The sequence below is a fragment of the Mytilus edulis genome, chromosome 10, assembly GCF_963676685.1.
Source record: "Mytilus edulis chromosome 10, xbMytEdul2.2, whole genome shotgun sequence".
NCBI lineage: Eukaryota > Metazoa > Mollusca > Bivalvia > Mytilida > Mytilidae > Mytilus > Mytilus edulis.
Genome location: NC_092353.1, coordinates 60,217,391 through 60,361,569, shown reverse-complemented (window position 1 = coordinate 60,361,569; position 144,179 = coordinate 60,217,391). Strand labels below are relative to the sequence as shown.

General features: G+C 31.7%; 4 protein-coding genes across 6 annotated transcripts; all 4 read right to left on the bottom strand.

The window, feature by feature from the left end:
- Positions 1-24,660: 24,660 nt before the first annotated feature.
- Positions 24,661-26,937, bottom strand: LOC139491607 (uncharacterized protein KIAA1958-like). Its single transcript, XM_071279373.1, has 2 exons — positions 26,110-26,937; positions 24,661-25,421 (listed from the first exon to the last, which is right to left on the bottom strand). Exons 1-2 carry the CDS (start codon positions 26,804-26,806, stop codon positions 24,808-24,810), a joined length of 1,311 nt encoding a protein of 436 aa, XP_071135474.1. The 5' UTR covers positions 26,807-26,937; the 3' UTR covers positions 24,661-24,807.
- Positions 26,938-48,455: 21,518 nt separating this feature from the next.
- LOC139491605 (leucine-rich repeat-containing protein 70-like) lies at positions 48,456-83,026 on the bottom strand. 3 transcript variants are annotated; one of them, XM_071279370.1, is made up of 13 exons: positions 82,949-83,026; positions 66,831-67,040; positions 64,377-64,448; positions 60,985-61,056; positions 60,363-60,434; positions 59,339-59,410; positions 58,543-58,614; positions 56,551-56,622; positions 54,891-54,962; positions 53,013-53,164; positions 51,829-51,999; positions 49,839-49,874; positions 48,456-48,860 (listed from the first exon to the last, which is right to left on the bottom strand). In XM_071279370.1, exons 2-13 carry the CDS (start codon positions 67,001-67,003, stop codon positions 48,856-48,858), a joined length of 1,041 nt encoding a protein of 346 aa, XP_071135471.1. In that variant the 5' UTR covers positions 67,004-67,040; positions 82,949-83,026; the 3' UTR covers positions 48,456-48,855. The 3 variants fall into 3 exon arrangements, with proteins under 3 accessions (XP_071135471.1, XP_071135470.1, XP_071135472.1); XM_071279369.1 differs by lacking the exon at positions 82,949-83,026 and adding an exon at positions 67,246-67,346; XM_071279371.1 differs by lacking the exons at positions 64,377-64,448; positions 82,949-83,026 and adding an exon at positions 67,246-67,346 and having other exon boundaries at positions 48,721-48,860.
- A 5,233-nt stretch (positions 83,027-88,259) lies between these two features.
- On the bottom strand, positions 88,260-123,174 carry LOC139492879 (chondroadherin-like). Its single transcript, XM_071281031.1, has 15 exons — positions 123,029-123,174; positions 121,455-121,535; positions 111,545-111,616; positions 110,797-110,868; positions 109,953-110,024; positions 109,194-109,265; positions 108,746-108,817; positions 106,524-106,595; positions 103,022-103,093; positions 101,668-101,739; positions 100,178-100,329; positions 99,268-99,435; positions 96,073-96,240; positions 89,501-89,530; positions 88,260-88,633 (listed from the first exon to the last, which is right to left on the bottom strand). Exons 1-15 carry the CDS (start codon positions 123,172-123,174, stop codon positions 88,560-88,562), a joined length of 1,395 nt encoding a protein of 464 aa, XP_071137132.1. The 3' UTR covers positions 88,260-88,559.
- A 2,324-nt stretch (positions 123,175-125,498) lies between these two features.
- Positions 125,499-139,466, bottom strand: LOC139491604 (low-density lipoprotein receptor-like). Its single transcript, XM_071279368.1, has 9 exons — positions 139,447-139,466; positions 138,350-138,417; positions 136,319-136,444; positions 133,723-133,854; positions 132,198-132,323; positions 130,890-131,015; positions 129,553-129,678; positions 127,044-127,172; positions 125,499-125,717 (listed from the first exon to the last, which is right to left on the bottom strand). The coding sequence occupies exons 2-9, from the start codon at positions 138,408-138,410 to the stop codon at positions 125,680-125,682; spliced, it is 864 nt and encodes a 287-aa protein (XP_071135469.1). The 5' UTR covers positions 138,411-138,417; positions 139,447-139,466; the 3' UTR covers positions 125,499-125,679.
- Positions 139,467-144,179: the final 4,713 nt, after the last annotated feature.

Sequence of the window (144,179 nt, the reverse complement as noted above, 5' to 3'; positions counted from 1 at the left end):
TGTATTGGTATTCCAATCTTTCCCGTCGTTTCAAATGAAAAATATATACATGTATATAAAAAAGAAGATGTGGTATGATTTCCAATGAGACAACTGTCCACAAGAGACCAAAATGACACAGACATTAACAACTACATGTATATTTCATCGTACGGTTGGTTTCATGCGTCAGATGAATTTTATATTGGGCTATTTGGTTAAATCTTACCGGTAGTGTAACAGAAAAACAACAAAGTTTATGTTTAATATATACTATTCAACAAAAGAAACAATAGTACAACACTTTGATATAAAAATAAATTCTTTACCGTTTGAAAGAAAACAATCACAAATAGTTAAAAGTAAGGTTTAATGTTCGACGTGACACAGTTGCAAAAAATTACGTCAGAGACATATTGATCTAAGTCATTGTTCAGAATTTCAGTATTCAAATTGTGATCGCAAATGTAGTCGCGTCTTGTATCTACCACAGCTGCTTAACACCTACGACGCATATATCCAATTGAAGTCATAATGTTGGCTGAAGGGATATTTTTCAAAAAGGACATAAAAGTTAAACTTGACTACGTTATGCTCTCATGCGTCTATCACTTAACCGGAGTGCAAATTGGGATTCATCTGTAAGTATGATGCCAGATGTGCAACGTCCAACGACGTCCTTCGCGAGCCCATACAACTATTACAGAAAGGTTATATTGAAAAATTTTAAAAATATTATTTTTGTGTTGTTTCTTTTGTTGACTAGTATACTAGTTATTATTTTATTTTTACAAAATAATAACACTAATACCGAAGTCCAAGGTATATTTAAAGTGTATGTCAATACAAACTGATAAAATCCGGTTGGTTTATTTATCTTTTTTGCACATTAATAATGATAAATGAGTGTAATGCACAACAAAGAATAAGTATAAATATTATGTTTTACTTTCTTTTATATTTAATAATGTACGTTTCGGTCAATTTATAATGTATGAACAGTTCATATACATAGATTTTACCACTGCATCGAAAGTGATACGATATTTATCCACTCGAGACAGTTTAATTGTCAAATTTAAAACGCGAGTCTCGCCGAGCGTTTTAAATATTTAAAATTGAACTGTCGATGGTGGATAAATATCGTATAACACGAGATTTGGTGGTGGAATCGGTTTCTCTAATGATTTTCAAACAATACGCAGGCTGACTTATTCCTTCTATTCGAATGATCTGCAAAAATATGTGTTCTTTCTATGTGACGTAATCAGGCAAAGTCGCCTTTTTTCATTCCGTCAGAATAGGAAATTCAGAGGAAGGCAAGAAAATTCGACGCCATAATCGGATTTTAACCAATGAAGAACAGAGATCAAACGACCCTCTCGTTGTGAAAATATTTTTATACAATTGGTGCAGAAAGGGATAAATTGACGAAGAATAAGAGAAATCATGACAAAACAATTCTTTTATAAAGGATTTCATAGGGACAAGCTTTCGTGCATTAAAAAAAAAACAAATTATGGATAGTAGTTTGATGAGCATCGTATTTGAAAATAAATTCTTTATAAAATAATTGTTTTTCATAAAAGATGTATTTCAATCCTTTTTTCTTTACATTTGTTTTTGTTGTTTCTGTTTTGTACCATTGGTGTATAACTGTAACTCCCTCCGTTTGTAATGATTGAACTGTTTCAAATGGTACAAGCAAAATGATTTATCTTTAATACTATTTTGAAGTAAATTTTGTAAAAAAGTCATTAACATATCCCAACAGGGAGTAAATTGATAATGAACTTATGTAAATAAAAGCACATGGTAATTAAACTTAATATATAGGCATTTGGGAGGGGTTAATATGTCTATCATCTGTTGATATCAGTGTCATACTGTTATTCCCTGACCACAATGTAAATAGTGTGGTCTTATCTCATTGTATTGCAACAAAAGTAATGTATAACATGGAAGTTAACAGAGAAAAAGAAAATAATATGAAAAGGAAAAAATCTAAAGAGAAAATATCTACCAAAACATCAAAAAGAGTGTGAAAGTATCTTTGAAAGCCTCTGACTGCCTGTATAAATTTCTTCTCTTTGGTCGTCTACATTTTAATATAGTTTTAGGCATTTTTATCAATTTTAAGTTGATGCGAAATTTTTCAATTCCATAAAACTCAAAATTAATTTGGAACAGTTTATTTTAAAGAAGGGGATGGTCTTGATCTTTTTATGAACATGTCTTTTGAAGCACAATTTTAATGTTTTAGCTAATTTTAGTCATAGTATATTTCTTTTTTAAAATACTAATGAAAATTATTATTTATAGTGAGAATATATAGTGATGTTAAATAGTGATTATATGCAGCTGGTCAATCCTGTTTTTCTTAGACTATCTGGACAGAGGCGTAGCTTTGTCTATATTTAATGACTACATCACTGATGTTGGTCAAATCTGTGGCGTCAAACTCCCGCCAAAAGCAAGGTTTGTGTTTTACAGTGCACACATAATGCAAAATTTACAGAATAAGAGCATCAAAGACGTTTTATTGATAACATAATGGTTTCAGAAAACTCCTCGGGGTATTCCCAGGGAAATTTTCTTTTTATGTAGCATTTATAGGGGTTCTAAGGGGGAAATTCCGTTTTAAGGTCATTTCTCAGAACAATTTTTCATGAGAATTGTTAATAAAAAATGAAAATAGAAACTTTATTGTTACCCCATTTGGTTTGACTTTGATATATGTTATTAAAGGGAGTTTTTTTTCCAGTTTTTGAATAATTTGTTTCTAAATGATTTTATAGTTCTTCAAAGGTGAAAGGTGAAATGAGGTATGGCACCAAGCATTTAAATCAATAATATATCTTCGTACTGAAGGCATATATAAAAAATCTGAGACACGTCTTTGTTGCTTGTGTATGATTGATTAAAGGGATGAAAACAATTTTTTACTACCGTTTGACCTGAATGTGCTATTTTCATGAAAGTTGGAAGACTACTTTTTTGGCAATAAATGAGCTATATTTTGAGATTTATCATACCAAAAATTTATCGGTAGATTAAGAAAGAATAAATGAGTTAAAGATTTAAAAAATCCATTGAGTAATTTTGGAGAAATTAATCTTTAAATATAAAAAGAAGATGTGGTATGATTGCCAATGAGACAACTGTCCACAAGAGACCAAAATGACACATACATTAACAACTATAGGTCACCGTATGGCCTTCAACAATGAGCAAAGCCCATATCGCATAGTCAGCTATAAAAGGCCCCGATAGGTCAATGTAAAAAAATTCAAACGAGAAAACTAACGGCCTTATTTATATAAAACAATGAACGAAAAACAAATATGTAACACATAAACAAACGACAACCACTTTATTACAGGCTCCTGAATTGGGACAGGCACATACATAAATAATGTGCCGGGTTTAAACATGTTAGCGAGATACTAACCCTCCCCCTAACCTTGGACAGTGGTATAACAGTACAACATAAGAACGAACTGTAAGAATCAGTTGAAAAAGGCTTAACTCATCAGATGGACAAAATACAAGTAGACGTGGCCGGGTACTGAAAGACTGTTGGTTTAAGTCCGAATTTTGAAGGGCTACCTTTAGATAAGACAATAAGACAATAAAGACAATTCCAAATGCTATCATTTAATAAATTCCAAAAGTAAATTACAGCATATTTGTGTACGTAAAAAGGTCATGTTGATCAATAGATATTGAATCATAAATTGTTAAATTGTTGTTGAATTCTCCTTTATTACTTCACGACCTTTATATGCTGCTAACTTGACACTCCTATTTCTGAAACAAAGATTTATATTTTATCTATTAGTACAATATGAAGTTCCTACTTGAGTTATCGTAATTGATCATAAAATCGAGGGGAATACGATTCAATTTGTCCTTGGAATAAACAATATGGCGATGTTGCTAATGAATCGATGTGTTAACAGGTAACGATATATGCCTAAAAAATGTTGGGTTGTGTCCGTATGTGCTAAAAAACGGAGATGGCATGTTGACTGTTTGCCAAAAATGACGAAGGGAATTGACAGATACTACCCGAAGAGAGTCCAGCCAGCAAATACTGTTATACAGGTGTAATGTAACAAACTGAAAGAAATTGTTTTCAAGATATTCACATATTCGTTACATAATTATGCATGTGTTTCTTACTTGAACATATTTTGAAAAGTCAATTAACTTTAAACTACTTGTATTGGCTCTGTTTAAGAGGATAATAGAAGAAACTGGAGGCACTGGAGAATTCGTGGGAAGACAAATAAACATTGCGGGGAGTTATTTTGGAAATGAAGATTTTTTTAAGAATTATTTCGTTTCATCTAGTTAAGTTGTTGTTCGTTCTTCCTCGAGCATGTTCTTGTTATTTGATTGGTAACCTAAGCCCTTACAATGTCCTAACGTGTATATAAGAAATATTTTTTTTGTATCTAAATTAAGTTAAGGGAAAGACAATCGAAATTCATTTTCATATCCAAACATATTTCATGAAAATTTAATTTGTAATAATTAAAAATCCAAATAGTCATGATAAAAAAATACAGTTCATGGTATATATAAAACATAGAAATTCATTTTATTGGCAGTTGAAAAAAGCTACTCAAAAACCGTCCTTTTATTTTGTATATAATATCATTGGTCATAATGATGTCATATCTTTTACAAATGTTTTATATATGACTTCTAAATGTATGCACGATATTTTTTAGACCCAACAAGAGTTAGAAATGGACCTATTTCATATTTATTATTGTTAAAGTGATACGTATATGCCTCTACAGTTATTGTGTCGTTGTGAGTTTTTCTCATGGTAATATAAGTCTCAATTAGTTCTCACTATGCCCATGTCTGTTATGTATGTATTTCTGGTAAATTATAAAGTAGAATTTTTGGGTAAATTCGCTTTTACGGAGATCGAGTCGGGTCCATTCCAGCTTTGGGTTGTTGTTTAGTTGTTAAATGTAGCATGGCTGCGTCCAGGCCTTTTTTTGGATGGCAAAATTCAAAGCAATTTTTATAAAAATATGGACAATTTACTGTGATAAAATCACATACTATGCAGCGAACACCTAGATCAAATGCAGGCAATAGATACAAGGATGTTCTTCGATCCCTGACAGGAGGTAGTGACCGCACAATGAACAAGCAAACGTTGACTTTCAGTTCCCCTTTATTAGCTACTGCTGAGGAAGCTCATGTCAGCCCTATGTTACACGATCCATCTCCTCCTCCTATAAGTGACCAGCGAGTACATGTACGTCGAGAAACCCCCCTCTCGGTCAAGCCGTCTAGACACCCTAAAAGTACTACAAGTATTCAGTCCGAAATTGAACAGTTAGAAGCCCAATGTGAACATTTGAACCTAGAGCTACGTAAAGCTAAGCTAGAGAAAGAACAGTCAAACCTCACCAAAGCTCTGGTCGTCGAACTACAGGCACTCCCATCGAAGGAGGCAGAACAAACCCCAATCTCAGGTACATGTATACAAATTAAAAAAGCTAAGCAGATCACTGATTATTTGTTTCTTACGTCTCTTGATTCGATTGAAGAAGAGGGCCATATAGTCGAGATAGGGGGTGGAGCTCGTATTCAAATTGATCGTAAGAAAACGCCTCTGAGTCACGTCACCTTAGAACAATGGGGTTTTGCAAGCCTTGGTATACTCACAGAACTCATTCGTACTGATGAATTGTCCCCCCTGGAGACTAAAGGTTACCTAAGTTATACTCAAAGCATTTTTAGACTAGTAGCCAATCATATTTGGCATAGTGTTCTGTTGTACGATAAGGAATACAGGGACCTTCAGGCCAAGGAAGGCTTTAAGTGGGGGGATCCACAGAAGGATTTGCGAGATTTCCATTTAGTTCCCAAGAATAACAGCTTAACAATGCGTACTTTAAGTGCAATGAATAAATCAAGTCCGTCTGAAAATTTGAAGGAGAACCCAGGTTCGAAACAAAATTCAAGGAAGAGAGGTCCATTTATGCCAGATGGCAGAGAAATCTGTCGTAAATTCAATTCAGGAACTTGTGAGTTTCAAAGGTGCCGCATGGCGCATAACTGTGCCATTTGCTACTCTCGAGATCACAAAGCAGTGGAGCACAATTCAAAAAACGAAGTCAGGAAACCACAAACGAATTCAACCGCATAAATTTTTTCCGAAATATGCCTTGCGTCAAAACTTATCGTCTTCATTTTGATTCATGGTGTAGCCTACTCCCTTGCGATGACAAGGATTATGACTTTATCTTATCTGGAGTTAAAAATGGTTTTTCGATTGTGGATAAAATGCCTGATTTTAATACTCAAGTTCTGTGCGATAATTACAGATCTGCAATGTCACAAAAAAGTTTAGTTGAAAAACAAATCAAAAATGAAATTGATAATGGAAATTATGTGGTGACAAAGGTGAAACCCTTAATTACTAGTGCTATTGGTTCTGTTCCGAAAGATAATGGATCTGTGCGTTTAATCCATGATGCTAGTATGCCAAATAAATTTTGTTTGAATAGTTTAGTTGAGGAAAAAGCTTGTTCTTACATGGATCTTAATTATGCATGCAAATTAATTCAACATAATAATTATCTTTGCAAAGTTGATCTTAAAAATGCATACAGATGTGTAAGCCTTCATGAATCTAATTATAATCTTACTGGTCTTCATTGGAAATTTGAGGGTGACGCTGAGGATACCTATTTTTATGATACAAAATTACCTTTTGGCGCTTCTAAATCACCAAGTATTTTTCAATGTCTTTCTAGTGCAGTGTGCAGGATAATGAAAGCAAAATTTAATATACTGGTTATATCATACCTTGATGATTTTTTAATTATTAGCAACTCATATAATGAATGCAAAAGTGCACTTCAAAAGCTTCTCTTCATTTTGCGTCAGCTTGGTTTTCATATAAACTACAGTAAGATTGATGGACCTGCACAAAAATTGATATTTTTAGGAGTTTTAATTGACACAGGTGAAATGACACTTTCTTTGCCAGATAGAAAATTAGCAGATTTTCATGGTTTATTGCAAACGTTTCAGAATAAACGTCGAGCTACAAAAAGACAACTTGAGTCGCTTATTGGTAGTTTAAACTGGGCGTCTCAAGTCATACAGGGGGGTCACTCTTTCATGCGTAGGATGATTGATCTGAAGAATACACTCAAGAACCATTCGGACAAAGCTTTACTGAACTCTGATTTTTCTGCAGACCTAGAGTGGTGGCTTAAGTTCATGAAAACTTTTAATGGAAGGACTTGTATTTTAGACAATAAGCCAATTTCATCCCTTCAGTGCGACGCTTGCTCTGAAGGTGGGGGAGCCACTTTTTTAGGTGATTTTTTCTACATAAACTGGACACTTGATATGCCGGATGTGGCCCCTCTGCACATTAATTTAAAAGAAACAATCATTATTGTTATTGCAATTTTTAAATGGGCATCATTTTTGGAAAACAAAAGAGTTATTATTTATACTGACAATGTCACAGCAAAAAGTGTTATAAATAAAATGACTAGTAGGAATCCAGTTGTGATGGTTTACATAAGATTCTTGTTTTATATGCAAGCTGTGTATAATTTTTCCATTTTTGCCATTCATATACCTGGTAAATTTAATACATTAGCAGATGCATGTTCTAGATTACATGAAAAAGACAAACTTAGTCTAGTGTATGATTTGTTACCATTTAATCCTAAAGGTATTTTATCAGTGCATGAATTGCTAAATCATATGTCTTTAAATTTTTTTATGTACAGGTGGATGTGTGGAAGACACCCTCGTAAGGGTTGCGGCTGAGTACAGATCCAGGGGTTGGGCAGAGAGCACAAAGCGACTGTACAGATTCCAGTTAAAATGCTACCTTTCTTTTTGTGAGACTATGTCTATTCAACCAGTGCCAGTCTCGACTGATGATTTTTCTCTATATATAGCATATTTGGCTCATTACAAGAAATTTCGTTTTTGTACAATCCAAAATTATTTAGCAGTAGTTAAGCACCTGCATAAAGCTAATGGTCTCAAGGATCCCATAACCGATAACTGGCATATTAAGCATTTATTGCTTGGTGTTAAACGAGATATAGGTGATGCACAGGTTGGAGCCACAGCTGTTACTCCAAATATGCTACTTATGATAAAGAAGGAACTGAACTTGTGTAGGCTTTATGACCTGTCCGTATACGTAGCATGCTTAATTGGTTTCTTTGGTTTGCTCAGACCCGGCAATTTTCTATTCAAGGATAAGCATAATCCTATCCTACGGATTGAGCAGATTGGGAGTATTGATGATGGATTTATTATAACTTTTCATAAAACAAAAACTATTCAGTTCCGTGAGAAACAGCTAAATGTTGTGATACCACAGATTACAGGTCATCCTCTCTGTCCAGCCTCTGCATTATACCGCCTACTCAGCCTCCATCAAATATTAGGGTCTAATGGTCAGACACCTTTATTGTGTGAAAGTGTAATTAAATCATTATCCTATGTGAACTTTATATCATTTGTAAATGACATTCTTGCCAATGTAGGTTGTGGTGATAAGTTAACAGGACATTCATTTCGAAGGGGGGGAGCCACCTTTGCCTTCCAGGCAGGTTTGTCAGGGGAATGCATACAAGATATTGGTATGTGGAAAAGCAATGCTTATTTGAGATACATTGAACAGGGCTTATCTAGCAAATCTGAAGCTTTGCAGAAATTTGGGGCAGCTTTACCTTTTTAATGTGTTAATATTACAATTGATCTTGTAAGAAGGAAGATTTTTGACAATTTTTATACTTTTATTCTTATTTTTTTTTTTTTTTTTTTTATATATATATATATTTTTTTTTTTCTATCTTTCCCTTTGGATCCTGGGGTAGTAGTTTTCATATTCTACTTATAGCAGTTAGCTTATATTATGCCTTTTTGCTTTTTAAGACATGCTTTATATTCATTGCTCTAATGTTATATGTGTAATTGTGTTTATTTGATACTTGTAATAAATTGTTGCACCCAGTACTCGTTTTATATGAAGTTCATAGTAAAGTAGAATTTTTGGGTAAATTCGCTTTTACGGAGATCGAGTCGGGTCCATTCCAGCTTTGGGTTGTTGTTTAGTTGTTAAATGTAGCATGGCTGCGTCCAGGCCTTTTTTTTGGATGGCAAAATTCAAAGCAATTTTTATAACCCTCCCACCCACACCAATAGTATTATTGGCTGGTAGCTTGCTTTGCTTCTTCTTAGCTTTAATAGTGCGTTTTGACCAGTTCTGAGCTGAATTAGCTCATGCCTTATATTTGGGAAGCTTCAATTTTCTTTTTGGTTATATTATATTGCTTAATGTATTTTTTAAACAGTAATGTTTTCATGTGATTATTTACTAAGCAGAGCTCTATAACAGCTCATATGGGGTAGTAGTTTTCATATTCTACTTATAGCAGTTAGCTTATATTATGCCTTTTTGCTTTTTAAGACATGCTTTATATTCATTGCTCTAATGTTATATGTGTAATTGTGTTTATTTGATACTTGTAATAAATTGTTGCACCCAGTACTCGTTTTATATGAAGTTCATAGTAAAGTCAGGGATTTCGTTATCAAAAACTTCTTACCTTTACTTAATTTTTCCATATATAAATATATATATAGATTTAGTTTTGAAATTTAGTTGTGCATGTACCTGTAAAAGACTTATTTCAAACGGAATAGCACATTCTCATTTTTACGAAAATAATGTTTGCCGTCCCAGGATATTTAGAAAAGATCCTGGTAAATTTATCGATACATTAAATATACTTATTACCAAAGATTACCAATTCAACACTGTAATTAGGTCATTGAATATTGTTTTTATTGGTATTACTATTGATTTTGTATCCATCTGATGAGTTAACCCTTTTCAACTGATTTTTATAGATCGTTCTTATGTGGTTGTCGTTTGTGGATATGTTACATATTTTTTTCGTTCATTTTTTGTACATAAATTAAGCCGTCAGTTTTCTCGTTTGAATTGTATTACATTTGTCATTTCGAGGCCTTTTATAGCTGACTTTGCGATAGTTATTGTTGAAAGCCGTACAGTGACCTATAATTGATAATTTATGTGTCAAATAGTCTCGTGTGGACAGTTGTCTTAATGGCAATCATACTACATCTTCTTTTTTATAATAAATAATTTGTTTTTATCTTATGTTCTGTCTCACGAGAAGTTGCGTATATCGTGCAAACAGATAGTTACGGTTGATTGGTTATCTTAACCACACAAACACACTATCTTAACCACACAAACACACTATCTTAACCAAACAAATCATATGATACCGATACTCTGACTTCTGAAGGAGAGGTAAAAATATTTAATGTGACTTGCCTGTTTAAAATAACATGAATTTGTGTGTTTATCTTTATTATATTCGCTAGAATATCAGAATATTCTGAGCATCTACTTCGTGCAAATTATTTCTATTTCGATAGAATTCTGACAATAATGACCACATTCATATAATTTAATGATATACACCTTTACTTGTGTCTACATCTTTTAGCAGAAGTTGAATTAACCAAAAAAATATACTCAAGAAATAGACTTGTCACAGAAGATTATTATTTTTTCCATTTCGAAACTTTCTATTCAATATGGATCTTACATGTAAGTCCCCCTTCTTGATATTGTTGAAGGAGTGATAAAGAATGTTCGGAATTCGTCTACAAATTGTAACAATACAAGTTCTAGCTTCACATGTACAAAATAGCAATTATTGACCTTGGGTTCAGAGGTCAAGTCACACTGCAGTCCTTATAGCACATGACCTACCTTCGTTTGATTTTACACGTACTTAAAAAAACTTCATATCAATCTGTATAACAATGAAAACAAAATTTTTGACATCCAATCAATTATGCATACTTGAAATGTCAATTTTTTAACCTTCAAGCCAAAGGTCAAGGCTAAATTACTAGCTTTCCTGATGGTATACAACGAGCTGTCCCATAGTTATGCAAAAACATACAATACATCATCGATTTATCTCAAAAGACAAAAATATTACTGCTCGGACAATTAACTACAAGTTCATAATATAACACTTAGATAGGCTTCAATAATTTTACCACTGGTTTCAACCATATGTCCCCATTCAAAAGCACTGATTGTCAAAAAAGTAGGGATTCTAACCCCATGAAGCACTAACTTTCACTTCCCATGATGTATGTTTGTATATATATTTTTAATTCATATGAATCCTGTTTAATAGATATAAGGAGATGTGGTATGAGTGCCAATGAGACAACTCTCCATCCAAATGCCCTTTTTAACTTATTTTCCACATAATTTCTCTGTTTAATGCTACATGCACCTGCTCAAATTGGCTTTCTTTTTTCAAGTTATAAGTACATTCATTGTCTAAAGAAAAAATTGTGGTACCAAATAACATTTTACTAATTAGGGTAAAAATATTGTACAAGACAACTGATACAAGAACTGTCCTGATTATTTGTCAGTTTGAATTTATTTTTTAGCATAGCCTGATTTTAATTAATATACCTTGTAGACTCGATTAATTCTATCCATGAAAAGTTAACTATACTGTAGTAAAACACGTACAATTAAATTTATATCTTTGTCATTTTTATTTATTCTGCTGTAAAGTGAATACAATCATGACGAACATTTTATTGGTGATATTTTTGCTTAATTTTTGTTTTAAATCGCATTTTTTGCGGACATTTACGCAAAGGAGTTGTATTTTGCTAATTTTGAATTATTATATTTTAGTTTCACAAGAGAAACAAAAACGAGACGAACTTTTGTTCTTGGTTGTTAATTTTCCTTTTTTTGACGGCGAAGTTCCCTTGGACCAAGATTACTTTGTGTATTTTTCACAAATCGTTCTCTATATGCCGTTGTCTGCAATAGAATTTTATATTTCAAATAACATAATGTATGTATAATTGATAATAAAACTGAAAAAAATGGTTATTCAAATCAGCTGCATTACAATCTAAACGAAAAAAACATCCAGGAATCCTGGATGTTTTGATTGTTGCTCTCGAAAAATTACATACAATGTTAAAAATTGCTGAAATTAAAGTAAAACAGGACTCAAAATTAGGGTTGTCAAGTTTGTTACTATTTCTTATTACTTATTTGTTACTTATCCCTTATTCAATACCTATTCGTTACTTATTCTCTATTCCTTATTTGTTACCTATTCGTTGCTTGTTCATTATTTGTTACCTATACGTTACTTGTTCCTTATTTGTTACCTATTCATTGCTTGTTCCTTATTTGTTACCTATACGTTACTTGTTCCTTATTTGTTACCTATTCGTGACTTGTTCCTTATTTGTTACCTATTCGCTGCTTGTTCCTTATTTGTTACCTATAAGTAGCTATATATCTTGTTCCTTATTTGTTACCTATTCGTGACTTGTTCCTTATTTGTTACCTATTCGCTGCTTGTTCCTTATTTGTTACATATTCGTTACTTGTTCCTTATTTGTTACCTATTCGCTGCTTGTTCCTTATTTGTTACCTATTCGTAGCTATATATCTTGTTCCTTATTAGTTACATATTCGTTACTTGTTCCTTATTTGTTACCTATAAGTAGCTATATATCTTGTTCATTATTAGTTACCTATTCGTTACTTGTTCCTTATTTGTTACCTATTCGTTACTTGTTCCTTATTTGTTACCTATTCATAATTGCTTGTTCCTTATTTGTTACCTATACGTTACTTGTTCCTTATTTAATTTGTTACCTATTCGTGACTTGTTCCTTATTTAATACCTATTCGCTGCTTGTTCCTTATTTGTTACCTATTCGTTACTTTTTCCTTTTTTGATACCTATTCGTTGCTTGTTCCTTATTTGTTACCTATACGTTACTTGTTTCCTATTTGTTACCTATTCGTTGCTTATTGCTTATTTGCTACCTATTCTTTGCTTGTTCCTTATTAGTTACCTATTCGTAGATTGTTCCCTATTTGTTACCTATACGTTACTTGTTCCCTATTTGTTACCTATTCGTTGCTTATTGCTTATTTGCTACCTATTCGTTGCTTGTTCCTTATTTGTTACCTATTCGTAGATTGTTCCTTATTTGTTACCTATTCGTTGCTTATTGCTTATTTGCTACCTATTTGTTACTTGTTTCTTATTTGTTACCTATTCGTTACTTGTTCCTTATTTGTTACTTATTCGATACTTGTTCCTTATTTGTTACCTATTCGTTACTTGTTCCTTATTTGTTACCTATTCGTTGCTTGTTCCTTATTTGTTACCTTTTCGTTACTTGTTCCTTATTTGTTACCTATTCGTTGCTTGTTCCTTATTTGTTACCTATTCGTTGCTTGTTCCTTATTAGTAACCTATTCGTTACTTGTTCCTTATTTGTTACCTTTTCGTTGCTTGTTCCTTATTTGTTACCTATTCGTTGCTTGTTCCCTATTTGTTACCTATTCGTTGCTTGTTCCTTATTAGTAACCTATTCGTTACTTGTTCCTTATTTGTTACCTATTCGTAGCTATATATCTTGTTCCTTATTAGTTACATATTGGTTACTTGTTCCTTATTTGTTACCTATAAGTAGCTATATATCTTGTTCATTATTAGTTACCTATTCATTACTTGTTCCTTATTTGTTACCTATTCGTTACTTATTCCTTATTTGTTACCTATTCATTGCTTGTTCCTTATTTGTTACCTATACGTTACTTGTTCCTTATTTAATTTGTTACCTATTCGTGACTTGTTCCTTATTTAATACCTATTCGCTGCTTGTTCCTTATTTGTTACCTATTCGTTACTTTTTCCTTTTTTGATACCTATTCGTTGCTTGTTCCTTATTTGTTACCTATACGTTACTTGTTTCCTATTTGTTACCTATTCGTTGCTTATTGCTTATTTGCTACCTATTCGTTGCTTGTTCCTTATTAGTTACCTATTCGTAGATTGTTCCCTATTTGTTACCTATACGTTACTTGTTCCCTATTTGTTACCTATTCGTTGCTAATTGCTTATTTGCTACCTATTCGTTGCTTGTTCCTTATTTGTTACCTATTCGTAGATTGTTCCTTATTTGTTACCTATTCGTTGCTTATTGCTTATTTGCTACCTATTTGTTACTTGTTTCTTATTTGTTACCTATTCGTTACTTGTTCCTTATTTGTTACTTATTCGATACTTGTTCCTTATTTGTTACCTATTCGTTACTTGTTCCTTATTTGTTACCTATTCGTTGCTTGTTCCTTATTTGTTACCTTTTCGTTACTTGTTCCTTATTTGTTACCTATTCGTTGCTTGTTCCTTATTTGTTACCTATTCGTTGCTTGTTCCTTATTAGTAACATATTCGTTACTTGTTCCTTATTTGTTACCTTTTCGTTGCTTGTTCCTTATTTGTTACCTATTCGTTGCTTGTTCCCTATTTGTTACCTATTCGTTACTTGTTCCTTATTAGTAACCTATTCGTTACTTGTTCCTTATTTGTTACCTATTCGTTGCTTGTTCCTTATTTGTTGCCTATTCGTTACTTGTTCCTTATTTGCTACCTATTTTTTGCTTGTTTCTTATTTGCTACCTTTACGTTACTTGTTTCCTATTTGTTACCTATTCGTTGCTTATTGCTTATTTGCTACCTATTCGTTGCTTGTTCCTTATTAGTTACCTATTCCTAGATTGTTCCCTATTTGTTACCTATACGTTACTTGTTCCCTATTTGTTACCTATTCGTTGCTTATTGCTTATTTGCTACCTATTCGTTGCTTGTTCCTTATTTGTTACCTATTCGTAGATTGTTCCTTATTTGTTACCTATTCGTTGCTTATTGCTTATTTGCTACCTATTCGTTACTTGTTTCTTATTTGTTACCTATTCGTTACTTGTTCCTTATTTGTTATTTATTCGATACTTGTTCCTTATTTGTTACCTATTCGTTACTTGTTCCTTATTTGTTACCTATTCGTTGCTTGTTCCTTATTTGTTACCTTTTCGTTACTTGTTCCTTATTTGTTACCTATTCGTTGCCTGTTCCTTATTTGTTACCTATTCGTTGCTTGTTCCTTATTAGTAACCTATTCGTTACTTGTTCCTTATTTGTTACCTATTCGTTGCTTGTTCCTTATTTGTTGCCTATTCGTTACTTGTTCCTTATTTGTTACCTATTCGTTACTTGTTCCTTATTTGTTACCTATTCGTTGCTTGTTTCTTATTTGTTGCCTATTCGTTACTTATTCCTTATTTGTTACTTATTCGATTTTAGTATGTCTACACTTTACGTGCTTTACTTTCTTAATATCTCTGGTAAAATTTCTTTGTTTGTATATGTGAAATTACACTTTAAGCGTGAAGGTACCCGTTTCAGTGCTTGACCGATACCCTGTTACTTATTCGCTTGTAATACATGTGTTAAACTTTGCACCTTTTAAAAAACAATTAATTTCTTTTCTTGTCTCTTGTGTTAGCAATGGATTCTTGGGTGAAATAACCCCATTAGCGCATATATTTAAAAAATAAGATGTGGAATGATTAGACAACTCTCCACAATAGCCCACATGACACAGAAATTAACAACTATAGTCACCATAGGGTCTTCAACAATGAGCAAAGCCCATATCGCATAGTCAGCTATAAAAGGTCTTGAAATGATAAATGTTAAACAATTTAAACGAGAAAACTAACGGCCTAATTGCCTAATTTATGTACAAAAATGAACGAAAAAACAAACATGTAACACATCAACAAACGACAACCACTGAATAAGAGGCTCATGGCTTAGGACAGACACAAACATACATAAGGTGGCTGGGTTAAACCTGTTAGCGGTATCCCGTAACCGTTTCAGCGCTCAACTGCATGGTATCCTGTTACTTATAATTTCCATTTTTTGCTTGTGATACGTGAGTTATACGCTGCACCTTTTAAAAAAATCATTCCATTTTTTCTGGAGTTTGGTGCTAGCTATGGGTTTTTAGAGTTGAAATAACCCTATAAGCGCGTGTGTACCCGTTTCAGCGCTCGACTGATACCCTGTTACTTATTCATTCCTTATTTGCTTGTTAAGCGTCTGTTATACGTTGCACCTTTTAAATAAATTGTTGGTTTGACACCGTCGCATTTTTTTTAGCCTGTCCTAAGTCAGGAGATAACTTTTGTTTGTCTTGTATGTTGTGTTTTTTTTTAGCTCACCGGAGCCCGAAGGGCCCCATATGAGATTATGCCTTCACTTGGCGTCCGTCGGTTGTCGTCGTAAACTTAAAAAAAAAAAAATTCTGAAACTACTGGGCCAAATACCTTCAAACTTTAACTAAGTGTTTCTTAGAGTTCTTAGGGATGAAACCACCCCATTAGGTCGTATGTTCCAGTTTCAGCGTTCGACTGATACCCAGTTACTTATTAGTTCCTTATTCGCTTGTAATACTTGTGTTATACGCTCTTTAATTTTTTTTTATTCTTGTCACTGGTGTTAGCTGTTGGTTCTTTTTGGTGAAAATAATCCTATTAGTGTGTATACACTGGTTTCAGCGCTCGTCTGGTACACTGTTATCTTTTCTTTCCTTATTCGCTTGTAATGAGTGTGTTATAATCTGTCTCTGGTGTTGGCTATGGATTCTTAGAAGTAAAATAACCCTATAAGCACGTAAGGTAACGAAAAATGAATAAGGAATAAGTAACCAACTTGAAAATTGGAGTTTTTTTAAAGCGGAAAAAGAATACCGGACGGAAACTTAAAGCAGAGGAATACATGTAAGAATGTAGTCATCTCAGGTTTAGGAATTTGTGTTACCTGTTCGGACTACTTGTTTTTTTACGATACAGGGTAACACATTTGCCCCATACATGTATAACCCTCTTTTCATTGCATATAAGACTTCAAATTATCAAACCCACAAGGGTGACTGGGGAATAGAAGTATGGTCACCATTGGTCTTCCTCCATCCGGTAGTAAAACCCTCGTCAAATAGGGTCGTCCGTTTGGCTTGCGGGGTGTACAAATTTGCAGCCACATCCGGTCAGAATGGGGACATTCAATCCGATGCCATGTGTATAGAGAGTGCCACGCTATTTGAAAGTTAAGATCCCTTGCAACAACTCCATGATGAGTCGCATGGCTATTTTTTGTCTCTATCCAATATACTCTCCGTTTATGTGGTTGTCTAAATTTATCTGACCTTAATCCCGGATGCCTCTCTTACAGAACCTACCTATGTATTTATTGTCAATTAGTTCTCGTCCTGAATATGCATGAAATATTTGCCATTAAACGCTAAGCAACCAATAATCAATCAATCAATATATCGGCATTAAAGGTCATTAACCAAATTCAAGCCGATATTTTATGTGACTACTATATAAGTGAAAGGTTTAGCTAGCTGTAAATCAGGTTTTGTCAACCATTTTCTACATGAGTCAGGAATATGGCAGTATTTATCCATTCGTTTGAATTGTTTGAGCTTTTGATTTTGTCATATGATTATGGACTTTCCTGTAAGTTCAGTATTTTTGTGATTTTACATTTTGATAATTGGATTTAAAATGCTTAAATTCTTTAAACTTATTTCTGAACTTAATTCCTTAATTTAGATTAGACCAAACTCTAATCATAGCTTTGATAAACTTTTTTATTATATTAAAATTAAATATTCAAAATGACATTGTGTTTGATTATTCTTTTTACTTGTAGAATCAAAGAGAATGAAAACAAGAAAATGGAAAAGATATCAGTATAGACAACTAAATAGAAGGGCAGATACACGCCACAAATAACGTGTACTGTATGGTTGTCTTGTATCTAGGGGAAGATGCAAGATAATAGACTCAAGAGGGATTTTATCTAAAATCTATGTTTCATTCTGATTGTTAATTACTTGTTATCGGTTATGTTTCCTTTCTTCTTTCTTTTTTTGATAATTTGTTCGGTATGTCCACATCAGTCTGAGTTATAATTTTGATAGCTAAAAAAACAGTCCGATATTTTTCTGTATCAACCAATCTGTAAAAATATGAAGAACCGATTAAAACTATTTTATTTGAGTTTTTTATGATAAAGATTGAGTTCATATTAGTGTATTATTTTTGCCATATATTCCATAATAAAGATATATCCTGTTACAAAAATAAAATAAACTGTTGCATGTTATAGTGTAGTGATGTAAATTGTTGCATTACACTACAAGCCATTAAAGTCTGAAATGGCCTATATCTGTACTCGACTGTACTGATTTTTACTCGACCAGTCTGAATTGGTCTGAATTTTACTTGACATTACTCGACCCCAGTCTGAACCATACTTGACTGTACTGAATCGTACCTGACCCTTATCTTTGCCGTTGAAAAAAGTCTGAACTATTACTCGACCAGTCTGAAACAGTCTTAACCCATTCTTGACATGTACTCGACCTATTGTTCCAGTCTAAACCATACTTAACCAAAGGTCTGAACAATACTCGACCAGTCTGAACCATACTAGACCAAAAACCCTCTTCTTTTTTAACTGTTTGAATTAATTTCTTTTTAACTGAATTGTGTATGTATAGAATTTTTGTTGGATATATAACAACCAACAAAATTTATAAGAGATTTCAACCTTATAAAAGAAATATATCTCTGATTATATTTAGGATAAAAAAAAATATATTATATATAACTTATATCAAAAAGGGATAAAATTAAATAAATGAATAAAATTATTTTTCTGATTAGTGGTGAAATATAAAGTATAACCTCTGCTTGGGGCAATCTCATAAATAAGATCACACCTGGTCAGAGGTATTAAATTCTAAATAACATTGATTCAAAATTGCAACATCCCGTTTAAATTAAATAACAAGGCCTTTCGAATATACATGTATGTACTAGATAAGTAATACACGAATTAAGAAAATAGGGCTTTCTTTTTACCTGTAAAACACACATATACTGAGTTAATTAGAACAATATTAAAGTGCTTTATGTATGCCATGTTAATTTGACAAAAAATACTTAAATTAATTTAAATGTTTTACTGTTACTTTGGAATACATTCCCATTTTTAAAAAGGTTATCAAGGATTTGTATAGTAAATACAAATCCTTGGCTTAAGTTAATGGTAAAAATAGTCCAATTACCATAAAATACTCCCGAAATATTCATAAAATTTGAATAATATTGAAAATATTACATGTAGTCACAATTCATTTTTTTAGATTATTTGATCAGCTTGTTTTATTTATATTTTAAAAGTTGATATATATTATTATGTAAGTGTTGATTAATATTGAGTTGAAGTTATATTATGATTGATTATTGTGAAATTTTAATTTCAATACTGTATTGAATACATTTTTGATTTCAAGTTGTTGTTTAAATTTCATTTTTATAAAAAAAAAATCCTAAATTGATAAAATTCAGTTACAAAGAACAGGTCTAGTTTGGTTAAGACTTGGTCGAGTATGGTTCAGACTAGGTCGAGTACGGTTCAGACTAGGTCGAGTACGGTTCAGACTAGGTCGAGTACAGTTCAGACTCGTATAAAACGGTTAAGTACTGGTCAAGTACACATTCAGACTGTTAAGTATAGTTCAGACTACATTCGAGTATTATTAAGTAAATCTCAGACGAATTCAGACTGGTCAAGTAAAAATCAGTACAGTCGAGTACAGATATAGGCCATTTCAGACTTTTAATGGTTTGTAGTGATTAGGTATATAGACTTTATGATTGTCGGTCGTAGAAGCTGGTAAACGTATCTGTAGGTGTCTTTTAAAGTTAATTTGTTTGGTTGCTGTCTATTGTGTGTCGTCAATCATGTCAATACTAAAGCATTGACTTCTAAGCTGATTTAACATTCGGAACTAATCGTTCACCAGTAGCGCTTGATCAAACAGTAGCTAATCATACCAAATCTTCATTAATTTCGTTTATCGTTTGACAGTTTATCAAAGTATAACTGTATAAATAAGAATAATGCGGATGATATCAAACAAGCAGTCAAAAGGCGAACACTAGTTGACAATTCAATGGCACAAACAAAACATGAGTAAAAAACAACCAATATACAAAGCAAAACATAGAAAACTGACGAATAAACAACACGCCACTTACTAAAAACCGGAGTCATTTCAGGTAGTCCGGAATGGCTAACAGATCATGATTCACAAATTGCACTCGTTGTGTTGCTTTTTAAGTACAAACCCGGTGACGAATGTAGTTGTTTTGCTTACATTCGACAATAGGAACATACCCGTCGTCATTTGTGAAAGAGATCATTTCCTCAAAAAAGTAAAATCGCAAACATCCTGAATTCCGGGAAAAATTCAAAACAAAAAGTCCCTTATTAAATAGAAAAAGTCAAATGCTCAAACACATCAAACGAATGGACAACAAGTGATGACATCTAAATTTTGTATATTGATGACTTTTGCTTTATTCCCTTCCTTGTAAGCAGCAACACTCTATCTGGAAAATACTAAAAGAAATTAAGCTCTTTTATCGTGAAAAATAAGAGGAAAATATTCAATATGCAGGCGCTGCTTGAATGTTGCAACATAGAGATGGAAAGCTAACAATTAAGAAGCTTAAGGCATCTCTTTGTGGTTAAGTTTGTTTTTTTTCATTTCAAGAATTCAATATTAAGACACACCTTAATGTATATAAAGTATCCTTTATTTCAACCTTCATGAAGTAAATTTCATAACAAGTGAGCATGGGTTATCGCTTTATATCCAAACGAGTTATATAATTTCAATACAATGGTAAACGAGCCTTTGGGGATTTTATTATTATTACATAAAGTAAATAACGAGAGTTGATTTGAAGCGATATCCAATTTTTCACAAGTTGTTAAACCTTTTCTGGTATGGTCAACAGACTCATTGAGTTAAACTAAGAACTTCGAGACAATTTAAACTTTTAGTACTTTTCAGAATGGTCCATAGAGTAACATAAGATTTAAATATAAACAACAGAAAATATATAACAAAATTTTCATATAGAAGTCTTAAAATCTTGACTTCTTGTTCTGATATATTAGACGTAAAGATAAACCTCACCGTTTGTTTGTTTTTTTGTTTTTTTTTTTATATCTAAAAGGAATTATAAGATGTTCATGCGCTTTATATGATATATATTTTTTCCAACTCTGCCGGTATTCAAGAGAATTCCAGCTGCTACCCAGGCTTTATACAAAGTTACCAGTATCTAAGTAGAAAGTTCATTAACCAGTGAAATGTCAAAAAACGTCTCACCTTGTTTAAAACAACAATCGAAGATATCAAGAAACCTTGATGATAAATATCCGTTTGCACTTTACCAATGATACATGATGGTTAGTTTTAATAATCCGAAGGTATCACCATCCTAGTAGTCAGCACTTCTGTGCTTACATGAATTATCATGGATATGGTCATATTGATACATTAAAAGAGGGACAAAGGATACCAGAGTGACAGTCAACCTCATAAATCGGAAATAAACTGACAACGCCATAGCTAAAAATGAAAAACACAAACAAACATACAAAAGTACACATGACACGACATCTATGTGGCACCCGTTGTGTTGCTTATGCTACAAAAAATTTGGTAAATAGTCTTAATTCAGTAGGTCACACCCATGAAAGGGGAGGGAATTGTAGTTACGACGTCAAGAACATATCCGATATCATCTGTGAATCGGTTATTCCATAACAGTTAACCAACTCGTGATGGCGTCCGTAAAATTTAGGAAGGGATGATTTCAACTTCACCATTTAGAACTCTTGGTTTAATAACTTCCTTGTGAGCAGCAATTCTCTATCAAGAAAATCATGATAGAAAATACAAGCACGGAAATATCGCATCAATTGTGATATATATACCCCATATGCAGGTGCTGCTGGAATGTTGCTACTTGGAAGTTGGAAATTCACTATTGGAAGGCTGAAATCATCTCTTTTGATTTTCTTTTAAACATTTGGGTATTTAAAGATTGACGATGCATGGGCATTGATAGACCCATTCAGTTTCTTAATTCTGATTTGTATCAACGACCTCACAGCCTTAAGCCATTCGGAAAGAGTGTCTACGTCTTCTTTCTCGCGCTTAGTCTATTGCCTGGAATCTTCTGTTGGCATTAACTGTTTACAAAACTTTTTAATTTTTCTAATACTTAAGGCATTTCTACCTCAGGAATAAATTACTTTAGCTGTATTTGGCAAACCGTTTTGGAATTTTTGTCCTCAATACTCTTTAAGTTTTTACTTTATTTGGTCTTTATACTGATAAGGCGTAAATAAAAATTGTTATCCTAGTATCTCTGATAAGTTTATTAACTAAACTTAAATTATAGATTATGTGTATTGACGTTATTAATCATCTTAATAACGTGTTATAGTGTTGATCTTATATGTCTTTGTATATTTCCAACAACTGTTTAGTTTTTTTTCTTTCAAATGCGTGAGGTTTTGTTCACCAAAATGTTGTTGAAAGTATAACATTATTTATTCTGAGTATTTCAAAGATTTAACTTTCAAACAACATTTTGTTAAGACTTTGAATTTCTAATTCCAAAAAAAATCCTTAGATTTGACTTAATGACATTTATGATTGGATATAATAACACTTCAGTGATACATTGACATTGACTTTAAAAAAACTCCTAGTATAAAGTAATATTACAATGTATTACTTTTCTAGTTGTAAGGAGACCTTTCAGTGAAATGATTACCTATGACAAAATAGCCACTTTATCTGTAACTGTATCGATTGTGTCTTTTCCTGAAGTATGATGCATGTACTAGTATATGAATGAGTATTGAAGCAACGGTCCTTTTGGACTTCATTATACATCTTCATTTTATTTTACCTTGAAAACAAGTGTCATATTCCTGATTTGGTACAGACATTTCCTTGTGTAGAAAATGATGAACTAAACCTGGTTTTATAGCTAGCTATACCTCTCACTTGTATGACAGTCGCATACCATTCAAATGTATCGACAACAATGTTTGAGCAAAACATACAGACATAATAGGTAAAAATGTCAAAAATGGGGGTACAGCAGTTACCATTGTGGTATAATCTTAATCACTATAAAATACAAATAACTATTTCAACAATAACCAAATAACGGCATTTAGACACTCTATAGACGAACGACACAAGCAAAAATGAAGGGAAAAAAATCATAAAAGAATGCTGGAATGTAAAAATATCGAGCCACGCTAAAAGTATATTGCCAAAAAATTACTAAACAGAAAATTTGTCAATATTTTCATTTTTGTAGTTTTATTTATTTGTTTACTGTTATAAAGATGCGTTACTTACATTTTACTCAAATTCCGAGCCTAAACCATGCCGTAAAAGATTTCTGCGCAGATGCGGGAAAATAAAAGAAGTCTGAATTGAGTTTGAGTTCGTTAGTCAAATTATTATCTAGAATTTATTTCATTGATATTTCTTCCATTATAGGGAACATCGTTCCTTATAACTCTACCTTTTATTTCCTGTGATGTGTTTTGATTGATTGTCATATTCTTACATACCTTTGTTGGCCATTATATTGCTTGCTTAGTATTTGACTTATCTTCTTTCAATACAACCTATATACCATCCCTTATTTAAACTAGAATATTACCATAATAGTTTATGCGAAAACTGTAAGCTGTAATTCATTGGTGACCACTTTTACATAGATTATAAATAATCGATTTCAAATTTGCAGTTACTTTCATATATATAGATATTTTAGAAAAAAACAAACAACCAGCACATTTAATTATATCTAAAAGATTGACAATGACGAAGGTCCTTCGTTGTTGAGATTTTTGTTCAATACTTTATTTTATTTTTCCATAATCGTCGAACAAATCTCATTCAGTGCATTTAAAATCCACCATGATAGTTGTTATTTAAGATTTAGATATATCATCGATAAGATAGAACAAAAGTATATTCAAAATCATAACAGTATCTCTACGTATGGGGTACAATTATTTCGTATATACTTAATTTAATTTTAAATGTTTGGTTTTTTAAATATTCAATAGCGTTTTATGTTTTATAATGAACCTTCGAGATATATATATATATATACATTTAGACACACATAAAACATGATTCGGAAATTTATGTTTCTGTTTCTTGGTGCTCGATATTTTTTTTCTGTTTTTGGAATTGGAAATAACGTAACTGAAGTTCAGATTTTAAAAACAAGATTGTTTGAAAACTATGACAGAGAGATAAAACCTACAGCAAACACGGATCAACCAATATTGGTGCTACTATCATTTTCCCTTTTATCAGTTTTTGAATTGAATATGAAACAACAAGCTTTATCGACGTTAATAGTGTTTAAGATATCATGGAAAGATGAACTGCTGAAATGGAATAATATTAGTTACATAGTGTGTTAGTGACCTAATACGATATATACGGGGTTAGTAAATTCCATATGGGGTGAGAGCGAAGCTCGAACCCCATATGGAATTTACTTACCCCGTATATATCGTATTAGGTTACTAGCACACTATGTAACGAATTTATCTTACCGACTATCTTTATTTGTTGAATCTCGACTAGAGTTGTCTCATTTACAATCATACCAGGTCTTTATATCAAAGTGTTCAAATCTACAACTTTAAGAATCTACTTTCATTGGTCTTATTGAAAGAGAAAAACAAATGTCAACATTAACAATTTAATATCAACAACCTTGATATAACAATATTAATTAAAACAAAATGTTCAATACATTTAGGCGACAAATAGTGTCGAAGTCAACATGCAACACATTTTTTGTGTACAAATTGAAAAATAAATGTTGATGTCAACATGACAAGTGTGATAATTTCCTCACAACTACTTGTTGATGGTAAGGTTGTGTATAACAGTTACATTGCCATAGAAGATCTGACTCTGAGGTTTTGTCGACTGCATGCATGTGGTTGTTTGTCTGTATTGGATGGGTTTCGGCCCGTTGTCATCAAAGTCTCCTAAAATATCTCCAATGTCAATATCTTGTATTTGTTCCATAAATGACCCACTATCATCACTTTTGGATCTATTGCATGTATGGTTGGAAGCAATAACTGCTCTTTGCACAAGATTGTCAGATAAAGTTTTACCCATTTTAATTTTCTCGTTAGTATCAACACGCAGGTACGTTGTGAGTGACTGTACGGACTTGTGCCCAGTGACTGCCATTATTTGCGCAGATCCATACATGTTTTGTGATAAAACTGTGGCTCCAGTTGCTCGTATTGAGTGATTGGTATAAACAATAGACAACTTACACTTCTTACTGAGTTCTGACATAAATGTACTTAGTTTTTTTTCTCCTAGTGGCATATTACAATACCAGACATCAGCCTCTGTGGAAAAACTATCCAACGGTTTCTGCCATAAACGATCATTTGATGGATGTAATCTACGAATATAATTCTCGTATGAGGCAACAGGACAATACACAGATCCTGAAATATAGAGTTATCATTTAGATATTTTCAGGTTTAACATCAACAACAAAGACGTAGATACTATATATAAAAAAGAAGATGTGGTATGATTGCCAATGAGACAACTGTCCACAAGAGACCAAAATGACACAGACATTAACAACGTTTTACTATAAGTGACAGGTCACCGTACAGCCTTCAACAATGGGTATATGTATTTCTTGTATTTACATTGATATATCAGACATGTAGAAGGTTCCGAAATGACACAATCATGTAAATTTATTCAAATGAGAAATACATGTATGATATGCATTTTACTTACAGCAATAAACAACACAACAATAAATTACAGATTCCTGTCTTAGTCTATAATTAGATAATGATATTGCTACCTTTCATAACTATTTATAGTTACTAAATGTACTTGTTGTTTTAAGTTTTTATATTTTCAGGAATATCATTGATTGTCATTCATGTCTGTGTGGCAATCGCCAATGTTGTATATTTGATATAAAGTTAGTAATGCTGTTGTTTTTTATTTGGTCGGTTGTTATCTCTTTGACACATTCCCCATTTCCATTCTCAATTTTATCATATATTTTTTATACACAATTAGTATGGTGTAATGTTCTAATTATCTTTTTTTTCTCATCCTTTCAATTGTCTAATAACACCCCCCCCCCCATTATTGTCATACACTCACCTGGTGATTCTGGCATTACTCCAGAGACAAGCTCCTTATCCGATTCCCTATGGTTTTTAGTAAGTTCATCTTTTGCCTTAGTAACATATTTTAATCCTGTTTTAATGTCAGTTTTAATTGTGAAGGTACATTTGGTCATACTGTGCATATTTTCAATTCCTCTTCTGCAAAAAAAAAGTCTGATGTCAAACTGAACTTTATTTGCCAGGCCAGTTGGAGTTGTAGATGAAAGATACATAGATGTATACAGTGTTTCACGATCAACTTCATTAATAACGGGGAAATGTTCAACGTCACCTAGTCCAAAACGTTTCGATTCTGCCAAGACGGCTTTAAAGTTTGCGTTACTGTCATTAAATGGAGAATCCTTCACAATATCAAACGTTTTACTGTGCGGAGGAGCCTTAAGGTATCTGTTAATGCCATGCCTGATGGACTCCAGTGACGATGCTTTGTATCGTTCACCATCCCCTTTCCGTAGGTCGACATAAAAATGACACAGAGTCTCATTCAGTCGGACACAATCAAATTTTTCAAACTCATCATCTTGTTGTTTCTCCTGAAGATAGTCCCGCAGTATATAAGCACACTTTCTGTTTGCTTTTAAGGTATTTTCCGCATTCATATTCAATCTTTTTGCATCAATTTCTTCATTTGTTGTGGTTGCGAAACGTTTCGAACCTCTCGTCGACGCCATCTTTACTATACAAAGGGACGTAACTCCACTACTAACCGTGTATGGAATAAGCCCCGCCCCCCTACTAACCTAATATTGAATATACACGGTTTGCACGCGGACGCTTTTAACCAATCATATTCATAGAAATGTATAGGAGGTAAGATAAAACTCAATACAATGGGTTAGACAAACTAACAGTGAATTTACAATCAGTTTGGAAACCGGATATAATAATATTAAACTCAATAGATAAACAAAAAACGCTTATAAATTACGGTGATGATACTAATTATGTCACTATAAACAGTGATGGGATGATAAAATGGAACGTTTACGTTAATTTAGAAACCCGCTGTAAAGTCATAACAAAATATTACCCATTTGAAACTCAAACTTGTGACATCAACTTAACAAAATCATATCTTGACGATCAATCTGAAATATTAATAAGTGATAATAGTTCAATCAATACTGATCTATCTGTTTCAAACAGTGAATGGGAAGTGTATCCTGTGGAATCAATTCAGCATTCTTTTCCTCATCCAGAAGGTGAACTGATTGGCCTGCAATTGCAAATTCGAATGAAACGGCGTTGCGAATTTTACGTTTGGAACTATATTATGCCATCCATTTCTCTTTCTTTTGCAGACTGCTTTGCATTTGTATTACCTGTTAAAAGTGCAGATAAAATAACCTTGTCAATTTTTGTATTCCTTGCCAATGCAGTTATGATCCGATTATTCAACGATTCTATACCTCCAATATCCGAAACGTCTCTGTTTGGTGTACTGCTGTGGGTAAGTTTACTACTAAGTGGAATCGTGATATTACTAAATATTATCATAACTGCTTCTTATTATCGCCAATCCTTAAAACATATTAAACCATGCTGTGGTGAAATCACAGAATGTTTCAAATGCAAGTCATTATGCGGTTGTAAACATTAACAAGGAAATGACAATGAAACTTCTAAAAAGCAAATATTTGACACCGGTGTCACACAGTATGACTATATCACTAAGCAATTTGTGCCTTTGGTCGTTGAAGAACCTAGACTGCAATCAGAATCTGGAAATGACAATGAAACTTCTGAAAAGCAAATATTTGACACCGGTGTCACACAGCATGACAAAATCAATATGCAATTTGAAGTTGAAGAACCTAGACTGCAATCAGAATCTGGTTCCAATGCACCGACAACACCTAATAAAACTGGACCCGATATAACATGGTCTGATGTTAGTCGAAATATTGATATTATTTGCACTGTCTCTTTGTTTATAGTTTATGTAATAGTGTACGCTATATTGTTGACTAAACTGATGAATTAAAATTATATACTTCAAAACATTGTACTGAGAAATTACAGAAATGTGGAAATTGATAAAAAAAAAAAGATCAATGTAGATTTTATGCTACGACATGATTTGTTACGATAATAGTTTCGAATTCATTTTATCAGTATAAATCTCAACATCAATAAACAAAATCGTCAATTTAATCATTAGTTTTTATTTTCAATTTGTAGTTATCATTCAATATTTTGAATGAATAATGAGAAATTTTAAGTACATTATAAAAACCTGTTTTTACTAGAAGATCATCCTGAATAAAATGATGTGGTATGAGTGCCAATGAGAAAACTATAAATCCAAGTCACAATGTGTGAATATTATAGACCAAAGAACAGCCTTCAACACGGAGTCTTGACTCGTACAGAACAGCAAGCTTTAATGACACTTAAAATATGACTAGTGCAACAGCATTTAAACAAGAATAACTACGGTCTAATCTATGTAAAAACGTAACACGAGAAACACATATGAACCTAACGAACAAACCACAACTACTGAACAACAAGCTTCATACTTAGAACAGTTGCAAACAACTGCAGTGGGTTTATATGTTTTACCAATAACATTCACTGAAAGGAATACAATGTCAACAATGAACGTGAAAGAACTAATCCCCCCCCATGGAATGTTTCTTATACGTTTACAACAACAATTTACATTTATGTTTAACCTAAATATAATAAACATTTCTTGAAGATAACAAAAATGCACATGCTCGCTTTCTATCATATCTATATATATGTTTATTTCGGTTTTATGACAATTTTATTATATTATAAATACAAGATAATAATTAAGGTGAAACCAATCTGACAGATGAAGCCACTTAAACAAAGATACAACTGTAATAGTACAGAGTTTAATATTCAACATAATATGTTTTAGGGATGAAACCTTTTTTTTTACATCTGCATGGTGCAGAAAGTTATTATTGAAAAGAAACCTATGGAAATCATCAAAATGATATCAAACTTACACGTATCTATGATAAGTTTATTCATATCAATTAAAACAATGTAATAAAATCAACGGTACCAATTTTGTTGCATCAGATGCGCATTTCGACAATACATGTCTCTTCAGTGATGCTCGTGGCCAAAATATTTGAAATCCAAAGCATATATAAAGGATGAAGAGCTATAATCCAAAAGGTCCAAAAAGTATAACCAAATTCATGAAAGGAATCAGAGCTTTGCATGAGGGAGATACATTCCTTAATTTATAATAATTTCTAATATTTTGTAACAGCAAAAACACAAAAAATCCGTATTTTCATGCCAGTAATATGCATTTAGCTATTATAATATATTCATTGCACCGAATAGTTATCAAAGGTGCCAGGATTACAATTTAATACGCCAGACGCGCGTTTCGTCCACAAAAGACTCATCAGTGACGCTCATATCAAAATAGTTATAACGCCAAACAAGTACAAAGTTGAAGAGCATTGAAGTGTTGTGCCAAATACGGCTACGGTAATATAATCCTGGGATAAAAAAATCCTGAGTTTTTCCGAAAAATTCAAACTTTTGTTACTGGAAATAGTGATCAATGGTACCAGGATTATAATTTTGTACGCCAGAAATTTATAATTACCATATCCAAACCGTTTCGCTATATCTGAGTATATATAGCACTCGTTCTTTTTGAGCAGTCAAAATGCGTTGACTGTATTTCTATGGCATATACAGTCACTGACCTGATATCATTATTCCTGATGAATATTGAAATAGTAGAGCCGAAACCATATTTTGATATTCATGGCGACCTCTTCAACCTGTCCTTGTTTCAAATACAGGAAACGAAGCGTGGAACGACTCTAACTTATTACTTTAACAATTGTTCAAAAAAAATATCATATCAAGCATCAAATGATACGCTTTTTGTACTAGTTATCAAAGGTACCAGGATTATAACTTAGTACGCCAGACGCGCGTTTCGTCTACATAAGACTCATCAGTGACGCTCATATCAAAATATTTACAAAGCCAAACAAGTACAAAGTTGAAGAGCATTGAGGATCCAAAATTCCAAAAAGTTGTGCCAAATACGGCTAAGGTAATCTATGCCTGGAATAAGAAAATCCTTACACTGATTCCCAAAATATATGGTTTCTATACAATTTTTTTCCTAAATAAGAAAGTAGATTGTTACTTACGGTTTGCAAAAGGTTACTTCTGGTTTTATTTGATAGTTTACTTGATACTGATTCCAAAAATATATTGTTCAATATACATTTACATTAAATAAGTACAAAAATAAATACTTTCGGTTTACACCAGGTCACTTCCGGTTGACTTTTCTATGGTCAAGTGGCTTGCAACGTAATTCAAAAATTCCCATGGCTTTATCATGTATACATATGAGGTGAAAGCAAAGTTCAAAATCTAGAACGTCAATTTTACCTATGACCTTGAGTTCAATTTCAAGGTCATTAACCAATGGCTTCAAATCAAAAGACCATCGGTCTTAACTATATTTGGTAAACGAGTCATATCACTATATGCCTTATTTTAAATATGAGACGGGGAAAAAACTCCAATTTAATGTTAGCGTACCCTTTCAACCAAAATAAATGTGTTTCGACATGTTGCAACTTACAATTTAGTAAAAATATGTTGTCGATATCTTATACGGATTTTGAAAAGAATTGAAAATACGACCTTGACCTCTAAACTTATTTTCTCATTTTGGATATAGAACCAAAGATCATATGTTCCTATCACTTATAACTGTCCATCTGGTATCTCTCGTCCCTCTTTTATGGTTTACAAGATAGAAATGCATATCACTTATATCAAATGCATAAGGGAGAATAACTATCATATTGAGTGTTCATATCGCTTCGGTCAAAATAGGACAAATCATGCAAAGGTTAAAACAAGCAATTTTATAAAATAAATTTGTCGCTTTCTTTTTCGGTTACGGAGGAGATGCAGGCACAAGGAAAACAGTGTTCCGGATAAATTACTCCTACAAAGAAAAGTATTTGGTTACGCAGGGAAATTTACAAAGACGCATACACTGTTCGATATCACAAATAAAACATCTTAGCGACATCTTGCGAAACAAAATTTATATACAAGAACAAAAAGTGTCGGAGGAAAAAGGAAAAATACTAATCAGGACAAATACAATAGGTCTTTCCAACGAAAAGTGGAAAGACATAATTCAATTTTTTTTTAAATTTTGTTAAAATTTACCTTGAATGTGTATACAGTAATTATAAGTGATTTGAATAAAGTAATTGATTCCAGTGGTTAAATAAACCTTCAAACCTAAGGGAATATTTTAACGTGATATTAAGTAACTTTCGAAAACAAAATTTGAAAAATGAGAAAATAGGGGGGGGGGGGGCAAAAAACGTGCCTTATCATACCTTGTCCTTTATTCTGTGTGACCAAACATATTGAAACATTTTACTCATAATAAAAGAATGTTGTCTTACGATATCCATTCATGAAATTATTTATGGGTCATTTATTCATCGTGACACCTATATATTATCTTATCATGATATCTTCTCCTTGGTCATTGACGTTTTCAGCTATGTTCTCCTTAAATCAATGACAAGGTAATACGATCGATTTCGCAAAGAATATCGGTTTTTAGATATTCGAATAATAACCGTGCAATATTAATTTTGCTATCCGTCGTTTTTTTTTTTTATCTACCTTCGATAATATAGTTCAACATGTGACTGTTTCTTAACAAATGAAATTAGTAATGATATACGAATTAATGATATTATTCTATAAAATATATGCTAAACAACAAAAGAAACGCAGCACCTGTTTTAATTGCTGTGAGGAAAAACCTCCATTGCATATGATTTTCTATTGAAAGCTTGAAATTATTCAAATTTTTTAACATAACGTTCCTTGCGTTCCTCTATTAATTTCTTGGCATAGCCATCTTTCACCTGAAAAAAAAACTTTCTTTTATTTTTGGGTTCTTGGTCAAATTGTTTTCTTATCTTTTTTTTTTGTTTCTGTAAATTTAATTAATTTCAGATTTTTGAATTTTGACTGGTGTGGTTGAAATCTCAATTTCCGCTGCTTTAATGGACATTTCGTTTATGTTTTTCTTTGTGCATTACTTTGATTATGCTTGAAATATATCACATTTCTATATTTATAATACTAAAAGAACGAGGTCAAATTTGTTAGCCGTAATAGGGTAAAAACAACAAATCAAAGAATTCAACTGTATCTATAGCTAATATAGGACAATGGTGTTGTTAAAAAAATAAACCATTCCAGACCCTTTTGTTTTCCACTTAATAAATATTGCCAATAATTAACCACACGGCCGACACTCGGCTAACCGAGAGATAGGTCGGTTAATCTATATTGAGTATGCGGCTATATCGGCGGTTGGTCTGTTAATCGGGTTGGTTATACGTCTGTTAAGAGTAAAACTCACAATTTTAATATTAAAATCTATTTAATATACAGATTTTAGGTACATTATAAGAATCAAATCAAAAAAAGAAAAGTGTCTGACAAAATGATATATATCATAGAACATTTACCAACTGTAAAAACATTTCATAGTCTGCACAGTTTTCAGTAAAACTAAAAGGCGTCGCGCAAGTATGTAGTATTTATGCTTATACGCATAGCAATTTTTGTAATGAAAGGCGAAAAAAACAATTTTATATATCATTTAAAGGACACAAAATCGTACTTTGGTTCTAAAATATAAATTGAAATTAGTAAATATTTCATAATTGTAATATAACGTGAGTAATACAACGTTTTAGTGAACATTATGGGAATAAAGTCTGTTAATGGGTTGGACAATTGAAATTGTGTCAGTTAAGAGTTATTTAGCCACGACAATAGTTGTGCTACCTTTATATTTTCCCTTTGAAAAAGTTAAGAATGAGATGCTCTTGAGTAAAAAAAAAATGACAATACGCTGCAACAGTGTCCTTCTAGTAACAACATTTTTATTTTGACTTCCTTTGCATTTTATTAAGGGGTGTCGTCACTTCAATATATGGATATGGATTGCCTGCTGGAATATGTATGAATCTATTATTAACGTTTTCTTCAGCCTTAATTTTTGTGTCTGTTCAAAGTAGCACGTTCTCAAATCCGTCCGAAAGTGTCTTTCTAATACAACACAGGGTACATATAACGTGTTGTCGTTCTCATATGCACATGATATTTGTCACTGGACGTTAAACTCTAAATCGTCAACATCATCCGATTGGTTCTTTTCTTCTGTTACTGAATCATCTGTTGTTTACAAATCAGTCTAAAGAAGTAAATGGAAAGGAGCGAATGCAGCTACATTTGGTTATCTTAAGTTTTAATTCATTTTATTCCGTTTAGTTCCTTTCTACATAAGTGTGCATGCAGAGGAGAACTGCAGTTGTCCGCATGTAAACTTTTAGCATTTATTACCAATATGAGTACATAGCAATCCGTTACTGTTTCAACACCCAGGGGTGTTTCATGTCTTTATTCTCAAACAGTTATTATTTTTTTCTATCTTTTTTTATTAATGCATCACTTCCTACTGTCCTTATCTATTATTCTATATATTCTGTGTTTCCATCCAAATTCTCGTGTATACAATGAGGGTCCGGATTGGGGGTGTTGTTTATTTCTATATTCTTTAAATTGTCTGTTACTTTTCTCTACATTTTATTTTATCTTACTCATTATTATTTCTTTATTCTTTATATATTCTAGCATCCCAATATATTTTACTTACTGATGTTTAGTTACATTACGATGTTTATCTCTGATTTATATACTGGTTAATACATGCATGGATATTTCATTGTTATTCTACTTATTTGGATTGGATTTACTATTCTTTTTCCGCAGAATATTCTAACGAAAATTGTACAGTTGTACAGTGTCCGGATATGTACGATGTGGTAAAACTACCAACAATCCAGATTTGTCGGGAGATTTGTGCACATGAATGAAATAGTTGTCACTTGACGTTTAACTACAAACAAAATCAATCAACCGACATAATAGATAAACAGTATAACCAGAAGAGAACCTCAAATACTTTTTTTTTTATTAAAAATCACAAATGAATTCAGACATGTCAGTGTTGGTACATGTACTTGGATGATGCAGCCTAATAGTTTCGTTTTACATACCCTAGTGACTGTTCAATATTATGAATACAGAGATGAAACGCTGACATTCTCAATGTATGCGGAAAAAAAATTGCATTAATTGTTTTCCTTATTGCTTACATTTGCCGTCCTACTAACATGTTCACAGGAGTGCCAGGAGAAGACATAATTAGGCGCCATCCAAACAGCGGTCATTTATTTTATACATTGAATCCAGACATCAAAAATATGGCTGATTTACTATGCGGATATACATGTATATAGATTTTTAAATTAAAGTGCACATATGCAGGTCAGTTTTTGGTCGATGCAGTCAAATAATTTTGTTGTATAAGTCAGCATGAGGTATCAAATCTACTGAAATTTTGTTACGTATCAATATTTTGAATAAAAGGAGGACATGTTGACATCCAAAATTAATGCAACCAAAAATTTGTTGTTATTATATTGCAATATTACTGTCCATTGTATTATACATTGAATCCTGGCATAAAAATATGGCTTATTTACTATGCGGGTATACATGGTATATAGATTTACAAATTAAAGTGCACACATGGTCAGTTTTGGTCAATGCGGTCATATCATTTTGTTGTACAAGTCAGCATGAGGTATCAAAACTACTGAAATTTTGTTACGTATCAATATTTTGAATAAAAGGAGGACATGCTGGCACCCTAAATTTATGCAAACAAAAATTTGTTGTTCATGTTGTTATTGTATTGCAATATAGCTGTCCGTTGTATTATACATTGAATCGTGACATAAAAAAATATGGCTGATTTACTATGCTGGCATATAGATATAGACCAGAATGGTCAATTTGACACAAAAAAGCAATAAAATTTTATAAAACTTTCTTATATTAACACCTACTTCTATTTTTTTTTAAAAGTCAGATCTATTCAGATATGGCTGATTTACTATGCTGGCATATAGATTTACAAATTAGAGTACACATATGGTCAGTTTTGGTCTTGGTCAATGCGGTCAAATTATTTCATTGTACAAGTCAGCATGAGGTATCAAAACTATTGAAATTTTGTTACGTATCAATATTTTGAATATAAGGAGGACATGCTGGCACCCTAAATTTATGCGAAACAAAAATTGTTGTTATCAGCTGGTTATTGTATTGCAATATTGCAATCCATTGTATTATACATTGAATCCTGACATAAAAAATATGGCTGAATTACTATGCCGGTATATATGGTATATAGATTTACAAATTTAAGTGCACATATGGTCAGTTTTGGTGGAAGCGCTCAAAATATTTTGTTGTTCAAGTCAGCATGACGTATCAAAACACTAATTTTGATACGTATCAATATTTTGAATAAAAGGAGGACATTCTAGCACCCTAAATGTATGCGAACACAAATTTGTTGTTATTGTATTGCAATATTGCTGTCTATTGTATTGTACATTGAATCCTAACACAAAAAATATGGCTGATTTACTATACAGGTATATAACTTTACAAATTAAAGTGTACATATGGTCAGTTTTAGTTGATGCGGTCAAATAATTTTGTTGTACAAGTCAGCATGGTCAGCATGAGGTATCAAAACTACTGAAATTTTGTTACGTATCAATATTTTGAATTAAAGGAGGACATGCTGGCACCCTAAATTTATGCGAACACAAATTTGTTGTTATTGTATTGCAATATTGCTGTCCATTGTATTATACATTGAATCCTGACATAAAAAATATGGCTGATTTACTATGCGGTATATAGATTTAGAAATTAAAGTGCACAAATTGTCAGTTTTAGTTGATGCAGTCAAATAATTTTGTTGTACAAGTCAGCATGAGGTATCAAAACTACTGAAATTTTGTTACGTATCAAAATTTTGAATAAAAGGAGGACATGAAGGCACCCTTAATTTATGCAAACAAAAATTTGAAAAAATTTGCTGATCTAGTATGCTGGTATACAGATTTATGAATAAAAGTGCTCACATGGTCAGTTTTGGTCAACACGGTCAAATAATTTTGTTGCACAAGTCAGCAAGAGGTATCAAAACTACTGAAATTTTGTTACGTATCAATATTTTGAATAAAAGGAGGACACATGCTGGCACCCTAAATTTATGCAAACAAAAAATTGTTGTTATTGTATAGCAACATTGCTTTCCATTGTAATATACATTGAATCCTGACATAACAAATATGGCTGATTTACTATGCTGGTATATAGATTTACAAATTAAAGTGCACATATGGTCAGTTTTAGTTGATGCAGTCAAATAATTTTGTTGTACAAATCAGTATGAGGTATCAAAACTACTGAAATTTTGTTACGTATCAAAATTTTGAATAAAAGGAGGACATGCTGGCACCCTAAATTTATGCGAACAAAAATTTGTTGTTCATGTTGTTATTGTATTGCAATATAGCTGTCCGTTGTATTATACATTGAATCGTGACATAAAAAAATATGGCTGATTTACTATGCTGGCATATAGATATAGACCAGAATGGTCAATTTGACACAAAAAAGCAATAAAATTTTATAAAACTTTCTTATATTAACACCTACTTCTATTTTTTTTTTAAAGTTAGATCTATTCAGATTGGTCCACTCTATCTTTATTGAAAGTATGAAAAAAATAAAGTTTAATTGTGAAACTGTGATTTTTTTCATGATAATAGCCCAAAAATGGATAACATTTGATGAAAACTGAGAAAATCATCAGAATTGGGTACTTTAAAATGGCTGTAGCAAAAATAAGTGTACCACCATATGATTTTCGTCACCAATTAGTTTTCTAGAGTCTTATATAAACCCAAAAATCAGGTTAAAAAAAAAGTTTAATTCAAGACCTTAAAAGATCTATTTCATAAATCAGAAATATTATATTTTTTTAATCAAATTTAAAGTGTATCATTTTAATGATTTAAAAAACATATTTTTTATACTTTTATAAAATTAATATTAAATGTGCAATAATTAATTCTTGTTTATTTAGCAAAACAAACAACAGTTACCTTGTTTATCTAAGAACATTTTACTACATAAAATAATGTGGGACAATCAGAACTTTTCATGTGGGACAATCAGAACTCTAAAATTTTAAAAAGTGGGACAATCGGGAATAAACCTAGAGCAGATTGGGTCCCGAGAAAACATTGTCAACCGCGGCGAAGCGAAGGTTGACAATGTTTTTTTCGAGGGATACCGATCTGCTCTATCACCCTCTCAGCTATGTGATATTTGATTTATTATAATGAATGTCCTATCATCATTTTCTTTAACAGATGAGTTTTATTATAAAGTATTTTCTATGTAGTCACGTACTTGACAGCGTAACGGGTATTTGAAAAATCATCAGAAGTGAAGTAAATATACAATAGTAGTGCATTGACTTGACATATTTATAACGATAAAAGGATTAGGCCCGAAACGGGGAAAAAAGCTCTGCTATCAAGAAAAAAAATATTTTCAAATGTTGTTATTTTGTTATTGTTATTTATTTTATTTAAATTTTGGGTAAATACCCCTTTCAAAAGGCCTCATATCTGGCTAAGAAATATACATCACATTGAACATGATGAAATGTACATCACCAGTTGAAACCCATCGATGGTGAACGAATGCGTTTAATATCAACAATATAAAGCATAACACACAATGATTTATAGGTTTTAAAGTAAAAATATTAACAAGTTTCCAACAATTGTAAAAGAAATAAGTTTGAGTCGTTTCACGCTTCGTTGTATAGTAAATTAGAACTTGAAGCATTGTCTATAAAAGAACTTGATGTAGATTCAATTCATTGTCGTTTAAGCTGCCGATTTTTGATTGGTCTAGCCGAGAGGGTGACATTCCAAAAAATTGTCACTCGCTCAGCCATGTGATAGAGTAAATTAACACCTTCGTATTAGGCAATCAAAATATGGCATTTTAACATGATGTATAATAATACTTTAATATTACACTTTTTTATATCAGTTTTCAATATTCATGGCCCTAAATTCATTGTTCATGTCAGTGTTTCCGTATATATTTTGTTTCATTGCTCATGTGTTGTTTCCGTATATTTTAGCCACTCGTCTTGAGTCTACCCATTTGATCCGATAACATCACATACATCAATAAAATTATACTTTTATTGCCATTCATAACTCTTAACAGACCAATTAACAGACCGAGTTTTATACATCCGACCCATTAACAGACCAGGTTATAAATAAAGATTGATTTATGTCACCAAAATACAGATTTTTGTGTAGATTTTTCACACAATGATATCCATTTGGTTGACAAACATAATGCCTGTCTTTGTTCGATGTTCAAAATATCGCATGCAAGTAAATTCAACCAACGTGTCTTTTTGTGTACATTTTGTGTGTGTAAAATGTGTATAAATTTATTGATGAGTAACACGCCTTTTCATTTTATAGATCGTACATCGAAGCTAGAAAAATAGTAATTACACCACTGGATTCAGTACATTGAATTGTTTTGTTAGACATGAATTTTTTTTATGATAAACATATATTAAAAAAGTTATACAATGAAACATGCAGAATTTCCAATGATTTCCTCGATAACACCTGATTAACAGACTTTAGCCAACCCGATTAACAGACCCACCGCCGATATAGCCACATACTCAATATAGATTAACCGACCAATCTCTCGGTTAGCCGAGTGTCGGCCGTGAACCAGGTTCGGGTCGAATCCAATACCGATACAAATAGTATTACCTTATATGGACGTACCGGTTCTCACAGGCGCACCAACAAACGGTGTACTAGTATTTAGTATTTGCAATATACACGGGTCATAAGCAAAGAGTTTCCACTGCTAAATTCAATCAGTGTCATATATCTTCCTATTGTAGTATTTTAATCAGCTTGACTTTATAAGATGACAATTCGAATTCTAAAAAAAATCTAGACACAAGATAAGGTGTATAGTTTCAAATTTGTTAACCGACATGACGTAAAAACGGCGAATCAAAGAATTCAACATTATCTATAACTTATACAGAATAATGTTGTTTATTCCTTTACTGGCCATTTTGATTTCCAAATAATTAATACTACCAATATTTATAAGTTCAAGGTCGACGGTTTCAAAGAGAAAAATTTGAAAGCAGCGAAAACTGTGCATCTTATAATCAGCATGATATAAGCTCAAAGTGGATTATGACATATTCCTTTCAATCTCAGTCTGTGACTTAGACTAAAATATAAACAGGACATATTCAACATTCTAAGGATTAAGTTAAACAATGTATTTGTTTGATAGTTTTTTTTTTAATGTATTCCTATCAAAAACAGTTCAGTGGTAAAAATAAACCAACCAGTACTTTCGTTGAATGTGTATCTTACAGGTAAACAACATAGTCACTGATCCAAGTAAAACTGTTGCATTTTTTTTTATTTAATCTGGAATAGGCGATGTTTTTTCTTAGATTTTTGTCTGATATTTGAATATGTTTAAATACAACGAGATAATTTTCTTCATGATTGCCTCTAATAAAACTAGATCTCATAAATACTTGTTTTGATGAAAGATGTATTTAAAGCCTCTTTCATTTTCTTTTTTCGTGTTATTTCTGTTGTCTGCACGCTGTACCGATGATGTATAACTGTCGTTCAATACTTCTCTCTGTTAGATAAGACTAAATCATTTTGAAATACATATTTCAGTTTGCATTGTTACTTTAAGTGGTGGAAGACCCTCTTGGTGATAATTTGGACTAATATGATAGGTTTACCTAAACATTTTTTAATATATTTTAGTATCATTCTCTGCTGTGTTTTGTTATAAATTTTACAGACTGATGATCTGAGGACATAGGAACCCCTGTACGGTTTACAATCACTGAAGTCTTGTTATTGTTTCCTAACTTTCTTATGTTCAGAAACATCTCATAATGACAATCATCGGTTCTGGAGACGTTATGCGACACATAAACTGTTGGATTCCGCAAGTGTTTCTATAAGATGCTGTCTATGGGATTATTGTCCAAGACATCAGCAGGTTTTATCAAATCTAAAGTCTAATGGGCGCAAATGTTATTTCGTGAAAAATATCTTCAATATGGGCAACAGTGGTGGCCACTTTTCAAAAGTCTGATATCGAGTGAGACAAAACAATCCGTGTAACATACTGAAACCGAAGAAAACACATCAGCTCTAGAGCGAAACAATAGATCAATAATCTTTAAACCATCGTTCTTTACTATCCATGTATATGTTCTTTTATTTTTTATTTTTGTATCTAAAATTTGATTTATTGCACTATTGCTGTTATAATAAATACCATGTCTACAACATTTGACAGGGCACCCCTGTAGTGTTAGTTTTACTGAACAAACAGGGAGATTGTTAAGTAAATTAATAATAATAATAATAAATGGTTAGATTATATATATATTGATATCACAGATTTTATATCCTAATAGGAGATTTCTGTAGTTTAGGATATGATGACCAATTTTATCTTTATTTAATAGTATTTTGATCTTTTCCCAAAGAGTTGTAAAGTATTGACATTCTAGAAAAAAATGTTTATAATCTTCTGTTACATTACATAAATCACATTTACTGTCTTCTTTTATCTTCCATTGAAAACGCAGTTGTTTACAAGGAAGGATATGATGCAGCAATTTCCATTTAAATATTTTTAATCTGTTATCTTTTAAATGAGTAAATACAAAGTTTAGCATTGATTTAATTGGGATTAAAGAATCTAAATTTAGTACACGTTTCCATTTAAAGAAACCTGAAAGCGTGTCATAATTTCCACTATTAATGTGTGTGTATATCTGGTTTGTTTCCATTACTTGTAAACTTATTATCTTATTTTTTTTCTTTTGTATTAATACAAAGGATAAGTTTATTTTTTACTTTTGATTTTTTCTGATTTTTCTGATTTCAGTACCTTGAGCCATTCATTTTGTATATCATATTTCAATTTTGAAATTTCAAACATTAAATTGGATTTTGAGGATATTTTATTAGATATTATTTCTTGAGAGATATTACCATTTTGGTCAATTCTATCATTAACATTATATGATACCTTCTTTTATCAATTTTATAAAAACTAAACACTTTCCTTGAAATTTTATCAGTGTGTTTCCCAATAAGATTTGCTGTCTTATGTTTTAAAATTCATATTGAGTTGGGTATTATTTAAATTTTGTAGTTTGAACCAAGATTACAATTTCTAAGTAGAATTTTGGTAAAGTTTTATGTAGGTTTTGTAAATAGTAAATGTTGTCTGGATTTATGTAAAGTAGCATGAAATAAGCACCAAATTTATTAATGTAAAATATCGGAATTACTTTCCAGTTAGCAAAATCATCTGCAGTAAGGCTTTTGATCCATGCTATTTGTAGGCAGTTATATAATTGTCTATATCTGTCATCTTAAGTCCTCCATCAGTAATATATTTGCTTAGTGTGGTTCGTTTGACTTTTTCATGGTTACCATCCCATATAAAATTGTAAATAAGAGTTTTATACTGTTGAACGAATTGATGTGGTAGGGTTGTGACTGAAGCTAAATATGTAAGGTTTGGTATAAGAAGAGATTTTACAACTGTTATTTTACCTATCATTGTAATATTTCTTTTTTTCCAATTACTTATTAATTTGTCACATTTCTGTTTTGTTTTTTTCAGTATTCAGCTTATAAAATAAACTCCTAGACTTTTTATTGGTCCTTTATTCCATGTTATATTTTCAAACTTATATTTACAATGTTTTAATTTTCCTAACCAAATGCCCTCTGTTTTTGATCTATTTAATTTTAAACCTGATACCATTCCAAAGATTTCAATAATATTACATGTATTAAGAGTGTGAAGTACTTTATTTTTCGATTTTAGAAAAAGTGTTTTGTCGTCAGCTAATTGAGAAATCTTTAAACTATGTGTTTAAGTATCTAGCTTTAAAAAATTTGAAAACCTTTGATGTTGTTGTCTTGTCTTCTTCCGCAGGACAAAATTTCTACGGTATATGTTCTGAGTGATGTCGTTAACCGGTCTATCAACACACAACTAAGGACCTCATTTGTGTACAAAACAATTCTAAAGTGATCAAAGGATCTGCCATTGTTTTGTGAATGGAACAAGTTGTTAAAAACATAATTTTCATCTTCATCAAATACTTCTAAAAATCGCGTGAACAGCAGAATAATTTGAATATATTTTGATTATATAATGTTAAATGATTGCAAAGTTTGACATTGGTGTTCTATCATAATTGTACAAATACTATCCTTTTAATGGAATCCAATATTTAGACTGACACTGCTCTGTATCTGGGTATGACTTTCCGGGAGTGAAACATATTACATGTTCCATCAATTTAATATAAAACTCAACGTAAAAAGCACATTTGTTTACCTAGTTTCAAGACGATTTATGGTTGACTAATTTTAAGACCGATACAATACATTTTATATTTGCTGTATGTGCAACACATATGATCCTAGACAAAAGACTCGACAGTATGACACTAATCTTTTCTCGAATGTCTCATCATCCATATAGAGTTTAATATAATTTCTTTAAAAAGTAATACACAAAAAAAGATCACTTAAATACCGAATAACATACATAGCACAATAAGATAATGGTAGAATATACAAATACAAGTCACGCCACAGCCTATTGAAAAAATAGACTAAACAGTAAACTTGGCAAATATACAAAGACAAATAAAAAAAAACCACTGTAACATGTTATTGAGATGGAGAAAAAACCTGTTTGTGATATTGAAACGGAATATTAATTACAAGCTTTTTTAGATATAATCCTAGTTCCTCATCTTCTGTTCAGACATTTGTGACCTGTGAGTAGCAACTAGCAACTATAATTCTCTTGAATAACAAATGTTGGAAATGTGTATCCCATAGAAGTCGCAAGAATAATGATGTTAGTTTTTTTTTCGACAGATAAATCAAACAGGAAGTCAAGATTTCGGAGAATATTTTGGTAATTCTTCTATCTTCTTTGTTACTTATTGGACTATTGATGATAAATTCATATTAATAACTCTGATGTGCTTTTTCTGCTCTCTGTTTCAAAAAAATAAAATGAACGAGCTGGTGAATATAAAAAGGTGCCAATTGTTATCGAAATATATAAGTGATTATATTATGGGTGTGGCTTGTTATATTTTTCTTGCATGCATAGATGTTTCTCGTATCACAGTTTGCGGTGTGTGATAGGAACATCTACGTAAGTTTGATTGGATTATCCAACATCAAATGACGAAATCACATCACTTCCATCGGCTTTTCGTTTGGTCATAGATGACTTCAAATGTTAAGACGATGCACATTTCGTCAATGGCAACCAACATCTCTGATTTCTTTAATAATATACAAAATACTTTTCTCCCGACAATCTTCGTTTTGTCTGATGTTATTAAAGTCTGAAGCGTAAAAGTTTTTAAATGTCTGCTATTAAAGTTTGACAACAGAAAAGGACATATTACGTCATACTGGCAAGTGCAAAAGACTACATCAAGCATTCGCGGAATTTTTAATTCAACATACTCATGCTGTTGACCATAAGAAAAAAGGTTAATCAACTAGTTAAAATTTAATACTGCTTGAAATCAACTCTCTTTTGTTTAATTTAAAATGTAATAAGAAACTCGCCACAGGCTCGTTTACTATTATATTGAAATTAAATAACTCAGGTTAATATAAAGCGATATCCCATTCTCACTCGTTATGAAATTTAACATTATTACATTGAAGTTGGTGTTTTAATTGTCAGAAAAAATGTTCCAAAAGGTCTAAACCACAAAACGAAAAATAAATAAATGAAAGTTGGATACATGACAGCCGTCTGTCTGACAAAAAGATACTATGTATAAAATTAAACGGTCTATAATAGTTCAATTACAAAAATAATGTATCGTGAAACAACTTTTATGTTCTTCGATTCGATTGAATATCAATACATATATTTTTCAGACGATGAGGTAAAGCTGAATGGCGCTTCAATCAATGAAAATTAACGAAATGAAAGTAACTTAATGAATAGGATATTCTCTATTTTTATAATGATAAATGTGATCAGTTTATATCTGGACACAGGAACCAAGTCTTATTATTTCGTCAATAAAAAAACTAACTATTAAAAAAATCATTCTGGATAAAGGGTTGTTGCTTGTAAGGAAGGTAATAAACCAAATGTAGGCAGATATGTTCCTATTGTCGCAAACAAAATTAAATTAGTTTTTTCTCCAATCTGACCAATACAACTAGATCTATCACGGGGTTTGTACTTTTAATCAAGCAACACCCCGAGTGCAACATGTTTAACAGGATCTGTCTGTCATTTCGGAGAATCTGAGTGTGACTATGTGCATGAAATAATTCGCTTCACTTTAATTCGTACATGCATACTTTGCTCAATTTAAAAGGACTCACGTAATTTATAAAGATTGTATATGCTAACCAACAATTTGAGCAAGCGCTACTAGTGGACGTTTAGTTGCGAATGGTATTATGAGCTTAGAAGTCAGTGCATTAGTATTGACATAATTGACGACACACTATTTGTCAAATCTCCTTTGAAAAATTAATAAATATGTCGAAATAAAAGCCCCTCTTTGAATACATGTACAGCTTCAATCTTGTATTCTTATATGTGTGCCACCTTGACATTCTTTTTTTCTGTAAAGTGTAAGCTAAGCGGTTTGAACGTATAATTGATATAACGTTCTAAATGCATATTAAAACTGAAAAAAAAGACAAATACACAACAAGAAACAACGTTGGTACCAAAGACACATACAGGTTCCTTTACCGACTTCAATTACCGACACTCGTAAAAAGTAAAATCACAAAAATACTGAACTTAGAGGAAAATTTAATCGGAAAGTCCATAATAAAATGTTGATATACAAAATACAACAATTTATCCCACTACACTATAAAACGCAACATTTCACTGAACTATACTATTACATGAAAGAATATGTGCATGTACCCTTCTTTCCAATTTTTTTTTATAACGAAGCATAAAGAAGATGAAATCAAATTAAAGCTATAACAAATGTTGAAAAAACAGTTGCCCTAGTTTGAACTATTTCTGTTCAAATATGTAAAAAAAAAATCGTGAATATACTTTGTTAACACACAAGACCTGAATGGCGCTCGAATAAAATAGAGGTATTATTGAATCACAAATTATCAAGAATGAAAGTCAAAGATGAAGATGAGGGTTTAGTTCACATATGCATGTAATATCATCCACGACTCACTCCATACTTACTGTATAAAATGGATAAAACGGGAAAAAGCTGAGAAAAAATCTTTGGACTCTTTTTTTAATTCAGTAATGAAGATAGTTGATATACGTATTCAACATTTTAAAGAACATTTTACTATTAACAATAACCACAATAAACCGATTTCTCGTATCAAACATAAACTTAAAGAACTAGCCAAGGAATTTGTTTTTGTCCCGGCCGATAAAGCTGCTAATAATATTATTATTGTTTGACGTAAATTTTACATTGAGGTTCTGAAAAAGGAAATCACCAATTCACCAACATTCCAACTGACTCCATTTTCAGAAAACGAAATCTGTAACAAACATAAACTTTTAGCCACCGCTTTACAAGCAGATCCAAATACAATGAAAGTCCCAACTATGTATTGGCTTCCAAAGCTACACAAAACCCCTTACAAATATAGATTTATTTCGTCTTCAAGCCATTGTTCAACTACTAAATTGTCTATTCTTCTTACCAGCACACTTGGTACAATTAAAAACCTGATAATAAATTGTTCAATTAAGGCCTTCGAAAATAGTGGAATAAATTACTTTTGGAGTGTCAAGAACTCGTTGGAAGTACTTGATAAATTGCATGCTTATATTGGTGATTTTGAATCTGTTCAAAGTTTTGATTTTTCTACCCTTTATACCACATTGCCTCACATTCTCATTAAGAAAAAATTCACACACCTAATTAAATGGGCATTCAAAAAATCAGAATGTGAATATATATGTTCAAACTCTTTTAGGTCATTATTTAGTAGCAATAAACAAAAAAGCTATGTTAATTGGACATGCTTTGATACTATATATGCCCTTGAATTTTTACTAGATAACATTTTTGTTCGCTTTTGGGATTCCATATATCGTCAGATTATCGGAATTCCAATGGGGACTAACTGTGCACCATTTATTGTGGACCTGTTTTTGTATTGTTATGAGTTACAATTTATGACAAAAATAAGCAAAGATCCATCGAAACAACATCTGATAAACAAATTTAATAATACTTTTAGATATTTGGATGATATTTTGGCTCTCAATAATGACGACTTCAGTATGTATATTAATGAAATTTATCCTGTTGAACTTACTTTAAATAAAGCTAATACTAACAATGACCACTGCCCTTTTCTCGATCTTGATATCTATATCACTAATGGAAAGCTGAATACTAAAATTTACGATAAAAGGGATGATTTTTCATTTCCTATCGTTAATTATCCGTTTTTAGATGGTGACGTCCCCTTGTCACCATCTTACGGTGTTTATGTATCTCAACTTGTACGATTCGCTCGTGTATGTAACAATGTTTTAGATTTTAACGAGAAATTTATGTATTACTGAAAAATTATTACACCAGGGTTTTCGATATCACAAACTAGTCAAAACATTTACTAAATTTTATCATCGGTATAAAGACATCATTCGTAAATATAGCTCAACATGCAGACTTCTAATACGTTCAGGTATTTCACATCCAATTTTTTATGGAAATATTCTTTATAAAGCACAAAGGTGTCAGTATTCACCTCAGAAACTTACAAAATTATGATTACGATACTGTTGTCAAGTCATTAAAGATTGCATTTTTTGGCGTTAATATTGAGTCACTGATAAGGTCTCTGCATCGGAACTAAACACATTTATTCTAAAAACAGTTGTTGGCATGACACGGGTTATGTTATTCTCATATATGTTATGATGGTATGATACTAAACCCCTAACGGGAAGGATTGTGCCTGATGTTCATATGATGAAATCATAATCTTTCAGTCAGTTTAATTGAAGTCTGGAGCTGGCATGTCAGTTAACTGCTAGTAGTCTGTTGTTATTTATGTATTATTGTTATTTTGTTTATTTTCTTTGGTTACATCTTCTGACATCAGACTCGGACTTCTCTTGAACTGAATTTTAATGTGCGTATTGTTATGCGTTTACTTTTCTAAATTGGTTAGAGGTATAGGGGGAGGGTTGAGATCTCACAAACATGTTTAACCCCGCCGCATTTTTGCGCCTGTCCCAAGTCAGGAGCCTCTGGCCTTTGTTAGTCTTGTATATTTTAATTTTAGTTTATTGTGTACAATTTGGAAATTAGTATGGCGTTCATTATCATTGGACTAGTATATATTTGGGTTTTTTTAAATTTTAGTTCTTATATATGTTTTGGAGTTAATCCATTTTCACTGCATAAATACACAATTTATATTTAGGGTCCAGCTGAAGACCGAGTGTGAGGTTTTTCTCGCTGCGTTGAAGATTCAATGGTGGCATTCGGCTGTTGCCTGCTATTTGGTCGGGTTGTTGTCTCTTTGACATATTCCCTATTTCCATTTCACTTTGTATGGCAGCATAATCTCTAAATATTTGAATATCAAAATTAAACTTAAATTATAAACTTATTTGTTTGGAGCGGTTTTATGAATTTAACATTAAGAAGAGAGCACAATGCCACAAATTTGAATCCAAGGATGTATAGATAACGGAACGTCTGAAAAACTTAACGGACGTGAACAAATAGCAAACCCATCCGGATTAAATCTGTCCGAAGGAATACAAAATTTGATTTCTGATCTGTATTAGATCTGTATCACTTTCATAGTAAAAGTATTAATCAACGGTGAACTCAAGAAATGCATCATATATATATAATGACAGTACTCAGGCTCTGCTTACTGAGCTGAGGATATTCTCAAGAATTTGTTTTTTAAAAGCAAGGCAGTATCGACCCAGGGCTACAAAATCAAGTTAACATATTAAAAGTGTATGTTCGTGTAGCCCTTTTATTCGGAAAAAGCCTATTCTAAGTTTGGGATATGCAATTTTGGACTTCTGTTTTTTAATTTGATTTGGGGTTTGGTATTTTTTTACAGGATATATCTTCATTAGGGAACAATCAAAACATAATATATGGAAGAAATAACACACAGAGATAAAATCAATTTTTATTATAAAAATAACCCGGATCAAATAGTTTAGGTCGATTTTTCCAAAATACATATTCATACATATTGGTTAATGGCTTATACAGAAAATATCGGTCTGTATTTTGATATACCAAAATTATAACTCAGTCTGATGTGGACTCATCCAACAAATTAGAAACAAAAAAGAAAGAAAGAAGAAAGGAAATATAACCCATAAAAAGTAATTAACAATTATAAGAAATAAAACATATGTTATAGATAAAATCCCTCTTGAGTCTATTGTCTTGCATCTTCCCCCCAGATATAAGACAACCATGCAGTACACGTTATTTGTGGTGTGTATCTGCTCTTCTATTCAATTGTCTATACTGGTATCTTTTCCATTTTCTGGCCTCCATTCTCTTTTATTCTACAAGAAAAAAATGATGATCAAACACAATGTCAATATGAATATGGATTTTTTTTATATTTGATTTTAATATAATCGAACATGCTTACCAAAGCTATAATTAGAGTTTTGTTTTATCTAGATTAAGGAGTTAAGTTAAGAAATAATTTAAATTTGTCATAGCATGGCAAAAGAGTATTTAAGCATTTAAAATCCCGTTATCAAAAAGTAAAATCACAAACATACTAAACTCCAAGGAAATTTTAAAACGGAAAGTCCCTAATCAAATGGAAAAATTAAAAGCTCAAACACATCAAACAAACGGATAAACACTGTCATATTCCTGACTTGGTACAGGCATTTTCTAATGTAAAAGATGGTTGACAAAACCAGGTTTTCAAGCTAACTAAACCTCCCACTTGTATGACGGTCATTTAAAAAAAACTTAATGCTGTGTTGGTTTAATGATACATAAAATATCATAAAAACTGACACGTTGTTTCATAACTTATGTAGGTAATGAAATAGACGATGTATGTCAACATATACATATACATACACATATACCAATATAAAATATAATTCATCAATATTTTACCCCTTACTCTTTCATGTCGAGTTGTTTAATGAGCTAGGATAATAATAATAATATACAATTTTCAAAAACATAAATCGAGTGAGAATTCAAATCATGGTAATAAACAAAACAAAGATTTCAAAAACTTCACAATACAAAGACTTAGATATGTCATATCATAACTAACATTTGTACAACGTTAGATGTAAATGTGACCTCACAGTCATAGAAATATATATCGACAAAATTTCTCAACTTTATTAAGAACGATGAATAAACGAATCGATGGAGGGAATGACAGATTAGAGAATATTGTACTTCTACAATCGTAGTGTAAATCTACAGCGCATTATTTCATAAAAGGGTAACAAAAGTTGTATGCGCATGCGTGAAAATAAAATATCAATCTTAATATCATTTACCTGGTTTCTTTCTTGATCTTTTACATCTTTTTTTTTCTGTAAATACAATAATAAACATTAAATGCCGGTGACAGGCTTCATAAAATTAATTCTTATAGCTACACAAAATCTACATGATAAGAATAACTTGTTTTCATTTCAGTAAATATTTTTCTTCTTTTTGCAAAGTAAGTCTGCTTGTAACATAATACAGGTACTTGTTTTTAAAATCCACAGTATATCATTTTTTAAAGTTAAGCGCCCCAGCACACTGTGTAAATATCCGTGTTAATATTTCATGAAGCATTAAACCTATATCCCAAGTAGGAGTGCCTCGATATATAACGGAGGAAAATATCTGTACGGAATAGAACAGACATATATGGTAGTAGGACTATTCCTATGACATCGATTACGAATATTTTTTTCGAATTTGATATTTATATATCCTTTAAACCACAGAGATAATTGAACATCATCTCCTAACTTTTATTTGTTTAACAATGCAAAGTTTTATAAATAAAAAACTCTTTATATGATCCTAAAGTTTGTAAGATTTACATAAAACAAATTCGTGCCATATTAAACGGGCCCTTGAAAGTGTGTTAATAGCGTTTTCATCTATGCCTTTAGTTGAAGCAAGTGTTCCCTTACGTGTGGTATAATCAACCACTGACTGATATGTCCATTACACACGATGTTAGTTATTACACCCAGGATAAATCAATTTTATCAAGAATCATGCTAAATTTCAGTCAGTTAAAGTTTTGTCGTTGTTTGCTGCCGCCCTGATTTAAATGTGATTGCTTTTATCACTGCGTCGTCCGTGAGGATTTTCGTCACTCCTGTTCAAAAATTAAGATTTTTCAATTTAATCCATGTAGTAAACTTTAAAGATTTACCATAGTTTTCGAAAGAAAAACGTCCCAATGTTAAATGTATGAAAAATCTATTGATAATTATTTCAAATCAATTGTAATTGCTTATATCCTAATAACAAGAAAAATCCTTACAAATAATTAAACGTCACTGATGAGTCTTATGTAGACGAAACGCGCGTCTGGCGTGCAAAATTATATTCCTGGTACCTTTGATAACTATAAGGAGTTAAAAGTCTTGTTTCGTAAAAAGACATTTGTTTCATTGACACTCATACCACATCTTCTTAATCATTCTGAGAGACTTAGCCGTGTTATATAACATTTTGCAGTATATAAATAATTGAACCCTACTGCAATTTCAAAAAAGTATATCTGAACATTTTGTGTTTGATATTTGACTCCATAAAGTATATGACATAAGGAAGTTGATTAAATTGCGTATATAGTGTGAATATTATATACTTCTGTATAAACATTTAGTATCGATGAAACAAGTAACCGGTTGACTCTACTGTAAAGTAGTTCATAAATAAAGGAGTTCACCATCATTGGAATATATCGGCAAGTAATTTCTTATATTCAGAAATAAAATCATATATCAAGCCTTATTTGTTCTCAAGTTTCATTAAAAATTGTCTGTAATTTGCGTTTAACGCCGGTATATCTGTATATTGCACGTTAAAGTGAAATTCGTATGTATTACCTTGGCAAACCCAATGCAATACATTTATTTCAAGAATAGTTTTCCCCTGTATTCATTTTAACACCGTACTTAGCTCTAAAATATGAATAACACTTTATGAATGTCTTGCTTTCAAAACATTCATCTTAGTCAATCGGTACAAAATGAGTTTGTTGTTCCTCCGGAGGAGACTAAAAATCGAGGAAGAAAAACAAAAATAAAAAAGGTTTGCAATTAAACCAACGTTTTGTACGATTCAAAACAGTCTCTGTTTATTGGTCAGATTCATAAATGTTATATGATACTCAAAACGAAGTTCCGGAATTGTAAACCTTTCTATTTTAGTTTTTTCTTCTTCGTTTTTTAGTCTCTCTGCCTTACCAAAAATTAAATACATGATTAGGTACGCATAATATATTAACTTTATAAATCCCGTATTTATAAATACCTGGACAATCAGTTAAACTGCATTTTAATGATTCTTCATTAGACCCTTCACAATATTTTCCACCGGCGGAAGGTAATGGGCTGTTACACGTACGATTTCTGGATTGAATGCCGTTTCCACACGTGGCTGAACATGTTGAGTTCACCCAAGAGCTCCATCCGCCATCAACTTCTAAATATAAACATTTTATTAATGGATTTATTTATTCTAATCATGAATAACAAAAACATAATCTTTACAGTTGTTACGTTGATTACCTTCATGCTTCTAAGGCAACCTTTTTTTATGAGTATGTCTTAAATGTCAGTTTTTGCAATTGTAATCTTCAAATATTTTTTTTTACTAAGATGATGCAAAGGTGTTATGGGTGATTTCATAGAATGTGTTTATCTATATCTATCTTACAGATGAAAAAAAAAAAGATTCGTATCATCTACATCCGATTTCACCTGGATAGATGCACGCTTGATAAAGCTAGTTGGTCTAGCGTAATATTGAGTTTATTTTCATCATTTTGTAAATATTTTAAACATTCTTATATTTACATACTAAATAGTGTGTTAAAATTACATTGTTAGGCACTCTATCTTACAGATGAACATGCACTTATGTAAATTTATATTATTATAGATTCCGGAGATAATCCTTCTGTTAATGATGATCTTAGATATTTGTAGTATTGTAAAAGAACATTCCTGACCCGGTGCAGGCATTTTTTAAAGTAGAAAATGATGGACCAAACATAGCCCCACAGCTAGTATGGCACTTCTTTCATCAAGTTACACATAATGTGAATAATAAATATTTGTGTATTTTTGAAGATCTAGTTATGTAAGAATTAAATAATGTGTTTTAGAAATTTACTCACACAAAAAAGCAAGTGATCGTCATTTAAAAGCAATAAGCGCTTGTGTGCTTGCTTATTTGCATAGTGAAATGGTTACTTCATGTTTTGACTGATTTTCGGTTTAAGGTTTAATCAAGTTGACAACGCATACAATTTGATATGACAGTGCTTAAGAACATGTTTGGTTTATACAGGTTTTCGGTTTACGCAGGATTCGGTTTAGCCATGTTTTACTGTAGTACAGAAAAAAGTATACAGTAATGACGAGTGTTTGTCCTTCTCTACCGGCACATCTATGAATTCAATTACTCTTCAAATAAAACAACTTAATACTTACTTGGACACTTTGATGCATTAAAACTGTTGATGTCAGTGGTTAAGTTAAAATCAGTACAAGTGCCAGAGATTCTCCCAATATTGGTTTGATTTGATCGCCATTCAAAAAAATCAGCCATTGTACAGCATATCAATGGGTTACCACGAAGTTGCCTACAACACGTAATTTTGAATATTTAAAAAAAGAATATTTTCTTTCTTCACCGTAACATTTGATTCCTTTCAAACTTTCAATGAAATCATTTTTAGAATACAGCTTGTGAAAACGAATAAATATATATAAAACTAATAACCTGATAGATATGATAGATACATAACATCAACGTCAAACCAAATAGTATTGAATGCCCCCCAAAAAATCAATTTGAGTGAACTTAAAAATCAATTTAATGCATTTAAAAAAGTACATTTGGGAAACATTCAAGTGATATCATATTTTTTCAAAGATTGAATTATACTTCACAAAGAAACAGTTTTTCATATAGCAATGGTACTCAAAATGAACGAAGATCTACATCTTTGTTAAATACATTAGCAGATACCGTTGTCAAATTATTTCCATCTATAGCATAATGCAACATCAGAAAAATATAAGTTATGCAGAACCATTTTAACCAGATGCGGTTTAAATAGTCGTTAACTTACATCAAAGAGAACAAGTTAATAAGTGATTGTTTTAAATAGATTTAACTTTTAAATAAGTTATCATACTAATGTATAAATGTTAGAAGTTTGATAAAGAACAGTATTTTTATTATCTGTTATTACTTCAACAAAAAATGGAAGTCAAATCACAATGATATGTACAATGATGTAGTATTATACAAACAGCTACGGTATACACACGTCAAGAAGCATATCGCAACGGTTATCGACCGCTATGACCTATATATCAGTTTTCCTTGGTACATGTTGCTTACGATTTTGTGCTTTCTTCGTGTCGGTTTAGTCCTATTTTCATTTATAAACCGCATTTTTTACAGTATCATATTACCAACAAGTGAACAATCGCATTAATCAATGAGACATTAGAAGCGTCATCAAATAATCTAATTTGAAAGCTTCCCTGTGATGTTCTTTTTTTTAATCTTCATGTGGCAGTTAAACAATAAACATGTTGTGTGGGAGTTTAAAATTAAATGTGCTATCTGAAAATCGAAGACTCGCGATGTGTTTAATAGTTATTAACTATATATATATACGTTCAGGCGTTACATTTTAAATATTCCAATTCGTTACTCTCGTAGATAGTCGTCTCATTGACAATCACATCATATCTTCTTCTTTCTATATCATGCAAAATAAAACAATAGTATTGATACTCACAAATGTTCATTGTCAAAGACAAAACAAAAAATGAAAAGAAATGTTACGTTGAGTTTAACCAATACTTTGGACCATTACCCCCGGAAATGTGAAAATATTAGAACAATTAAACAAGAGAAAAAAATCGAAAATTTGCTCTTTTAACGTCTAGCATAGAATGTCCTTGCATCGTAATATTATATTTTATAATATCAAACTGTATATACAAGTGTGGTATTATGATCTAAATGTCGTGTCAAAGCATTATTCGAAATAATTGGCCGATTAATTTGTATTAGAAATTGGTGTAAACTCATTTCATTTTGAGATTTTCAGAACTTACACGAGGATAAACAAATCTAAATTAGCATCTGACAGATCTGATTTTTATCAAGTGGCGATTTGTTTCTAGCATTTTGAATAATATCTGCACGAAAGAATAACTATTTTATACGTACAATTTAACAATTTGGAATGATAAATCCCTCTTATTATTCTATTTTGTCGATCGAAAAGGTTTGCATTTTTTTTATATCTTTACATCAATATTTGCATGTAGCGATACACTACTTACATTAATCGCAAAGACTGAAGATCAGAGAACGCACCATCTTCTATTCTAGAAATTCTGTTGTTGCTTAAAGATCTACAAACAAATGAAATATAATTTGTGCATGAATTCCGTCCTTCGGGCAATTAAAATAAGAAAAATAATCATTTATAATGTCAATCTTTAAAGAACTGAATTGTTCGGAAGTAGTACCGTAACTTTCTTTTAAAGGTCAGAAACAATAAAAGTATACCGATGAGCAAGCCCAAGTAAATCCATTCAGAAAGTACAAATCAATGCAAACGGCAGCTACTGACAAACGAGGAGAGGTTGCACTGATAATGGCTCTTGTTATGCATTAATCACCTCCAATGATAATCAACAAATACGTGATGGAGACCTCAAATACTTGTGTAGTGTCAACATCAGGTTCGGTTCTCATGTCGTTATAACTCATCCTAACTCATATTTGAGTTTGATGTCATCTTCTGTGCCGATATTAACAACACACGTATAAGGCAGAGACAAATATGTACTAGATATGCTATCTTTTCTTTTTAATTATGACAGGTTTAAGTGTTGCATTTCTAACATAAGAGTTCATCAGGAAAAATGAACATCCCATATAAAACTTATTCTTGAATTGATCACTGAATTATGAATGCATTTAAACCTTCCAATTATCATGACATAAATCATCATTAATTAGGTTAAATATTGTACACTTGCAGCGTAATTGTATTTATTATACAATTGGAAAGTTTACAAAATTAAATGTGCTATCTGAGAAAATTAAGAACTGTTTTTTTGTTTAGGTCACCCAGTAATGATATATTAAAAAAAAACGTAAAAACAATAAATTGAAGGATGAATTTCATCAAGACTTTGAACCCTTACCATTGGAAATGTGAAAATATTATTACTAGTATGGTATTTCCTTGCGTGGTTCCGTTTTTATATATTTGATTGTAAACATTCTTCAAGTAGGTGTGATTTTAAATATAAAACAAAGATGGTGTATGATTGCCAATGAAACAACTATCCACTAGAGACCAAATCACACAGAAATTAACAACTATAGGTCATCGTATTGCTTTCAACAATAAACGAATCCCAAACCGCATAGTCATCTATAAAGACCCCGAAATGACAAATGTAAAACAATTCAAACGAGAAAACTAACGGTTTAATTTGTGTATAAAAAATGAACGAAAAACAAATATGTGACACATCACCAAACGACAACCACTGAATTACAGGCTCCTGATTTGAGAGAGGCAGCTACATACAGAATGTGGCGAGGTTCAACATGTTAGAGGGATGCCAACCCTCCCCTAACCTTGAACAATGGTGTAACAGTACAACATAAGAACGAATTATAAAAATCAGTTGAAATAGGATTAACTCATCAGATGGATATAAATAGAAATACATATAACAGAACACAAAGTGAACGTGGACGGGTAAGTATTTTTTTTTAGTTTTTTTGGTAGTGAGTATGTGTAATATAGTTTCATTATTCGAAATGACTGCATGATTACACATTTAAATTCAAAATTGTCTTAGTATTATCACATTTGGATTTGCAGTATTTCTCTTATTAATCTATTTTGATTTGTCGATCAAAAACATTAGCAGTTTTAATTTTTACTTCCATGTTCGCTGTTTTTAATAAAGAACTTACAGTGAAATCACAGACTGAAGACCAGAGAACACATCATCTTCTATACTAGTAATTTCGTTTTCACTGATTTCTCTACAAAATAAATATATCGATATATCAGTTGTGAATATATTAAACGCTTTTAGCAAATGATAATAATAGAATAGAAATTAGTAAAAAACAAATCTTTAAGTAATTTAATTGTTTGGGTGTGGTACTGTTATTTATTTGTGTTTGAAACCTGTAGCAACAATAGTATATCAGTTATCAAATTATTTGAATTAATCTTAGGAAGTACAAATCAATGTAAAAAGCAAAAATTGAAAAGCGAGGACAAACCAGGCTGCACTGATAATTTCTCTTGATATTCATTAATCAATTCCAATGTTAATTAACCACTTTGTTATGATAACAACTTGAGTAGTGCCGACTTCGGGTTTCGGTTATCCGGTCATACGAACTCGTTGCGTTGCTTGAGTATGACTGATTTTTGATGTAATTAATTGAAAATAAATACAAAAAACAAAAAACAAACAAAAAAATATATAGGGAGACTATAGATTGCTGACAATAATTGCTTAAAACATCTGTTACAGTTAGGAATTATAAAAGATACATGTATCCAGGTGTTTTTTAAACAAAAAGTAATATATTAAGAATTTGAAAAAATCCAGGAAAAAATTGAAGTCAGAAATTTCCTTATTAAATGGCAAAATCAAAAGCTCAAGCATGTTAAACAAATGGAAACCGACTGTTATATTTCTGACTTGGTACAGACATGTTCTTTATGTATAAAATGGTGGATAAGACCTGGTTTTATAGAAAGACAAGACCAGAGTTCCAATGTATTTGATCTGACTAAAGGCAGTACATGAATAATTAAAAAAAAAATCTTTTAAGCTTTTATTATGATCTTACAAGAAATATAAGCATGTATTTTCCATCTCTGTTTTTTTCAATATATTGAAATTTCCAACACAACTATTGCCAAAAAATTGTGAGAAATTGCTAAAACATCAACCTTTGTTATCAAATGTATAACAATCCTTCAAGAAATGTAGGTGTGAGAGCGCAGATTTATAAATAAATATGAATTTTAATGGGGAATTACTTTTTTTTTTTAAATAGTTGATCCGCACTGATCTTCAAAGTTGAGATAGACATGACTGACATACTTGTTTCATACAATTAACATCATTATATGGCAATAATTGTACACTTAAGAGTTTCCTAATACAATTTTTCATCTGTAAGCAACAATAATCCTGTATAATCAATTGGCCAGCGCTGATTTTCGAACTCGTATAAGACATTGCTGCTATATATTTCACGAATGTGTCAATATAGATTTATAACGACCCTATGAGATAGTAGGCGTGAAATCGCTGAAATGCAAATATCTAGAAAACTTTAACTTGTAAGGAACATAATACTTTGAAATTTTTTGTTTAGCAATGATTTTCTTACTTGACCGGAATATAAGTGATATAAACTTAAATATATGAATTCCATCATAATCTGACAAGAATTGTATACGTTAAAGAGCTTACAAAACTAGAAGGACTGGTGTCTAATATGTCTATATCCCTGCATCGTGATACGCATTGGCAACTTATATAATTTAAAAATTAATCCAATAAGGAACTTAAATATTATCATTATAAATATATTAATTCTGCACAATTTTGTGAATGTTCATGACGACGGATTTGCTTCAATTGTCGTTACTACATGTACAATCGCGTCATCTTTTCCTGAAATGGACTTGCCGAATTAAGTGTCACATGTAAAACCTGTCAGCTCACCCTTCCAAACTACTTCGAAACTCAGCCGGTATTTTGTGGGGTATGTCTTGTTTAGTCTTTGACTTTCTATGTTTTGTTTTATACATTGTTGTTTGTTTTTTTTTTGTTTTTTTTTTGTTTTTTTTTTTTATGTATTTTGTCACATCATTGTTATTTATTTAAAACATAATTAAAGAACAAATACGATTTTTAGTTGTCATGTACTTACAATGAACGAAGTAATGTCAGTCTTGAGAATAATTTTGCATCTAATGAACTAATTTTATTGCTGTATAAAGATCTGAAAACGGAGAATAATCCTTTAAGCTGACATATTAATCAATAAATAGTGTTTATTGTGACATTAAAAAAAACAAACAAGATGAAAATATATTAGAAAAATTTAACAGTTGAACAAATTTTCTATACATTACAAGTTGGTTGACCGTTATTAAATATATGTTTCGCCGATGATAAAAGATATGTTCCTAATGTCGTAACTTCAATCCAGTATCATTTTCACGAATTTGACTCACCAAATTAGACTAATTACCAGGTTTGCACTAAAAGGAGCAACAAGACGGGTGTCACAAATGGTGAGGGATCTGCCTACCCTTCCAAAGCGACTGAGATGATCCCCAATTTTTGGCGGGGTTCGTGTTGCTTCGTCTTCAGTTTTTTATGTTGTGTTTTGTGTACTATTTTTTGTTTGTTTGTCTTTTTCTTTCTTAGCCATGGTGTTGTCAGTATATTTTCAATTTATGAGTTTGAATGTCCCTCTGGTATCTTTTGTCCCTCTTTTATACATGTTTGTTTCTGGGAGGGGTGAGGTGGTGGGTATCTGTGATCAAAGTGTAATCGTATTATTCGAAATATTGGCTAATTAAAAATATGCATTATCATTTGGCTTAATATCATCACATTTTTAATTTTCTGCATAATTTGTTTTTTTTTATTTTGTCGATGAAAAAGGTTAGAATTTTAGATATTTTCTTCCATATTTGCACTTGCAATTAAATACTTACAATGTTAACAATGACCCAAGATCAGAGAACGCACCATCTTCTATGGTAGAAATTTCGTTGTTGTCTAAACTTCTACACAAAAAAAAACAATATCATGATATCAGTTGTGCATACATTCACATGATTCAGTTGTTATGCACTCACTTAGTTTTTGATTGATTTTATTTTTTTCATATATTGTTGTTTATCTTTTGATGGTTTGTCGGTGTTTTTTGCCATGACATTTTTACATAATTTAATTTTGGATGTAACGCGTCTTCTGATTGGCTGACGTTATTTTGTTATCAGCCCATAGATATAATTTCGTCATGTGACCGTGACGTCATCAACGTTTTTTCATGGTTATCTCCGGTTTAAAATGGAATTTAGAATTAAATTATAAGAATTGACTGTAATATTTTTTCTGTCTATTCGAAATAACATAAAAAATGTGGTGCGCACTGTTAAATAACCCGCTACGCGCGTTATTCAGTGTGCACCAAATTTTTTATGTTATTTCTTTATAAACAGAAAAAATATTACAGTCATTCCTTAAATAACATATAGACAGACATAGACACAAAGTTACTAGATATGTTCTCATCTTTGAAATTATTGGTTTTTTTACTTAAGAGTTATCCAGAACAAATCAACTTCACATATAAAACATATTCTCATATTGATTTTTAATTTGTTAATCAGATAAATAAATGCATTATACCTCTCGAAGATTTATGCAAATTAAATAGAATAACATTATATCTATCCAAGATCTTATAGAATATTCGAATCGAATTGAACAACTTGTTAACTTGACTTTTTCATAAATATAATGACTATGGATAATCGCAAATGTTTTTTTTTTAGAGAAAATCAGTCATTTACTAAGTCGTTCACATATTGAAGGCCGATAAAATTAAATAAAAGGACCCTGGGATGAACAAACCCATCGCCTAAAAATAAATAATGCATCAAATGCATTATAATTTCGTGATTGCATTCACAAAGGAACAAACACGATGATTTTAAGTTGTTATGTACTTACAAGTCCTCAAGTAATGTTAATCCTGATAATAAATTGGCATCTATTGAATTAATTTTATTGTTTTGAAGAGATCTGAAAATGGAGAACAATTCTTAAAGTAGACATTCATCAATAAAAAGCGATTAAAATGATGTTGTTAATTGTTCATTTGATAACTCTTGTGGAATGTAGTCTAATTGGCAAACATACCACATTTTCATTTTTCTTATATTATGCCAAATCAAATAATGATATTTGCTAAATTTTTTTCGATTGTTTAAAATGGCACACAGAAATGTTATATTTCAATTGGTGAATTTCGTCAAGACTACCCATATCCTTTTACAGGTGATTAAAATATAATTATTAAACGAAATTATCACGTCGTTCCACTTCTATACACTTGATTGTAACATTTTCTCCAAGTATCTATGGTTTACTTTATTCTGTATACCTTTATGAAATTGTGTTAAACTTTGTATACAATTTTTTGTGTTTTTTTAAAGGGGTATGTGTATTACATGTTATAGGGGATATGTGTATAATTCGAAATAAATGGCTGATTACAAAATTTGAATTAGAATAATATATTACCATTTTAAATATTTACTTCCATGTCTGCACTTTGTAATGAAATACTTACAATCTTTCCAAAGAATGAAGATCAGCGAAAGCACCATCTTCTATACTTGAAATTTCGTTTTCGGTAAATGTTCTACAACAGCATATCCATAAGTGAAAATAACTGGTAGCAACAGCCGGTAAATCGAAAGTTAACGATTGGAAAGTTAAAATCATCACATCTGTCATAGATTTTAGTTTGATGTCGTCCATAAGCGCCGATATATTTACAAAACCGGTCAATGACAATTACGAAAGAATTCTTTGATTGAGTGTGGTTGATAAACATCTCAAACCAAAGAAATGGTTCATCTTTATTGCCTTGAAAAAGGCTTATTCTTGATATAAATAAACGCATAGAATCAGATTTACAAAACAAATATGCGGAGATTAGCGTACACAAATTGCATAAAACGTCTGTCATAATACGAAGTTATAAAAGATATATATAGTCGCCGTCACGTAAAATTGGTATGAAGTTTTTGGTTGGAAATGTTAAACTAACAACCACATTCATTCAAGATGACGTTTTTCAATTATCGGAATCAAATATCCTTCCAAAAATCAACTACTGTCCTACCTTTTATTGTGTTTGCACGGTAAAATCCTTGTGCCAATTTTACGTAACGGCAACTATAGATTTTCAATTTGTTTTAAAAAGAACGAAGTTTCAAAGCCAACACGTTGAACGTTTTTTGTCACTCCAATAGAAAATATTTTTTTTAAAGATTCAGTAAAACAGTATGCTGTCATATCGTACAAGAATTGAATGCATGCAATTTGGTTTAAAGAGGCATGACTATTGTCAGATAATTGTATGTTGCATTCTCCAAAGACATTGCTAATATCAATCAGATTGAATTGAGCCATTTCAATGATATTTTATATTGTGTCTTTCTATGTACTGATGCTACACTATTGTTTCAGATAACGGTGAAGGTTGGTACCTATCAAAACGTTTAAGACCGCTGCATTTGTTTGCAACTGTCCTAAGTCATGTATCTGATGATCAATAGTTGTCGTTTGCTGATGTGGTTTATAAGTGGTTCTCGTTTTATAGATTAGATCGTTGGTTTTCCTGTTTGAATGATTTTACACTAGTAATTTTTGGGGCCCGTTATATTTTATTTTTTTCAACTTAAAATATTTTATATCACTTCTGGTTGTGAACAATGTCGCTAAGGTTCCTCCCTGTGTTATTAAATGCTAATAAAACCAAGTGATTTGATAAGCAAAATATATCTTATATTTATATCTTGTGTTAGTTGCATTTTACAAAGTATTCATACGAGCACACAATACATATACATTATTCAGTGATCCTATATACTATATATAAACAATTATATAAGGAAGAAATTTTGTTTTGATATAATAAAACTAGTTTAAACCGAAAGTACAATGATCAATCATGGTCGACCTCATGGCTTGGCAAATAATTTCATGAAATGGTGCGTAAGTTATGACAGTCATCAAGTCACTTATCAAATGTTTAAATTTTAAAACTTAGAAAATTTTGAATATTTCAGGTAAGTAAAAATGAAGTATATAGAAGAGATTAAAGAAGGAGCTTTTGACATCTGATCTTGATTGATTTGTTAAATCATTGATTGATTGATTCTTTGATATTTAGATACTTTCGTATTTATTTAAGGTTTAATTCTCATAAAAAATAAATATAATCAAAGTTTTGATATTTTCCTCTGATATTTTCTCAAAAATAGACTATCTGGATGTGTTTCAATTTCATTTTTTTAGAACTGACAACATGTTCACAAATTTAGTTCTCTTTTCTGATAAATAAGAACATTTATAAATCACAAAACAAATCATTGGTATGACATGATTAAATGGATTATATTCAATATCTTCAATTTTATTTCCAAGTACAAGATTTTTAATACAGAAGACATGTTGATCTATATTTAAATACATGAATAGGTAATAAATTATTGACCAATAAGTTTTTACCCATTTACATTCAAAGAAAAATGAATATAGTTATCACATTTGGCACAAATCACACAATTTGGATTATCCGATATTTTCCAACGGTACAAAGTATGATTAGTTGCTGTAATGTTATGCAGTAATGTCAATCTAAACATTTTCATTCTATTATCTTTTAAAAAATTGAATGTAAAAGTAAGGTTCTTCTTTACAAATTAAGTAACTTTATCAAAAATGAAATAATTTTTCCATACATAGAATCCTACTTGGAGCTCTTTATTAGATTTAATTAAAATATTATATATTTCTTTGAATGAAATTTTGTCCAGATTGTAATACAATCCATGGCAATTTATCTTTATATCTTGTTGAATATGAATTTTAGTATTTGTTGATGTTTTACTCTTTATTTTTTCTTTCCAAGATTTGGGTATAGCTTTACGTAAAATACATGTTTCTGCTATCCAATTTTGTTTCCTTTTTAGTTTATCTAAGATTTTTTGAGAAATTTCTCCTTTATCGTCGATTATGTCATTGTAAAAAATTATATCTTCTTCTACCACATATTTAAAATGCAAACTTTTGCCTTGATTCTAAAATATGTAGATTTCCCAATATAACTTGTTTCCTGATATCTCTATAGTTTTCATGTTTTTTTTTGTCTTCCTGCCACCATTTTGAAATCAGCATTTTAAGATTTCTAGGTAGAAATTAGACAGGTTTTCTATGTTTTCTAATGATTTTTGAGAACCCAGATTTATTTCAAATATTATGTTTTTACCCCTAAGCTCACTGAAATAGTAGGTTGGAATAATTTTCCAGTTTGCCCAAGTTTCATCTGTATGTCTTTTAACCCAATTTATTTTCATTGCCTCAATATAAGAATCAAGATCTGTCATCTTGAACCCCCTTTATATCTTACTGTTCGTTGTAAGCCAAGGCTCCGTGTTGAAGACCATACTCTGACTTATAATGGTGAAGTTAAACAAATTGTATCTTGGGTAGAGAGTTGTCTCATTGACACTCATACCACATCTTCTTATATCTATTGATACAAATTAATATAAATATCTATCATCATTTGTACACTTGAGAGTACCTATAACACAATTTTCTATCAAATGTTACATTTCTTAGGAATATTTTTTCCTGGTAAAAACAATTAATCGGCGGCGATTTATGCACTTGTTCAAGACATTGCTGATACAACCTTCAGTAATGTGTCAATAAAGATAATACAAAATATGGGGTTTGCCAAGGGTCTGTGTTGAAGGTTGTTCTTTGACTTATTATTGTTAACTATTTATACATTGTGACTTAGATGGATGGTTATCTCATGTGAAGTCATACCACACTTTCTTGTTAATATTGAGAGCGCTCAATTACAACTTTCTACAAAAGCTTAATTGCAGGAGGCATACCTCCTTTGCAAATAGCTTTTGAGCATTGATATTTAGAACTTACAAAGAAATAAGTGATGTTAGTCCTGACAATGATGTGGCATTTATTGCACTAATCCGGTTGCTCGAAACATCTCTGAAAACGGAGAACAATTCTTTAAGGGGACATATTAATCAATAAATAGCGATTATAACAAAATAATAAAAATTATCCGGTACACACATTTTCTAAACATAATTTACATATGACACAATTTCATTTAGAATTGAATGCATACTTGTTGCGTATCGGTATTGTTATTGTTATCGTTTGAAACTGTCATGGATTTCATTCGCATTCTCCTTGAGCTGTGCATACCAATATTATGATCGATTGGTTGGTAATGTCTTTACGCCGCATCAGCACAAAAAAGCAATATCGACAAGACAAATTTTTCAAATTTTATAGTAAAAAACAGTTAAAAAGCAGACTAAAAGTCTTTCAATTTACTTAAATACATGGAAAAGACTGATTGGTCATTGCTTTCAGTTGCATCAGCATAAAAATGCAATATCGCTGCGAGATGTATTTCAAATGATAACAAAAAGACAGTTTGTAAAGGCTGATTAAAATCTTTTAAATTATTAAAACTTTAGATAATAGAAAAATAAATGAAACAGAACATTAAGAACTTATGATACTACATCGTGACACACACACATGCAGCTTATGGTACTACATCATCATATGAAAGGGCTCACGGATGTCACATGTATCATGATATCACAAGCGTATAGTTTTTCATTATACATAGTAAGGAGAAAATGGTTATTATTTATGATATCCATAGCTTATGATTCTACATCATTATATCGAAGAGATCGTGATTCTAAAAGAGAGACCAAAGATACCAAAGGCACATTCAAACTAATAAGTTAAACATGAAAAATAGAGAAAAGACCAACAGACAAACAACAGTACATAAAACACAATATAGAAAACTAGAGATTGAGAAAATCTTGTGATTCTACATCATCGTATCAAAGAGCTTGTATTTCGACATCATGGTGTTAACAAACCTATAGTTATACACCTTCTTAATCCCGATAGTGCTAAGGACATTGTTGTGCATCATGATATTACAAAGCTTATGATTCCTATTTTGGTTTTAAGTTATGAGATGACAAAACCTACTGCCTTATCATGAATCTTGATATTGAAAAGCAGATTATACTACTCCGTTATATTACAGACCTTACAGAGGTTATGTTCTTATTCGGGATATTCAAAAGATTAAAGTCAGGTTGGCTCTAAATCATGATATTACATAGTTAATGGTTCTATATTCTTAGCTGGAGGTTGTAAATCATGTTACTTAAGAGCTTGAGGTTCTAAATCGAGAATTTGAAGATATTATGATTCTAAATAATGATATTTTAAATCTTTAATATTAAATCATAATATTAAAGAGTTTATGGTTCTATATCATGATATTCTAGGCTTGAGGTTCTAAATCAAGAACTTGAAGAGATAATGGTTCTAAACCATTTTATGAAATAATGCATGGCTCAATATCATTATATTAAAGAGTTTATGGTTCTATATAATGATATTCTAAGCTTGGGGTTCTAAAAAAAGATAACAAAGAGCTTAAGTTTCTAAATCAAGTACTTGAAATGATAATGATTCTAAATTATGATATTCAATCAAAACCGATTGGTCCTATATCATAATAGTTAACAGTTTCTGGTTTTATATCACGAAAATCTAAATCTGAGGTTCTAAGATATGATTATTAAGAGCTTAAGCTTCTAAGATATACTTATTAAGAGCTCGAGGTTCTAAAACCTTATGGAACTATATCATGATATTGCATGGTATATGGTTCTATATCATGATATTCATGGTTTTGCATCTTTATTTTAAAAATCTTTGACTGTTTTATATTATGATATTGTTAGCTCATTCTTCTTCCTTATTTAACAATATCATGATAGCATGGATAGTAAAGAACTTATGGATCTAAATCGTCAAAACTAAGAGTTTTTGGTCTAAACATGTTACTGAGGAGATAATAGTTCACAATCATGATATTGAAGGGCCTGTGGTTTTAAATGATGATATTCAAAGGTTTATCATTTATAATTGTTTTTAACATTGCACATGCTACATGTATCTAGACCTTTTCATTTGTCAACCATCTTATAAAAAAAAGAATCATTATCAAAATTAAATAATAATTTATTTAATATTAAAACGCATTTAAATGGAAACAACTTTATTTCTTAAAAGTACGGATTATCTAAAACGGCTGAAAATTACATATAAATATTAATTTGAGTTATCGAGATGTGGTCACAGATAAATGCATATGGAATCAACATAGTCATGATTATAATCAATTAAAAGATTCGGAACGGACCGTTGGCGATTTAAACATATTACGATTAAAGTCAATAAGCTGAAAACAACGTTGATAAAAGTAAACATTATGTAAAAAAACCCATATAAATGTACAAGTGAACGACAAATACTTACAAGTATGTTGTAGTTTTAGGAATATTACTGGGTATTTGTGCTAAATTTTGTCCCGTACAATACAGTCTTGTTCCTTGGCATTCACACATTGTCAGTCCGGGTATGGTACATGGCAGAGCATAACCTTCTTTTAAAATACTGAGGGTCAAAACCGCTATCGTCTTAAACAACATGGTTCCAATTGTAATGTCGATACTCTTTGGAAAGTTACTAGATCAGAAAAATAAAACTGTTTGAAAAATCATGAAATTAAAATTTATCATTTAGTCTAGAGAACAACCTTATATGACGAAACAGAGCGGTAACCATTATGATAACATTTTAGAATAAATCAAACTAATAATTTTCTTAATATTTTTTAAATAATCAAGTTAATATATTGTTGAAATACTATAATTCAATTGTCTTTACTTACATTCCACTCAGTTCCAAATCCAACTGATTTAAACAAATTATTCTTGTAAAATAGAACTGTCTATAATGCTATACATATATACCTTAACAGTAGTATTTTTTGTACTATTAACGTATGAGGACGAAGGAAGCTAAAGACAATCTATTTTCATTGGCTTGCAGGAAACATTTTTTTTTCAGACAAGGAAGAACGTTTTGCTAAAGTAAACACGTCAAACAAAAAACAAGATGAAAAAAGAAATATTTAGCAACAGATGGCAATTCAAACTACTGAAGGAAAGCATCGTGTATGTTCTTTTGTAGTGAAACCTGTGTAATCAGACACACTTGAGGACCAGAATTAAATGTCGGATTAGCAGGGTGTCAGAAAACTCAGGGTTTTTCTGCAAGGATAGGCATATTTTGGGACCATGAAAATGTATCGGTTAAAGCAGGATGTTGAAATACTCAGGTGTCGGATTAGGCAGGTTACACACTGTATTGATAATAAAAGAATAAAACAGATAAATCATTCGCAAAACTGGGATTGCTGCTATCAGAGTCACAAAATCATGATATATCAAAGAATTGGTCAATTATGGACTTATTGGATAAATGCTGTTTTTGGATGTCTGTGAAAGAAAATGTCGAATTTTCATATGATGATGTTATAATTAGAGAATAATTAATGAAGTGTACGGACCGGTCTTTCATTAGTTTTTAATGAGGAGACATGAGAGGAAAAGATTACTTTAGCCGTATTTGGCACAACTTTTTGAATTTTGTATCCTCAATGCTCTTCAATGCGTCTGGCGTACTAAATTATAATCCTGGTACTTTTGATAACTATTTACACCACTGGGTCGAAGCCACTGCTGGTGGACGTTTCGTCCCCGGGGGTATCACCAGCCCACTTCGGTGTTGACATGAATATCAATTATGTGGTCATGTTTATAAATTTCCTGTTTACAAGACTTTGAATTTTTGAAAAAAACTAAGGATTTTCTTGTCCCAGGAATAGATTACCTTAGCCGTATTTGGCACAACTTTTTGGAATTTTGGATCCTCAACGCTCTTCAACTTTGTATTTGTTTGGCTTTATAACGATTTTGATATGAGCGCCACTGATGAGTCTTATGTAGACAAAACGCGCGTCTGGTGTACTAAATTATAATCCTGGTACTTTGGATAACTATTTACTATTGAACATTTGGAGGTGAAAAAAGTTAACTGATTTGGTTAAAACAATTGAAAACAGAAAATGATTCAATTGAAGTGATTGTTCAGAAAGCTTTAAAAGTAGCATATTTTGCCAATTGATAGTAAAAATCCATGTTCTAATGGAGTGGCTATATTGGTTTACGTCTGTCCGTCTATTTGTGTATTCCTCTGTCCATCCGTCTGTTTAATACCATTTCACCTATAAGCTTGATAATTTTAATGTTGCCGAATACTTGACATATAGTTCATGTTAATATAATTAATGACCATTTTTGAAATTTTATTCGCATAATACTTAGGAAATACAAAAAGGTTTTGTTGAAATATCCCTCGTGGATTTAAGCTAACTTTTGAAAATTCAATAAAGTGTGCTGCATTTGTGCAGTCGTAACTTATCAAACTCCTGTCTCATAGATTTTGAACAACGTACCGCTTACCAGGTAGTCTGTGTATTAATATTTTCAAATTATCAGCTGAGAGTCACAAAATGAAGCGTTATAAGCGCATCAAAGGAGTTCAAATTGGCTTCATATTGTATCGGACAGCCGATATGTTACGATACAAATATGCAGACAACCAGGTTATCAATATATCGGGTTGTATTTACGTATTTTGCATGATAGAAACAAGTGTTTTCTTTGTTTTATCAGCAAACCGAAAGATGACTTGATAATTTTGGTTTTAACTTATCAACGTCGGTTCATACATTTTGACGTCGCTGATATATCAGGAACAGGCCATCGTTTCACAAAGAATCGTACGACAATCTTAGATCGTACGTCGGTCGTAAGTCAAATCGTAAGTTTTTGACCGTTTCATAAACAATCGTAAGTAGAATTTTATCGCAAGTTTGATCGTAAACTTACGAGTATTAACAGGCAGTCGTAAGTCAAATCGTAGTGATTTAACCTGTCGACAATTTGTAAAAATCAACAACATTACATTATCTTAAAGAAAAATAAGTGTCATTGGATCATTAGAATACATGTATTTATGTTATAGTGTCCCAATCATAAGTAACTGAAAATTTTAATTCCTGAAATAATCGTATTTTCCAGTACATTTGACTTTTTTTCCTTTAACTTAACTTTCAATAGTCCAAATATTTGACCATAAAAACATAGAAGTGAGTACACTAGCACAGCACTATATATATACGGAGCCCGGATAGGGAGAGAGAGGGATCGGTACGTCGTGTCACGGTGCTTGTACTAACTGTGTACTAAATATTCAGCAAAAAAAGAAAATTATAAAAGCTTATTTGCTAGTTCTACAACATGTATCACTCATGTTTTACACGGACTTTATGAAGATAACAATAAATACATAGATATGTCAAGTCACTTAGATATTAAATTACAATCCTAGTTATGACCCCTTCCCCCACCCCCTTTTTCCCATCTATCAATGCATGTACTGCGGTTATACACTACAGCGGAGGACGATGTTTTTTATTGATAGACATTTTTGAATATATATTACGATTATTTTAAAACAAATAACAGTCCAAAAATTGAGAAAACAATCATTTATAAGTACATGAATGTATTGGTATCAATCCATAGTTTCAATGTAATTTACTAATTACACAGTTGTCATGCCCTCTATAAGGTTCGCGTTTTTTTAGGTATAAAATGTATGCTTCAACCCCGTACTTAATAACTGCTTGGATTTTTCTAATATATGTAGGTTTGAAAACTATCTTAATTCACTTTGCCATTATGGGATTGTTTATGTCTATAAATTTACTTATCAAATTTCATTTTCAAATTAAGAAAATTGTAAGAATCCTAAATTTTCCAATCCTAAATATGTTTAATTAAAGTTCATTTTTAATTTTATTTTTTTTAGGTGACGAGATTTTTATTTTTAAGTATTCAAGTGGATGGAAGGAAACATTAGAATTTCTTTGATTTTTCAAGTTCCCACCTTGATGAAAGAAAATAAATTCAACTATCTTTCAAATACAAACAAAAAAGTCAAGATCTTGTTGAAAGTTAGAATTTGGGATCTTAAAGTCATAATAAACGAGTGAAAAATAATGTTATTCCAACTCTTGAACTAATGCATACAAACGTCATAAACTAACTAGTCTTCTGTGCACGATTTATCATTTTTTTCGCATAAATTTCGTATAATCGTCATTTTTTTTTCAATCGGTCAGTGTTGTTGTGAAAATATGGCAGGTAATTAAAGTTCGTGTTTTGAAGCCGAAGTTTAAATATAAACGATTGTCACCTGTTTGTCAACAATCAACAAAAAGCATGAATATTGAGCATGTATTTAACATGTACAATCAGATAATAGTTTATTTTAAGGACATTCATGGGTATTGCGATCACCGGATTTTTACGAGATGGGTCACACTGAGGTCACTTTGCATACGGAAAATATGTCGGGGAATCGCTTCCTGGAAGGAAGCAATGAAAATAAAGTAAACTTCTTTTAAATATGAACAAATTAAAGAATTTTCTTAAGAAAAAAGTATATGCACATAATGAAAACTATCCATTCAGTTATAAAAAAAAAAGCACATGCATTATTTTTTTTAATTTGAGGTTTCTTAAGACTTTTTAAGAAATGAGCTCGAGCGAAATTATTTTCTCTGTGTCAAAATATTACAATTTTTTATTGTATAGGCAGCGCACGGTAGGTTGTCTCTTGAGTATGCATCTCCACGTAAAAAATAGTGTGTTCATTGTATACAGAATTGCTGAAATATTTTGAAAACATTTCATTGCCCCCCCTTCCGATTACATGTGCAAACTTTTGGGCAATCGTTTTAATATTATAATTTGAGCATTTTCGAATTATACGGATGCTAGCAGATACATGTGGTAAATATACTAAACTAGAAGAAAAATGTCAAAGATAGAGAAACGTGGCGTTAAACATCAGCAATAAATCAAAATCAATACTATAATTATCATAAAGAATATCGACAATCTTTTGTGGAATACGAGATATATCCTTTGTTGTATTGAGAACTATTTCCTCATTATATTTGTCTCAAAATCTCATACATCTTCGCCATATATTAATTCTTTTAAAAAATGATAATTACGCATTTTGTCTCGGTCAAGGATTTTTATAGTAAGTAAATCTTTATATACAGGTGGAGACCGTCAAAAGTTTTGTTCCTACATGAAGAGTGTACTTTTTTTTATGGAGATTGAGATATAACTTAAAAACAGATGTACAACTTAATGTTTAATATGCCTACCAAAATAATCCCCCCCTTCCAAAAAAAAAAAGAAAACACAAAAAAAAAAAAAAAAAAAAAAATACAATTGCACACAGGCTGAGACATGACTCGTAAATGTTTGTTTTGTTATTTAGTTCATCCACACAAATGAGGGAAAGGGGGGGGGGGGGGGCGGGATCGGAACTCCGGGATCGGGTATTTTTAAATACGGGATTTCGGAATTAATCTTTTCGGGATCCGGGAATTCTTTTTTCGAATTTCGGGATGGCGGGATTTATTTTAAATTACTTTAAATTCGGGACCTCTGGATTTCATTTTTTAAAGTCCGGGATTTCGAAATCAGGACCCCTCCTATTTTTTTAGTAGGTATATAGTAGTAGTATGATATAGAGATGATCGATATAATCTCGTTCTCGACCTTCAAGTTTTATGGGTGAAATAGAATTGAGAACAGTTCTATTCTATATTTGAGATGCTACTTTCAGGGTACATTTTTTTTTATTCGGTTAATTTTTACCCATATATTATATATAATTTTTATATAGAACAATTTCCTTTGAGGAGACAACCATACGAATCAATACTAGTAAGACAATTCTTTTAAGGATCCACTGAATGTTCTTTTATTAGGATAATATTCCATGTATAACTCTTTAAACCATAAACTATTTATACATGTATCTATTAAAAAGATTTGTGTTCTATTTTTAACATCGAAACTTTCAACAAAATTGCGGACGTAAAAGAAAACACCATTAGAAAAAAACAAACACGTCAGAATACAAAATGTAGCGATGGATTAATGATCGTGAAACATCATTTTTGTTTATTTTTCCTTTGCTATAGTCTAAAAACTGTTGTCAGTGTATATAAAGTGCGAATCCAGCTAGTTCATTTTTACTGTTATATGCGGGTATGTCTATTGTAGAATAAAGGATCATGGGAAAACTGTATTTGTTTACGTTTTGAAAATATCAAGTTAAAGGATTTTAAGTTAAGTTTTAACATAAAATTATTTTCATTGTGATATGTCTTTATAATATACAAACATAGCATTAAAGTTCAAATAAGTGTTATAAAAGCATCATAATATAGCATATCGATTATTGAAAGCGATCCATTTTAACTATAAATGCGATGAATTATCACTGTTAGTGCAGTCATTATTAATGTAGAATTTTCAAAGATGCGAGGAATTTTTATTGTAGAATTATGTGATAAATGCACTTGCAACAAATGAAAAAAACTTAGTTGATAACTTTAGGATTTATGATACATGTATTTCCAAATTGAAATACAAACTCCTCATTCATTCTTCAAATATATAGCTTTTCAAACTTGTAACAAAAGCGATTCTCAAAATGTCATATTGGATTCTTCAGATTACGTTTAGACTCCTTGATTTTAACTTATATAGGGAATCACTGGAACGTGACAGCAGCGGGCCCTCTTAGGCAGTCAGTGGGCCCCTACGTATGCAAAATTCTAGATCCGCGAATGGATACTACCGCAGAGGTAAAACCATGCACATTTGGGTTATTGTACACAAAATGCATGCTACAATTCATTTTTGTTGATTTTAGACCCTATGGAACTCTATGTGGGCTATTTTAGCAACTAGGCAAAAAATCCCCAAACTAGATACAAGGTTAGATTCAGCATGTTAACGAATTCCAAATATCTTTACTAAAGAACTTTTGTCTATAAATTTGGACCCCACAAAATTGAAAAAGGGACCAAATATATAAAAAAAAATGCATGCATCGGATACATTTGTTATTGAAGGCATGACTGTAACAATAGGATGAATATACAATTGAAAAATATCTTATAATTCTGGGGTCTCATTTGGGGGTTCTGATCCCGGATCCCGCTTACTGTTTTGGCAGATTCCCGTATTCCGCTTATTGTTTTGTCAGATTCCCGTATCCAGCTTATACTATGCAGTTCTAATTTTTTGTAATTATCCGTGTCCCGCTAGACTTCATTTCCCGTTTTTCACTACACAATCATTTGATTTTCACCTGTCACGCTTGCAAAAAATCGGCAATCCGGCGTGACGCTTATACCCAAATGCGACCCACTATTTTACTCTATTTTGACTCATATTAAGCCCATTATAAATATATTAAAAAAGTAGCGTGGATTTTTTTATCCCTTTTTATCCCGTCTCGTTTCGTTTTTGAGCCATATATAGATGTCGTATGTGACAATGAGACAACTCTCCATCCGAGTCACAATTTATAAAAGTAGACCATTACACGTCAAAACACGGTCTTCAACATGGAGTTTTGGCTCACACCGAACAGCAAGGGCTTCAGTGTAAAACCTTTTAAACGGGAAAACAAAGGTGCAATATATACCAAGATGTACGTAATTAGTGGTGAAATGGATAAAAAAATAAATAAGGATAAAGATCCCTATACGCTTTATAAGAAACTAAATGGAATACATTTGAAATAAATGTTATTTCTATTGAATTTATTAGAGTGTTTTAAAACCAAACTTTTCTCCGTAAGTTAAATTTTATCAAATCTTTCTCTTACTTTATCTATTATTTGAGCAAGTCGGCTAAATTAAGGCTTTACAGCTAATTTCCTAATGCATGTAAAGCAAAACTTTGGTTGGCTTGCTTGCTTTGTTGGTTAAATTGTTTATACAAACTTTGTAAATAAGATTGACATTTTTAAACAACATGAATAAGCATAGTTTAACCTGTATTTTTAAAATTTGAATTAAATTGGGTGTTATCATAATGATTATTAAGGGCATACGATACAGTTACAGGGGAGGTAATGACGTTGCTAACGTAAAATGTTATTTTCGCGACGTCAAACTATGACATATCGGGAAAAGATGCATTTTTCGACTGATTTTTATCATTCAAACTGATTTAATTTGAAAACGAGTGCATGGACCCCTATTTTTTAAAACGGCAATTTGTTTCATTTTGCAAGGAGATTATGTGACCCAAATTTTATAAAACTGTAAATAGAGGAACTTTTTTAATTTTGATAAATATGCAGCAAAAAATGACGTTTGTTCCTCTATTCATGAATATTTGATAAATATGAGTTATTTCTGAATAAAAATTGCATAATTTTTAATGATACTTATAAAATACAGAAATTACCGATTATTTAACAAAAAAACATTTGTGTTTATCTTTTAAAACAAAAAAGTTATGTCTTTCTTTCGAAAAAGAAAATACGGATGCGCATCAAAGGAGTTCAAATTGGCTTCATATTGTATCGGACAGCCGATATGTTACGATACAAATATGCAGACAACCAGGTTATCAATATATCGGGTTGTATTTACGTATTTTGCATGATAGAAACAAGTGTTTTCTTTGTTTTATCAGCAAACCGAAAGATGACTTGATAATTTTGGTTTTAACTTATCAACGTCGGTTCATACATTTTGACGTCGCTGATATATCAGGAACAGGCCATCGTTTCACAAAGAATCGTACGACAATCTTAGATCGTACGTCGGTCGTAAGTCAAATCGTAAGTTTTTGACCGTTTCATAAACAATCGTAAGTAGAATTTTATCGCAAGTTTGATCGTAAACTTACGAGTATTAACAGGCAGTCGTAAGTCAAATCGTAGTGATTTAACCTGTCGACAATTTGTAAAAATCAACAACATTACATTATCTTAAAGAAAAATAAGTGTCATTGGATCATTAGAATACATGTATTTATGTTATAGTGTCCCAATCATAAGTAACTGAAAATTTTAATTCCTGAAATAATCGTATTTTCCAGTACATTTGACTTTTTTTCCTTTAACTTAACTTTCAATAGTCCAAATATTTGACCATAAAAACATAGAAGTGAGTACGCTAGCACAGCACTATATATATACGGAGCCCGGATAGGGAGAGAGAGGGATCGGTACGTCGTGTCACGGTGCTTGTACTAACTGTGTACTAAATATTCAGCAAAAAAAGAAAATTATAAAAGCTTATTTGCTAGTTCTACAACATGTATCACTCATGTTTTACACGGACTTTATGAAGATAACAATAAATACATAGATATGTCAAGTCACTTAGATATTAAATTACAATCCTAGTTATGACCCCTTCCCCCACCCCCTTTTTCCCATCTATCAATGCATGTACTGCGGTTATACACTACAGCGGAGGACGATGTTTTTTATTGATAGACATTTTTGAATATATATTACGATTATTTTAAAACAAATAACAGTCCAAAAATTGAGAAAACAATCATTTATAAGTACATGAATGTATTGGTATCAATCCATAGTTTCAATGTAATTTACTAATTACACAGTTGTCATGCCCTCTATAAGGTTCGCGTTTTTTTAGGTATAAAATGTATGCTTCAACCCCGTACTTAATAACTGCTTGGATTTTTCTAATATATGTAGGTTTGAAAACTATCTTAATTCACTTTGCCATTATGGGATTGTTTATGTCTATAAATTTACTTATCAAATTTCATTTTCAAATTAAGAAAATTGTAAGAATCCTAAATTTTCCAATCCTAAATATGTTTAATTAAAGTTCATTTTTAATTTTATTTTTTTTAGGTGACGAGATTTTTATTTTTAAGTATTCAAGTGGATGGAAGGAAACATTAGAATTTCTTTGATTTTTCAAGTTCCCACCTTGATGAAAGAAAATAAATTCAACTATCTTTCAAATACAAACAAAAAAGTCAAGATCTTGTTGAAAGTTAGAATTTGGGATCTTAAAGTCATAATAAACGAGTGAAAAATAATGTTATTCCAACTCTTGAACTAATGCATACAAACGTCATAAACTTACTAGTCTTCTGTGCACGATTTTATCATTTTTTTCGCATAAATTTCGTATAATCGTCATTTTTTTTTCAATCGGTCAGTGTTGTTGTGAAAATATGGCAGGTAATTAAAGTTCGTGTTTTGAAGCCGAAGTTTAAATATAAACGATTGTCACCTGTTTGTCAACAATCAACAAAAAGCATGAATATTGAGCATGTATTTAACATGTACAATCAGATAATAGTTTATTTTAAGGACATTCATGGGTATTGCGATCACCGGATTTTTACGAGATGGGTCACACTGAGGTCACTTTGCATACGGAAAATATGTCGGGGAATCGCTTCCTGGAAGGAAGCAATGAAAATAAAGTAAACTTCTTTTAAATATGAACAAATTAAAGAATTTTCTTAAGAAAAAAGTATATGCACATAATGAAAACTATCCATTCAGTTATAAAAAAAAAAGCACATGCATTATTTTTTTTAATTTGAGGTTTCTTAAGACTTTTTAAGAAATGAGCTCGAGCGAAATTATTTTCTCTGTGTCAAAATATTACAATTTTTTATTGTATAGGCAGCGCACGGTAGGTTGTCTCTTGAGTATGCATCTCCACGTAAAAAATAGTGTGTTCATTGTATACAGAATTGCTGAAATATTTTGAAAACATTTCATTGCCCCCCCTCCCGATTACATGTGCAAACTTTTGGGCAATCGTTTTAATATTATAATTTGAGCATTTTCGAATTATACGGATGCTAGCAGATACATGTGGTAAATATACTAAACTAGAAGAAAAATGTCAAAGATAGAGAAACGTGGCGTTAAACATCAGCAATAAATCAAAATCAATACTATAATTATCATAAAGAATATCGACAATCTTTTGTGGAATACGAGATATATCCTTTGTTGTATTGAGAACTATTTCCTCATTATATTTGTCTCAAAATCTCATACATCTTCGCCATATATTAATTCTTTTAAAAAATGATAATTACGCATTTTGTCTCGGTCAAGGATTTTTATAGTAAGTAAATCTTTATATACAGGTGGAGACCGTCAAAAGTTTTGTTCCTACATGAAGAGTGTACTTTTTTTTATGGAGATTGAGATATAACTTAAAAACAGATGTACAACTTAATGTTTAATATGCCTACCAAAATAATCCCCCCCTTCCAAAAAAAAAAAGAAAACACAAAAAAAAAAAAAAAAAAAAAAAATACAATTGCACACAGGCTGAGACATGACTCGTAAATGTTTGTTTTGTTATTTAGTTCATCCACACAAATGAGGGAAAGGGGGGGGGGGCGGGATCGGAACTCCGGGATCGGGTATTTTTAAATACGGGATTTCGGAATTAATCTTTTCGGGATCCGGGAATTCTTTTTTCGAATTTCGGGATGGCGGGATTTATTTTAAATTACTTTAAATTCGGGACCTCTGGATTTCATTTTTTAAAGTCCGGGATTTCGAAATCAGGACCCCTCCTATTTTTTTAGTAGGTATATAGTAGTAGTATGATATAGAGATGATCGATATAATCTCGTTCTCGACCTTCAAGTTTTATGGGTGAAATAGAATTGAGAACAGTTCTATTCTATATTTGAGATGCTACTTTCAGGGTACATTTTTTTTTTATTCGGTTAATTTTTACCCATATATTATATATAATTTTTATATAGAACAATTTCCTTTGAGGAGACAACCATACGAATCAATACTAGTAAGACAATTCTTTTAAGGATCCACTGAATGTTCTTTTATTAGGATAATATTCCATGTATAACTCTTTAAACCATAAACTATTTATACATGTATCTATTAAAAAGATTTGTGTTCTATTTTTAACATCGAAACTTTCAACAAAATTGCGGACGTAAAAGAAAACACCATTAGAAAAAAACAAACACGTCAGAATACAAAATGTAGCGATGGATTAATGATCGTGAAACATCATTTTTGTTTATTTTTCCTTTGCTATAGTCTAAAAACTGTTGTCAGTGTATATAAAGTGCGAATCCAGCTAGTTCATTTTTACTGTTATATGCGGGTATGTCTATTGTAGAATAAAGGATCATGGGAAAACTGTATTTGTTTACGTTTTGAAAATATCAAGTTAAAGGATTTTAAGTTAAGTTTTAACATAAAATTATTTTCATTGTGATATGTCTTTATAATATACAAACATAGCATTAAAGTTCAAATAAGTGTTATAAAAGCATCATAATATAGCATATCGATTATTGAAAGCGATCCATTTTAACTATAAATGCGATGAATTATCACTGTTAGTGCAGTCATTATTAATGTAGAATTTTCAAAGATGCGAGGAATTTTTATTGTAGAATTATGTGATAAATGCACTTGCAACAAATGAAAAAAACTTAGTTGATAACTTTAGGATTTATGATACATGTATTTCCAAATTGAAATACAAACTCCTCATTCATTCTTCAAATATATAGCTTTTCAAACTTGTAACAAAAGCGATTCTCAAAATGTCATATTGGATTCTTCAGATTACGTTTAGACTCCTTGATTTTAACTTATATAGGGAATCACTGGAACGTGACAGCAGCGGGCCCTCTTAGGCAGTCAGTGGGCCCCTACGTATGCAAAATTCTAGATCCGCGAATGGATACTACCGCAGAGGTAAAACCATGCACATTTGGGTTATTGTACACAAAATGCATGCTACAATTCATTTTTGTTGATTTTAGACCCTATGGAACTCTATGTGGGCTATTTTAGCAACTAGGCAAAAAATCCCCAAACTAGATACAAGGTTAGATTCAGCATGTTAACGAATTCCAAATATCTTTACTAAAGAACTTTTGTCTATAAATTTGGACCCCACAAAATTGAAAAAGGGACCAAATATATAAAAAAAAATGCATGCATCGGATACATTTGTTATTGAAGGCATGACTGTAACAATAGGATGAATATACAATTGAAAAATATCTTATAATTCTGGGGTCTCATTTGGGGGTTCTGATCCCGGATCCCGCTTACTGTTTTGGCAGATTCCCGTATTCCGCTTATTGTTTTGTCAGATTCCCGTATCCAGCTTATACTATGCAGTTCTAATTTTTTGTAATTATCCGTGTCCCGCTAGACTTCATTTCCCGTTTTTCACTACACAATCATTTGATTTTCACCTGTCACGCTTGCAAAAAATCGGCAATCCGGCGTGACGCTTATACCCAAATGCGACCCACTATTTTACTCTATTTTGACTCATATTAAGCCCATTATAAATATATTAAAAAAGTAGCGTGGATTTTTTTATCCCTTTTTATCCCGTCTCGTTTCGTTTTTGAGCCATATATAGATGTCGTATGTGACAATGAGACAACTCTCCATCCGAGTCACAATTTATAAAAGTAGACCATTACACGTCAAAACACGGTCTTCAACATGGAGTTTTGGCTCACACCGAACAGCAAGGGCTTCAGTGTAAAACCTTTTAAACGGGAAAACAAAGGTGCAATATATACCAAGATGTACGTAATTAGTGGTGAAATGGATAAAAAAATAAATAAGGATAAAGATCCCTATACGCTTTATAAGAAACTAAATGGAATACATTTGAAATAAATGTTATTTCTATTGAATTTATTAGAGTGTTTTAAAACCAAACTTTTCTCCGTAAGTTAAATTTTATCAAATCTTTCTCTTACTTTATCTATTATTTGAGCAAGTCGGCTAAATTAAGGCTTTACAGCTAATTTCCTAATGCATGTAAAGCAAAACTTTGGTTGGCTTGCTTGCTTTGTTGGTAAAATTGTTTATACAAACTTTGTAAATAAGATTGACATTTTTAAACAACATGAATAAGCATAGTTTAACCTGTATTTTTAAAATTTGAATTAAATTGGGTGTTATCATAATGATTATTAAGGGCATACGATACAGTTACAGGGGAGGTAATGACGTTGCTAACGTAAAATGTTATTTTCGCGACGTCAAACTATGACATATCGGGAAAAGATGCATTTTTCGACTGATTTTTATCATTCAAACTGATTTAATTTGAAAACGAGTGCATGGACCCCTATTTTTTAAAACGGCAATTTGTTTCATTTTGCAAGGAGATTATGTGACCCAAATTTTATAAAACTGTAAATAGAGGAACTTTTTTAATTTTGATAAATATGCAGCAAAAAATGACGTTTGTTCCTCTATTCATGAATATTTGATAAATATGAGTTATTTCTGAATAAAAATTGCATAATTTTTAATGATACTTATAAAATACAGAAATTACCGATTATTTAACAAAAAAACATTTGTGTTTATCTTTTAAAACAAAAAAGTTATGTCTTTCTTTCGAAAAAGAAAATACGGACACAAATCTGAATTTTGAGCAAATATACAAAATTTCGACCTCATTTTACTCAAAAAGTAGCACATGAAGGTAGATTTTTTATTACATATTTGATTTAATCAGGTCAAAAATAGCCTATATGCAAATTTTCATCAACTTGTAAATACAGGTTCAAAACTGTATCGTATGCCCTTAAATTAAAAAAAAAGCAAGCAAATCAACTAAAGTCTTGCTCTACATGCTTAAAGAAATGAGCTGTAATAGATAAAAAAAATAATAATTATACAGTGAAAATGCACCGCATATACAATACTAATGATTCGCTCCACAGTGAAAATGAAAGAATAGTATCATTATTCGACAGTAAACATGACTAGCATTACGAAATCATCATAGTGGAATTTAGTTAAATATGAAGAAACTGAATGACAAAACATGTTCTACGTTACACAACATTAATAATTGTATTAAAATGAATATTTTTTACTGCAACAACATCTTACATGTTAGTTATAAAGCACCTGCACGATCTGTTCGTGAAATGTCCTAAATATTCACCTATTTTGGTATATATTGCACAGCTGGATGGCTTTAGGCGCGATAAAACCCCGCTCGCATCTCTTACTTTGTTTTTTTAATTCGCCGAGCGGAGCGAGGCGAATAAATTTTGGGACCTTTTTTTGGCTAAAAACATAAAATAAGTGTAAAATGCACTTTTTAAACGGTTCTTGACGTGGGGCATGTATATTTAATAGTTGCTGTTAAGTGTAAGAGTTGGACATTTTTGATGTTGTATTCTCCCCATACATAAATTGTCTATCATAAAATTATAGTATGGGTCAAAAGCTATGCACTGATATAATTGATGTGGGACTTGTCAGTAAAAAATTGACATGGACAATTCTCGCTTGTTGTATGTTAAGTTAGCATAAACTCACAGATTTCTTGTTGTAAACAAGATACACGCCGCGCTAGTCGATGAATTTTACAATACGAGCGATACGAGTTAAAAAAGACAAACAAGCAATTTTTATACAAATGTTTGGTTGATATGTTTTACCCAACACAATTGAAAATTAACCAAAGGCTATTGATGAGTCTGAAACGACAACGAATTTGTGAATGACGGTCGACAAATGGAGACATAAAGGCCACACCAGCAGGCAGGTTGCAGTCTGATCTTGATAAAAGTATTCGATATATCAGTTCATGCAAACCCCCGTCCCGAAAAAAGTACGCCCGTTTTTTATTTATTATGTTCATTTAATGCTATATTATTCTGTTGGAAATTTTCGTTTCTATTAGCCAAAAAGTGGACAAGATTATTGTTTTCAATCTAAATACGGCCAGACTCTCAGATCTCAGACTGCCTCCTCAAACAATGGCTCGAACCTTGCACTTTAAATCGATCCAGAGCTTATACTGACTGGGGATAATTATTCAGCTATGCTATTTTAAGATAGGCGCGGGCGTTTGGGGTTAAACATAATTTCGTAGGTAAATAATATTAATGTGGAACTTTTTTCATGAGATTATAATAGAGTATAACTTTTTTTGGTTGAATTGTGAAATAGAAGTCAATACGTTCTTGCTCACTCCTTTGTCGCTTTGAAGGTGTCATAATTTTTCATGCTCAGAATTGCAAATGTGTTCCTGTAATTTGAATTTCAAAATGACTGAGTGACGTTTTTTCGACGAACTGGTCAACTCAACCATACCGAATCACTCTACTGTGATGCGACTGCCATATAAGTTAGAGGTTTAGCACTATAAAACCAGGTTCAATCCATCATTTTCTACATTTGAAAATGCCTGTACCAAGTCAGGAATATGACAGTTGTTGTCCATTCGTTTGATGTGTTTTATCATTTGAATTTGCCATTTGATTAGGGACTTTCCGTTTTGAACTTTCCTCGGAGTTCAGTATTTTGTAGTTTTACTTTTGAAATAATCAGTAAATACTGGCGACAAAAAAAAAAATCTGTATATGAAAAGAAATGTCTCATAAAAATTAAATACACGGGAAATGGCAAAGTTTACGAAGTCTAGTCTAAGTCCAAGCAAAAAGGGGGGGGGGGTACGCCCTCATGCCCCCCTCTGTATCCGCCACTACACGCAGTTACTGACAGCTTGTTCAAAGCCAATAACAAATAATAAAAAAATCAAGCATCTAAGACTAAATTCTTACCAAGATTTCTGTAAATCAGTGTTGATTGAGACCCACTGGAAAGAAATGCACCACTATTATTCTGTGTAACAGATTGTCATTCTTGCGTCAACCAGATTGATTTCTTGTTTTACTTCATTTGAATTTTAAAAGTGTAAGAAAAATTGATTTCTTGTCCAAAAATACCGTGTGTTGCACTTATAAACATTTCTTCCTGTTTTTAAAACATGCTAAATGTTTATAATTACATGATTGTGTAAATTTACATTCAAACATTAGATGAATTGCATTTATTTCAAACGTGCCAGAAAACATGCTCATATTCGAATAAGCTGACAATAATTCAAGTGAAACAGGGATGGGGATATACAAAGTACTGTAAAAGAAAAGTTAGAGTATCTATACTAATAAACGAGAAGACCTAATTTTGTGTGTCGCTTCTCTTCCTTCTACAATGAATTAATCATCATGCCTCTGTGTTCTATATAGGTATATTCGCATTTGTCATCTTTTCTTATGATTATTCAGTTTGTGTTATTTTGGGAGGAAAACGAAAATAAAGGTGTCAGACCACCAATTAAAAATCCCTATCTGTTCAACCGAATCTTGCAATTTTCACAGCTATCTAAATATTTTACCTTAAGTTTAACTTCAAGGAAACCAGGTATATCCTGAATTGTACATGTATCACCTTTCTACATGCCAATTTTCAACCAATGTTTAAAGTCTTATATGAAATTTCTGATCTTGAAAACACAGGTACTACCAAAATAACTCCCTGTTTTCTTGAAATCTTAAATTAGTGTACTATGTAGCGCATTAATCCTGAATTTTTAACGCAAACTCATAGACAAGTGAATTTTGACTCAAAATGGTCTAAATATATTTCCCTTTCACCAGAAGTTTCATTTCTGCATATTTGTTGGTTAGTTTAAGTAAACAATGACATCAAAAGTACTATTTTGTGTCGGAGTTCAATATACTGTCGAGACCGCACTTTTTTTCCTCATCACAATTATGTAGAAATAGTGGTGAGCAACAGTGGTCAACAGTTTTCACACTTGTTTTAACTGGTCGGCAGATATCCAAACTCAAACACCTGATTTTCGTTTTGAAGGTCGTCTTCATGACTTTTCATATTCATTTTCAAAATCCTGTAGCATTTCTTCAATTTTAGCAAACACGTTCTTTCTCCTAGAAGATACATACTTTCCGTCAGATTTACCGTTGTCCCATTGAAAAGTCGCCGATTGAAATTTTAACATTGCAAAATCTGGTCAAAGGGACGTAATTCGTACAAAACGTCGCAATATTTCGCGGAATCCGCTAGACGGCGTTCATTTACTGTTACTTGACCTTAAAACTTAAAATTATAGACAAATAGACAACAATAAACAACGTTGCTATTAAAGATATCTATAGGTTCTCTTACTGATTTCAACTACCGACAATAGTAAAGTTGATTTACAAAATGCATCAATTGTATTTCTCTTCACTATAAAATGCAACATATTTGTAACGAAAACCGAGCTTTGATGTTAAACTATAAATGTGTAACCCTTGGTGTGTTGCTATAAGAATGTGTTTTATAACAATGTATAAGTATATATGAACTAAAGTTATAACTGGCGACCCTTCTTTGGTAGCGTGGTACTCTGGTATCGTGGTACTTTGCGGTATTCCGGTAGATCTAAGGTTGGTTCTGTGTAGGTTTTTGTAAGAAAAACCTATTTTTGTTATGACGTCGGCTCTGGGTTTGGTAATTTAGGTGAATGGTAAGCCGAAATGGTAAATTGTAAACCATTTCGGTAATAATTCGCTTCACTTTAATTCGTACATGCATACTTTGCTCAATTTAAAAGGACTCACGTAATTTATAAAGATTGTATATGCTAACCAACAATTTGAGCAAGCGCTACTAGTGGACGTTTAGTTGCGAATGGTAAGTTTCAAAAAGGGCAACGGTTGTGCATTTAGAACCAAATGCGACGTGGCCGGTAAAACAGAATCTTGGTGAAGAGTCAAGCACTCTTTATAACCATGCTGCCAGGTCTAGGTATGGGTTTGGAGTCAGAAAGCAGAGGGTTCTACTATAGCAGAGGGTACTGCTATAGCAGAGGGTTATGCTGGAGCAGAGGATACAGCTGAGGCAAAGGGTTCTGCTGAGGGAGACTCCGGGAATACAAGACGGGTCGCGACGTCTTGTGAATCCAAATGGGATTCGGGAGATTTACCTAGGACTTTGGACCGGGGCGTACTCCATAATATGGGGGCAACGTACCAAGCATTACCTTTGACGTCCCGCGGACGATTCAGAGTTGGGGTTAACAGGACCGACCATGAACACCGTACTGATGAAATGACCAGTGATTTAAATTATTCTGGCATTAGCAATAAACCAAATTTTGAACGTGATTATGAAATACTAGTAAACTTTCAAAATACAAACTGTTACAAAAAGAAACCAGTACTTTTTGATGGGGAGGGTAATTGGGAAGACTATTTAGTTCAGTTTGAATTAATTGCGGCAATTAATAAATGGTCTGACCTAGGGAAAGCTTTAGAATTAGCTACTAGCTTAAGAGGTTCCGCCCAAAGTATTTTAACCAATTTAAGACCAGGGATGCGGACCAATTTTGTACAACTGACTGCCGCTTTAGCGTCACGTTTTCAACCAGAAAACCAAGCAGAAATGTACAGGGCGCAAATGAGAAGTAAAATACGCGGACGCACGGAACAAATACCTGAATTAGGCCAAGACATTAAACGTCTAGTAAGATTAGCGTATCCATCAGCTCCCATGGAGGTTAAGGAACTTTTAGCACGTGATTGCTTTATTGATTCCCTTAATGATGCTGACATGGAATGGGCTATTTTCCAGGCCAAAGCAAAAAATATTGATAACGCCATTCAAGTAGCTCTTGAATATGAAGCCTTCCAAAACAATAGACGTAAATTACGACACTAAGCCAGTCCGTACTGTAAATGAATATAATGATTTTGATGCAAAATAGGAAAATTTATTTGTCTGAACAAATTGATGACATTTCAGGTCGGCTTTCAAAAATTCAATATAACAGAAATAACAATTTAATTCCAAGAAAAGTGGCAGACCAAATGACTGGTCGGGGAAACTATTAGTAGCTTAAACTGAGTACCAAGTTTTAGCTTAGACTAATTATGATTTAGAGGAGTCCAATAATTTTGAGAAATTCAGTCAGATAATATATTCTGATAGTTAATTGTCAATGTTTTGACATGAAACTACATTGTTTGATTGATACCAGGTCCATTGTATGTGGGTAGTTTTTTTATTTGTTATTCATCCATGAATAATACCATGTCCATGATTGTGAAGACAGTGTTAACCAATACACGAAGTGGGTTACCCCTGCATGGCTAATGGAAGCGTAGTTATGCCGATGGGGACTGCTGTATTACCAACACAGTCTAATAAATACTCGGTATCGTGTCTCATTGTTGCAGACATAGATATACGATTATTGAGTTTGATTTTTAAAGATAAAAGTCAATGTATATATTGGATAAAGAAAAGAGTTTTTTTTTAATTAAATGACAATTTATATCAGATTTTTATTGATATTGTAAACATTTATTGATTGTTGTGTAATATGTAATTTGTTTTCAGGAAAATTATTTGTACAATAGTGCTCTATGAACATTCGTCCCGCTGAGAATATTTGATGATTCTCAATAAACATTTGTCAAAATACACAGAATTAGTTTCGATTTAAGAACTTTCATTATGCGAAGAAGATGAGATGGTGCTTTATGAACATTCGACAAGTAAAGAAGATTTGTCAGTGCTCCATATAATCATTTGTTAAAATTAGCAGAACTCGTATTTTATGAACTGTCGTTATGAGAAGATGATGTATATATGCTTTATGAACATTTGTCAAGTGAAGAAGATATGTCTGTGCTCTATATATACATTCGTCAAAATAAACAGAACTCGTGTTTTATGAACATCGTTATGTGAAGAAGAGATGTTGGTGCTTTATGAACATTTACAAAACTAAATGATCATACTAAAAGAACTGTGCGGAAGTCAAACTTTGCGGGAAGACGAAAATGAACAATGAACACTCAGAAGATTGTATTAAATTTGATCAAATATTGTTTTATAATTTGGAATATGCATATGTTATAGAATATTTTAATGAAAGATATTGGAGAACTTGTTTTAAATTTTAGGGAATGTCTATTCATGTTTGGGGACAAACATTATTTTTCAAAGGTGGGGAGAGTGTAACGAAATGGGGGTCCCTTGAAATGGAACTTGTTTTCCCTAAAATTGTGTGATGATGTTGTTAAAACTTTACCGTTAATTGACTGTTTTTATTATATATTTCCTGTGTAACTATGTTTGTAAACTTTTTATTATTCTTGTCCATGTTTTTACAAACGGAACAGCTGTGAATTGTTGCCGAGTTTTTTTCTTGCTTTGTCGCGCCAAAAGCATCTTGACGTTTCTTATCTGTGACGTTGCAAAACTTGTGCCTCTCTGTAGAACTGCGCTTTCCCGCCGTCCATAGTTTCTCCCGCGTCAATGTAGCCGTAATTATGAAAAGCGATGTATAAGTAATTTTACGGAAGTTACTGCTCTAAGATTGTCATAAACGATGTTTTTAATAAAACATTATTTAAAAATACAACTTTCAACCTTGGAATATATATTTTTTTATCTTTCTTGTCTTAAAATAAATTGAAAATAATATACCAACTGCTATAGTACTTTCTTTGAAGGCGACTTTGTTTTATCTTTGTCAAGTGAAATGCATAAACGATTCTTAATATTTTAGGGAAAACAAGTTCCATTTCAAGGGACCCCCATTTCGTTACAATATCAATAAACGTTACTGTTACATGTAGCCATGTGTACTCTTCTTTCCTAAAGCATAACGAAGGTGAAAATAATGAAAAGCTAACAGAAAATGTTGAAAACCAGTTGCCTTAGTTTGTAAGCAAACGGAAAAATATTTCTATTTTCCATAAATGAATGTCTCTTTTCAAATATTCGTGAAATATACTGTGTTTATTACACAATGGACGATCTATCGGTAAGTCTTCGCACAAGACCTGATTGGCGCTCGAATGACGTAAACGGAAAATTGAATCAAAAATAACCAAGATTCGAACGCTATGATTTTCTCAGTTGTAATCAACGCTCATTTCTTTTTGATTTACTCTTTTGAATTGTTGTTTAAAGATATGTATTAATTAGGAAATAATCATATTAAGATAATACATGGCAGAAATGACACAAAGAAATAACCATCAATTTTATTATAAAAGCAAAATCAAGATCAAATAGTTAACGTCGGTATTTCCAAAATACATATTCATACAGGTTGCTTGATTGCTCAAACAGAAAAATATCGGTCTGTATATTTATGTTTCAAAATTATAACTCAGTCTGAAGTAGACTTACTCAAACAAATTATTAAAAAAAGAAAGAAAGAAAAAAGGAAACATAACTCATAAAAAGTAATTAACAATTAGAAATGAAACATAGAGGATAGCTAAAAATCCGTCTTGAGAATGTTGAGTCCATTGTCTTGCGTCTTCCCCTGGAAACAAGACAAACATTCAGTATACATTATGTTTTTTATGGATCTGATTTTCCATTCAGTTGTCTAAGCTGATATCTTTTCCATTTTCTTGTTTTCATTCTCTTTGATTCTACAAGAAAGAAAAAAAGCAATCACAATGTAAATTTGAATATGGTCTTTTTTTATAAATGATTTTAATATTATCGAACATTCTTACCAAAGCTGCAATAAAAAAAATTCTTAGCTAGAATAATGAATGAAGTTTAGAAACAATTTTGATTCGTCAGAGCATGGTAAAGAGAATGTCAGCTTTAAAAATACATTATCTAAAAGTAAAATTACAAAAATATTAAACTCCGATGAAAAATTATAACGGAAAGTCCCTAATCAAATGGCAAAATCAAAAGCTCAAACACATCAAACGAATGAATAAATACTGCCATATTCCTGACTTGTTAAAGGTATGTTCTTAATGTAGACAATGGTTGACAAAACCTTCTTGTCCTTCTCCTCACTTGTTCTTCATTCGCATAAAAAAACGTAATGCTGTGTTGGTTTAAGGATGCAATAACTGTCGCAAAAACCGACACTTTATTATTAACTGATACATGTGATATCTGTAGTGTAAAAGACGATGTTATCTACAAATACATATACATACACATATGTCCATATATCATTGGAATATGATTCCTTTATGCTTTATAATCTCGAGTTGTTAAATGAACTAGAAATAATATCATACAAATATCAAATACATGAATCGCTTGAGAATTCAAATAATTTAATTAACACAGCAAAGATTTCGAAAACTCTAACGCGGAGACTTAGATCGAAAATTGTAAATGCAGAGTAAATGTAGAAAAAGACCAGAAAACATTCTAGTTATAAAGTCGTAGTGTAAATCTACAGCGCTTCATGCTTCATTTCATAAAAGGGTTAAAAAGGTTATCGGCGCATGCGTGAAAACAAAATTATCAATTTTTATATCATTTACCTTGTTTCTTTCCTGATCCTTTACATTGTGCTGTTAATACAATAAAAAACATTAAATGCAAGTTGCTGGCTTAAAAATAAATAATTCTAGTAGCTACATAAAACTTACATCATAAAATTAAATGTTTTAGTCAGGTATACGTCTTCCTATTAGTTAATATTGTGTTTGTCTTGCAAAGTCGGTTCATCTGCTCCATATTGTTATGCCTAAGGGTAGGAGTTAAGGATGATAGGTTTATATGTATCATGTTTCATTCTTTTCTTGTGTTGCTCAGAGAGTTCATTTCTACTTTCACTTTCATTTTCGTGTTCCGTTACTCTGAGCTGCACTGTTATATTATGAACGGAAGGACTATGCCTATGAACACTTTATATTTCAGGTATCGCGGCCGTATTGTATTGTATTGTATGTATTATATTATTGTTTATGGGAAATATTGATAGGACAGGGTTCGTTCTCACTGTTTGACCAGGGGGGTACTTTGACATGATCCCAGCTTTAGTTTGACCTGTATATCGCTTGTCCCTTTTGCTCACCTGTTTTATTCAATCACGTTAAGGGTCTATATTGTAACCAGGGTACGTTCCCACTAAGGGTTATTCTTGATAAGCCCATATCTCCCCTTTTCCTTCGACAGTTGTGTATTTCTATTTGTTTTTGCGCCATGTTCCATATTATTGCCGTGGGAACTTCCGGTTTTAAGGACCAATCGGAATGGACAGAGATAACCTAGTTTCCAGAACCCGGTATTATGTATATTCAGAATTACAACCAATCGCTACGTTAATTTTACGGACACACTTATCGTTATAGTAACGGACACACTTTCTGTGTCCGCGGACTTCCGGACTATATAAACGGTTGTAGCAGACGATTCTGGACAGCTCAGCTCACATTACCTTGACCATTTTGATAGATATACCATTATTACCAGAGCCTATACCACTTGTGAACCATTACCAGGTTAATGCTAACCCCGATTTTTATGATATTTACGACCAGACAAGTGACCTATATTATTTACTACAATACTATAAATAGTAAAACCACTTTCCCATGTTTACGCACGACGATTAACATTCAAGGGGGCTCTGAACCGTTTTTGCTTTGGGATATTTATTTATAACATATATATATTGATTTATGACTGATTAAATAGTCATTGATAAACTTATAACTGTTTTTGTTATATTTTGTCTTGAAATGAATAAGAAACCAGTGTCTTAGATTACTCAGTCCAGCTACCAAGGTTTGCAAGTTACCATTGCATGTTTCACGATTACCAGTGAAAGATTATAAAAGGCCTGCTACCAAGGTTCTAGTGTTAAGCAAGTAAACACACACACACATTTAAATATGCGCGACGTAATGCTATACCAGAGGCGTTACATTTGGTGGCAGCGGTGGGATACGTATAAAACCACACCTCGAGAGTAGAGACTTGAACCAGTATTTTTTTATTGATGAATTTTTTTGTGACTTACTTGTACAACAGATTTGATTTAAATAATTAACATGAGTAGTTGCGTTAGTCCTTCAGAAAATTTTGTTCCTGACAGTCGTGCATCTACCCCAGTTAGTGATAAATCTTGTGCATCAAGGCCAGATGATGTAGTAAATACCATGAATAAGAAGGTTGAGGTCTATACAAATATAGTGAACCAGTTCAGTAGAAATTTGAATACCCTAGGGGACCGTTTTAATAGATTTGAAACACAGTTAAAGATAAATAATGAAAAAGTAGAAAAGCTTGAAAATCTTTCTGAATCACTTTTAAGTAGTATATCGAAAATAGAAGACCAGGTGGCAAATTTGTGTATGAGTGTTTTAGATAAAATACCAAAAGTTACCAATGATTGTTCATGTGAGAATACAAGTTCTAATGTTACCAATAAAGTATGCGGGAGTAGTGAATCAAACCAGTTGTCTAACCAAGAACCAGTATGCATCGAGACTATTGGGTATACCAAACCATCCATCTTTGATGGGTCCACTAACTGGCTTGAGTACAAGTTACATTTTGAGGCTGTTGCAAAATTAAATAATTGGTCTGAAGATATAAAAGTTTTAAAGCTTATTACATGTATGAATGGTGCTGCTTTGTCAACTTTAGCTGATATTGAGATAGATAATATCCCAACATATTGTTATTTAGTTAAACTGTTAACCAAAAGGTTTGCTCCTGAAAACCTGTCAGATGTATATATGTCACAAATTGATGCTTGTGTTAGAAAACCAGGTCAACCATTGCAGGAACTGGCGGATAATATAAAAAGGCTAGTCAGAATGGCTTACCCATTAGCGAGTCTCCATACCAGAGACTATTTAACTTATAGGGCATTTAGAAAAGCAATAAATGATCATGATTTAGAATTGGCTATTGTACAAAGCAATGTAGAAACCATTGACGGGGCATTGTACTGTGCTCTGAAATGTGAAACTTTTAGGGCTAGAGAGAAAAAGTTTAGACAGCAACCAAAATCTGAAACGTCTGTTTGTATAAATGCCAAGGCAAACCAGACCTGTTATTTCTGTAATGAGAAAGGACACGCCATTAGAGACTGTCCTAAGAGAATTTAATCGTTAATGGTTGTTTCATTCAGATACCATGAATGTTAGCATGTGAACATGTTTTTTTTATATATATATTTGTTATGAAAATGAGATTTTTACCAGTAATAGTCATTTTCGATACCTGAAAGTGAGTTTTGTACCAGTAATACTAGTAGTAATTTTTGATACCGGAAAATGAGTTTGTTAAATATTTCAGTATTTTTATAAAGAGTTGCACCTCGTTAAATATTTATTGTTCTATCAGTTGAAACTGCTGAGGTGGTGTTATGTATGCATTCATGTTACCAATGAATAACCTTTTTATAGACCATTGTATGATAAACAGAGTTGTGTGGTTGGACCTTTTATTGACTACAGTATTATTTACGAGTATACAGAAATATTCTGATTGACTCATCGACGTGTCTGAGTGACGGATGAGATGTCAATGGAATATTTTTATTTGGTATTGTCCCGGTGACTCACCGACGTGTCTAAGTGACGGGTGGAATGTCTGTGGAATACCATGCAGTTTTTTGTTATATATTTTGTTTTACCAGTGTTCCCGGAGACTCATCGACGTGTCTGTGTGACGGATGGAAGGTCTGTGGGATATTTTTATTTGGTATTGTCCTGGTGACTCACCGACGTGTCTATGTGACGGGTGGAATGTCTGGAATATCATACAGTATTTGTTTTACCTATATTAGTTTACCAGTGTTCCCGGTGACTCACCGACGTGTCTAAGTGACGGGTGGAATGTCTGTGGAATACCATGCAGTATTTGTGTTACCAATTTTAGTTTACCAGTGTTCCCGGTGACTCATCGACGTGTCTGTGTGACGGATGGAAGGTCTGTGGAATATTTTTCATATGGTATTGTTGTGATTCACTGACGTGTCTTTGTGACGGGTGACATGCACAATTGAAAGTACCATTTATTTATCCACTTATTTAGTTGAACCAACTGTACCAGGAAGTTTATACCAAGTAGAGCAAGCACTTGACATTGAAACAAGATATATACTAGTATACAGAGTATCTCAATTCCAGAGATACAACGTTATACCATGTTTAACACCATATTATTGACACCAGAATTATAGTACAAATGTTTGATCTCAGTACCAGAGATCGACACTATAGAACTAATGATGATTATTGTGATAAATTTACCATGTCGACAGAGCCAGCTTTACCATGTCGACAGATCCAGCAACCACACAGAGAAGATCCGGTTTTATTTTTTTAGTAGATTGACAAGTAGGTATTTATTAGGTAGGTGTCCTTATTTTTAGTTCGAGGACGAACCCTTTTTAACCCTGGGTGGGGGGTAGTGTTATGCCTAAGGGTAGGAGTTAAGGATGATAGGTTTATATGTATCATGTTTCATTCTTTTCTTGTGTTGCTCAGAGAGTTCATTTCTACTTTCACTTTCATTTTCGTGTTCCGTTACTCTGAGCTGCACTGTTATATTATGAACGGAAGGACTATGCCTATGAACACTTTATATTTCAGGTATCGCGGCCGTATTGTATTGTATTGTATGTATTATATTATTGTTTATGGGAAATATTGATAGGACAGGGTTCGTTCTCACTGTTTGACCAGGGGGGTACTTTGACATGATCCCAGCTTTAGTTTGACCTGTATATCGCTTGTCCCTTTTGCTCACCTGTTTTATTCAATCACGTTAAGGGTCTATATTGTAACCAGGGTACGTTCCCACTAAGGGTTATTCTTGATAAGCCCATATCTCCCCTTTTCCTTCGACAGTTGTGTATTTCTATTTGTTTTTGCGCCATGTTCCATATTATTGCCGTGGGAACTTCCGGTTTTAAGGACCAATCGGAATGGACAGAGATAACCTAGTTTCCAGAACCCGGTATTATGTATATTCAGAATTACAACCAATCGCTACGTTAATTTTACGGACACACTTATCGTTATAGTAACGGACACACTTTCTGTGTCCGCGGACTTCCGGACTATATAAACGGTTGTAGCAGACGATTCTGGACAGCTCAGCTCACATTACCTTGACCATTTTGATAGATATACCATTATTACCAGAGCCTATACCACTTGTGAACCATTACCAGGTTAATGCTAACCCCGATTTTTATGATATTTACGACCAGACAAGTGACCTATATTATTTACTACAATACTATAAATAGTAAAACCACTTTCCCATGTTTACGCACGACGATTAACATTCAAGGGGGCTCTGAACCGTTTTTGCTTTGGGATATTTATTTATAACATATATATATTGATTCATGACTGATTAAATAGTCATTGATAAACTTATAACTGTTTTTGTTATATTTTGTCTTGAAATGAATAAGAAACCAGTGTCTTAGATTACTCAGTCCAGCTACTAAGGTTTGCAAGTTACCATTGCATGTTTCACGATTACCAGTGAAAGATTATAAAAGGCCTGCTACCAAGGTTCTAGTGTTAAGCAAGTAAACACACACACACATTTAAATATGCGCGACGTAATGCTATACCAGAGGCGTTACAATATATTATATATACATGGTAGTATAATTATACTCACGCGTCGATTACGAAATTTTTTGTCATATTTGATATTTATATATCCCTTAATCCATCAGTATTGCCATGAGGGAAATACAATTAAAAGTAATTAGCAATGAGGAATTCATTTTTTCTGTAACCTCTTCGTTTATAGCATTAATTCGTTGGACGATTGCCGTACAATTAAAATAACTAGCCTAAGTTCGGATATCCTTTTACAAAATGTTTTAGAAACATATCTCTGACCAAATGGATTGTATTAATGAATAATAAAATATTCCTGTATAAATCCGCAAATAAATCACGTGACATTTACACTTTATAATAATTTCATTACACGTCATACTGTTACTTTACTGTAAGAGATTTGACAGAGGGCTGATCAGTCAGAAACATGTTAACAACGACACAGTCTTCAATTGCCTTTTAAAGGTTATGATCCTGTTACAAAAGGGTTCTCGTTGTTTCTCGTCTACTCTATTTCATTTTGTTCTTTTTGTTTTTCCCACATCTGACAATTTGTTTACTTGTTTTACAAGTTGCATATTTTATAACATCGGTACACACAAAAAGATTTGAAGTATTTCATTGTTGAAGTTGGTATGTTGTCACGACTTAGTATTTCTCTTTCTTTTAGGCCGTATACTGTCATGTTAGGGATTAACAATAAAGTATCAGTATTTCTTGATGTTGAAAACCGTACGGTTAACTTTAGTTTGTTACATCCACGTTATTTGGTCAATGGCTGATAGTTTTCACAGAGATAACCGTACAACATCTCGTTATTTATATTTATAAAACCATGCATATTCCCATTCATTTAATAAACTTATGACTCTTAACATGATCCTAAAATTTGTCAGATACCTCAAAAACAGTTCGTGTCTTATTATACCTTATCAAATGACAAAATCAAAAGCTCAAAATTTGTCACACTCCTACCTTAGTACAAGCAATTTCTCATGAAGAAAACGGTGAATTAAACCTTGGTTAAAAGCTAGCTAAACCTCTCACTTGTATAATTAGATATCAAAAGGTACCAGGATTATAATTTAATACGCCAGACGCGCGTTTCGTCTACATAAGATTCATCAGTGACGCTCAGATCAAAACGGTATAACAGTCGCATCAAATTCAATTGTATTAACAACAATGTGGGAACAAAACAAACACAATAAATAATAATGTAAAAAATAGGGCGAACAGCAGCAACAAAAAACCCAACAAAAACTGGGGTTGATCTCAAGAGTTATGGAGGAAGGGTAAACAGATCCTGCTCCATAAATCACTGAATGTTTAAAAAATTAATCCTTTCAAATAATATTGATAAACAAACTACCAATTTGAAAGAGATTTGCAGTTAATAGACATGATTACAACAAATATTTAGAACCAGGATAGGTTTAACGATATTAAAATGTCATACTCAGGGTACTAGTCATCATTTCTTACTTTATAAAATATTAATGTACCTTGACAGACTCCTAAGTTACATTTCACGTAGACAGTGCTGGAACCAATACAATCTTGTCCATTGTTAGAAGATGGTGGGCTGTCACAACGTCTATTTCTATATCTAGTGCCATTACCACACGTGACAGAACATGTTCCAGTCGACCAGGCGCCCCACTGACCATCAACTGTAACAGATCAAATTAATTTAAATCAGTTTTTAACGCTGATTTACACAAATGATAAATATTTGACAACATTATTGATTTTAAAACTTTTATCTTTCTGACTTATGTCAATGTCAATTAATTAGCAAATTGCCAATTCCGATTAACTTATTGTAAATACCAAACACAGTTGCGTTGAAAAGACGTTTCTCTGTCATTTAATTGGCCGTGTGTCACTGAACAGTCTCTGTTTTTATGTGACAAAAAAGTTCAATATACATACAGCCTTTCATCAGATGTCATGAAATGAAATGTTAAACAACCTCACCAGTTCATACAATTGGAAACAGAAAAGAAAATACACTCATCCCAAAATTGACTAATTTAACATAAATGACCGATTTTTAAGAATTCAAATTAAAGGATATCGATAGAGATTTTGGGGTCAAAGTCGCTATAGCTTAAAGAGATTTTGGGGTCAAAGTCTCTATAGCTTAAAGAGATTTGTCTCATTGGCAATCAAACCATCTCATCTTATTAATTTTAAGAGCCTAACCATTAAGCTGTGTTATTTAGAACAAAATCTGGTGTTTCATGTTCATAAGTTTAGCAATCGTGAAACAAGAAATAAACGAATCGTAAGAAGTCTTTTAAATTTTAAGCGTAACTGATGGCGGGATTTTTAATGATCTATTTGATAGAACAGACTTCCATTTTCCGTTATACACGCATCTACACAGTAAGTTACGCATGTCTTAATACTGACCATTAGGTTTATCTTTTCCAGTGTACAATTTGTTAAAACTAAATTAGTGTAACAGAAGTAAATCATAACTTTTTTTGTTTGATATTTGACTTTATAAATTATATGAGATATGGAAGTTGACTTACCAACGTATATGGTGTATTTATTATTCTTGAATGCTTCTTTATAAAGTTTAGTATCGATAAAGAGGGTAAATTCTACCATAAAAGAGTTCATGAATAAGGGGACCACTATCTTGAATTCCAGATTTGTTTTGTCAAGCAATATCTTATATTCATGAATAATTGTGTAGATATCTCATCTGGAATTATATCATTCATTTTTCCTGAATTTTACATAGTGTCAACAACTGACCGACCTTAGCGTTTTAATAACCCCAGATTATCTTTTAAGGTGGCAGAATACAAATATTTTTTACCTCAGACTCCGTATAGTTTAAAATGCTGTAACTTTCTTTATAATGCGTGAACATTTATAAACATAGTATTTATGGATAGCTAACAGATTACTCTTTTAAACTATTGTAATGTTAGTATTGTACAACAATTATGTAATCAATAATAATTTTAACTGTTTCTACAAAATTTTGCATGAAATTTTCGCTTTCAATTTAAATAAGCTTCGTCATGGATACCCATAAAGAGTTGATTTTATGATATATTGTTCCTAGAGCCATTATTCGCAAAAGATTGTCTCAAATTTTGGATATAATGTATAGATTAAATTGTACACCTAATCAAACAATCTCTACTTTTATGTAGTAAGGCTGTTTGCACTAATTACAGATTTATGAGCGAATGGAATATGATAGCGATAATATGAGACACCATTTTGTAGCTCCTGCAGTGTGGATTACGATAGCGTAGTTATAGCGATGACAGAGCTAAATTTATTCAAGTGAACAGACCAAGATTAGTTATTGATTATATGATAATTGATAACATAATAATTGCCTAACAAATCACGATAGCGTAGTTATAGAGATGACAGAGCTAAATTCATTCAAGTGAACAGACCAAGATTAGTTATTGATTACATGATAATTGATAACAAATATATTGCATTCACTTAAATGAGTAATCTTTTATCTATCTATATATACCTCTTTTTATAATTTATATGCAGTGATAAGAAAGTTGCAGCATTTTAAAGGTTGGAGAGTGGAAGTAAAAACATTCTTTGTCTTGTGCTTCCTTAATTGCACGTTGAAATAGAGTAAACTATTATTGTATGTGTCTATGTCAAATATGTTTTACTGTAACAGTTGCAGATATCATTTTACGTATCTCAGTTGAATTAGGTTATTTGAATTGTAACAGTATCACATATGCTTTAAAATTAGAAACCTTATACAATACAGTTATTTAAAAAAAAGTTCCCCTGTTAACAATGGTATTTATTTTAACGCCGTACGCTCTAAATATAAATTACCATTTACGACATTCTCGCTGCATTGAAGACCTATTGGTGACTTTCTGCTGTTGTCTGTTCTATGATCGGGTTGTTGGCTCATTGACACATTCCTCATTTATATCCTCAATTTTATTTGATATGATACAAAACAGTTCTTTTTCTCTCCGTTTTTTTTTATCAGATTCATGAATATTTTACCATAATTTTGACCATGCTTAAAACGGAGATCATTCATTCGTTAATTGTACGAACGCCATCACGAGTAGATAAACCGTTACGGAAAACTCGTTTCACAGATGGTATCGGATATGTTCATTACGTCGTTACTTCAATCCTTTCCCCTTTCATGAATGTGACCTACCGAATAAGACTATTCACCGGGTCTGTTATACCATGAATAACACTGAGGGTGCAACAAGTTGAGCACGATCTGCTTCCCCATCCAGAGCACATGAAATCACACCAAATTTTTGTAAGGATTCGTGTTGCCCAGTCTTTAGTTTTCTATGTTGTTTCTTGTAAAACTATTTGTGTTTGACATTTTAATTTTTACCCATGGCGTGGTCAGTTTATTTTTGATTTATGAGTATGTATTACATATTTGTTTTTCGTTCATTTTTGTACATAAATTAAACCGTTAGTTTTCTTTTTGTTTTGTTTTACATTGTCATTTCGATGCTTTTTAAAGCTGGCTATGCGATATGAGCTTTGCTCATTATTAAAAGCCGTACGATGACCTATAGTTGTAATCTTCTGTTTCTTTTTTTATTTTGGGAAGAGTTGTCTCCTTGGCAATCATACCACATCGTCTTTGTTATAAATTGAAAATTATACAATAAATTAATTAAAGATACCGTTTTTATTAATACCTGGACACTTATTTAAGCTGCATTCTAATGTTTCTTCACTAGACCCTTCACAATCCTTCCCACCGGCGGAAGGTATTGGGCTGTCACAAATTCGATTTCTGTATAAAATACCATTTCCACATGTGACGGAACATGTTGAGTTCACCCAAGACCTCCATCCGCCAACAACTTTCAAATATAATCATGTTTGTAAAGGTTTTTTTTATAATTTTCATACTGAATAACAAAATACAGATCTTTACAATTGTTATTTGAAAATCTACTTATATAAGCAATAAACTCATCATAGATACCAGGACTAAATTTAGTATACACGCCAGACGCGCGTTTCGTCTACTAAAGACTCATCAGTGACGCTCGAATCCAAAACAGTTCAAAATGCAAAATAAAGTACGAAGTTGAAGAGCATTGAGAACCAAAATTCCTAAAAGTTTTGCCAAATACAGCTAAGTTAATCTATGCATGAGGTAGAAAGCCTTAGTATTTCATAGAAATAGTAAATCATAGAATTGAATGATGTATTTTAAAGATTAACACACACACATACTAACATGATCACAATTTATTAGTAATTAGGGCTTGTGTGCTTGTATATTTTCATAGTGAAATGGCCATGTTGTGTGTTAATAACATTACCGAAATTAGATATTGTATCAAATGCAAAGTAAAATGGCCACTTGGTTTTTGTTGTTTATAGATCACAACATTTAATGTCATAAAAAGATTATCTACTTAAACATCATTGCCAAGAGTGATTGTTTGATATCATTATGTAGTTTACAGCTGGTAAAAGTATAGTTAGAAATCGAATATAACATTCAGAGAATACTGTAATGACGAGTGAGTGTCTATTTGTATTGACACAACTATAGATTCAATTATTCGTCAAACAAAACAACTTAATACTAACTTTGACACTTTGATACATTAAAACTGTTGATGTCGGTGGTTGAATTAAAATCAGTACAATCGGTGATCAAGTTCAAATCACTGTTTTGGTTTTGTCGCCATTCAAAAAAATCGGCCATCGTACAGCATATCAATTGGTTATCAATAAGAGACCTACAACACGTATTAATGAATATCAAAAATGTATTTTCAATCATCACCTTAAATTCATATGAAACGAGCGATTGATCAAAAATAATGTTTATCCAATTCTTGAAATAATGCATGTATATATCATAAACTTAGTCTTCTGTGTACGATTTTATCATTTTTTCCGAAAACATATCGTATAACCGTCAATTTTGTTCTCACTCTTTTATGTGAAAATAAAGCAGCTCGTTATATATATAATTAATTATCGTGTTTTGAAGCCATAGTTTAGCGATTGTTATCTTATATTAAACAATCAACAATGAAACAATGACAAATATTGATGACGTATATAACATTTATAATCAGATGATAACTTATTCCAATGGCAGATTTGTAAGTCTTGCGATCACTGGATTCTTACGAGAGTGGTAACGCTAAGGTCACTAACATTCAAAAAATAGATCGGCGAATCGGTTTCTCGAAGCAAGCAATTAAAAAAAGTAAACGTTTTCTAATTGTGGACAAATTAAAATTATCTACAGATAAATAGAATATGTACCTTTGATAACTGTTTACACCACTGGGTCGATGCCACTGCTGGTGGGCGTTTCGTCCCCGAGGATATCACCCGCCCAGTAGTCAACACTTCGATGTTGACATGAATATCAATAATGTGGTCATTTTTATAAATTTCGTGTTTACAAAACTTTGAATTTTTCGAAACACTAAGTATTTTCTTATCCCATGCATAGATTACCTAATTAGCCGCATTTGGCACAACTTTTTGGAATTTAGAATCCTCAATGCTCTTCAACTTTGTACTAGTTTGGCTTTACAAATATTTTGATATGAGCGTCACTGATGAGTCTTATGTAGACGAAACGCGCGTTTGGCGTACTAAATTATAATTCTGGTATCTTTGATAACTATCTGTACATAAGTGTAGTAATGCAACTATCCATTTTGTTATAAAAAAAAAACCAACATACAGAATTCGTATTTTTTTTAATTTGAGGTATCATATGACTTTAACATGTGTTTCCTTTTAGACTTTCAATGAAAATGATATGGGAATAATATACAGCTTTTTAAAACAAATAGAATAACTATTCTTAATAATACAAAAGATACATAACATAAAAGTAACACCAAATAGTATTGAATGCAAAAATTGAGTGAACTTGAAAATCAATTTAATGCATTTGAAAAATATCTTTGGGAAAAAATCAAGTAATGTCATTTTGTTTTTTACATAGACGGAATTAAACGTGGCTGTTTTATTTTCCTGTGGCCAATTTTGCATATTGAATAGATCAAGATAACAATGGAAACGGTCATATATATGTCAATGTTACTCACAAATCAGTAATATCTGTCACGTTGTCAAATATATTATCGGATACCGTTGTCAACTTATTACTATGTATAGCTCTGAAATGATTAAATTACCAATATTCAAACCAAAACATAACATGTAACAACAGTAATAATATAATAGGCATTGTCGTTTTAACCAGATGCAGTTTAAACAGTTGTTAACATACATCAAAGAGAACTAGTCAATAAGTGATCGTTATAAATAAATTTAACTTTTACATTACTTTTTATACTTTTAAAGATGCTTATAAATGTAAGTAACTTGATAAAGTACGTAAGTGTTGTTCATTTCTATCATTTCAAAACAAAAAAACAGAAGTTATATGACAGTTAAAATCCTACATAGCACTGTCATATAACTTCCGTTTTTTGTTTTAAACCGTAGAAAATCATGAAAAAACGTTGATGACGTCACGGTCACATGACTAAATTACGTCTCTGGGCTCATAACAAAATAACGTCAGCCAATCAGAAGACGCGTTACATCCAAAATTGAATTATTAGAGTATACCCATGATGTACATCGTATTGGTTATCGTACTATGACCACGTGACTTATATATCAGATTCGGTGGTACATAATGCTTATGATAATGTGCTATCTTTGTGCTATTATCAGAAACTGTTATAAATCGATTATATTTACTATCAAATTAGTTGATTAGACTTTATTTTTGTATGTTGTGTCTTGTACCTTTTTTTAGCAATGGCGTTGTCAGTTTATTTTCGATCAATCTTGTATCTTCGCCCCTCTTTTTTCTATTCATTTCTAATAAGCAAACAACAACGTGACTAAATTGGACATAAGAATAATTATCAAGTAATCTTATCTTAAAGTTTTCTTTCCGTACAACACACCCTTTAAAAGATATTTATTTTCCACATCTTTATGTAACTATAAACATGTTGTGTGAGAGTTTAAAATTAAATGTGCTATTCGAAAATCGAGGAATTGTTTAATACTTGTTAACATGTATATACGTTCAGGCTTTATATTTTACATAAAAAATTATTCCAATTCAGAACACAGTCGTCTCATTGGCAATCTTACCAGATCTTTTCCTTCTATATCATGCAAACTAAAACAATAATATTGACTACCGGTGTTTTTGATTGTTAAAAAGGATACTTCTTTTTCAAAAAAAAACAACAACAAAAAATGAAACAAAATATATAACATTGAGTTGCACCAACACTTTGGACAATTCCCCCTGAATATAAAGTATTAAAACAATTCAACAAGAGAAATAAGGCGGAAAATTTGCTCTTGTAACGTCTAGTATAGAATTTTTTATCTCCTTATTTCCAAATTAGCATGTAGCTATAAAGTACTTACATATAACGCAAAAACGGAAGGTCAGAGAACGCACCATCTTCTATTCTTAACATATTGTTGGAGCTTAAAGATCTGCAAACATTCAAAAATTATTGTACATGTATCTTTTGGGCAATTAAAATTAGAACAATTAACATTTATAAATTCAATCTTTATAGAACTGGATTGTTTGGATGCGGTACCGTAACTTATTTTTAAGAGTTAGAAACTAGTAGCAATAATAGTATACCAATGAGCAAACCCAAGTTAAACTATTTAGAAACTACAAATCAATACAAACAGCAACTATTGAAACTAGAGGCTCTAAAGAGCATGTGTCGCTCACCTTGGTCTATGTGAATATCAAACAAAGGACGCAGATAGATTCATGACAAAATTGTGTTTGGGTGATAGTAATGTGTTTGTACATCTTACTTTACTGAACATTCTTTCTGTTTACAATTATCTTTATCTATAATGAACTTGGCCCAGTAGTTTCAGTTGAAAATGTTAGTAAAAATTAACAAATTTTATGAAAATTGTTAACAATTGATTATAAAGGGAAAAAAATAACTCCTTAGGCATGTTAGGGGGTCAATTGACCATTTTGGTCATGTTGACTTATTTTTAGGTCTTACTTTGCTGTACATTATTGCTGTTTACAGTTTATCTCTTTATCTCTATCTATAATAATATTCAAGATATATAATAACAAACTAGAGGCTCTCAAGAGCCTGTGTCGCGCACCTTGGTCTATGTGCATACTAAACAATGGACACAGATAAATTCATGACATAATTGTTGTGTTTTGATGATGGTAATGTGCTTGTAGATCTTACTTTACTAAACATTCTTGTTGCTACAATTATCTCTATCTATAATGAACTTGGCCCAGTACATGCAGTAATTACAGTGAAAAGTATTTTCTAAAAATTTACAAAAATGTATGAAAAATGCTATAAAGGGCAATAACTCCTTAAAGGGTCAATTGACTATTTTGATCTTGTTTTGCTGAACATTATTGCTGTTAACAGTTTATCTCTATCTATAATAATATTCAAGATAATAACAAAAAAACGGCAAAATTTTCTTAAAATTACCAATTCAGGGCAGTAACCTAACAACGGGTTGTCTGATCCATGTGAAAATTTAAGGGCAGAAAGATCTTGACCTGATAGACAATTTAACCTTGTCAGATTTTCTCTGAATGCTTCGGTTTTTGAGTTAAAAGCCAAAAACTGCATTTTACCCCTATGTTCTATTTTTAGCCATGGCGGCCATCTTGGTTGGTTGGCCGGGTCACGCCACACATTTTTTAAACTACATACCCCAAAGATGATTGTGGCCAAGTTTGGATTAATTTGGCACAGTAGTTTCAGAGGAGAAGATTTTTGTAAAAGATTTCTAAGATTTACGAAAAATGATTACAAGGCAGCACTCGCACCCGCAAAGTGGAAAGGGATTGATATAAGTTACAAAACTTGTTTCCCAATCCACTATAGATAAACATGTTTAAACTAAGACCGTTAATATTTGTGTGATGCCAACATCTGGTTCGATTATCCTGTCGTTGTAACTTATTTCAACTGTCATATATTTGAGCTTAATGTAGTCCTCCTTTTTCGATATTAACAAAACACGTATAACGCGGAGACACATGGGTACTAAAAATGCTGTATTTTTAATTATGACAGGTTTAAATGTTTCATTTCTAACATACATGTTAGATTTCATCAGGACAAATCAACATCACATATAAATCTATTCTTAAATTGATCTCCAATTTGATACGATGAATCAGACCTTTGAAGACCTTTAGAAAATAGAATGGTATAATATTTTATTTTACCTCCTATACATTTCTAAGAACATTATTGGTTAAAATCGTGCACGTGTAGACCGTTTATATTCCATATTGGCTAAGTAGGGAGGCGGGGCTTATTTCAATACACTGTTAGTAATGGAGTTACGACGACTTTAGCACGATTTGATGATCTAAATGTATCGAAAGTTCCGTTTAATATTATAATATCAAGGTTGTTGGTATTAAATTGTTGTTTACACAATTTTCATCGTGTGCAGATCAATGGAAGTAGGTTCTTAAAATTGAACACTTGCACACGTTTATATGAAAATAAAAAGATGTGGTATGATTGTAATGCGATAACTCTAGTCTTAATTCAACAAATACAGATAGTCGGTTAGATCAATTCTATACATAGTGTGCTAGTGACCTACTTCTCTTTCACTTCACGTTGAATTTACTGATCCCGTAACGATCGTAGCATGTCACAAACTCACTATGTAACTAGTATTATCGCTATTTTGTGCATTTTTCCTTTGATCTTTTTTTGTGATAATTTTCATATTATGCTATTCGCTTGAGATGGAAAATGATCGCTAAAAACTAAGGAGCCACGTGGCGTTGCTAATGAATTTGACATTAAATTGACAACATCGTCATAGGTAAAACAGCAATAAACAGATTATCATTGGTCATCTCAACTCTATTGCTTCTCTCGCTGTCGCCGTGACCGGCTCAAGCGAGAAAATCAATCTCGTTTAGATAACCAACGATAATCTATAGATATACAACCGATATCTTAAAGATGATTTGCATGCTTAATTGCTTTTGATTAAAGCAAGAGACAACCTTTTCAAAATATACAACATGTATAATGACTACGGATATTCTCAATCAGGTATTGGTGAAGTCTTTCAGACATCGAGGGACGAATATATGATATACAACGACGATTGGATGAACAAACCCCTTGCATATCAATAAGTCCTATATCCGATACATTATAATTGCGAGATTTCATTCACAACGGAACAATCACACTTTTGCTTTCTTACGTATTAACAAAAACCGAAGGTATGAAAGCCCTGATAATGATTAGTAAGACATTTTGAAATGATATCGAAGTACCAAATAAGAGAAAATGTGTTCTGTTCAACAAACAGTTAAACATTACTAAAACACATCCACCACATTGCTGTCTGTGACTGAACTTAACATTTATTTTGAGCTTGGATTTTTCTGTACTTATTTATATTTTATAAGCATGCTCTGTTTGTAAAAGGTTTGCGTTTGATCCCGCATTGGTTTTCAAACAAAAATATTACTTTCTTTCAACTAAATCTATTACTTTTAATTAATAACAACCAAATTTAATATTTGTTGAATAAGATAATTTAGACAACATTATACATGTATATATAAAACTGATTATTCTGATAGAGGAGCGATAAACATACCTTAATCAATTACGGAAATTACATATGATAATATTGGTATCGATATCGGATTCGACCCGTAGACGTGGCCGGGTAAGTTTTCTGTGTAATTTTGTTAAACTGTTTATAAATTGTTTTTGGGGTAAGGAATATGTGTAATAAAGTATCAATGTTTTATTCGAAATAAAAAACTTATTAAAAATTGAAAATATCATTACATTTTGTACTTTCAGCAGTTTTCTTATTACTCTATTGTTTTTGCACTAAGTAATAAAGAACTTACATAGTTTCCAAAGACTGCAGACCAGAAAACGCACCATCTTCTATACTTGAAATTTCGTTGAAGTCGATCCTTCTACAAACAATATTTCGATCCTTACATTCAATGCTTTGTGCAATTGATAATAATAGAATAGACATTTGTAAATGAAATCTTTAAAGAATTAAATTGTTGGGATGTGGTACCGCAATTTATTTGTTAGTGTTGAAAGTTTGTAGTAACAATAGTATAACAGTTATGAAACCAATTAAATCATTTCAGAGAGTACACATCAATGTAAAAAGCAAGAACTGAAAACCTAGAGAAAGATAGGTTGCACTGTCTCTTGCTATGCATTTATCAACTCCAATGCAAATCAATCACTTCGTAATAGTGAACATTAAAACTTGTTTATTGTCAACGTCAAGTTCGGTAATTCAATCATAGTATCTTTTTTTTTTGCAGTATTTTTGTATGGATTACACAGATGTTAATGCGTTCCTTGAGTATGGTTGATTTAAATTTAAATATAAATCAGAAGAAAATGGTTTACATTTTTTGCCCATAAACAGTTTATTATTGACATAATTAATTAAAAAAAAAACACACATTTCCGAAGAAATGTAGAGAGACTGTAGCAAGCTGACATAAATTGCCAAAAACATTTGTCACAGTTAGGAATAATTCCAAGAAATTTGCAATCGAAAATTCTCTTATCAAAATTGCAAAATTAAAAGTTCAAACACGTCAAACAAATGGAAAACAGCTGTCATATTTTTAACTTGGTACAGACATTAAACTTATAAATAAACTGTTGGATAAGACCTGGTTTTATAGATAGACAAGAACAGATTTTTAATGCTAATGAATTGCACGTATTTGATCTGTCTAAAGGCAGTTCATTAATTAAAAAAAAAATGTTCTACTAAGTTTTAGAAAGGATCTTACAAGAAATATAAGCAGTGTTATTTTTAGTATATTTAGTATATCAGCCGTTGATATAAAATCACAAACAATCCTTCTAGAACATTGATGTGAGAGTGTTAATTGGGCAGTTTAAAAGTAAATATGTTCTAAGGGGAATGACTCTTTTTTCCAAAATAATTGATCCGCGCTGACCTTCAAAATTGAGATAGACATGACGGACATATTTGTTTTATACAAATAACATAAATATATGGAAATAATTGTACACTTGAGAATGCTTATAAACCAATTTCCTATAAATCTCTACATCTCTAAGGACCATATTTTATGTACAATCAATTGGTCAGCACTGATTTTCGAACTCGTTCAATCCATTGCTGATAGATACTGCAACAATTTGCCAATATTGATTTGAAAACATCCATACAAGATATCAGGGTTGGAACAGCTGAAATGCAACTTTCCATTAAATTTCTATTTGCAAGGAACATACTTCTTTGAAAATTTTTGTTTGCCACTAATTTTCGAACTTGACCGAAATATTGGTGTTATAAACTTTAATATATGAATTTCATCATAATACGACAATAATTGTATACATAAAAGCGCTTACAAGACAAGAAGGACGGATGTCTAAATCATGTAAATAGTGAATATGCCCGCATCGCATATACGCATTGGTTACTTATAAAATTCAAATTAATCAAATAAGGAACTTGAATAGTATAGTTCTAAATATATTGTCGTTACTAGAATTGCGTCATCTTTTCCTCGAATGGACTTGTTGAATAAGACTTATCCCCGGCTTCGTACACAACGCGGTCACATGTGGACCATGATCTACTCAGTCACCCTTCTAAACTACCTCATACACGTGTCTTTGGTTGAGGCACGTGTTGCTCAGTCGTTGCCTTTCTGTGTTTTGTTTTGTACATTGTAAGTTTATCTTAACGTTTTTCATAAAATTTGCATTTATTTAAAACATTAAACAGACAAAACAAATGTCGCATACCTTTAAAGGATTTATGCAAAGAAAATAGAGTAATGGTTTATTTATCCAATATCTTATAGAATATTCACATCTTTAATTACAACAACTTGTTAGCGACAGTTGATGTTTTTAAAAAAAACCCAGATAACTACATAAAGATAAAAAAAACATACACAAAATCAGCCGATGATTAAATCCCATAAAAATCGAAGGACGATAAAATGATATAAATAGACGTCGGAATGGACAAAATATGTCCTAAATTCAGTACAGTTTAACTTCGTGCTTACATTCACAAAAGAACAGATACGATTTAAGATTTACTTACAATGTGTTAAGTGATGTTAGTCCTGATAACAATTTGGCATTTATTGAACTAATTCTATTGTAATATAATAATCTGAAAACGAAGAATTATTCTTTAAGCAGACACATTAGTCGATGAATAGCGTTAATTGTGACATTAATAAATACCAAGTGAGTAAATAATAGAAAAAAATATCCGTTTAACAAATTTAATAACTACATTATGAATGCATATAAACCTTATCATTTGTCATGCAATAACTAATTATTAATTAGACAAAATATAACACACTTGCAGCATCTCCCTATTTATAAAAAATATGGAAAAATGCAATGTGCTATCTGAGCTTTATAGCTATTTTTATCTGAGAATCCCAGAATTGTTAAAAAGGCTCCGATTAATGTTATATTCAAGAAACTTCAAACATTTAATGGAACTGCGAATTTTTCACTTGTAATAGAATACTTACAATGTGGACAAAGAACCAAGATCGGAGAACGCACCATCTGCAATGCTAGAAATTTCGTTGTTATCTAAATATCTACAAAAAAAATATGTTGACATCGGATTTTTTTTTTAAAGATTTGTGTTTGTCTGATGATTGTTTATCGGCGTTTTTTTTTTGGCCATGACTTGTCATATACGGTTACAGACTACGACAACTAGGAACTATATATGTTCTCATCTTTGACATATGATAGATAGTTATCAAAGGTACCAGGATTATAATTTAGTACGCCAGACGCGCGTTTCGTCTACATAAGACTCATTAGTGACGCTCATATCAAAATAGATCTAGATATTGTATTCTCACTAAAGAGTTCATCACAACAAATCAACATCACATATAAAACATATTCTCGTACTGATCTTTAAATGTCAATCAGATAAAACAAATGCATTATCCCTCTCGAGGATTAAGGAAAATAAAATATAATAATGGTATATCTATCCACCATCTTTATAGAATATTCAAATCCTTTATTTTGACAACTTGTTAGTGACAGGTGACTTTTTCATTAATATAATGGAACCGGATACTCGCAAATAGAAAAGATAAAGAAAATCAGTGGTTTACTAAGTCTTCCAGATATCGAAATGAAAATAAAGAACGCTGGGATGAACAAACTCGTCTCATAAAAATCCGTCATTAATCCAATGCGTTATAATTTCGTGATTGCATTCACAAAGGAACAAATACGATAATTTGAAGTTCTTATGTACTTACAACGACTCAAGCGATGTTAGTCCTGATAATAAATTGGCATCTATTGAATTAATTTTATTGTTGTCAAGAAATCTGAAAATGGAGAACAATTCCTAAAGCAGGCACATATATCAATGCAAAGCGATAATTATGAAACACTTGAATAACAAGGTATAAAACCCTCCATGGAATATGACAAATAAATAAGTTTAATCATTTCTCGGCGGCAGCTAAACTATGATATGTGTGTGTATAAGTCTGAAATATTGAATGTGCTATCTTATAATACAAGAATTTTCGATTTCTTACTCTTATATATACGTTTAGGTTTTACATTTAATATATTCTAATTAAGATTTCTTGTGGAATTTCGTCTAATTGCCAAACACACCACATTTCCATAATGCGAAATCAAATAATGATATTGGCTTCTAGTTTTTTCGATTGTTTATAATGGCGCACAAAAATGTTACATTTAATAAAATTTAAACATCAAATGGAATGATGATGAACTTCATCAAGACTTTGGACCTATACTTTTTGCAAGGTGAACAGAAATATAATGATAAAACGAAATGCTCGCGTACCCGCGTCGTTCCAATTTTATACACACACTTGATTGTTAAATTTTCTTTTAGCACCTATGGTTTATCTTATTCTTTATATCGTCATGAAATTGCGTTAAGCTGTGTATACAGTTTTTTTTTTGCTTTTTCAGGGGAGGGGGTATTGTACTACAAGTCAACGTATTATTCGAAATAATTGGCTGATTAAAAATTCGAATTATAATACTGTATAATTGATCGAAGAAGTAAACATTTCTAATATTTACTTCCATATCTACACTTTGTATTGAAATACTTACAATTGTTTCAAAGACTGAAGATCAGCGAACGCACCATCGTCTATACTAGAAATTTCGTTCAGACTTAAATATCTACAAAATGCAAACACTTATTTATAAGTGTAAAACTCTGGTAACAACAATAGTATTCTGATAATAAAACCTTATTAATTCATTTCTAAAGTACAAATTAATGAAGAAAAAAAAACACAAACTGAAAAGCTAAGACTAGAGAGAGACAGGTTGCACTGTCAATTGTCTCTTGCTATGTATTAATCAACAACAATCAATGTTTAATCAATCACTTCGTGATTGTAACCGTAAAATCGTAGTCGTAGTGTTGGGTTTGTTTATCCGTGCATAATTAATCTGTCTGAGCAGTTTTTTGTAAGAGTACACACCCTGTTAATGAACTAATGTCAATACAAGAACTTAATGAAGAAGTGTAGACATGTCATTGATCAGCATTGATTATCGAACTTGTTCAAGATCTTTCTGTCATAACCTTCAATGATGTTTTAATTAAGATTTGATAATGAAAATGTGTTTTTTTCCAAGGGTCCGTGTTGAAGGCTGTTCTTTTGCATATACTTGTTAACTTTTTATGAAGGTTTTCTCATTGGCAGTTATGCCACATATCCTTCTCAATCATGTTAATACTGAGAACGCTCAGATACAACTTTCTATATAAAAAAATCTATTTACAAGGGTCATACTTTGTTTGTAAATAGTTCATGTGTAGTTATTTAGCATTCATTTTGGAACTTACAGAATCTTAAGCGACGTTAGTCCTGATAATGATGTGGAATCTATTGAACTAATGTTATTGCTTGAAAGATATCTGAAAACAAAGAACAATTCTTTTAGGAGAAATGTTTATTTATAAATAGCGATTATCGTGTCATTGTTAGATAGCAAAGTAACAAAATAATAGAAAATTGCTCCATTACACAAATATTCGACCATAATTTGTATATGACACAACTTGATTAAGGATAAAATGCACACTATCGCTATGTATCGCTATTATCTAAATAGTGTATTTGATATTGTTGTTGTTTGAAACTCTCGAGAAATTCATTAATCATTTCCTTCGCATTATCCTTGAACTGTGCATTCAAATGTTTTGATCGATTGATCAATTAGTGCTGTCTTTAGGCTGCATCAGCACAAAAATGCAATAAAACGAGAGGTATTTCAAATTGATAATAAAAGACAGTTTGTAAAAGCAGACAAAAAGTCTGTCAATTAAATAAAACTTTAGATTAATGTTAGCTTACATACTATATAGGCGTGGTTTATTCGTGTAAAGAAGCTCGTGTCTGCATGTGCTACTCTTATTGGTTGTTCCTTATTTAGAAAAGATACACGTGGCAGAACTCATCTTTGTTATTCTGTTTGGATAGAAGGACGCTATTTCATATTGTGAAGCAATTTTTTTTATTTATTGTGCTATATCATAACAGTACTATTCTTTCATTATACGATTTAGACTTTTATATTAGTTGTCATCTAGATTGGAACTTTAAGCTTTGATTTACTTTCCTTCCTTGCATGGATTTAAGTTAACTTGGATTTAAGTAATCTTGGATATTTGTATTCCTTTTTCACACGTGAGTGGTAACTTTTATTGTAACATTATAATCAGTTCCATTATTAACATTATGGCTACCAGAAAGTCGAAGAGACAACCGAAAAGGAAAATGCCTTACGAACGTCCGCCTGTAGACTCTAGCCAGGACCCATCCACGTGGAGTAAGACAAAACTTATCCAAGAATTAAATGGGATGGATATAGAAGTTCCTGTCGATCTTAGTAAGCCAATCATCTTACAATTATTCAACAGTAATATCAAACGAAAGGAGGCAACCGTTATTGAAGCAGAAGTAATTCCGGATATCGGAACTCTACAATCCCCAACGGAGCAACGCTCATTCATCAACCCAGAACCGGAGGCGGGTATTCCAATGAGCAATATGTGTAATACGTTAGTCTCTATGTCCCAATGCTTTACGGGTTTACAAAGTACCGTTACCCAAATTCTTTTGAGGAATCCCGGAGAAAAGCAGCAGAACACAATCAAAGACGGATTTACCCTTCAGCATTGGTACAACCAGTCTACTACCGTTGATAACTATATACTGCTTCTCATTCCGGAATACAGGAGAATTGTGTATCTGTAGATACCAACAAGGGAGCCAGATCAGATGATTTTACCGGTATAGATATTCATCACTGCAGCGACAGATTATTGACGGTAAGGATGTTAATATTGCTGCCTTGCTAATTCCTAATTATGAATGCCAACAATCACATACCGTAATTGCTGACAGCATTGAGGTTAATCTCCCAGAGAAACCCGACATACGATTAAACCGCGCACTGACCATTCAGGAATTTATTAAGGCATTCGGCAAATATAAAAGAATAATGTCAAAGGCTTATCCAGAAGGACGCGTCGAATTAGATGCGTACGAAGAAGACATAATTGATATTAGTAATTTTTACGGGTCTAAGTGTTACGATTACCATAAAATGTTTTCAGCCAAAGCGTCCACACTATTAAGAGAATATCACGTTAAGGTAGACTGGAGTAAACGTGAACGTGATTTATTCACACTCGTAGCTGCAGGGATTCAAATCAGCGTATGTAAATTATGCCACATGTGCGACCACACTACAGAATTCTGTCCGCTGCAGCTGAGAAACACAGTAACTCATCAAGAGATTAATAGTTCGAGAAATGATGATCGCGGCGATAAGTACGGCCCACCAAAATATTTTCAGGACGGTAAAGAGATTTGTAATAACTTTTATAGCATTAGAGGGTGTACAAAACGCACCTATTCTTTTCCACATGTTTGCACCAAATGCCGTTCGCCAGGACATTCACAGGTTCTATGTGGGAAACGCCAATCAGCAACGTCTTCATCCAATCAGACACCCCCGATTGATAAAGAAACTCCAAAGACATCTCGTAAAATGTGACTAACTAAATTTGATATGCACGCTACAACCCCGGTCAATGTCAAACAGCTTAAAAGTGAACTAATGAATCTTCCCTACAAACATTTCGTTGATTATTGATGTAATGGGTTACACTATGGCTTTGATACTATGGTTAAATATGATAACATTAAAACAATGGAATATAGAAATAATTTAAGCGCTAGGTCACAGAAAGATACAGTTGCAGATCTTATTAACAAAAATCTAATTAACGGTTTCGTTTATGGTCCGTTTGAAAAATTACCTTTTGATGATTATCGAGTAAGTCCGTTAGGAGTTGCAGAAGGTAGATATTCTTTCAAAAAGCGTCTTATTTTAGACTTGTCCGCACCGCACAACGATACAAACGTTAGCATAAACGATCTTATAGACAAAGATTTGTGCTCTATGACGTATGTCAAGATAGATGACGCAATTCGTCTCATTACTAATTACGGGAAAGGGACAAAACTCTATGTAAGTTTGACATTCAAAATGCATTTAAAATATGTCCAGTGCTACCGAATCAATATCCATTATTTTGTTTTAAATGGGAATCTCTTTACTATTTTAATGTGCGATTGTCGTTCGGATGCCGTAGTAGCCCAAAAAACTAGGTTGCCGATTACTTCCAATTTTACCGGAAATCTGCCTTTGAATGAGAAAAGGCGTGTTTGATAAATATATTGATTGTTTGATAGAAACAACTTGCATAGTTGCGTTTTTCGCCTTTTTGAGATGTGGAGAATTTACCGTCATGAATGTCGATAAGTTTGACCCTCTAAATAGCTTATGCATATCTGATATTATATTAAAGACTGATTATGCTATTCTGAAACTTAAAGAATCTAAAACTGATCCATTCCGAAAGGGAATAGATATTAAACTTTTTAAAATAGATAACTCTATTTCCCCTTTTTTGGCTTTAAAAAGATATTTAAGTATTAGGCATCCTGAATTTGGAATTGGATTTCCATCTGATCCGCTTTTTATAACAGGTAATAGAGAAGCTTTAACAAGACAATTTTGTCTAGTGAAATTGAAGAATATTTTAGAACTTTGCGGTTATGACCCAAACTTATATAATGGTCATTCTTTCATATCTGGTGCTGCAACTAGTGCGGGGAAAGCACGCGTAGAAGATCATATGATCAAAGTACTTGGTCGATGGAAATCAGATAGTTATTGTATATATATCAAGATTTCCCCAACTTCTATCAAATATGCTCAACAAAGTTTAACTGAGTAGTAAATTTATTTTTACATTTGTATATACTCATTGTGTTATATAGGATTGTTTGCTTATGTATATTAATACACTTACTTAGCTGATCCTCATCTGAGTTTTTGGACATTAATGAAATTTTATTGTCTGGATCTATAAACCAAATTTCATTTATTCCCCCAAGAATTCAGTTGTCTCATCACCACCGTCAGTTCAACTCGTGCGGCAGCCATGCTTCGCTGTCTAAAGCAGTAGGGAGCCATGATGTGCTCCCTTGGAACCATGCTGTGTTCCTTCGAACTGACGGGTGTGTCACTGCCTTTGAAGTTTGCTTCTCATGAATGCTAATAAACTTTTAAGGCAGGGACCGGTCAAAATTTATACATAGCTGAGATGATTCCCAAAGGACAAAAATTAATTGTACAATCATAAACTTATGTAAATCTATTGAATAAAATTTGGTTATCTGTATTCTCAATTTTATGTTTAGGAGTACTTGTTTTTCCACTGGGTGATGTTGACCACAAATCGCCAATGAGACATATTTATTACTTTCACGGTCTTTATCAATGATCTAAATATTTATTTGTTTTACAGTTTAACTCACACATATTATGTTCTCTACAGATGTCTTTACTTTTGGGGTCAGTCAAAATTTTGATGCATCACTATTTAATTAGTATTTAGATAAGCACGTGCATAGTATGCAAGAGATTTTACGGCCATTAAGCTGTTCTCCATCTATCATAGAGTTTCAAACGCACATGGAATCTTGGGTCATTTAAGGTCTTTCACCTCAACGATTCCGGGATGATTGACAGGAATAAAAGTGAAATAAGTGAAATACAACAATAAGAAATATTAAATATCAATTTTTACTTTGATTATACAGATATGGTCACAGATAAACACATCTGGGATCAACATAGTCATGAATCAAAAGTTCCGTGAATTGAACCGTCAACGATTAAAACGTACTATAACTGAAAGTCAATGAAAACAACCTTGTAATCGTAAACATGATTAAAAACATATAAATGTACAAGTGTATGGAATACTTACAAGACTGTTGTATTCTTAGGAATACTACTTGGTATTTGGTTTAAGTTATCGTTCACACAACTAATTTCTGTTCCTGTGCAATCACACATAGTCAGGTCGGGTTCGGTACATGGCAAAGCATTACCTTCTTTTAAAATGCATAGGGTCAAAACCGCTATCGTCTTAAAGAACATGCACCCAATTTTCATGTCGATACTCTTTTCAATGTTACTAGATAATAAAAATAAAACTGATTGAAAATTCTGCAAATTCAAATTTTCTCAGATAGTCTAAAGATATATCTCATATATAACGAGGCAGAGCGAGAACCATTATGATAAAATGCTGGGCTAAATTGTTGACCAAGATGTCAAAATTCTAAATTAAAACAATAAAAATTATTATTAATTCAATTTGTCATACATAGAGTTGGACTCATATTTTTTGGTAAATAAATTCCAAAATTTTATCAACAAATAAATTAAAGATTGATTCTTATAAATCCTGACCATAATGATGAACTGAATACTGAGTACTCTACTGACCTACCAGTACACTAACAATAGCATTTGCTCAGAGTCTCAAAAAGAACATACTTATACTTGCATAAATTGAATTTCAAGCATACTCTTCTGAATTTATAAACACAAAATTGTCAACCACAAAAGAATACTTTCTGTATGACATCAAGCTATTTTTTGTTTTAAAAAAACATTGCTGATAAAAATATAAAAGTAAATGGCTGATAAATGTGAATTTTTTATCACATAAAAACCTTCAGTTTGGACAAATTTCTGATTTACTATGACTTATTGGTCAAAAGTTCTGTATTGGAACCTAATCTGAAAACACAGAGGCGATGCTCCTGCGGGCATGGATCATTGAAGAATGATTTGAGAATAAGTTGTCTTGTTGCTTACAGTCATTACATCGGTGTAAAGACAATTTTTCTGTGATGAAAAGAAGGACTAATAGTTAATGTTAAATTCCAAATAAGAGAACATAGTTTAGCATCAACTTATGCATAACAATCATCATTGATGATTTTATTTAAACTGCATGCCTATCAATGAGATTTGTTAGTGTCACTCAAAACTATTTTATTGTACAAAACATCCAAATGGAACCGTAATGATGAATGTCAGTTTTAAACAAATAACGATAAAGTTACACTAAAGGGGATATCTCATACTTATTTTGACAATTGTCAAATTTGAATTGTTTGAACTTAATCTAAATCTTTACCAAAACAGTCTGTAATAAAACGTATGGAACTCATAAGTGATAGACAAACTGAGTTCGCCATGGCAAAACACGTATGACGTCTATCAAACCAATATTTGAAAACTATAGACCGAGCAACACGAACCCCATCAAAATATAATATATATATATATATATAAAAAGCTGTGGTAGGATTGCCAACGAGACAACTCTCCACAAGACACCTAAATGACACAAAAATTAACAATTATAGGTCACCGTACGTCTTTCAACAATCACCAAAGCCCATACCGCATAGTCATCTATGAAAATCCCGGAAATGGCAATGTAAAACAATTCAAACGAGAAAACTAACGGCTAATTTATGTACAAAAAATGAACAGACAAAAATTATGTAAAACATTAACACACGGAAACCACTGAATTACAGGCTCCTGACTTGGGTCAGACACATACATACAGAATGTGGCTGGGTTAAACATGTCAGCATGATCCCCTAATCTGGGACAGTGGTATAACAGTACAACATTAGAACGAACTATAAAAATCAGTTGAAAAAGGCTGAACTCATCAGATGGATAAAAATACAAGTCGATATGGCCGGGTACTTGTACATCAAAACAACAAAATGACTCAGAAAAAATACAGATCTGAGGTACTAATTTTACCTTCAAGTGAAATTGCGATCATTTTTCACTCTTAAATATGCATGTTTAATAAAATGAGACAAACTCGATAAAAAACCAATGTGATATCAATACCTCTGACACCGTAAACAAGATTTAAATATTCAGATATGAAAATACTAAAACAGTTCAAACGTGACTTACAAAATCATTATTCAAACTAGCTGTGTCGAAACGACACGAATGGTCCCGTCTCAAAAAGTAGAAAAATATGAAATTCTAACAACACATGTGGACACAAACATTAGGCCAGTCTCTCATATCAAAATAGTACTGGAAAAAAGTCAGTATAATTGTGATTGTCAACAATTTTAAAGTTTTAAACTCTTTATTTTGTCAAAAATCATCGGAGCGGAACGAAACTTAAATTTGATCTATAACTCTTCATAGTTAACTCTCATACCAAAGACAGCCCAATACATATTTCTCAAGGCGTTTAGAACAAACCGTCGTATAACTGTGATTTTCAACAATTTATCAAAGTGCAAAGCCCGTAATTTCGGCAAAAATTAGCGAAGCAGACACTACAAACTCCTCAGAGTCTGAATTGACCAGTTTTTGTGCTCGACCAGTAAAATCGAGCACACATTTTACTCGACTAGTCTCGACATTGTCTCGACTGTACTTAACTGTACTTAAGTGTACTCGACTAGGTCTCGACTTTACTTAATTAGTCTGATTCAGTACTTGATGATCTTTGTGTAGTCTGAAATGGTCTGGACCAAGGCTCGACCTGTCTCGACCTGTCTTGACTAGTCTCCACCTGTCTCGACTAGTCTCGACTCAGTCTCAACCAGTCTCGACCTGTCTCGACTAGTCTTGACCTTCAAATGAAGTTTTGACTGGTGTAAATCAGCCCATCTAACTAAATTAAATATTAATCTTTCAAAATTCAAGCTTATTAGGTAGTTTGATTTATTGCTGTGAAATGAAAGAATTTAATTTTACAATATGTAAAAAAAAAATTATTATATAAAAATTCAGATAGGCATCTTAAATTTTTTTTATAACTTTTTCAAACCAACTTGGATTTTCATCAAACTATGCAGATATCTTAGATATATATCAAGCTTACTGAATCCCATTTCATTTAGTTTTTTGTTGTATTGCTGTAAAATTTAAGAATTAAAGTAATCTTGGTATAAAAAGCTAGGATTTGCAATTCGGACAAAATAGAGATAGTACACTTTAATTTTTTTAATAACTTTTTCAAATCAACTTGGATTTTCATCAAACTAGGCAGCTATCTTACATATATATTAAGCTTACTGAATCCTATTTCATTTAGTTTTTTGTTGTATTGCTGTAAAATTTTAAAAATTTAAGTAATCTTTGTAAAAAAAAGCTAGGATTTGCAATTTGGACAAAATAGAGATAGTACACTTTAATTTTTTTAATAACTTTTCCAAATCAACTTGGATTTTCATCAAACCATGCAGCTATCTTACATATATATCAAGCTTACTGAATTTCATTTCATTTAGTTTTTTGTTGTATTGCTGTAAAATTTAAGAATTTAAGTACTCTTGGTAAAAAAAAGCTAGGATTTGCAATTCGGACAAAATAGAGATAGTACACTTTAATTTTTTTTATAACTTTTTCAAATCAACTTGGATTTTCATCAAACTAGGCAGCTATCTTACATATAAATCAAGCTTACTGAATCCCATTTCATTTAGTTTTTTGTTGTATTGCTGTAAAATTTAAAAATTTAAGTAATCTTGGTAAAAAAAGCTAGGATTTGCAATTCGGACAAAATAGAGATAGTACACTTTAATTTTTTTAATAACTTTTACAAATCAACTTGGATTTTCATCAAACTAGGCAGATATCTTACATATATATCAAGCTTACTGAATCCTATTTCATTTAGTTTTTTGTTGTATTGCTGTAAAATTTAAGAATTAAAGTAATCTTGGTAAAAAAAGCTAGGATTTGCAATTCGGACAAAATAGAGATAGTACACTTTAATTTTTTTAATAACTTTTTCAAATCAACTTGGATTTTCATCAAACTATGCAGCTATCTTAAATGTATACTAAGCTTACTAAATCCCAGGTCATTTTGTTTTTTGTTGTATTGCTGTCAAATTCAAGAATTAAATTAATCTAGGTCAAAAAAGCTAGAATTTGCAGTTCGAACAAAATAGAGATAGTACACTTTAATTTTTTTCATAACTTTTTCAAATCAACTTAGATTTTCATCAAACTCTACAAATATCTTTGCAATATATTGATCTTACTGAATCATATGTTGTTATTTTGTTTAGTGTATTTCTGTCAAATTTAAGAATTTAATTAACCTAGGTCAAAAAGCTACGATATTAGAAATATATCTTTTCTCATAATTTGGGAAAAATTATATATAAAATAGTTATATAATTCCTTTAATGTTTTATTCCTTTTAATATACACTTTATAAACATATCAAAAAGGGATGAAACATTAGAAATTATCAAAATAGTTCTTCTGATTTGTGGTGATTTATAAAGCAATACTTTCTGCTTGGGGCAAAGTTATTTAAAAGATCACATCTACCAGAGAGTTTTAAATTCTAAATAACATTTATTCAAATTTGCAACATCCTGTTAAATCTAAATCACAGGGTATTTAATTTACTAGATAAGTAATACACGAGTTTAAGAAAAGTAGGGCTTTCTTTTTACCTGTAAAACTCACGTGTACTGATGTAATTAAATCATGTATATTCATTAAATTTGACAAAAAAATATTTTAAAACTTCATAACAACCTGGGATTTAGTAAAATCACCAAGGTAGCTATATAGTTTTAATAAAATCCAAGTTGATTTGAAAAAGTTAGTAAAAAACTTAAAGTGTACTATTCAGACTCTGAGGAGTTTGTAGTGAGAGCGGAAGTTTAACTTGATCTGTAACTCATCATGGTGAACTGGCATACCGAAATCAGATCAGTAACTTAAGACGTTTAGAAAAAAACCTCCGTATTATGATTTGATACGAAATGACGGAATGACAGAAATATATATTCCACAACAGTTACTGCAACAAGAGTGTTATGATATTTCTCCACTCGAGGCTTGCCGAGCTTTTTAGATAATTAAAATTAAACTGTTAAGAGTGGAGAAATATCGTAATACACAAGTTACAGTGGTGAAAATTGTTCCTCTTATGATTTTTATCGTTCCTTTTCAAAGAATTGAGGAAAGTTGTGTAATTTCAATTGACGTCATCAGGCATGGTCGCCTTTTTCATGACGTCACACTAAGAAAATTCAGAAGAAAACAAGAAAATTTAATGTCACAATTAAATTTCAACCAAGCATTTCCAGAGAACAGATTTTTCGCTAGTGAGGAGAAATATTTTTCTCACACCGGTCAGGAAATGAGAAAATCGAGCAAAAATTAGAAAATTACGGATTTCTGACAAGGGTCAAACTATATGTCAACTTAGCGGGGCCATAAAAACCATTAACAATACAGTATTGTATAATTAAGCATATATCGTCGAAAAACAATTAAACAATTGTCTTTACTTACATTTCAATCTGTTCTAAATATATCTGATTCAAACAATTTAATCTTGTTATTTCCAGTAAATGAATATGGTTATAATATATCCTTTAATAAATACCCCAGAAAACTGCTTTTTTTTTTGGTAATATTTGCGCACAAGGAAGAAGGAAGCAATATACAATGAATTTTGATTTGCTTGCTAAGAAACCTTTTTTTCAAACAAGGAAGAACGTTCTGCGCAGTTAGACACGTTTTAAACAAAAAAAACAAGATGGAAAAAAAGAAATATTTTAGCAACAGATGTCATGAATTTTTACATCATTTTATATCATAAAATGAACAATCCATTATATTTTAGAGGAGAATAGAGATAAAGGGTTACTTTAAAAAAAATAATGATAAAAATATAACTTGAATAAGTTATTTTGTACATCTTTGAAAGAATTAGTAATAACACTTATTTAAGGAGAATATGTAATTGTTTTGGGTTACAAATTATAAATAACTTCAAATCTTAATTAATTCACAAGTTTCTATCTATTTCGATCTGTCTACCTTCAAGATATTTGAGGAAAATTACATTCTAATAGTCCCAAGAGACCAATCTTTGACCCAAAAGCGTCGATATGAAAGTTAAGTGCGTCAGAAAGGCAATTACTGTTTCAGAAAGATTAGATTTTATATTTCATGTGAAAAATAACCAGATGACCGTGAAAATTTGTTAAGGCTAATAAAATTTGTATAGTTGGACACCTATAAAATTAATATTTAGAAAAGTTACGTATATAAGTTATATTTAATATAGCCTCGTTTTCAACATTACTTGTATAGGTAATTTTAAATGTTACTTGTTTAAGTAATGCCCCTGACTGTTTATTTCTCCTATTAGTTCAACAGAAAAAAGGACATTAACAAAAATGTATGCTTCTTTCGGAGGCAGATTGTGAGCTTAATTGACATATTTGACGTCATAAAAAGACGTGATATGGATATGTTTAAGAGCAAGGTAAAACAGCTGTGATATGGATATTTTTGAAAGCAAAGTGAAAAATTCCAAAATTAATATGGTCAAATCAAAACTACTAGATATTGGTCTAAAATGTCCGGTACAAGTCACTAATATGGCAATTGTTATCAAATATTCGGTTTCTATATCTGTTCGCGTTTGTTTTTGTTGCACTGTAGTGTTTCTGTTGTTCTGTTGTTTTTATTATATAGTTGATGGGATTTCCTTAGTTTGTAACCTGGTTTTAATTGCTCTCAATCAATTTATGACTTTTGAACTGCAGCATTTTCTGTGGCCTTTTTTTATTATATTCTTAAGAATGGTAAAAGTCCCATTAGTCCCATAAAGATAACAAAATCAACCTCTAGAGAACTCCAAGACAAACAATCCAGACATGTATGCAAGCTTTCTGTCTTTCCATATATATATAAGGACGGCTATAAAGAGATACATACATTATTGCATCTTCAGCTGTGCAAAATCGACGGGGATTGGTCGCAGAAGATTTTATAAATATCTCTATATAACTATCAGCAACAAAACGAACTTAATAGTCAACATGCATACAACGTTAACTAACGACTTTTCCTACATTGACACGTTTTGTACAAAATATATGTCATTGGTGGTCTCGTTGAGATTGTTAGTGTTCCTGTCGAGGACATGGTTCTCTTTGGATAATCCAGTTTCCTCTGCAAATAACCACAAGTTGCTACCAAATAGCCTTTTAAATGGCATTCACAACATACACGACGGCTAAAACTGACAGTACAAAAACGAAACTAAAACCTAACAACAAGTAAGTGTACTAAAACGCTATTAAAACCCCGAAGACTGACCAACCCATACACAACCAAGAACCAGGGGTTTAACAAAAGGAAGTATACGATTAATCAAATGTGTGTCATTTGCACAAGTCACCCAAACAGATCAAAATATTGAAATATGGCAATAAACGGCCTTGACCAGGTATATAACATAAAGACGTTTTTATGTAACTCTAAACTGTATATTTTTACTTTCGATCAGGTAATTTTAAACTTGATCCGAAGTCTTAATAATAACTACGAATGTAACAAATAAAAGCAAAGAAAAATAATAACCTATGATATAAATAACTTCACCAGCCCAGTAATCTTTTTTTTTGGTGCTGAAATGAATAATCATTGATATGGTTACATTTTTTTGTCATTTTTTACAATTTCAAATATGACGTCACTTGGCGTTGAGGTTTAAACATATTCGGATGTGTCTACATATTGTGTTGCAAATGTCTGGTTATGTAATGTATTTCAGTTGTTTCCTGTAATTAGTTAATATTTCAGTTCTATCATGTACAGCTTTTGTTTATTAATTTTATAAATTTACTGTTTGCAAAAGTATACTAAGACCCTCTTTAACTTTTCCCATAACTCAAAATAAATACCTAAACATATATATATTTTTAAGCAAGAAGTATGGAGACACATTTTAGAATATGTAAATGGGTTACTCAATGCTAGGAAAAAAATCAGATTGAGTTATCTTTCTTTATTCGGGTATGCTCCTTCTTTGGAGGATTATAAACGGTACGTAAATATGATGTAAATATGATCACAATATGGCGGCCGATTTTGTTATTTTTCGTATCAAAAATGAAGGCAGTCAATGACAAATACGTCTGAATTTTCTGTTTATTTTACAGAAAACAAGTAAAACAATGTCTTCAACGAGTTTATAATGGTTTTCCAACTTTCTGTCATTACGTTTCTTCCATGAAACTACGGTAAACATCGCAAATTGTGCCCAAGTTGTTGTATGCACATTTCTTCAAAGATAATTGCCGACTGACCGATTCTATTTGAACGAATTAATGTTGATGATCATTAATGACCCATCCGATAAACGGATTACCTATAACAACAGATTATGACAACAGTTGTAACCATTGATTAGCTTGGGGTCGTAAACAAAGTCATAATCTTTTCCCCAGGTAAAATTTAGTAATTAGCGTATCATATCAATACGCAAATTAATATGCAATCGATCTTCAAAAAAGGAAGGGCGCCCTGGAAACTGTAAAAAGGGTACAGGGCGCCACTCGGAAAAGGGCGGGCGCCGCGCCCTCTGAAAACGCCCTAGCTGGAACACTGTTAAGTACTGTTGCCTTTATTTATAAATTAACTGTTTACAAAATATTGAATTATTTAAATACTAAGGCTTTTCTACCTCAGGCATAGATTACCTTAGCTGAATTTGGCAAAATTTTTAGGAATTTTGGTCCTGAATGCTCTTCAACTTCATACTTTATTTAGCCTTTTTAACTTGTTTGTATTCGAGCGTCACTGATGAGTCTTTTGAAGACGAAACGCGCGTCTGGCGTATATACAAAATTTAGTCCTGGTATCTATGATGAGTTTATTTAAAGGGATTGAAAAAATCAAAGTTCGTCTCATTTAATTTTAAAGTCATCAAATAAGCAGCAGCTATTAAAAAGGTTTAAAATTTGTTTTATCTTATGTTACAGTACTGTTAAAGCTCTCAAAATATTAATGAATACTGGTACAATAATTCAGTTTCAACTTTTATTTTATAAATGTAATGTATGTTAGACTTTACTTATACATTATAACATTTTTATAAAGCATACCTCCAACCATCCCACTTAAATTGTTTGCATGGTGTGTCCCTACTTCTCGAAAACCATCAGGACGTATCAAGGTGAAGCACTTTTTTCAAGATTTTGAATTTCTTTTTTCTTTCTACTCTCTTCATGGAATTAAGAGATATAAAACAACAGATATTCGAAGCTTCGCTTTGTTTTAAGCATGTTAAGGTTGCCAAATTTTAAATATGATATTGTACTTTTTTACTTAAGCTAAATAAACAAAACAGTTCATTTGAGTAATTATTTCGTTGATTAAATTTATCAGACAAATATTCCGCAATATTCAGCAAACTGTTTTCACTGTCTTTATCAATAAGGTGACGACATGTTATGCTTCCTGTGTCAAATGTAAACACAGGGCTTTTGCAGGCTTTTTGTACTCCTCGGGATGTAATAAAATCAAACAAAAGAGATATTAAAGATAACAATATGTAGTTTACTTATTTATCATGGCGAAAATAACATATTAATTCATTCTTGAATTAAAAAACATATACAGCCAGTTAGATAGAGGATTTTTACGCTTGTCGCATCCAATCAGAACCATTGATAAAAATTAGTGCATTATAATAGTGTATCATAATTGATTTGTACTGTTACAAAATTGTCATACTCAAATTCCCTCTCCTTCCATCTGAAAAGCATAGGAATGTTATGAAATACTAAGTCATACAGTATGGACAATTCTAATGTTATGTTAACGTATGGTTTTTCCATTGTAAGATAGTTTGTCTGTCGTTTTTATTTCATTGTACTTTAATTAGGTTAGTTTATTTGTTTCAGTTTAGTGTATAACGTGATATATGTTGCGTTTCACACACAATTAGCATATCTATGAGCACAAGCTTTTCTTTTAAAGACTTCAAATTAAAATGAAAGGAAGCTTGTATTAACCTTAAACACATACAGTATTTCATTCGTTAACTAATTTATAGTATGGCTAAAATATTTAGCGCATTTACCTTTTCAAACCTCAAATATATGGTACTTCACATGATAATCATATTTCAACTTACAACTCACTACATTAATGCATTGATGGACAATTTAAAATTTGAATTTATAGACAAGGAAAAATCAAAATACTAATAATGAACATTCTCGCATTTGTAGCTCCATTTCAATATTGATTTCTAATAGAATAAATATATATAAGTCGTGATAAGAATGATGACCTTACATTTCCTGTCATGATTGTCTTCATATGACAGAAGGCTACTTCTTATAAAACGGTTATGTCACGAGGTATTCCAAAGGTAAAGTTTAATCACAGTTCCGGATTTTATAGACATTATCAAAAATGGTGATAACGATACTCAATTCTTAATGAGATTTCATGAATATTCTTTAATTATCATAACGAGGTCAAAATCGTATTCCTAGCAACATGACCGATGGAGTATTGTGACATAACCGAAAACGACTTATCACGAGTGTTTACTTGCAATCGGTTACACGGGTTTCACTTATGGAGCAGGAGCAGCATACCCTCATTTGGCAGAAAATAGCATCCCATTTTTTAGGATTTCATGTAGACAGAAAATGCAGCATGGACTTTTCTCATTGTTGAAGGCTGTTTGGTTACTTATAGTTTTTAATGTCTGTGTCATGTTGTCTCATTGACAATCTTACCACTTCTTATATTTTAGAAAAAAGTCAAATCACAAAAATACTAAACTCCGAGGAAAATTCAAAACGGAAAGTCCATTAGAAGTAATCTTTATTGTACGTTTGTTTATATCCTCTGCATACAATTTTATCACCAAAAAATCATTTGCTAACTTATTTCTTACAAGTTCATGTTTCAAATTTCTCTTCAGTTGTTAATGCTACATATAAACTTATATTTTTGTTTTACCTTCATCACATTTCTATGGTGAAATTGCAACTTATAGCATCTAATATTCACATTGTTATTTGCTTAAATTCGTTATTCAAACAATTACCTCATATTACTAACCTTTGCATAAAATCTTGTCTTCGTCTGATTTGTCATAGCAGTCGTTATGTCTGTCACACAGGGGCAAAGGATAATCATGGATACACTGTCCATTTTTACATTTTATTTGGTCTGCCTCACATTCTATGGCTATTAAAATCAATGCACTATTTATGCGACATTTATGAATATGTTAGGTGAGAATCGAAGTTTAGTTTTGGTTTAATGACCTCTAGAGTTATTCTCATCATTCAGTGTTTTTTATTTTTTTTTTGTCATGGTTGTTAATCTTCTAAGTTAAAAAAATTGTATAAGGGACAAATCTCTTCTCATTTCCTCACTAAGGTTGTGAGTTCGAGTCCCGAACGATGAAGGTTCGTCCGACTTCTTACTTGACCATGATAGTTTGTTTTCATACCGATTCTTTGTATTTCTCTCCTGGTAATCCGGATTTCTTAACAATTGAAACCGGCCATCTCGCCTAATTTTATGCACATCACGATCTACTCGCATCGGAATTTGCAAATAAACATTTGTTGGTTGACCGTTATGAAATAACCGTTTCACAGATGATATCGGATATGTTCCTTACGTCGTAACTTTCATGAATGTTACCTACCGAATTATACTGTTTACCGAATTTGTTATAACATGATGAGTGCCACATGTGGAGCAAGATCTGCCTACTCTTCCAAACCATCTGAGATCACACCTATTTTGTGGGGTTCGTGTTGCTTATTCTTTAGTTTTCTATGTTGTGTCATGTGTACTTTTGTTAGTCCGTTCGTATTTTTCATTTTTAGCCATGGCGTTGTCAGTTTATTTTGATTGATGAGTTTGACTGTCCCTTTGGTATCTTTCGTCTCTCTTTTGTAAATTTATGTACTTAAACAGATGAATAAAATTGAGAATGGAAATGGGGAATGTGCCAAAGAGACAACAACCCGACCATAGAAAAAAACAACAACAGAAGGTCACCAACAGGTCTTCAATGTAGCCAAAAATTCCCGCACCCGGAGGCGTCCTTCAGCTGGCCCCTAAACAAATATATACTAGTTCAGTGATAATGAACGCCATACTTATTTCCAAATTGTACACAAGAAACTAAAATTCAAATAATACAAGACTAACAAAGACCAGAGGCTCCTGACTTGGGACAGGCGCAAATATGCGGCGGGGTTAAACATGTTTGTGAGATCTCAACCCCCCTTTACCTCTAGCCAATGTAGAAAAGTAAACGCATAACAATACGTACATTAAAATTCAGTTCAAGAGAAGTCCGAGTCGATGTCAGAAGGTGTAACCAAAGAAAATAAACAAAATGACAATAATACATAAATAACAACAGACTGCTAGCAGTTAACTGACATGCCAGCTCCAGACTTCAATTAAACTGACTGAAAGATTATGGTTTCATCATATGAACATCAGGCACAATACTACATTATAAAAAAGTGGAAACATACTTTGTAACAAAAAAACAAAACTTTACGACAAAAGAGATGATTTCAGCTTTCCAATTGTGAACTTTCCATTTCTAAGTAGCAACATTCCAGCAGCACCTGCATACGGGGTATATATCTCCCAATTGATACGATATTCCCGTGCCGGAATTTCTATCATGATTTTCTTGATAGAGGGTTACTGCTCACAAGGAAGCTATTAAACCAAGAGTCGCAAATGGTGAAGTTAAAATCATCCCTTCGTAAATTTTACGGACGCCATCATGAGTTGGTTGACCGTTATGGAATAACCGTTTCACAAATGATATCGGATATGTTCTTTACGTCGTAACTACAATCCCCTTCCCTTTCATGAATGTGACCTACCGAATTAGACTTTTTACCGGATTTGTAATCACATAAGCAACACGACGGGTGCCACATGTGGCGCAGGATCTGCTTACCCTTCCGGAGCACCTGAGATCACCCCTAGTTTTTGGTGGGGTTCGTGTTGTTTATTCTTTAGTTTTCTATGTTGGGTCATTTGTACTATTGTTTTTCTGTTATTTTTAGCCATGGCGTTGTCAGTTTGTTTTGGATTTATGAGTTTGACTGTCCCTTTGGTATCTTTCGTCCCTCTTTTGTAGGTGCATTTCAGAGACAGATTAAAGAAGCCTTGATTTCAGAAAGAAAAGAATCCAAGGTTAATTAATAGGCTGACGTCACAACAATGGTTTAATAAAATATTAAGGTCGACACCTGTTAAAACGTTTACAACCTCTTTTTGCAATTGTCGTAAGTTATCAGGAGCCTGTACTACAGTGGTTGTCGATTGTTGGTGTGGTTCTAAGTGTTTGTTCGTTTTTGATCTTTTTATATAGAATTGTTTAACACTAATAATTTTAGTGCCCTTTGCAGCTTATTGATCATTGTGAGTAAAGGCTCCGTGTTGAAGACTGTACTTTGACCTAAAATTATAAACTGTTTTGACTTGGATAGATAGTTTTCGCATTGGCATTCATACCACATCATCTTATCATATATTCTCTTTGTTCTTTAGCACATAGTCGAAAAAAATATGTCTCTACCTTTACAGAATTCTGTGTTCTCCTCCGACCTGTCATTGCAATGCACATATCCATCACAAATATCGATCTTTCGTATACATTGTACTCCGTTACCACACTTTGTCCATCCATTAAGACACCCAAAATCTCAAATAAATTCCAAGATAGTATGTCATAAAAATTAAAAGGGTAAACTTCACCAATGCTGAATTGTCAGAATGGTAGGACCCGAACAATAATACAAGTAGTACGATAAATATATTGATACAGTTGTTAATCACATTATATTATGATGGCATTTTTTCAACGACATATTACTATTTCAATTTACATTGCACAATATTAGACTACTAGACCAAAAAATGTATTCATAATCAAATGTATATCATTTTTATGTATTATAATTCAAAATTTGTTTATATCTAAGCCGACTCAACACGTGTTTACATTTTTCAAAAATTATGCAACTGCCAAATAAACAAACATTTAGGGTTCTTTTTCTCTAAAGCGATATGCATTGTATATCATTTGTATATTTTTTAAAATCTTAATTGAGAGAACATTCAAATTTGTGCATTGCTACCTGCGAAGTACATTAAGTGTTAACCCTTTTTGGAAATATCTCCTTCACCTTAATAATACCAGGTTAATACTTTTGTACACCAGACGAGTGTTCTTAGTACAAAAGTTGAAAGCACAGCGAAACAATTTTATAATTTGATACCTTCATAATTCTATACTATCGAGGTATAGAACTTGTACTTCAAATTTATGGTACACACATAGTACATGTGCTGTATTATAATGGTGCTAAAATAGTACATCGGTAGACCTAACTACTGCATTATATACCTCTGTATGTAAATTTTCATTACTGTATGTTTTATTTTTTTATATTATTTTTGTGTGTGTTTATTGATAAACTGAAGTGCAAATCAAAGGTAGCTGCGTATCATGCTACTGTCTCATAACGAATGTTCCGAATGAAATTACACACAACAAATTTTGATTTTGTGTGGTATACATTTTTTGTCAGATTACTATCTTCTATGTACAACGTGTACAATGATTGACTATTGCATATTATTTTGTATCTTCACATACATTTTCTAATTAGCAAGCATAACACATCTTCTTTTTTATACTGGTACAAGTATTTCTCTATTAGAAAAAAACGGTGGATTAAAAGATAAAATATTATTTTGTTTTATATGTCCCTGTAATAATTGTTTTGATTGCACGAAATTTTAATTCACCATACTTTGACCTAAACCTTGGTGTAGAGTTGCCTCGTTGGTATTCAAACCACATCTGCTTATATCTATGAAAAACAATGAAAATAATGTAGATTCCCTTACCTTTACAAAAGTCAATATCTTCATCTGAATCGTCATTGCAATCTCTATTACGGTCACACTGAACGCGAGCAGGAATACACTGTAGTCCATCGGCACATTTTATGTCATTTTCTTTACATTTATAATCTGTGTATTAAAAATGTAGTCTTATAATATATAGTAAATATAACGGATAGTACAAAATATATCGTTAAAATTAAAGGCTTGCACATTATGCATTTTTTGAGTTAGTATCTATCGTCGTCTTCACACGACTGTCTCATGTAGAACAGAATATGATTACACTTCCGTAACACTTGAAATCATACTTGGTTTTTTTTTAGATACGTGTTGCTCAGTCTTTATGTCTTTATCAGAGGAAAAATGACACTCTCCACACGGCACGCAAACTTGTCATATATTATCAACCAATCGCGGTGATAACGTGTCATTTCCAACAAGCCGTTCGTAGCGTTAACAGCACTTGGAGATTCGACTGACATTAAATATAGGCAGTTATATACAAGTGGTTTTTATGCAATTACTAAGACACGTTTTTGAAAAATATATCGTGTTAAGTGTCGTTCTATACAGCAACATATGGAGACTTAATAAAACATTTTAACTGTATGATATAACATAAATATTCTTGAATTCCTATAAATTGTAATAATTGCTACTAGCGAAATAAGGAAATAATAATAAAAACTCGTGCCTTGTTTTAATAGACATCGAATAAAGTTCCCGCCATAACGGAATATACTCTTCCAATATACATTTTATTAAAAAGTATACAAACTATGTAAAAGTAATTTTCGATCATCAAGAAATATATCTATGTGAAAACTTGCTATATTTCCCATAAATGCTGTAGGGTGCATTTGATTTTAAAAAACACGTACAACCAATCTTTTGCAATATTTGAAATTGCCAAACGGAAGTTGAAACGGAATCACGTGACACGAACAGTTTTGCACACGGCACCTAGGCTGTCGTCTATATGATCTTTTTTTATGTTGCTTGTTTTTTTGTGTTTGTGTTTGTGTTTGGTTTTTATTTTTATATTTTGCTATGGCATTGTCAATTCGATTTTGACTGATTTTGAATATCCTTTTTCGTATCCCCTGACGTGTCTCTTTTAAAAGAAAAAGCGTAATCTCAACATTCAATTAGATTGGGCCAATTAGAACGTTCTTCGGATGCAAGAAAATTATGAAATGGGAGCGTTACTATTTGAACTATATGTTATACGAATAATTATCACTTGTGTAATAATGATACATATCAAACTTCTCAAATCAAAAGTATCTAAAATAATGCATTCCATACCAAGGCACATTTCCAGTGACTCGTCCGATCCATCCTGACAATGCTGATGACCATCACACATATACTTTTCATCTATACACTGTAATCCATCTTGACATTTTCGCATATCTACTCCACAGTCATAATCTGTGCATTGTAATAATTGTCAATAATAATCTATTGTAAAACACATAAATATTCATGAATACGTAATACAGACACACGCAAACGTGAAACATATTATCCATTCTATCAAAGTGAACTACAAAAATTGACATTATCTAAGTGTCACTGCCATGTTAAGGATTAAACTACTGAAACAGATTGTTTGAATCTCAATTTAAATACGACATGTTTTGTTGTCTGATACCTTAATGACCGTATAACATTTAAATAGTCATCGGATTGCAAGTTTTAGATTTGTTTTGTATATTCAATATAGATTCACGAATGTCGAACATTTGTTGACACCCGTTACCTTCATTTATCTTTATGAATAATATCAGTCATTCTAAACAATAATTTGCAATACACCTGTAGACAATGGTAAAGTTGTGTTCCTTCAGTTGAAAAAGATATGAAAAGCAGTTTTATTTAAAGAAACCCCATTTATATCTAAATGTATATATCAAACACTTATGTTATGTTTTGGTTTCATATCGACCATTGCAAATTTGTTCTAATGAATAAAATTTTAGCATACATACCATTTTGAAATAATGTTGAAATGAAAAAAAGCTGGTGTTTATTTTGTCAAGTTGTTAATTGTTTAAAAAGTAAAATAACAAAAACACCGAAATTCAAAGGAAAAATTCAAAAGAGAAAGACACATATCAAAAGGCAAACTCAAAAGCTCAAACATCTCACACGAATGGAAAACAACTGTCATATTTCTAATTTGGTATAGCAATTTTCATATGATGATAATAGTGGATTAAACCTGGTTTTATAGCTAGCTAAACTTCCCACTAATGAAACAGTTCAAAAAAATCGATTTATGTTATGTAAATGCTATATAGATAATTTCTTACTAATGTCGCTATCTACTATGAAAAAAGATAAGCAACAAATATCAAAAGGAGAATCAAATAGATAAATTGAAAAAAACTATTGACAAAACAAGAAAAGTATGAAAATACAAAAAGTAAATCTCAAAATTTCTGAACTGAGTACTGAGAAATTTAAAAAAGGAAGTCACGATTCAAATGTCAAAATCAAAAGATCAAACCCATTAAACGAATGAATAGCTACTGTCATATTTCTACATTGAACTACATTTAAAAAAATTAGTGTGATCAAAACGAACAACCAGCCCCCTCTCATAAAATACCAACAACAACGAATGTGAGCTCGTGTGCTTCTTCAAATTAACAGAACATACTCCACATGTGACAACTCGTCATGTGAACAAATTTGGCATTAAGTCCCATTTATTTAAAATTCCAAAAAAGACGAAGTCGTGTTCAAAGCAATATGAACAATCCTTGGTCATCACATATATTCCACACAAGATATGTAACAAAATATGTAAACTAATGTATTATACCAAGACACATTTCCAATGGCAATGACTCATCCGATCCATCCTTACAATCTTGGTGTCCATCACACATATGCCTTACATCTATACACTGTAAACCATCTTTACATTTTCTCATATCCAACTCACAGTCATAATCTGCGAATTTTAATAATTGGTAATGATTATCTATTGTTTGACTTATAAATAATCATCAACTTACATTACAGACATGCTAAAACGTGAACCCTATCAGCGGGTTGGTGAAAAATCAAGATAGATCCATGCTAAATAAGATTGGAGAGTCACTACTTTCAATAAATGAAATAGTATATACACCAACGGAAATCTTAATGATATGTTATTTTTTTTTTTTTTGACTGACTGGATTAAACCATGATAAAGAGTAAGAATATGGACTTCCATTAATGTATGTTTAAGACACGCATAATTGAATTTTCATCAGAGTTTTACTATCCAAACTTTATTGGCACAAAATGCAATTGGCACATTCCTTCATAGAACATGTACGTTTATATCAACTCCAAGTGGTAATATATCCTTTTCATTATGTATATCTGTTATATTCATTTGATAAAATTTACTGTTTGCAATAGCATTAATTGTTCTAAATAATTAGGATGTTCTTATCCCAAGCATACAAACTTAGCCGTATTTGACACAACCTTTTTCAACTTTTGATCTTCAGTGCTGTGCAACTTTGTACTTTTTTTCGCTTTCGATCTTTTATATCTGGGCGTCACTGGTGAGTCTTGTGTGGACGAGGCGTGTTTTTGGCGTATTAAATTTTAAACCTGATGCTTTTTGTTATTCATTAATCATATGTTTCTTTGTCTAATACGTTTTCCTATTTATTTGTATTGTAGTCCTGTAATATTATGTTGTCATTTCTATGTTATATTTAACATTGCCATTAAAGTGCGAGGTTTGGCATGCCACAAAACCAGGTTCAACCCACCATGTTTTCCTTTAAAAATATCCTGTACCAAGTCAGGAATATGGTCATTGTTATATTATAGTTCGTTTCTGTGTGTGTTACAATTTAATGTTGCGTCGTTGGTTTTCTCTTATTTTTGAGTGTAAATTGACATTGCGATAAGACGTGTCACGGTACTTGTCTATCCCAAATTCATGTATTTGGTTTTGATGTTATATTTGTTATTCTCGTGGGATTTTGTCTGATGCTTGGTCCGTTTCTGTGTGTGTTAGTTACATTGTAGTGTTGTGTCGTTGTTCTCCTCTTATATTTATGCGTTTCCGTCAGTTTAAGTTTGTTACCCCGATTTTTTTTCCCCAAGGATTTATGAGTTTGAACAGCGGTATACTACTGTTGCCTTTATTTATGGCTTGTAACGGTAAATATCTCAATCAATTTAGTCTTCAGAAGCTCCTAAAAGAACTTGGCATACCAGGTTTTGTTTGTATGTGCGCAAGATGTACGTTATGTCTATAAAAGCCTCATCAGTGATGGTCGATTCATTACATTTAAAAGACCTAAAAAAAGTACGAAGTTGATGAGCTTTGAGGACCTAAAATTTCAAAATGTTTTGCCATATACAGTTAAGGTAATATATTCCTGAGGTTATAAAATCCTTAGTATTTCAAAAATTCAGAGTTTTGAAAACACAATAAAATATGAATTCATAATTATGACCATATTAATGATAATTTATGTCAATAAAGAAGTGCTGACTATAATACTTCTAACGTATGGTAATAAGAGCGAAACAACACACTTTGACATTATCTAAGTTTTACTGTCTACATCAATTATTGAATAACCCCCCCCCCTCAAAAAATACAAAAGGTCTACATCATAATTAAGGTAGACATGTTTTCGGTGTCTTAGATATTACGCTATTACAAAAGTCGTCGATATGGAAAATCGCCTATTGTGATCTATTTCTGATTATGACATATTTAATTAAGTCTTTTTCGAATGGATATAACTTCTCTGATGATCAGACCAAGGCAACCGGTTTCGCCTCGGTTTTTAATTTTGTGTTGTCTCCTAGCTTTTAAATCTGGTGTATTTGACCATTAACCATTTTTTTTTTCTCAAAAGAATGACATTTCAAAATATATTAATTAATACCACTAATTGAATTAAAAAATACTGTAAAAAGAAAAGAAAAAAGTGTGATGTATGTTTTATCTAGTATGTTTATTGTAATGTCTTTTTTATGTATCTGAAATGTACTACTAATATATATTACAGGACCTTCTTGATCTTGCGTGTCGTCTTTTGTTTGAATTGCGTCCTTGTGAGCAGTTGCCATCTATCATGATATAGTGATAGGTAACGAAAGACATTGAATATCGTATTAGCCTTTAGCTGTTTCACGTTTCAAAAGTTATATAAAAGATATCTAAAATAAGTATAGAGACCGGGATTGAAATTATGCATTTGCGTTAGACACGCGTTTCGTCTACAAAGAACTCATCAGTGCCGCTCGAATAAAAAAGTTAATAAAAGGTTGCTATATACAGCTGAAATAATTTCTGAGGCTAAAAAGCCTAAGTGTTTTAAAAATTCAATGATTTGTAAACAGTCAATTTATAATTATGATTTTATTAATGATAATGATAAAGCATTACATACCAAGACACATTTCCGGAGACTCATCAGATCCATCTGCACAATCCTGCAGACTATCACACATATACGTGGGTTCTATGCACAGTGACATGCCTGGACATTTTTTCATATTCCTTACACATCCATTATCTGCACGTAAATGTTTGTTATTGATTATACATGTATAATGTAAAACACATTATTCCATATTGGTATTATTTTAGTAGGTTTCTCTATATGGATTGGATTTTGAATAAAAAAGCATATTCACCTGAGAAAGTGTTATTCACCGCGCTAAACGTCACGCGCTTTTACGTGCAACGTTATGGTAAAATGTTTCATGTAAAATTTGTTTCGGTATATGTTTGTCATTAAATACATTTTCTTCTCTCGAAATATGGAATAAAACAATTACTGTCTTTTGTTTCGGTAAATATGGGGTTTTATTGACTTTTGAAAAACTGATATTCACTTCGGCCGTCGGCCTCAGTGAATATCATTTTTTCAAAAGTCAATAAAACCGCATATTTACCTCATCAAAAGACATTAATCGCATATTATTCATAAAATTAAAATATATAGAATATCTTAAACTCTTCGATCAGGTTGGCAAGAAAAGAAAGATAAAAATCCACGCCGAAGAAGATTTTAGAGATAATACATGAAACAGTGTTTAAAAAACTATTGCACCGCAACATTTGAATCATGCGGACTCTTTTTATTGAAATTGTTTATTAAACTATGTAACGAGCTATCGTTAGGACGGCACATGAATAACTATATAAATAAAGGCAACAATACACAGCTGTTCGAAAGTCATAAATCGATTGAGAGAAAACAAATCACGATTACAAACTAAAACTAATTAAGACAGATATAACATAATTTACACCAATATTGTAAACTCAAAATTTGATATATAGAAGAGGTATATACCAATTTGAAGTGATAATTATAGATTATCGTTGGTCATCTCAACGAGATTGATTTTCTCGCTTGAGTTGGTACAGCGAAAGTGAGAAAAGCAATCGAGTTGAGATGACCAATGATAATCTGTTTATCGCTATTTTACCTATGATGACGTTGTCAATTTCATGTCAATTTCGTTAGCAACGCCACGTGGCCTCCTTAGTTTCTAGCGATAATTTTTCCATCTCAAGCGAGAAGCATGATATGAAAATTATCACAAAAAAAGATCAAAAGAAAAATTCACAAAATAGTGATAACAAACCTTATTGTATGACATCAATCAGTAGTATCTCATTAATTTACTCTCTTACATATTCAAATCATTCAGACTTGATGAACAGGGCAAATGTATCAAAACAAAAGTTATTAAAGAAGGGTTACTAAGTGCGATATCTTTCTATAATGACACATTTGATTCAGTTTGGCTTCATATTTCATACGAGTCTTGCAGAGATGTAGTAACTTATTCTCCTGGTCAGATCAATACAAACGGCTACGATCCGCTTTAAACATTATGTTGCCTCTTAGCTAGCTGTTATTGTTTGTTTGCATACTCAAAATTGATTCACGAACTTTGAATATTTATAGACTACTGTTGTCTTTTTTGATCATAATAAATAATATCAGTCAGTCTGAAAAAAACAGGTTTGGTTTTATACTAGTCATAAAATTGGCCCAATATAGCTTGTTGTTCGTATTGAGCCAAGGCTCCGTGTCGAAGACCGTACTTTGACCTAGTATGGCTTACTTTTCCAAATTGGTACTTGGTTGGAGAATTGTCTCATTTGCACTCAAACCACATCTTCTTATATCTGTTTACAATAGAAGTGCAGATTTTATTTTACTTCAATTTACAGTTTTTAAGTTTGTCTTTTCAACATTAATCCGTCGTCTTTGGCATTGTCTGTCCTCTTTTGTTTGATGTGTTTTTGAGTCCATTTGTTTCTTTTATAATATGAAACTTCTCGTATGGCATGTAATGTACAATTATAAACCTCAACGTATCTTACAATTAATGCTTTGCTGACATATCATTTACGTTTTGTATTACACAAATGTCAAATAAGTTGAATAAAGATGACATACCTGCTAAAGTTAAACTTCTGCAGAAAATAAAGACTATAATCCTCAGAGAAAAAAGAATCATTCTTAGCCTGAAACAATGGAAAAATGTTTAAAAAATATCTAGTAGCTTAGCATGTTTGTACTCTAAAAATGTTAAACATAAGATTGACCTATTTGTGAAATATTATTATTTTAAACTAAAGCACTTAAAATGGACAACAAATTGATGTCTTTTTTCCAATGTGACGATGGAGCAAAAGACTTACCGTGGTCAATTCTGTGTTAACTATAGAGAAAATTCAACTTACGTTTTTCTGAAGTTAAATTATAAATATGATATATAAAGGTCATTATTTAAATTAATACAGCTTTAATCATATTTTGAATTGATTATTCCTATGACATGTACAATGTCTGCATTTAATTGGTAATTTCGTCAAATTAAAATAAATATCGTCACAATAATGATGTAGCATTAATAACAGTTATCTTCCAATTGTATACATAAATCAAAGTTTAGATTACAGAAAAAATAAGGTTAAAATCTACCATTGTTACTTTATTCAGGAATCAAATTCACACCGGCTGTTTCTATTTTCTTGCGGTATCATAAGAAATACTTCCAACACATTTAGAAGTTAAAAATCAGCCAATTAAACCGAATCCATAGCCGTATAAAATGTCTTTAATCATTGATTTATTTTCATAGGTTGCAGCGATCGATATCTTTATATGAATTTCATTATGTTCGGAGTTTGACCACCACCTCATTGTCTGCGGAACCTTTTGAATAAATACAAATATTCTAATTTCGACCGAATTTCTAATGTAGCTATAATTCGATTATAAAGATTATTTTGAGGGCCACTTGTAACTTTTCTATAGAACGAAACTGTTCAGATAATAGTTATTTGGGAGTTTCATATAAGGAGACACATCATGTTTGTTTACATTAAATATGTCATTTGAATCACTTCCTTTTGTTAAAAAGCGGGAATATTTTAAACTCTGATTTCCATAAGATACTAATCATAATATTGGACCATTTTGGCAGACAGTATTTTGTTATTCATTCATAATTTGTCCTTATAATTCAATAAATTATTTTATCTTTCTACCTTGCATGTGTCTTCTCTGTTAAAATTCCTTAATGATTCCACACCAGAACTGTAATGATCTTGAGGCTATACTTCACCATTGCTACTTATTCCTTTAAAATATTTTTATTTCGATAAACTGAATAACAGCGATTTAAGTATTTATCTTGATGTAGCCAATATTTGAGTATTTGACGATTTTTTTTAAATTTGCCACATGCACGATCCGTACGGTATGCTTAGCGTAAACAGTTTGTAGTCTTGTTCGCTTAGCTTTTGCGTACATTATATTCACTAAGCCATTTTTTGTGATTTTTGTTTTACTCTGTTAATAAACCAAGAAATCTGCATACGATTTTTCGAAATTTTGTAATAAACACAAGTTCTATTCAAATTCTTTAAATGTTGCATAATAGACATTTAATTATAGACGGCATACTAGAAAATTTGATATAATATTTATGGACGTTGAAAAAATGTTGCGTAGAAAATTGCTCATATTTATACATTTTCATATCGGGAGAAAACAAATAATACGACAAAGCAAATATACAAATAAACAAACAAATTCAGACATGACTTCGTATTTTATTGTATGGTTAGTTGGAAAATTCCAACCATATTTGTCTTTAAAATAATTTAATAAATTAACTTAAATGACTTATGTTGGAATTTCTATACACGACGAATACCAATGTGCATGCATTCATTTTGTACCATGTTTACTGGTTTTGTTAGTAAGAAGCTAACGATGCAAAAACTATGCATTCTAAACTAAGTGTTTTCCTTATATAACGAGTTTTAAAGAAAGCAACAGCAATATTTCTGGTTTGTTAAAAATATTAAAAACAAAAGTATAAAATGCTTGCAAATTTAAGTTCCAAATGGTGAAGTTAAAATCATCCCTTCGTAAATTTTAGGGACGCCTTCACGAGTTGGTTGACCGTTATGGAATAACCGTTTCACAAATGATATCGGATATGTTCCTTACGTCGTAACTACAATCCCCTTCCCTTTCATGATTGTTACCTACCGAATCAGACTATTTACCGGATTTGTTATCACATAAGCAACACGATGGGTGCCACATGCGGATCAGGACCTGCTTACCCTTCCGAAGCACCTGAGATCAACCTTAAATTTTGGTGGGGTTCGTGTTGTTTATTCTTTAGTTTTCTATGTTGTGTCATATGTATTATTGTTTGTCATGGCGTTGTAGATTATTTTAGATTTATGAGTTTGACTGTCTCTTTGGTATCTTTCGTCCCTCTTTTAAGTATCTGATTAGAAATTTGCCTTTAGTCCAAGAGCAAAACAATCTGAAATATGAATACTAATTGAAAATAATTAAACTTTTTCGAGCACATTTGCTTGCAAGGATGTTTTTCATTTTGTTTAAATTTTTACACCTTCTTCATTTATCAAACATAAATGAAATGTTTATTGTCTTATTTTGCTCTACAAGTGTGATACAAAAAAGTAAAACGAATATTGCATTAATTTTATTGACTTATCCAGCATTATGAATCAATGTTGTTTACATTTAATTGACTATAACCGCTATTTCATATTCACATAGAAAGCAAAACAATATTGTGTAGCAGATGATGGTATTTTGGTATCTCATCAATAGATAACTGTTCCCAAAACAGTGGCATAATTGTAGTTGTAATTGAAGACAAACATTTCACATTATTGTAAACAGAAAATACATTTGCAGAAAATTACATCAGTATGTTGAAATGAAACGTTTATTGTCTTATTGTAAGGCTTAGCGTGATACGAAAAAGTAAAACAAAATCTGCTGTAATTTGCTTGGCTTATCCAACATTCTGAGATGATATTTGAACATTTTCATTTGCTTTTTGTTAGGTCCATTTTACTTTGAAAAGTAAAAAAGATGAACGTTCGTCAATGGTAACGGACATATGGGACAATATCCCAAAGTGCCTCATATTGAGGAACACAAAAGTTGTGTGTAAACAAAAAATCTCTGTGTAGTGATATTTGACATGTTTCAACTTTTAACAAGTGACTGCGCTTAACAATTTGTGGAAAGTATAGGACCTTTGAATAAATGTGTAAAAACTATGGAGTTATTATATGTATTCAAAGTATTAAATTTTCAAAGAAATTATTGTGTGAAAAAGGGGACTTTTCACCATGAAGAGCCGCATCACGAAAAGATTTTCGGGGTATGCTAATTTATGAAAAAATGAATCACACTTCGTATTTCGCTGAGCTACAGAAAAAAAACGTGACCAGCCTATGGAGAACACATTGTGCATATCGCCCCAATTTGAGAGATGGGTCTGAGAAGTTGTCAGACTGATTTATTCATGATTGCATCGTGTACACCAGAAAAAATCGTTAAAATGAAGGTCAGTTGTCTTTTATAAACACCAAATTATCACTGCTGGTTCTAGATTAACATTATTCATAAAATCAAAAGATCAGCATTAATTTTTGCTTTTGAACTGTATTACTGGCACGGGGCTGGTGCATTTCTTTTAGGCACTATAAAAACTATGTTTACCCTGAGAGATTCTGAAAGTGACTTGAAAAAGGCACTAACTTCAATGATCTTATTATGGAAACATTTAATATTGTTAAATTGTAATGCATATAACATAGTAAAGACATTTTTGTGTCATTACCGTTCCAGTCACTACACAAGTGTTCAGAAATAGCTAATAATCAAGGGAAATAACACTTTGTATGAGTATAAATCATTTGACACATGTGTTTTAAACCATTATTTGACCATCAATTAGCAGCTGGTCATCAAATAACCAGACAAATATTTTTTTTAAAAGGATGTTTTTTTTACATTTAAATGCACATAACAAATCACAAGATAGTTTCTTTTCTCATACAAAAAGTGGGAGGGTCAAACCTTTTCACCTATTCAACTATAAAGCTACTATTGATTATTCCTCATTAAAAAGGTTAAAATTAGGATTGTGAAACCACAAGGGAGAAGCAATTTCCTTTTTAGTGAAAAAACTTTCCAGAGTGTGTGTTTTCCCTTTGTAAATAATACAGTTTGTATTAAATGAAATGATAACACAACCTGAGTCATTTTTTTGTCTAATTTAAGTTTCAGACGTATCGTTCCAGTTTAGCCTGAGACGGCAAATTAGAGGTTTTAAAAAGTTCTGAACTACAGGTAAGCATTAGATTTTATTAGGCATGTTTTTAATTGTTTATTTTTTGTATTTTTGCAATTGAAATAACAGTCAAAGTTTTGATAATATGCTGATATGTAAACTGTTGCTATGGTCTTGATATAATATTAAAATGCTTAGTTACTATTCTTTTCTACTCGACATTTCAAGTTAAACCATAAGGCAACTTTTGTTATCTAATTCTGCAATCTGTTCTTACAAAGGTAGCATTATTTTAATCAAGCATTATTCAATAACATTATAAAATATGTGATGTCGACGTCATTATTTTGTCTTAAAAACTTAAAAACTCATGTGCATTTCCTACTTGAAAAAAAGGATGTCACTGTAAAACATTTAAAAAAAAGTATTGAAATTTGCACTTCATTGCACTTTAATAATATTATACATATGACAATGACAGCAGTTCAAGTGGTTTCTATAGTTGAAAATGCCAGATTTTAGATGGCAAAAAAAATAAGTATTTTAGTGACATTTTTAGGAAAATCTATATTTTGACATAATTTCTCAGTCAAACTGCACTTTAGACACATAACAATGTTATTAAATGCTTAAACTGGGTCTGTATATTGTAATTGAAGGTTAAAATCATATTTTTTATCCATATTAGATCATATTATGACCTGTAAAGGTATACTAAAAGAAATCAATTATACTCACAGATTGTATTCAGAATTATTAAATATAGCGATAAAAGTGTCATTGTCTTATAGAGCTGGAACAACTTTATTTTTTTTCTTCAGAAATGGACATAAATACAGATTTATTCGGAAAGTCAAACCGATGAAGATGACACAAGAATATTTGGAAAAATCAGATTGAGGAACATAAAAGTTGTGTGTGAACAAAAAATCTCTGTGTAGTGATATTGATCATGTTTCAATTTTTAACAAGTGACAGAGCTTAACTATTTGTGTTGATCTGGAAAGTAAAGGATCTTTGAATAAATGTGTAAAAACTATTGAGTTATTATATGCATTCAAAGTATTAAATTTTCAAAGAAATTATTGTGTGAAAAAAGGTACTTTTTCACCATGAAAAGTCATATCACGAAAGGATGTTCGGGGTGTGCTTATTTACGAAAAAATGAATCACACTTCGTACCCCGAAAATTCAACCACTTATGTGAAAATGTCTCAGCTTCGAAACAAGCCATCATACATATACAAGTTTACGATATTGGCTGGGCTACAGCAGAAAACGTTGTCATACCGACTATGGAGAAACAATTGCGCATATTGCCCCATATGCGACTTCTTCTATGATATACAAAACACTTCCTCTTTTCTGTCAAATGTCATAAGCGTACAATATGTTTCAAAATTTCCGATGTTTGACGCCGGAACAAGACTATGACGTCATACTATATGTGAAAAAGACTAGACTTAATTTAAGACAGCGAGTGTTGATCAGAGAACAATTGGCAAATAAACAAACTCATGAGAATTGGACATCACTTGATACCAACTCTTGTTATTTGATTTGTATACTCTAATAAACTCGCCGACGGCTTCATGGGCTTGTTTATTATTAAATATTGAAATTGAATATTAATTAGAGTTGATA

What these genes read in the sequence shown, in the direction of transcription:
- LOC139491607 (XM_071279373.1), bottom strand. Translation starts at nt 26,806, where the DNA reads ATGGCGTCGACGAGAGGTTCGAAACGTTTCGCAACCACAACAAATGAA. An exon ending in AGTAATGCCAGAATCACCAG is followed by an intron (nt 25,422 to 26,109) that starts GTGAGTGTATGA and finishes TCTATATTTCAG; the next exon opens with GATCTGTGTATTGTCCTGTT.
- LOC139491605 (XM_071279370.1), bottom strand. Translation starts at nt 67,003, where the DNA reads ATGTTGTTTAAGACGATAGCGGTTTTGACCCTCAGTATTTTAAAAGAA. An exon ending in CTAACATCACTTATTTCTTT is followed by an intron (nt 61,057 to 64,376) that starts GTAAGTTCTAAA and finishes ATGCTGTTGTAG; the next exon opens with AACATTTACCGAAAACGAAA. An exon ending in CTTGGGTCATTGTTAACATT is followed by an intron (nt 58,615 to 59,338) that starts GTAAGTATTTAA and finishes CTCCGTTTTCAG; the next exon opens with ATCTTTATACAGCAATAAAA.
- LOC139492879 (XM_071281031.1), bottom strand. Translation starts at nt 123,174, where the DNA reads ATGCCATTTAAAAGGCTATTTGGTAGCAACTTGTGGTTATTTGCAGAG. An exon ending in CTTCAGTCTTTGAAACAATT is followed by an intron (nt 110,025 to 110,796) that starts GTAAGTATTTCA and finishes CTCCATTTTCAG; the next exon opens with ATTTCTTGACAACAATAAAA. An exon ending in CTGCAGTCTTTGGAAACTAT is followed by an intron (nt 103,094 to 106,523) that starts GTAAGTTCTTTA and finishes GAATGTTTGCAG; the next exon opens with ATCTTTAAGCTCCAACAATA.
- LOC139491604 (XM_071279368.1), bottom strand. Translation starts at nt 138,410, where the DNA reads ATGATTCTTTTTTCTCTGAGGATTATAGTCTTTATTTTCTGCAGAAGT. An exon ending in CAGAAGTTTAACTTTAGCAG is followed by an intron (nt 136,445 to 138,349) that starts GTATGTCATCTT and finishes ATTTACGTGCAG; the next exon opens with ATAATGGATGTGTAAGGAAT. An exon ending in GTCTCCGGAAATGTGTCTTG is followed by an intron (nt 133,855 to 136,318) that starts GTATGTAATGCT and finishes TAAAATTCGCAG; the next exon opens with ATTATGACTGTGAGTTGGAT.